This window comes from Anabas testudineus, chromosome 11, assembly GCF_900324465.2.
Source record: "Anabas testudineus chromosome 11, fAnaTes1.2, whole genome shotgun sequence".
NCBI lineage: Eukaryota > Metazoa > Chordata > Actinopteri > Anabantiformes > Anabantidae > Anabas > Anabas testudineus.
The window spans coordinates 3,274-135,000 of NC_046620.1; the positions used below are offsets into that span (position 1 = coordinate 3,274).

At 41.7% G+C, this 131,727-nt stretch overlaps 7 protein-coding genes across 20 annotated transcripts in view; 5 read left to right on the forward strand and 2 right to left on the reverse strand.

Moving 5' to 3' along the window:
- Positions 1-12,611: 12,611 nt before the first annotated feature.
- On the reverse strand, positions 12,612-21,748 carry rnmt (RNA (guanine-7-) methyltransferase). Of its 3 annotated transcripts, XM_026349815.1 has the most exons (12): positions 21,605-21,634; positions 20,402-20,468; positions 19,652-19,817; positions 18,651-18,780; positions 18,316-18,441; positions 17,661-17,776; positions 17,305-17,486; positions 17,040-17,204; positions 14,244-14,361; positions 13,727-13,828; positions 13,616-13,649; positions 12,612-12,785 (listed from the first exon to the last, which is right to left on the reverse strand). In XM_026349815.1, exons 3-12 carry the CDS (start codon positions 19,808-19,810, stop codon positions 12,748-12,750), a joined length of 1,170 nt encoding a protein of 389 aa, XP_026205600.1. In that variant the 5' UTR covers positions 19,811-19,817; positions 20,402-20,468; positions 21,605-21,634; the 3' UTR covers positions 12,612-12,747. The 3 variants fall into 3 exon arrangements, with proteins under 3 accessions (XP_026205600.1, XP_026205599.1, XP_026205601.1); XM_026349814.1 differs by lacking the exon at positions 20,402-20,468 and having other exon boundaries at positions 21,605-21,748; XM_026349816.1 differs by lacking the exons at positions 20,402-20,468; positions 21,605-21,634 and adding an exon at positions 21,525-21,543.
- A 34,113-nt stretch (positions 21,749-55,861) lies between these two features.
- LOC113155212 (clumping factor A-like) lies at positions 55,862-67,180 on the forward strand. Of its 2 annotated transcripts, XM_026349807.2 has the most exons (17): positions 55,862-55,945; positions 56,821-56,879; positions 57,384-57,416; positions 57,500-57,535; positions 57,612-57,650; positions 57,751-57,786; positions 57,928-57,987; positions 58,520-58,558; positions 60,541-60,582; positions 60,661-60,699; positions 61,371-61,409; positions 61,872-61,910; positions 62,067-62,093; positions 62,531-63,190; positions 65,501-65,557; positions 65,763-65,812; positions 66,772-67,180. In XM_026349807.2, the coding sequence occupies exons 1-16, from the start codon at positions 55,935-55,937 to the stop codon at positions 65,771-65,773; spliced, it is 1,227 nt and encodes a 408-aa protein (XP_026205592.1). In that variant the 5' UTR covers positions 55,862-55,934; the 3' UTR covers positions 65,774-65,812; positions 66,772-67,180. The 2 variants fall into 2 exon arrangements, with proteins under 2 accessions (XP_026205592.1, XP_026205593.1); XM_026349808.2 differs by lacking the exon at positions 57,384-57,416 and having other exon boundaries at positions 55,920-55,945.
- Positions 67,181-72,611: 5,431 nt separating this feature from the next.
- si:ch211-80h18.1 (uncharacterized protein LOC555593 homolog) lies at positions 72,612-85,759 on the forward strand. Of its 7 annotated transcripts, none has more exons than XM_026349791.2 (28): positions 72,612-72,658; positions 73,594-73,658; positions 73,740-73,805; positions 75,561-75,596; positions 76,029-76,079; positions 77,054-77,101; positions 77,706-77,765; positions 77,975-78,037; positions 78,108-78,149; positions 78,497-78,526; positions 78,634-78,693; positions 78,781-78,840; positions 79,339-79,383; positions 80,071-80,115; positions 80,505-80,576; positions 81,613-81,684; positions 81,784-81,834; positions 82,082-82,108; positions 82,289-82,327; positions 82,465-82,512; positions 82,617-82,655; positions 82,738-82,770; positions 82,849-82,896; positions 82,989-83,054; positions 83,254-83,286; positions 83,377-83,412; positions 83,799-83,843; positions 84,599-85,759. In XM_026349791.2, the coding sequence occupies exons 1-28, from the start codon at positions 72,648-72,650 to the stop codon at positions 84,631-84,633; spliced, it is 1,326 nt and encodes a 441-aa protein (XP_026205576.1). In that variant the 5' UTR covers positions 72,612-72,647; the 3' UTR covers positions 84,634-85,759. The 7 variants fall into 7 exon arrangements, with proteins under 7 accessions (XP_026205576.1, XP_026205578.1, XP_026205577.1 ...); XM_026349793.2 differs by having other exon boundaries at positions 83,260-83,286; XM_026349792.2 differs by having other exon boundaries at positions 82,620-82,655.
- A 151-nt stretch (positions 85,760-85,910) lies between these two features.
- On the reverse strand, positions 85,911-93,472 carry hsf1 (heat shock transcription factor 1). 4 transcript variants are annotated; one of them, XM_026349773.1, is made up of 15 exons: positions 93,067-93,472; positions 92,062-92,170; positions 91,804-91,940; positions 91,595-91,719; positions 91,425-91,500; positions 90,791-90,852; positions 90,406-90,484; positions 89,771-89,889; positions 89,527-89,687; positions 89,301-89,439; positions 88,444-88,515; positions 87,905-88,010; positions 87,732-87,785; positions 87,552-87,603; positions 85,911-86,876 (listed from the first exon to the last, which is right to left on the reverse strand). In XM_026349773.1, the coding sequence occupies exons 1-15, from the start codon at positions 93,181-93,183 to the stop codon at positions 86,698-86,700; spliced, it is 1,587 nt and encodes a 528-aa protein (XP_026205558.1). In that variant the 5' UTR covers positions 93,184-93,472; the 3' UTR covers positions 85,911-86,697. The 4 variants fall into 4 exon arrangements, with proteins under 4 accessions (XP_026205558.1, XP_026205557.1, XP_026205561.1 ...); XM_026349772.1 differs by having other exon boundaries at positions 87,875-88,010; XM_026349776.1 differs by lacking the exon at positions 88,444-88,515.
- A 2,594-nt stretch (positions 93,473-96,066) lies between these two features.
- On the forward strand, positions 96,067-103,857 carry bop1 (BOP1 ribosomal biogenesis factor). Its single transcript, XM_026349752.1, has 17 exons — positions 96,067-96,083; positions 96,250-96,382; positions 96,899-97,066; positions 97,152-97,247; positions 98,148-98,302; positions 98,396-98,513; positions 98,619-98,720; positions 98,812-99,024; positions 99,158-99,319; positions 99,686-99,766; positions 100,027-100,096; positions 100,189-100,321; positions 100,407-100,590; positions 100,676-100,967; positions 102,743-102,827; positions 103,282-103,389; positions 103,530-103,857. The coding sequence occupies exons 2-17, from the start codon at positions 96,266-96,268 to the stop codon at positions 103,681-103,683; spliced, it is 2,238 nt and encodes a 745-aa protein (XP_026205537.1). The 5' UTR covers positions 96,067-96,083; positions 96,250-96,265; the 3' UTR covers positions 103,684-103,857.
- Positions 103,858-104,806: 949 nt separating this feature from the next.
- Positions 104,807-108,502, forward strand: wdyhv1 (WDYHV motif containing 1). Of its 2 annotated transcripts, none has more exons than XM_026349873.1 (6): positions 104,807-104,892; positions 106,107-106,206; positions 106,309-106,398; positions 107,242-107,390; positions 107,594-107,718; positions 107,810-108,502. In XM_026349873.1, exons 1-6 carry the CDS (start codon positions 104,831-104,833, stop codon positions 107,956-107,958), a joined length of 675 nt encoding a protein of 224 aa, XP_026205658.1. In that variant the 5' UTR covers positions 104,807-104,830; the 3' UTR covers positions 107,959-108,502. The 2 variants fall into 2 exon arrangements, with proteins under 2 accessions (XP_026205658.1, XP_026205659.1); XM_026349874.1 differs by having other exon boundaries at positions 106,309-106,359.
- Positions 108,503-129,739: 21,237 nt separating this feature from the next.
- The window catches only part of lrp12 (low density lipoprotein receptor-related protein 12), a 9,853-nt gene continuing 7,865 nt past the window's right edge, over positions 129,740-131,727 (forward strand). Inside the window, exons 1-3 of the mRNA XM_026349744.1 lie at positions 129,740-130,561; positions 131,148-131,204; positions 131,292-131,427. Coding sequence (XP_026205529.1) covers positions 130,495-130,561; positions 131,148-131,204; positions 131,292-131,427 — 260 coding nt within the window. The 5' untranslated portion in view covers positions 129,740-130,494. The remainder of the gene's footprint in view (positions 130,562-131,147; positions 131,205-131,291; positions 131,428-131,727) is intronic.

The window sequence follows — 131,727 nt, forward strand, 5'->3', positions numbered from 1 at the left end:
AGCAGTTTATTTTAAGGATAAAAGTGATGATGGGGACGAATTGGTTCCATTTATGCCGAAATCATTTTGGACACCACCGGAAGATAAATTACCTGAGGAAATTAGGTTGTTAGAGGCCAAAGATCGGGAAGATTTCCAGAAGGGGTTTAGATTTAATAAGGAGCAGTTGAATTTGACACAAGAAGAAGTTGGGGCACTCAAAGATTTACGGAATAATAAACATATTGTAATTAAGCCGGCAGATAAAGGTAGTACGGTGGTGATAATGGGGCGGGATCAATATATTTTTGAAGTGAAACGTCAATTACAGGATACAATTTATTATAAAAAGTTAAAAGAACCAATTTATTTAGAAACGGTACCGTTAGTTCATTCAATTATAGATACTTTAAAGGACAAGGGGTTCATCAATAGCAAACAAAAACAATATTTAAAAGGGGATAGGGAACCCAGGGAACGTAGATTTTATATTTTACCCAAAATTCATAAGGATCCTAAAAAGTGGACGGTGCCACATGATATACCCCCGGGGAGGCCGATTGTCTCTGACTGTGGGTCTGAAACATATCAAACGGCGGAGTTTATAGACTATCACCTTAATCCATTGTCTGTTCTTCATCCTTCATATGTAAAGGATACATATCATTTCATTGACATAGTTAAAAATCTTAGTATTCCGGAACAATCTATGTTTTTTAGTTTGGATGTGGATAGTTTATATACAAACATAGACATTAAGTCAGGGTTGGCTACAGTTAAAAAGATTTTTGAGAGATACCCAGACCCCAACAGGCCAGATGAAGAGGTTTTACAGTTATTGGAAATTAATTTGACCAGGAATGATTTCTTGTTTGATGGCGAATATTATTTACAAATCAAAGGGACGGCAATGGGCAAGAGGTTTGCCCCGGCGTATGCCAATATATTTATGGCAAACTGGGAAGAGGAAGTTCTCGCCAAGTGTTCTAAGAAACCGCTTCATTATTTACGGTACTTGGATGATATCTGGGGTGTCTGGGGTCATTCAGAGGATGATTTTATGGAGTTTATGGACATTCTTAATAGTCATGATCCTTCAATTAAGTTGAAACATACAACACATTATCAATCTATTGATTTTTTGGATACCACGGTATACAAGGGACCAGGATTTGAGGTTAACAAGAAGTTGGATGTTAAGGTTTTCTTTAAGGAGACGGATACCCATGCTTTGTTGTTTAAGACCAGTTTTCACCCGAAACATACGTTCAGAGGTTTAGTTAAGTCACAATTGTTACGTTTTCATAGGATATGTACACAAACAAGTTGTTTTTGGGAAGCAGTCAGGATTTTATTTGGGGCCTTGAGAAAACGAGGTTATTCGAGGTCATTTTTGAGACAATGCCTTAAAACATTTAAGGATGTTAAGGTTATGTCAGATAAGGACATTATTCCTTTAGTTACACAATATTCATCTATGAGTTCATTTGTCAATAGTAAGTTAAAAACCAATTATGCAACTTTTATCAGCGATACCGGAGTTTTGGATAATTACCATGTTATTTCAGCATACAAGAAAAATAATAATTTGAAGGACTATTTGGTTCGGGCCAAACTGGAACCTGTTCAGAGGGCCAATCCGGGAATCAGCGTTTGTTCATTTTCAGTTTTAAAATATGTTAGAAATAGACTGAATAAAACAATATATAAGATTGATCAAGCATTTACGCCACAAACTCAAAATTGTGTTTATATTATTTATTGTGAAAAATGCGGTTTACAATATGTTGGAGAAACAAAAAATTCAATTAGAACACGGATGTGGCAACACAGATACAATATTGGACATAAAAAGGAGGCAAATACTCCCTTGGTAAAACATTTTATTTTACACGGTCTACAATCACTTAGAGTGGCAGGAATACAGAGCAATTCATGTTGGACAGACAAACAACGGAAAAGTCATGAGAGGAGATGGATTTACAGGTTACAAACGAAAGAACCAACTGGTTTAAATGTTAAGAATTGTTAAGCAGTGGGATGTAATTTCATATTTATTAGAAATCCATCATCAAAATCTTAGTAGGAGTCAGAGCATAGATGACGGCGGGGATGACGGTTATTCTATTGGGGGGTTAACTAACTCTAGCCCTAACCCTAACCCAACCCCTAACCCCAACCCTAACCCTAACCCAACCCCTAAACCCAACCCCTAACCCCAACCCTACACCCAACCCCTAACCCCAACCCAACCCCTAACCCCAACCCTAACCCTGACCCCAACCCCTAACCCTAAACCCAACCCCTAACCCTAACCCCTAACCCCAACCCCTAACCCTAACCCTAACCCCTAACCCTAACCCCAACCCCTAACCCTAACCCCAACCCCTAACCCTAATCCCAACCCCTAACCCTAACCCCAACCCTAAACCTAACCACAACCTTGGCCCTAAACCCAACCCCTAACCCCAACCCCTAACCCTAACCACAACCCTGGCCCTAAACCCAACCCTAAACCTAACCTTAACCACAACCTTGGCCCTAAACCCAACCCCTAACCCCAACCCCTAACCCTAACCACAACCCTGGCCCTAAACCCAACCCTAAACCTAACCTTAACCACAACCCTGGCCCTAACCCTAACCCCAACCCTAAACCTAACCACAACCTTGGCCCTAAACCCAACCCTTAACCCAACCCCTGACCCCAACCCCTAAACCCAACCCTAAACCCTAACCCTAACCCTAAACCCAACCCCTAACCCCAACCCTAAACCCAACCCTTAATCCTAACCCTAACCACAACCCCCAATCCTAAGATAAAACTAAATAAAAAAATAATAATATAAAATAATAAAATAATAATGTAACAATAAAATAATATAATAACATAATGTTACTAAAATAACTATAGGAAACTGGGGTATAAGAAAAACAATTTGGCATTTATAGGGTTAATGAAAACTAAATTTACTTTATTTAGAAAAACGAATGAGGAAAGGAAAATAAAGTGGGAGGGTATAAAAGGATTGAATTAACAAAGCCGGTTCATTTCGACTCTGACTTTTGAAGGAACAACATCTCTGCCTGCCTGAGGTCAATATATTTTATTGTATTGTTTTGTGCCCTTGCCTGAGGAAGACCGTTCAGGTCGAAACGTTGCGACGGGCACACATTTAGTTTGTTGTTTGTAATTTTTTGGAGTTTTTTTATATTTTTTTTAAAAAACCTAAATTCATTTCATTTTTAATATTTTATTTTTGGATATAAAAATAACACAATTGGATACAGAAAATTTCATTTTATTTTTATTAAAAACATTTAAAAACATTTATTATAGTTTTCCTGGAAACAGGGCCTACATGGAGTGGACGGAGGTCCACAACAAGAGACGGGGACAGCGTCCCCGTTACATTTCAGGGTCTGGGCCTGGGGATAGGCCAACAGCGGGATTCCTGGGGAGGGCCCGTGCATTCCCGGTCCCTCGTGAGGGGGGAACGGCTCTTCCCTTTGTTCCTAACCCTAACCCCCTAACCCTAACCCTAACCCCTAACCCTAACCCCTAACCCTAACCCTAACCCTAACCCTAACCCTCTAACCCTAACCCTAACCCTAACCCTAACCCTAACCCCCTAACCCTAACCCTAACCCTAACCCTAACCCTAACCCCCCTAACCCTAACCCTAACCCTAACCCTAACCCTAACCCTAACCCCCTAACCCTAACCCAGGTTCTAACATTAACTCCATTTGACACATAAAAAAGACAGGGAATTTAAGGGTTAACTACTATTATTATTATATACAGGGTAAAATTCATATTGGGCTTATTTCATTCAGTAGGGATAATAAATAGTTTAGTTTAACAAGATAAAGTAATTCATATTGACAATAAGTTTAAAAAGGCGATTGCAAAACAGTAAAGTTAAAAATATGGTTAAAAGTTAAAACTAATTTATGAAGATATTGGGATAAGTTAAAAAGACGATTGAACAATTACAATGCAACATAGCGAATAGTATAAAAGGGAAAACACAGAAAGGAACTCATTCGTGGTTTAGGCGTCGAAGAGAACAGACCTTCCTTCTGACAGCTAGTTTAGCAAGCCATTTCAAGTTTTTAGTGTGCCGTGACCTGATGAAGACTGTTTAAAGTCGAAACGTTGTCTTGTTTTTGTTTTTTTTGGCACACCTTCCTTAGTTCATTATAGATATTGATATTTACATTAAAAATTTGGCTTTTTTTCTAAGACTAAATGAATAAATAATTTTTATTTCATTAAATAAATACTACAACAACTAACAACATTCGAGGTCCACGCCATGGATGACGGCTGGACCATGGTGCGTTATGGCCGGAGACGCCAACGCGCCCATTTTTGGGACGGGTACAGGGGGTCTGATGGGTGGATGGAGCGTGCACGTCCCCTCTCCTCTAGGAGGGGGGTTCAGTTCCCTTCCCCTAACCCCTAACCCTAACCCTAATGCAAATTAATTTATAACTCTTTTTGAAACGCATTTTTCTGGATTTTTTTTTTTGTCATTGTTGTGTCTCACTGTTCAAATAAACCTACCATTGAAATTATAGCCTGATCATTTCTTTGTTAGTGGGCAAACTTACAAAATCTGCTGGGGTTCAAATAATTTTTTCCCTCACTGTATATATAAAAACGATTCTGTAAAGGACAATTCCAAAACTGATGCAAATGTCCTTACCTTATCAAAACTTTTTTCTCCCACCTCCATCCATCTGTGCCTGCTGGAGAGAGGTCTGACTTTCACTCTTTGGCCCTTATCTATTAACATGGCATCCCAAGTGGTCTCAACTCAGCGTTGAAGTCCAGGGGCTGATTGAAAAAGACAGACAATGTCTTTCCCTGTACCAGCAAACAGCAGACTGTGCAGATAATCTCTCCGTTAGCGAAAAAACAGGCACTTAGGCAACTAGAAAATCATCCCAAAATTATCATGAGGATCAAAAATAGTGATAATGGACAAACAGCAGTTTGCATACAGGTTAGGGTCTTTTATACAGAAATATACATAGATAAATACATTAACGCAAAGCGGAGGGATTACCCGTACAGTCTCAATGATCCTAAAGCCAGACAGTGTAATGTTCTGCCTAAAATACTTAAAGAATCAGAAACTTAGACAATCCCCCACGAAGTACCCTTCAGCAGACCAATAGTTTAGGATTTTTATAGTTGCACTTATCTTATTTCTCAATATATAGACCATTCCCTGGGACCTTTCTCCAGCAGGCACCCCAGCTGTCTGAAGGAGACCTATCATTTCCTTGGACATTGTTCAGCCCATGGTGCTCCACTGCTCTGCTATATTTGTTTACTATTGATGTGGAAAGCCTCTATACAAATATTAATATGGGTTATGGGTCATCAAAATGGGTTAGGGTACAAACAATCTTTACCAGATATCCTGATCCCAAGAGGCTGGACCGACATCTCTTAGAACTTAAAAAAAATCTGATGAATAACAATGACTTTCAATTTCACTGTGAACGTAACTCTAACCCCTCACTCTCCAAATGCAATCGACATTATTCAAAATCAGTCGCAGGTTAACTGTTTCCCCACTGCCACCGGCCATGGTGCATCCTGTCCACAAGATGGCAGACCTCTCTTTGTACCCCTGGTAACCACTTTCTCCCACAGACACCTGGATTTGCAGCATAACATAAAACAGAACTTTCAGTGCTTTGTATTGCAGCTTTGTATTGAGTTTCAAGACTACAGAGTTATATCTGCATACAGAAAAAAATAAAATTCACAAGACTTACCGGTCCATGTGTAGCCTGCCTGCACTGACAATTCGTCTCTGGGCTGAAAAATAACCTGCATTGTGTTATGACTGATGTCAAAACAGGACATCTGCTGTCTTGCCAACTGATAGCAGATTTATTTATTCTCATCCAATGCTCTGTGTAAAATAAAATAAAAGAAAATAAAAAAAACAGTATTGCAACTTAATTTGGCCGGTCTCTCACATGTACACCTTTCCTCAGCGAGGCCTCTAGCTGACTCAGCTACACTGTGCATGACACTGCTTAATACATCATACCAAATTCAATAAATCAAAATAAATCACAGGGTGACCATATAGTTTCAATTCCACATTGACTCATTTTAAACAGCAACTTGCTCTTAAAAACTTTAACCTACCAGTGGCAGATTTCCTAATATATTTATTTTTGTGAGACAGTAAGGGAGTAGACATACCTGTGTAAAATAAAATAAAAAGTACAGCAACTTCATTTGACCGGTCTCTCACATGCACACCTTTTAAAAAACACAGAAACGCAGCATGAGAAACCACCAGCGTGCTGTCCTCACAACACGTTAGCTTTGTGTAGCTAGACAGCCAGCTAACAAAAAATAGAAGACTCCATACAAGGCTTCCTTTTTTATTTTAACTGGAGTTCTAGTGTACTGAGGAGTACATTGGTCTCTATTATATTCCTATCGTTATCTTGTAACTGAAAGAAACAGAAAGAAACTAAATTAACAAATAATACATAACGTAACACATTTCGTGTGTTACACTCAGTAGCTTGAATTGAATGAAGGTAATTCCAATAACATGTACACCTTATCTGTCACAGGTAACAATTATAACATTCTTCTAATGTCCATAAACATGTCCATACTTACAAAGACAAATATTTCCCAAGGCACAAACGTATAGAGAACATTCAGCACGTACGTGAACTACTTCGTTTCACTGTGAAAACTAGCTTACTGTACTGACGGAGAAATACGTCAAAGATGTACTATTAAACAGAGTGGAAAGAGCGCTCACTCTGCAACTAACTATCTTCACAAAGATCAACTTAAATACACAACTCTCACTCTGACAAGTTTTTAGAACAAATACTTTTAGCTGCCTTTGTCACAACTTACTCATTCATTTATCACTTACGAACTAAACCATTAACTTATTCATGCTTTTGACTGAAAGGCAAAACAACCAGCATGCTCCACAAGCCTAGCATGGGAACGGCAAACTTTTACATTAAACACATAAACTAATACTGACGCTAAAAAAAATAACACCGTTTTTTACCGTCGAAATAAACGTTTAGAACTATTATTTAACTTTAACACGTTTTAACGTAATGACCGGGGCACCCGCATAAACTCACCTGTCCTCAGGGAGGCCTCGAGCCGACTGAGGAAAGTAGCGCAAATCTACAGGAAGTGACATCACTGACAGGTCAGAGGTCACATAAAAAAATACATTTGGAAAATAAAACTTACCTCAAAATAAAAATCACATATACTGTGCACATAATAATCCATATGTGAAGAAACAAATAACATTGTCCAGACACATTGGACGGACACTTGGTGAAATATAAAACACAGTAATGCACCTGCTAAGCGTGCAGAATTCGGACGGGAGACGCAGGGTGAAAGAAGCGCGTCACAAACACTACAGGAAAAATCACACACAATTCTAATCCTCACACTCGGGCGACCTGTTCTGTGCCTGGGCAATGCACATTTTGGACAAACAATGTGGTTTACTGTATAATCTGCAACCTTCGCAAGAAAATGTACATTAGCGAAACAAATTAAGAGATATCCACTAGACTTAGGCAGCACATTTTTGACATTTTCAAACGCATTCAGTAAAGCATTTCACCATTTCCGGCCTGGAGTCGCAACTCACCTGGACGCATGGACAGCAGAAAAGGAAAGAAAGGCACTGGAACACTAAGTACAATGATTGCAACAGGCCTAAATGATAGATAGCTTTATTGACAAAAATAACCATGAATATTAAACCTATAATGGGGGAGGGTTTTTAAAGGAACTGGAAACAACATGGTTTTAAGGTGAAAACGGTTTTAAGATGATCTTAATGACATGCTGGTTATTTCTGTGGAGAAAGAGAGGAGAGAAAGAAAGAAATTATTATTCTGTTGTAATTATGTGGACTCCAGGATGAATTTATTGTTGCATAAGAATTGACTTGATAAATTGTGGTGAGATATATTTATATATATATATATATATATATATATATATATATATATATATATATATATATATATATATATATATATACCTCCAGTAGGGGTCCTTAGGCAAGACCTCCTCACGCTGCCCTGCCTACCCTTGTAACTTGTAATGACTTGTAAGTCGCTTTGGATAAAAGCGTCTGCTAAATGACTGTAATGTAATGTAATGTAATTTCTGAGATTCAAGATTCCAAACTTTATTAATCCCAGAGAGAAATGATTTTGCCTCATTACAGTTGTTCTCAACACAGACAGAAAGAAAGAAAACCAGAGGGTGGTAGATAGAGCAGTTAGGTGCAAATCATAGGATTAGTGGTTCGATTCCCGGCCCCTTCTGTCACATGCCAAAGTGTCCTTGGGCAAGATACTGAACCCCATTGGTGTGTGTGTGTGTGAATGGCTGAATGACATGTAAAAAGCACTTTGAGTACCAGAGACCATTTACAAAAAGGAAAAGTCCACACCAACATAAATACACAATAACATCAATACAGAGAAGTCAATATATTTACAGAGTACATGAGATGAATGAAAATGGCAATAGTGGAATGACAGCAATTATAAAACATAAATTGTCAGTTCAGGAATTGTAGAGATTGATGAACTCTGGTAGAAAGGACCTCCTGTGGTTCTCTGTGGAACACTTAATGTTAATAAGTCTTTGGCTGAACATGCTCCTCTGTCCAGCCAACACACTGTGCCGTGGGTGGGAGGGATTGTCCAGGACTGAAAGGAGTTTGGTCAGCATCCTCCTCTCAGCTACAATATGTAAAGGGTCCAGCTCCACCCCCAGAACAGAGCCAGAGTTTGTTCAGCCTGTCAGTGTCTGCCACCTTCATGTTACTGCGCCAGCAGACCACAGCATAAAAGATGACACTGGAACCACACACTCATGGAATATCCGCAGCATGGTGCTGCAGACGTTGACGAACCTGAGTCTCCTCAGAAACTTCATCCGGTTCTGAGGTGAGAGTTTGACCAGAGGTCGGAGGGACTCCAGGATCATCCTCTCAAAAGCCTTCATAATGTGTGATGTCAGAGAGACTGGTCTGTAGTCATTGAGGACTCTGGGACGAGGTGTCTTATTCATGGGGGCCAGGCACGACTTTTTCCACCCAAGAGGAACTCCCTCCAGATGCAGGCTAGGGTTAAAAGTGTGCTGGAGAACAGCACATAGCTGAGGAGCACAGGCTTTCAGCACCCTTGGGCTGACTCCATCAGGACCTGCAGCCTTTGTGGGGTGAAGCCTGTGCAGTTCTCTCCTCAACAGATCTGCTGAAGTTGTTTGGGTGGTGGCTGAGTTGTGTGGGGGAGAGACTGAAGAGTGGTTAGCGAACTGCTCTGTGGCTCAGCCTGGAATCTATTAAATTGATTGAAAAAATTATTTAATTCGTTGGCTCAGTCCACAGTCCCCACAGTCGCCTGGCTGCTAGACTTGTAGCCAGTGATGGTCCTCATGGCCCTTCACACTCCCCTGGTGTTGTTTTGTTGACGGCTCTCCTGACCTAAATGCTTTCTTTATGTCATTCAGGATGGCTTTGATGTCTTGAGTGACCCAGGGCTTGTTGTTTGGGAAGCAGCAAATAATTTCTTGGGTACGTGGGTGTCCACACAGAAATTAATATAGTCAGTGATGCAGTCCGTCAGTCCATCTATTTCCTTACCGTAAGGTTCACAGAGTCTTCCAATCTGTCCCTCAAAAGCAACCCTGCAGGGCAGAGTGTGCCCCCTCTGTACATCTCGTTACGGTTTTAATGGTGGCAGGCGGCCTCTGAACCAAAGGTGTGTAGAAGAGGAGATGTACCAGGTTGTGATCTGACTTTCCCAGAGAGGGGAGGGCAGTGGAGCTGTAGGCATCTTTAACATTAGCATACAACAGGTCCAATGTCCTCTCCCCCCTGGCAGGACAGCTCACAAATTGGGTAAAGGTAGGAAGTGTCTTGGGGGGGGTTGGCGTGATTAAAGTCTCCAGAAATCATAAAGAAGAGGCGTCAGGGTGTCTGGTCTGGTCTGGTCTAGAGGTGACCGTCTGAATGACGTCACACGCAGTAGCGGCTATAACGGATGGAGGAACATAAGGAGATTAATATGGAGTGAGAAAACTCTCCTGGCAAATAATATGGACCCACAGCCGACAGGTTAATATCAGGGCTACAGACACGCTCTTTGACAGTTACATGACCAGGATGGTTTCATCTGTTGTTAATGAGAACATCAAGCCCCCCTCCTCTCGCCTCCTGTCCCATCGCACGGTGCTAAAACCGTCTATATTAACACTAGAGTCAGGAATACCATCATTCAGCCATGTCTCTGTAAAACACATCAAACTACACTTGGCAAAGTCTCTGCACATCACTCTTCTCTGTTCTTCATTTCCTCCTTGCTGTTTTTTGCCTCCCCCACATCCCCTTGTTGTCCTCTTTCTGATCTCCTCTGGGATGTTTAAAGTACCGGACAAAGTTTGATCTGATACGCTGGCCGTCCTCAGTACAATTAGCTGATCCCGGGTGTAAACAAAGGAGTATCTCCATTGTGATGGAGCAGCTGCTGCGCTCTGGTCTATTGGATGAATGAAAGTATGAATCCAAGGGTGAAAACGGAGATAAAAACTCTCTTGAACATGATCTGAGAGGGTATACCTTAATTTCAAATCTAGTTACTTATCTACACAAACATAACAAAAAATAAAATAGATAAGAAACATAAAATACAGAAAAGACATCACAAGGAAGAGAACAATTGTATTCTGTTGCAGCACCAGCCTCTGAAAAAGAGTAATGGTTTTATTATCAGTTATTTTGACATTTAATGAAGTCCATGTTTAACTGTTCTCCACTGTTTTATAATTCTTTAACTTTTTTTACGGTTTTTTTTTATGAGTTCTCATGTCTATTTTAACCTTAAGACATCCAAGATTCCCTACAGCTGCCTGAAGCCAATGCAATCCTATTCTTCACCTAAACCTAACCCCTAACCCTCTAACCCTTAACTCTAACCCTAAAAACCAAACCACATCTGTAAAAATATGAAACAGCAAATCATAAACAATCAACATGTGGGTTTATTTGGTAATTTTGCACAGACCCCTGTATGCCAGTGCAATTCAAACTGCCATTGTGGCCAGTTTTTAATTTGTAACCTAACCCTTATCCCTAGACCTCGCCCCTAAACCTAACCTTTAACTCCATCCCCTAATTCTAATCCTCACCTTTTACCTTTCACCCCTAACCCCAACCCCAGTCCTCCATTCACATTCAGTGTCCCTCCTCTGTTTTTCTTACAGCCCTTTCCCCCTTCAACTCCTACACCCCCTCTTTTTCTTTCGGATAAGAGATGTTCAGGGTAAAGGAAGACACCTACTTCTCTGTAGTGAGGACAGGCATGGACCTTGATGAGAATACGACCACAATAATAGATTTTACAGATATGGATTATACATTACCTTTTTATGAATTGTAATGGTTTTTGCATAAAAAAATTACACTTGTTTATTTTGTATTGTTTTTAATATATCCATTTTAATAATGCTTTAATAATTGCTGTCTGTCAAACAATTCAATTACATTTTATTTGTATAGCACCAAATCACAACAGAGGTCATCTCAAGGCACTTTACAGTGTTTAAGGTTTAAGACCTTACAAAATATAACTGTATACAGAATTACATGGAAACCCAACAACCCCACTGAGCAGCACTCGGAGACAGTGAGAAACCTCCAACAGAACCAGGCTCAGGGTGGGCAGCTATCTGCCTCCACCGGTTGGGGTGAGTGGAAAGAGGAGAGAGAAAAGAACAGCAGGCAACAAAAAAACAAAAAACAAACCGCAAACAGGAGAGGAGCTTGATAGAGGAGCTCTGCCTCCCATTCTACATCTGATAACTCTAGGAACCACAAGTAAACCTGCAGTCTAAGAACAGAGAGTTCTGCTGGGAAAATATGGAACTATGAGGTCTTTAAGATAAGATGGAGCTTGATTATTAAGTGCTCTATATGTGAGAAGTGTTTTAAACTCTATTCTGGATTTTACAGGGAGCCAATGGAGAGAAGCTAATGTAGGAGAAATATGATCTCTCTTGCTAATTCCAGTCAGAACTCTGACTGCAGCATTTTGGATTAACTGGAGGCTTTTTAAGGAGTTGGGACAAACTATTAATAATGAATTACAACAGTCCAGTCTGGAAGGAACAAATGCATGGACTAATTTTTCCACATCACTTTGGGACAGGATGCTCCTAATTTTAGTAATATTCCTCAGGTGAAAGAAGGCTGTTCTAGATATTTCTGGATTTATGTATGAAATAAAGGAGATCCTGGTCCAGAATAGGCCTGAAGTAATTAGGTATTGCCCAAAAGGAACACTGACTAATAAAAAACAACAGATCTACAAAGTGAATATACAATATGCTAATGGACTCATTAAGCAGTGGGAGTATGGACTATGGTCAGGGAAGGATTGTGCAGGTCCAGAAGACTAGGTCCTAAGCCCAGTATAACTTTTAAAACACATGTACTCAGAACTCAATGTGGATCTACCCAGGTTTAACTAAAGAAACACTATCTTGAACTGAAAAAGAATTCCAGAACAAAAATTACCTTATATTTTGTTTAATTCATTTGTACAATAAACCCAATACAACTGACACACTTAAAAAAGAAAATACTGTACAAATAGCACATGAACAACAGGAGATATGAAGGGCAGCAGGTGACTCCAGAATATCAGCATCAGGACATTTTCTGAAAGACAAAAACCAGGTAGATACCTGGACAGAACAAAATCCAGCTCAGGCTTTATTCTTATTTATTATTACCAGAAAAAGACAGTGTTAGTGATGAGTCATGCTTAATTATCACAAAATAAGATCTCTGGATTATCTGCTCTCTCTCAGCTCTTCTCAGATTTACAGACTGACAGATTTTGAAGGTAAACCTGCTTAACTTATTAATTTTACAATTACAATGGGAAAACTATACAATAACATAATTAATGAATAATGAAAATAGATACTTCAGTTTAATGGAGCTCAGGGGATTGAGAAAACCATTTGTTAGTGACAGGATTGAGTTCCAGCCCCTCTGTATGGGACATAAAAACCAAACATAGGTCCTTAATTTCCCCCTTTAGATCACTAAACTACGTAAATCACTTTTTTTTCCCCAGTAACAGTTTAGATGTGTCACATAATCCACTAAGATATGAAAGAAGAGTTTGTCAGCACACAATGTGACACGATGATCATTGAAGTCATTTTAAAAAAAACTAATTCCAAACACTGTTGATGTTTTAGTCTGATTCTGTCACTGCAGTCAGATTAACCAAAAATAAAACCAAGGCCTTTGCTGTCTTTTATTTATACTTAGATTAGACATCAACATTTCAGTCAGATTAACTGTATCGTAAACTCACACACTGTTACACATTTATCACATGTTCAGAATACTCTGTTCTGTTCTGTAAAGCTTAATCCAAAGTCTTGCTGAAACAAAAATTCTACTGTAAATGAAACCACTGCAGTTATGAAAATATCTCCCTCCTCCCACTGTATCCCTCAGTTTTGATTATTAATTAAGTGAAGTTAATAGAGAAACTTACTGGCTGCCTCCCACTCAGATCTGCTCAGAGTTCCCTGCACACACAAACACACACTGTTAAAGCCACAACAGAGCGAACAAGCAGGAACCAGTAAATTGTCAGCAGACCCACCACAGGTGTTTTGACTCCAGATTTGCTGCAGTACTCTTGAGCATGGCAGTAATCCTCTGGACTCTCTGTAGCCTGTTGTCCTCCATCCTCACAGGGAAAAGGCTGAAACACAGTTAACACATGTTAAATACACGGTTTATTAATTTCAATTAGTTTAGTCAAGTAGTATCACTGAAAATAGAGAATAGAGAACTAGCTAAAGACCAAAGAACAGACTACAGATGCAATGATGAACTAAAGAACCCAGAATACACTTAAGACTGAAGAACAAACTACAGACCTGAGAAAAGACTTAATTTCCCAGAACAAAACATAAAAACAAGATCACACTAAGACATTTCTATAGTTTAAAAGACCATCGTTGTGCAACATTAATTAAAAAAATAGAAAATCACAAAAATTTGTGGAAATGTCACAGTCTGTCAGGTTATATCTCCATCTAATAATTCTCGTCTACCACCAGGTTCAGTCTGTATAAGTGATTATTGATAGTAAATAATTAATAGTTCAGTTTTACCTCCAGAGCCATCATCTTCATCATGAGACTGCGATGATTATCCTTCTTCACTTTTGCTTCAAAGAACTCAGAGAATCTCTGCTTCAACACCAGACGCATGTTGTAACGCTTTGCCATGCTGAAAGAGACGTCCAGAAGTACAGTTATAGCATTTTTTCAGAACAGTACGTCTTTACAAAGGACGCTGGTCATCAGTTCTTTTCTAGTGAACTTAATTTAAAATTAATTTAAAAAATTATACACTGCTCAAAAAATGAAAATAAAGGAACACTTTGTAAACACGTCTGGAAAAACAAATCATGCTGGATATCTATATTAATATGGAATGGGTAATATGTTAGAAACTAAACAATGCCACGTTTTAATGGAAATAAAAATTATCGACCTAGAGAGGGCTGAATTCAAAGACACCCCAAAATCAAAGTAAAAATGATGCAGCAGGTTAGACCATTTTACTGAAATTTCATTGCAGCAACTTTAAATGATACTGAGTATTTTGTATGGTCCCCATGACCATGTTGGTGCTTGTATACAAGCTAATAAGACGACCAATGGTGTCCTGGGATATCTCTGGGGTATATCTCAGATCTGGACCAGGGCATCACTGAGCTCCGAGGCATTCTGATGCGCAACCTGGCGGAGTCGGATGGACCAAAACATAATGTCCCAGAAGTGCTATTGGATTTAGGTGAAGTGCCAACAGGACAAACCCAGGACCCACAGCATCAGCATAGGGTCTGACAATGGATCCAAGGATTTCATCTTGATACCTAATGTCACTCAGGGTGCTGTTGCCTTGCCTGTAGAGGTCTGTGCGTCCCTCCATGAATATGCCTCCCCACACCATCACTGACCCATCAGCAAACTGATCATGCTGAACAATGTTACAGGCAGCGTCACCGTTTCACGACTGTCACATGTGTTCAGGGTAAACCTGCTCTCGTCTGTAAAAAAGCACAGTACCTGGAGTATGTCACACCCTTCTAGCTGAGCTGAAGAGGTCTCTCCGTGGATGTGGAGCTAGTGCTAAACTAAAGGCTATGAGATGGAGATACAAACATTCCTACTATCCATCATCATGGGAAATGTTACAACATGATAAAAGACTGCCGTGAGCAGGCAGCAGGTCCAGGTGGTGTATGTCCTAAGCTGCTTAAGGTGCTGCTCAATAATGTGAGCCTCTCCAGAAGATCTTCTACCTTAGTCTACAATTAGGGAGGGTCCCAGCTCTATGGGAAATATCTTGTATTGTTCCAGCTTAACTAAATGACTATAACAGGTCGGTAATTATAGTCCACAGTAGAATGACAACACATATATATCTATATCTATCTATCTATATAAGAAATTGTGAGTTCCCCTCCCCCTTACAAAGGGGGGAGGAATTGTAAAGGTTGATGGTCTCAGGTACAAAGGAAACTGCCCTTTTACTGAACATCTCGAAAACCAAGGAGATGGTAGTAATATAATAGGTAGATTTTTGAAGCTCCCTCCTCATCCAGTCAGCATTTGTGGTGCAGACATTGAAGTGGTGCTAGCCTACAAATATCCAAGTGTGCATCTGGATAATAAGTTGGACTGGTCACTTCAAACAGATGTCTATACTGTACTATTCTAAACTTAAACATCCCCATGGACAAAAGAAGTAGCTGCAGTGGACGACTCACCTCATTGCATTGTAGGACTGAAAGATACAGGAGATCCTTCATCGCCACAGCCATTAGGCTCTACAACATGCTAGCCAACAGCAGATGATTACTACTATTACTTTGTATCTACAAGACGTCCTGAATTTCCCTTTGGGGTAAATGAAGTTTATCTTATCTTATCCTTGCACAAAGGAGCAGATACTGGTCTTGCTGATGGGTTAAGGACCTTCTTTGGCCACGTCCAGCTCTCCTAGAGCTCTCCTCCATGCTCTTGTCATGCAAGTGTGTCAGTGGCCTCCACCTGTAAAACCATTTCTGTTTTGGTGGTCGTCTGATTGTTGCCCCTCTCTCAACTCTTAAAAAGTTGCAACACAACATCAGTATCAACATTGGATCTGCGGTGATCCCTGCTAAGACAGCCAGAAATCTGGAGGGCATCATCGATGACCAACTGACCTTCACGGAACACATCGCCTCAGTCTTTAGGTCATGTAGATTTGCCCTCCACAACATCAGAAAAATCAGACCCTACTTGTTGGAGTACACAACCATCACCACCACAAACTTATTGTACAGGCGTTTATCATATCTTGTCTCGACTACTGCAATACACTGCTGCTGGGGTTACCGGCATCCACAACCAAACCCCTCCAGATGATCCAAAATGCAGCAGCACGCCTCATTTTCAATCAGCCAAAAAGGTCTCATGTCACACCACTCTTCAGATCTTTGCATTGGCTTCCTGTGGCTGCAAGGATTAAGTTCAAAGCTCTGTCTCTTGCCTACAGAGTGGTCTACTCTACAGCTTCAACTTACCTCAACTTAATCATTCAGGTCTACAACCCCCTCCAGCACCACACAGTAGACACCAACTCACTTTCAATATTTAAAAAATTGCTCAAAACAGAACTCTTCCACATCTTTCTTTGCACTTAAAAAAAAACAAACTTTTCTGCTCTATCATACTTGCATTTCATGAAACAAACACTTCTTTGACAGCACTTTGCTTTGATCTTTTTCTCCTCGACTTAGATTTTTTTGCTTGCCTTATTCCTTACTTGTAAGTCGTTCCTTTAATTTTCTGGGCAGTGTTCATCACTCGGTACAACAAGTATCTGAATTGTTCACAATAAAAATGATCTCTTACTGTTCAAAGAGAGGGAAGTAGACAAGGAACTCTGGAACATTAACAACGTCCTCAAGGCTGAAGTGATACTGACACCCAAACAGAGGGTATGAACCTTTGGACTGAAAGGAAACCTTAAAAACCTTGTTTCCAAACGATAGAGAGTCTGACGCCTCCAGACGCTTCCTGCAGGTGCAGACACAGCAAAACACAGCTTTAAGTTTTCACATATAAAAGTCTAAAACTTTACTTTCTCAAACATAAAAACTTAAATGCTTATTCTTACACAAGTTCATAAGCATCTGGCGTGGTTCCGATAAAGAAACCTCCAGGTTTCAGACGCTCACAGGCATTTCTCAGCATCATGTTGGCTTTTTGTTCCGTTTCAAATGAGTAATGATAAACAAACTGACAGCTGCAGATGTCAAACATAAGCTCAGGATCATCAAGCTTCTCTGACAACTCATCCTGCACACAGACAACACAAGGATTGCAAGTTTGAGTAATAGAGGTATGACAACCCTAACCCTTACGAAGATCAACAGTTCATGACAAAGTGAATCAGGAAAACCATATTCTAAGGTGGGTGTTTCTGCTTTGCCTTAGTGTAGAGATAAACTGATCTAAATGTTGTGGTTCTACCTTGGCACAGTCTGCGGCAATGAACTGAGCAGTGAAGATTTTCTCATTAACAAAACTTTTCCTCTTCATCTCTTCGTAACGAATCTGACACTGTTCCACCGACACTGCTGCCATGTCTGAAAACAAACCATTGATTATTGATTATTTAAATCTTATATCACCAAATCTTTTGCACAAGGCGACAGTAAAGTGATTACTTTGTTAAACTGACATTTGAGGGTTAGCTTGTCTTACAGGGAGCTCGATAGAGGGCTAAAATCAGTCTTGTCAAACTGGTCTAATCTGTCTGATAAGGGCTTGAGGTGGACCTAGTGGTTTCAATTAAAAGAGGTTCTACAGGACCAGTGGTAACAATGGATAGTAGTAGTAGTAGTAGAAGTAATGAGCAAGAATAATTGATACAGTTAGTAATTCAAATTTCCAACACTCTTCACAAGTTTATCTTCCACAGGAAAAACAGCAACATCTGAAAGTTCTGGAGCTAAGAAGGAGGAGGAAGTAGCATGGGTTCAGATGGAAGATAATGAGGTGCCTGATAAGCACATGGGAGAGAAGTACCTCAACTTTTTTTTCAGCAACTGATGTAGAACATGAGGAATCTCTAGCATCTGCTGCCATGTTCAGGTTCACACAGGTAGGGCTAAGAACTGGTTACCTGCACAGACCAGGTGACTGATCCCTCCTCTCCTCCACTTCAGCAGATCTCCTCCTTTCCCACAGCCAAGGTCCAACACAGATATCTGCCGAGACCCTGCTCCCCGCACCTGCTCCAGGATCTCACCTGTTGATCAAATAACCAAGAATTTCCGAGGTTATCTTCTCTAAACAACTGTTCAATCATTTTTTTTCGGGTGAACTGGACTCACAACCACTGGTGTTACTGAACAACCAAACAACTGCTGTGGTGCACTGACTAGCAGCTATCAACAGCAGATATCATCAAACAGTAAAGACTGATGTACTAAATAATGCTTATTACTGATTAGTTACCGATAAGGACACTCTTCAGCCAGTTGTTGAAGTTCCTCATGAAGAAGATTCTGCTTTGACTTCGAACAGCCAGACCAACTTCCTGCAGGCGGTTGTAGTGACTTGCAACTTTCACACCGTGATCACTCACCTGACAGATTTATAACATGTCATCAATAACTTCATGCTGAACAATCACACACATTTTCTACCCTGTCCTTAATAACAACTAATTACAGCTAGATAGATATTTTGTTAACCAAAATGACCTGTTCAGAGAGACACATTCAGCATGACATTGTTTCAATCACATCTCCATAAGTCAGAGAACCACACATTTTACACAATGGCTGGTCTGTAAACAATACAACCAGTGTTAGACCACCTTTCTGTTACCTGCCCCAGAATACTCCCCACTCTGTAGAAGAACACCACCACTCACAAAGGTTGAGAAGGACTGCTCTCAGCTACAGGACTCCTTTGCATGCACTGACTGGAATGTGTTTGTGGCCATACACACTGAGGCTATACTGCCCTACATTTAGTTTTGTACCGACAGTGACACTGGAGAAAATCTTAGGGGGTTTCCAAATAGTCTGCATGCATGGATTCATTATGGATTCAGTATTGAGGAGGAACAACCTGGGGAAAAAGTTGATAACCTTTTTGCGCGCCTCTGTGGAAAGACTGTTGAAATACGGCATTACGGTGTGGTATGACAGCTGCACCAACACTGGGCAACTGCAGAGTTCAGAGTTCATTAAAAGGGTTAGGGTTAGAGGATTGTCAGACCACTTGCCTTATGGTTAGGGCTAGAGGACTGTAAGTTTTTGGGATGGGGTCCTTGAGAGCAAATTTTCAATGGACCATTCAAGGACTGGTCTCTACAAAACTGGAAATTGTTAAAAAAAAAGAAAAAGTGTGCAAATCTTACATACTTTATGCGTCTACAAGCACCAGAGTCACATTAATGTACCAAAATAATCGAAAAAGTGGATTTTGAATATATGGGTACTATGTACCTGTTTCTTGGTAGGTGAGGATTCCTCCCCATTCTCCTCTTCATTGTGTTTCCTTTTTATTCCCACTTTCTGTCCACCACCTTCTTCTAGCTGGTGCCCTCTCAGCCCATCTCCCTCTCTGGGTCTCTCTCCCACCTCTGTCACACACTGAAGCTCCATCTTTTACCTGACAACACAAAAATAGTCCAACAGAAAGCTTCAGGCTCTGTTTTCCGTACTAAACAGTGAGACAAAATGACATAGAGATACAGCAGGTGACTGACCTAAGACTAGACTGAAAAAATGTATGTTATTTCAAACTGGGAATACTTTAACAAAAGTACTGATAAGAAGGAACATGTACTAAAGAATACATATATAAATATGTATCTCTGTGTTTAATATCATCTTGTCAGTCATCTATACAGTGGAAATAAACACACCAATAATTAAAAAATAACTAAATAAATCGCACAGCTGCCAATGTGGGTTTCTTCAGATACATCTTTACTGGTCTGAGAGTTATTCTCACATGCTTTCTTTATTTCATATTGCTTATTTCAGCCGGCAATCTTTTTTAACCAAAATCTCCAGGATTTGGACAGCAAGGAACAGGTGGGGAGTTGACTATGATAATCCAGTTGCTGCTGTGCTGACAAAAAAAAACAAAACTGCTTAAATCCTAGGTCTTCCTGTGATCACGGTGTCTGTCACTTGTCACAATAAATCTGTCTGTGTGTAATAATTGCACATCAAACACAGAATACATACGATGATACATGTGATGACTGAAGAGACATCAGCTGGTGTGCTGAGCAGCACGTTTCATTAGAAAAAGCTTCCATATGAAAGTTTAATAATAAAAGAAAAGAGCTAGGGTTAGGGTAACCCTAAAAAAGTGTGCAAATATTGCTTTAAAGACCCGTCCTTCCACCTAAGCATGGCATGTTCGAAGTATCATCAAAGCACATTTTTGCTGACTTAGAGCAGTTGTCTATGAACCGAAGGGTTGGTGGTTGAAGTCCCTGTTCCCAAGCAAGTTTGTCAAGACAACAACAGCACAGCTGTTTAAACACAACAATGATTGATCAAACCCTATAACAAAAATTTCAATGTTTTTTTTCAATGTCAATTTTTGTTTGATTTTGGTGCAATGTTTAGCAAGGAGCACCAGTGCTACCCTTGGAAAGTTAGTGCTGAGGGTTAGATTAGTGAGAGACATTGATTAGGACACAAAGCCTCTAACTGACTGTAAGCAACCACTTCCTGACCTTGAAAGTGCGCAAGGAACACAGGTGGAAGAAAACTACTTATAAACAGGTAGGAGGTTTATTCAAATAAAGAAGAGCTGGAGTGCAGAACTATCCACCCTGACTGATTCTAGTGCTAATAAAACAAGGCAAACACAAAAAATACAATATGCAAACAATGGAAAACTAAATCACTATCACCCTATTCCGTGATTCGGTGCATGTTTGTATGACGAGGACCCTGCTGATTAATCCCGAGGACGTCTCAAATTAGAGTCATGCTGCCAAACAACAAACAACTGATTCACTATCAAATCCAGCTGAACAGTCAATTTTATTTATACGGAGTTTATTAACTGTTAACTTAGAAACGCTGGTTCACCTAAACATCAACTTCATTTAAAAAAAAACAGGATTCATTCTTGACTAGTTTAAAATCTGTTACTAATAATTGCAGGCAGCAGTAATTGTTTAAAGCATACGAAACTGTATGTGATCTTTACAAAAATCAACTGCTAACGTTAGTTAGCGTCATCTGTTAGCCGTTAGCATGCTAATGGTCGTTAGCTATACCTAAATAAAACACCAGTATAACTTTGGGATCCGTCGCAACCAACTGTAAACACGGGCCAGATTTAACCCACCCAGCAAACCAGAGAAAGGCATCCCGTTACCGATGAAAATCTTTAAAAATCCTATTTTTTGTTTAAAGCAATAAACTCACTGTGTTTGCAGACAAGACGCGTGCGCTCTGAGCAGCTTCTTCTTCTGGTGATTTCAGGGAGTGTAGACGCAGCTCGGCGTATTACCGCCCTCCACTGGAACACTGTAAAACTGCTTTGATCATCAGCTGGTGGCCGAAAAAAGATTTTACAGACAAATTAACAAGTAATTTCCTTGGTGTATCTGCTACATTGAAGAAAAACATGCTCGATGATTTCATGGTTGCCACACTCACACAACCTAGTAGAGATTTTTAATAATGTGCAGACAGTTCGCATACGTCACAGTAGAGACAAGATGGCGGCGGTGCCAACTGAAGAAACGCACAGATATAAACGCATACTTCCATACATTCGTACATGTATAGATCTGTGACACATATGAAACACCGACAGACAAAAATTATTTTCCAGCTGTAGTCTACTGTACAACATTATGCTAAACACTAATTGTGCTATGCTGAGCAGGAAATAAATATATAACTAAATAAAATAATAATAAAAAAACTAAATAGGGCCTACTAATAAAACTAATAAAGCGTAATAATAAAATGTAACCAGCATCCATCTCAAATCAAACTGAACTCATATAGTAGGAAAAACTATTTAAGTGCATTTTTGCTTTAAACATGCTCAAGTGACTGGTGAAGATTCTCAGTCGTCCAGGTGAAGTTATCTGAAAGTTGAGTTATGACAACTGGACTACCTTCTTGTCAGATCGAAACATTTCACTATTCATCAAGTAGCTTCTTCAGTTTGAAGATAGTTGGTTAGAGACACAGATTTATGCTCCAGGTTTGGTTTCACTCCACTACAACATAAACCAGGAGTCATTAGGACCATAGAGCTCAAAACATCCCACAGAAGCCCAGTTGAAGGAACACAGCACTCAAGACCTGTGGACCCCAAATGGGACGGCATCCTGTTCCAGGAAATAGCGATGAAACAGTCAGAGTCCCAGGTCCAACGCAAAAACCTGGTCATCCTTTCTAGACTGGGTTTTAATAATAATAAAAATAATAATGTATACTTTATTGATCCCCTTGGGGAAATTCATTTTGGACAGCTGCCAGACTGAGTCGGCGCCAATACAGGGTTTTGCTGTCTTGTCCAAGGACACTTCAGCTAGTAAGCAGGAGGAACCAGGAATCGAACCACTCACCCTAAGGTCTGTAGGTGACTGCTCTACCACCTGAGCTACTGCCACCCCAAAGAGAAGCTTTAAGTTAGCTCTAGGCCGGAGCTCCAGGCCGAAGCTGAAAAGGATTTTCAGAAAACATAGCATACCTGTCTATTTCAAACCCACCAAAACACTTAGAAACTCGTCCACCCTAAAGGGGCCTAAAAATCTCAGAGACACTTAGTCTAATCAGGATATCTCCTTCACGTCATACATTAAAAAAAATCTCTAGAACTGCCTTTTTTCATCCTGTCCCAAAGTGATGCTGAAAAACTAGTCCATGCATTTGTTACTTCCAGACAGGACTATTGTAATTCATTATTAATAGTTTGTCCCAATAACTCCTTAAAAAGCCTCCAGTTAATCCAAAATGCTGCAGCCAGAGTTCTGACTGGAATTAGCAAGAGAGATCATATTTCTCCTACGTTAGCTTCTCTCCATTGGCTCCCTGTAAAATCCAGAATTGAATTTAAAATTCTTCTCCTCACTTATAAATCACTTAATAATCAGGCTCCATCTTATCTCAAAGAACTCATAGTTCCATATCTTCCAAGCAGAACTCTACGTTCTCAGACTGCAGGTTAACTTGTGGTTCCTAGAGTTTCCAAATGTAGAATGGGAGGCAGAGCCTTCAGCTATCAAGCCCCTCTCCTGTGTAACCAGCTCCCAGTTCAGAGGCAGACACCCTCTCCACATATAAGACTAGACTTCAAACTTTCCTTTTTTATAAAGCTTATAGTTAGAGATGGATCAGGTGACTCTGAACCATCTCTTAGTTATGCTGATATAGGTTAGTCTGCTGGGGGACCTCTACTGATAAACTGAGCTCCTCTCTCCTTTCTCCTATATCAATGCAAATGCCACCATTGCATGTCATTAACTTTGGGTCTTCTCTCTCCTGTAGTTGTGTTTCCTCCTCTCTGTCTCCCTCTCTCTGTATTTTTCTGCAGATATCCTCGGCCTGGAGCTGTACATCTCCAGAATCCAGTTGACCTGCCCAATGTTCTTGCTGCTTGTTGTTGTCTTATTGCCTGCTGTTCTTTTACTCTCTTACTCACGACAACCGGTCGTGGCAGATTGGCGCCCACTATGAGCCTGGTTCTGCTGGAGGTTTCTTCCTCTAAAGGGAGATTTTCCTCTCCACTGTTGCCTAAAACTTGCTGAAATGGGATTGTTGGGTTTTCTCTATATTTTTTTTTGTATAAATATTTTCTGTAAGGTCTTAAACCTTACACTGTAAAGTGCCTTGAGATAACTTCTGTTGTGAATTGGCGCTATACAAATAAAACTGAATTGAATTGAATTGAATTGAATTGAATTGAATTGAATTAAAAGGCCAGACTCCAAAACACAACTCAAATATAGTGTATGTGGTCCAGTGCAGTGAAGAAAGCTCTGAGCTGTAGATTGGAGAAACCAAACCGCTGCTACACAGGAGGAGTAACACTTCAGGACCTGAATCAGCTGTGATGGAAAGGAATACCCCCTCATAGGCCTTAGACACAACCTGTCTCCTATTTAACAGAAGTCAAGTTACCGTGATCAACCAGATGTCTAATTTTTAAGTGTTTATGTTTAAGTATTAAACGTTTCTCCGGGTTCTTCAGCAAAGCAAACATAACAGTTATCACTGTCGCTCAACTTTAACTACAATTTTATTCATTTAATTCATTCAATTTAGTCTGTGGACTGACACTCCTGCTCCTCCTCCTTCTCCTCCTCCTCCTGCTCCTACAATCATCGCATCACCTCCTGTTGCCGATACTGACTTGTTATACAAATTCACTGTAGCCCTTTAACTCATTTTAACGTTAAATACTTAGTTTTATTACACAGTGACTGAAGTAATAGCTGTAACATACGCTTGTTACAACTAGCCAGTTAACTCTGTCTCCCTTTCTCTGTTCTCCTGTGCGGGTATCCTCCTCCTTGGAGCTGTATATCTCCAGAGTCCAGTTACTGGTCCTACCAACCTGTCCAGTGTTGTTGCTCCTTGTTGTTGTTTTTTTCTCCCTGCTGTTCTTTTCTCTCTCCTCTTTCTATTCACATCAACCCGTCGAGGCAGATGACCGCCCACCATGAGCCTGGTTCTGCTGGGGATTTCTTCCTCTAAAGGAAGTTTTTCCCTCTCAACTGTCTCCTGGTGCTGCTCAGTGGGGTTTTTGGGTTTTCTATATAATTATGTATACAGTTATATTCTCTAAGGTCTTAAACCTAAAACACTGTAAAGTGCCTTGGGATGTCTTCTGTTGTGATTTGGTGATATACAAATAAAATTACAGCAACAAATTTTCCTGTGAAGATGGATCAAACTTAAATTAAAGATGCATAGATGAGGTTTAAATTTATAAATATGTGTAATGACAGTAAATGAGCAGCAGATGATGCTGTGAATCTGTTGATGTAAATATGAATTATCATCCTCTGCTTCAGTAAAAATTAACAGGAAGACATTTATTCAGTGAACAAAACCATTACTTAATGTGAGAAATGTAACTGATATCTAAAAAATAAACAGTAACTACACTGTACACTACACACTTCAGAATCTAAACTGAAATAATTCAAATGGTCAACTTTATCACTAGCATTCTTATTCTTATAATTAATATTATTAGTAGTAGTCGTTGTCATTTATGCGTATAAAAGAACACAGATGTAAATCATCTTCTTTTTCCCTAAGCCACCAATCTCTCACATGTCTTCCACGTGTCTACACCATTGTCCATGAACCAAATCTCCCCCCTCTGGCAGCTCCCTCCTCAGCTTTCTTCTCCCAGTTTTCTCTGTACAGTGAGTAATAGAAGCATTTGAACACCCTGCGATTTTGCAAGTTCTCCCACTTAGAAATCATGGAGGGGTCTGAAATTCACATTGTAGGTGCATTCCCACTCTGAGAGACAGAATAAAAAGGAAAATTATAAAAAAAAAAAAAACATAAGTATTTCAACACCTGAGAAACAGCAAGAATTCTGGCTCTCAAAGACCTGTAACTGTGCCTTGAAAAAGTCCACCTCTACTTCACTCATTACTCTAAATTAGTAGCAGCTGTCTGAGCTCTTTAAAGACACCTGTTTACCCCACAGTCAGTCAGAAGCCAACTACTACCATGGGCAAGACTAAAGAGCTGTCAAAAGACACCAGAGACAAAATTGAGAACCTCCACAAGGCTGGAAAGGGTTATAGGGCAATTGCCAAACAGCTTGGTGAAAATAGATCAACTGTTGGAGCAATTGTTAGAAAATGGAAAAGACTAAAGACGACCGTCAGTCTCCCTCGGACTGGGGCGCTATGCAAGATCTCACCCCCTGGGGTATCACTGATGATGAAGGGAGATGAAAGGTGAGGAATCAGCCCAGAACTACAAGGGAGGAGCTGGTCAATGACATGAAGACAGCTGGGATGACAGTTTCAAAGGTCACTTTCGGTAGAACACTACGCCGTCATAGTTTCAAATCATGCATTGCACAGAAGGTTGCCCTGCTCAAGTCATCACATGTCCAGGCCCGTCTGAAGTTTGCCAGAGACCATTTGAATGATCCAGAGGAGGCATGGGAGAAATTCATGTGGTCAGATGAGACCAAAGTAGAACTTTTTGGTCTAAACTTCAGTTGTCGTGTTTGGAAGAAAAAGAGGGTGAGTTGCATCTCAAGAACACCATCCCTACTGTGAAGCATGGCGGTGGTAACATCATGCTTTGGGGGTGCTTTTCTGCGAAGGGGACAGGGCGCCTGCACTGTATTAAGGAGAGGATGAATGGGGCCATTTATTGTGAGATCCTGAGCAACAACCTCCTGCCCTCAGTCAGAGGATAAAAGATAGGTCGTGGCTGGGTCTTCCAACATGTCAATGTCCCGAACCACAAAGCCAGGATAACCAAGGAATGGCTCTGTAAGAAGCATATCAAAGTTTTGGAGTGACCTAGCCAGTCTCCAGACCTCAATCCAATAGTACATCTTTGGAGGGAGCTTAAACTCTGCGTTGCAGAGAGACAGCTATAACGTTGTATGATTAAAAATCATACAATGTGATTTCCTGAAATTTTCCTTTTTATTCTGTCTCTCAGAGTGGGAATGCACCTACAATGTGAATTTCAGACCCCTCCATGATTTCTAAGTGGTAGAACTTGCAAAATTGCAGGGTGTTCAAATACTTCTTTCCTCACTGTACATCTCCTCTGCATGAACAAGCGAAGTCTCACCTGTCTCACTTCTGTCTCTGAACCATTCTACATTCTTTCACTCTAATAAACTAATTTCCAATCCTGTCCATCCTCGTCAGTCCCAATGGAAATAATTTTCAGCTCTGCCTCCTGTCTTTTTGTCACTGACACGGTCTCCAGTCCAGACAACACAGATGGTCTCACTACGGTCTTATAAACCTATCCCTCTCGCAGAACCCTTCTATCACTTTTACCCACTCCACCCTGCCTGTACTCTGTACCCAAGAACTTTAACTCATCCACCTTCACCACCTCTGCTCCTTACAGCTGCACCATCCCTCCACATTCTGTCTCCCTACTCCTGTTAGGTTTGTCCCTCAACCAGTTGATAAGGAGGACACTACAATAGTACAATTGGTTAAAAGGTTCATTTTAAGAGACTCATGTGGGGAAATGGGAAAAGGAAAACAGCATTTATCAACTGGTGAGCAGAGGATTCTGGGAAATGTAGTACCAAAGGGGAGTGTAATACAGAGGAGTGGGTGAACAGAACGTGTGGAGCAATGGAGCAACAGGAGGGTTCTGGGTCAGAAAAGGAAACTGAAAAGGAAACTGGAAAGGTCTGAAAGCAGGTACAATAGGGATATCCAAACAGTATTCAAATCCATAAGACAGGTGATAACCAGACACCTACACAACCAGGGCAAATGGTCCAGGTTCAGGTCACATCAGGTATCAGGTTTCAGGGAAAGCTAGAAAGGGATGGAGAGTGTCATCAGGTATAAAGTAGCATAATCTTGCAAGTGAGTGAAGGCTGAAGGACTGCTTAAAAAGCTAAGAGCAAAGGTGCTTTAGTGTGTCACCGTTTCTGCACATGCTGTTTTCTGCCATTTCTGTCTGTCCTCTAATCTATGGTCCCCTTCTCATTTCAGATAACACACGTCCCCTGCATGTTCCCGCTCCTCAACCCCCATGCACCTTGTTAACGGTCATCTGGTTCACCTGTGTCACTGTCTCTGCCTCATCGCCATATGAGCCAATTCACAACTCTGCTCCCCTGTCAGTTTATCATCTTCTCTAGGAAGACTGCATCTGCCTGTCTGAACCTGCTGCACTGATTCCACTGAAAGACTCTCTGAACTTGTTTATCCAGGACTGTATGTATTTCTGTCTTCCTGTCCGTTAGAGCAGCCAATCTCAGTTATTGCCCTTTTTTTATGAACTTTCTTACCTGCTAGTGCAGACAACCCCAGTTATTGTATTTTTGTCTTTTGTTTTCCATTGCCTGATTGCCATTGCCATTCTCCTGCCTGTTAGTGCAGTGTCCTTAGTTCACACCTTAGTTCGTTTCTTAATTTGTATCCTCCCTGCCTAGTAAAGAACACTCTCTCTACAGCCTGCCTCAGATCGTGCTTTTGGGTCCACACTCCTACCTGTGACATAGTGGTGGGAAAACCAGGAGGGAGAGAGAGAGAGAGAAAGTCAATTAATCCATAAATTTGCACAAAGTCAACTGGGGAGCAGGGGTGTTACCAGATGGGTATGAGCAGGAACAGAAATATGTAAGCTGCAGTAGGAACAGGGACCAACTCCCTTGTAGCTCTTTACATTACATTACATTACAGTCATTTAGCAGACGCTTTTATCCAAAGCGACTTACAAGTCATTACAAGTTACAAGGGTAGGCAGGGCAGCGTGAGGAGGTCTTGCCTAAGGACCCCTACTGGAGGTAGCTATAGCTGGGATTTGAACCCCAGTCTCCCGGCTGGTTAGTGTAGTGGTAACATCACCGCCTCCCATGTGGGAGGCGGTGATGTTACCACTACACTAACCAGCCGCCTTTACTTTCACTGCAGATAGTAGAAAACCAGATAGTATCATATATAAATATTTGATAAATAAAGAGAAAGTCATTAAAATAACATTTATTCTACAGAATTAAATGAAGCAGCAGCTTTATTCACTCATGATAAAAACCAAACTCAAGCTAAAGCCAATTAGCTTAGCATTGAGAAGAGAACTGCACAGGCTTCACCCCACAAAGGCTGCAGGTCCTGATGGAGTCAGCCCAAGGGTGCTGAAAGCCTGTGCTCCTCAGCTATGTGTTGTTCTCTAGCACATCTTCAATCTCAGCCTGCACCTGGAGAGAGTTCCTCTAGGGTGGAAAAAGTCGTGCCTGGTTCCAGTGAATAAGACGCCACGTCCCAGAGTCCACAATGACTTCAGACCAGTGGCTCTGACATCACACATCATGAAGGCTTTTGAGAGGCTGATCCTGGAGTCCCTCCGACCTCTGATCAAACCCTCACTTGATCCCCTCCAGTTTGCTTATCAACCCCATATTGGAGTGGATGACGCCATCATACGCCTTCTCCATCGCACCTACACCCACCTGGACAAGCCTGGGAGCTTAGTGAGGATCATGTTTTTTGAGTCCGAAAGAATGCTGGATAGCATATCTTCTCAGGTTGATGTGAGACTATCTGGCAGAGTGGAGAGGCACACAGACCTGCTTAAGTAGTGAAGGAGTGGCACAGGTGTAGCTAATGAGTAATCAGAGTCATGAGGTAGGGAGATGGAAAACCGGAAACAGACAGAACAGAGCAGGAATCATGACAAGTCCTTTGTCCTTTTGTAAGACACATTTGCAGTTTCTGAACCGCATTTCAGAACGCTAGTGAATCTGCGTCTGTTTTCCATATAGGCCAAAGAGGAGCTCTGTCCATCCATAGGGGGCACCACTGGCAAATTAAATGAAGGAAAAAGAAAACTAGTAGTTACCAATTTACAAGTTTAATAATAGTAGTAATAATAATTACCATAACTACAGAGCTTCATAATATAAAAAAAACAGGCCCAAGATTTTGAGAAACAAGCTGTATCAGAAGTAATGAAATAATGAACAGCAGTTACATAATTCTAATATATGAGATATTATGTCAAAAAGCCTTCCAGAACTGCAAAAAAGGAGAAAATGAGAGAAAAAAGTAAATTAATTATGAACAATTTTTCTATTCAATTGAAAATTGGTAAAGGTTATTCATTAACCATGTTTATTAAAGTTTAGTTTTAGTGAGAATAAGCAGAATTCCAGTCTTTTGACTTTAAAGATAAAATCATCATTTAGAAAGGTTAAACATGTAAAATCAAACTAATCCATTCCAATTGTTAAGTGGTGTTCCCCTTCAGACTGCAGTTCTCCAGTGTTTCATTTTCTTTTGAACCTGAGTGAACCTGATCATATCCACTGTTTGTGTCTAACATGACAATGTAGGTTTTGGATCTGAGCTGTTTCAGACTATGTTTCAGCAACATTTACATTTAACTGAAGGTAGCAGCATTATTAAAATGAACGTAAGACGTTCTCCACACTGTGGTGATGGATATGGTTTTGGTGCGGTTAAAGCTTGAGAGTGGATGAGTTTATGCAGACAGACACAGTTTGCTCCAGTTTCATATCAGCTGATGCTGGCTCAGTTTCATACAATGATCCTTTCTGGTATGTCTGTAATTCACCCTGCTGATGGAGATCTGAGACTTGTTAGTGTGCTGGCAGACGCTCTGGCTCACTGTTGTCCAGCACAACTTTTACTTATAAAGATCAGGTCCCTCGCAGGAATCCAGAAAACTAATAACAGTCTGAATTCTTCACTTAATGAAAAGAAAACCTCTCAGAGGATACATCCTTATAGGGTTGTCCACTCTGCTCATGTGACACCTCAGGTACAACTAACATCCCACTTGACCTTAGAGCAGTTTGACCTTTAACCTCACATTCAGGTGATCCAGATCAAACAACAGGAGACAAAGGAGAAGGTGAAACAACAGCAACAGCAACCCATTCTTTTGTTGACTGCCTTGTTCAGTGATTGATTAGTCATTTTATTTGTAAATGAAGCTAAAACAAAGGAGGACCTTACTTCTGACTCAGTTAGAAAAGTAACACCAAAGTATGAATGAACATTAGGAAGATTATAAATGAATTAAACCGACATTCGGTTCACTATAAAAAAATTTTGCTGATTATTTTTTTTGTTATTTTCCTGATGACTAATCACAACGGCTAAAGTCAGCAGTCAAAGAATCAAGTTAGAAGAAGCATGAGTGACAAGATGAGGAAGAATTGACCTTCAGTCACCTTCAACATAGAGTCAACAGTGATTGTTACCACTAAGTTTGCCAGAAACTTGGGGGTGATCATTGAAGATCAGCTGAGATTTACCGACCAAATCTCATCTTTCTCCACATCATGCAGATTTGCCATTTTTAACATCACAAAGATCAGACTCGGCCTTTCAGACTAAACAGCACAACTCATTGTTCAGGCACTGGTTATATCTGGTCTTGACTAATGCAGGGTCTTACTGACAGGGTTTCTGCACCATCAAACTTTAGATGATCCAAAATACAGCAGTACGTCTCATTTTTGATCAAATAAGCCAAAAAGGACACCAACATCACCTCAAAAGATCCCAGACATAACTTTTCAGCTCTATGGTTCCATGATGGTGGAACCATCTGCACACTTAGCTGCATTATTCTCAATTTTTTTAAATCTGTCTGAAATAGAACTCTTCCGAAACTCTCAGCACTTAAATCCAAAAACAATCTTGCACTTGTATCTCACGAAACACAAATTTTTCTTAGCACTGTACTTCTATGTTTTCTCCATAACTTCGATTTTTTTGCCTTGTACCTAACATATAAGTTGCTTTGGATAAACCCTGCTTTAAGCAACTGCTTTACCAACTGAGCTACTGCCACCCCAAATTTGTCCTCCTGTTCTGGGTATGACCTGGAGTCTCCTTCCTCTTGAATGTACTTGGAAAATTTTCAGTGCAAGGTGTCCAGGAACCTTAGGACCTCAATTGGCATGTTTTAACATGAAGGACCAGCAACCCTACTTCAAGCCTTCTGCGCTAATGTGCAGCTTAATTACTCTATCCCTGACCACTTAATTCAACAGATTTGTCATGATGTGTCTATAACACAATTTTTTTGTTTATACTTTCCACATTTACCATGTCAAATTTCTTCCACATCTTACACAATTATGGGGGACTAAGTGCAGAGAAAGACAAGAGAGCCTATTCCTAATGCCTTAAACATCTTCATTAACCCTGTCTAGCTTTAACCATTATCAATTCAATTCTACTCAATTCAATTTTATTTGTATAGCGTCAAATCACAACAGAAGTCATCTCAAGGCACTTTCAGTGTTTAATGTTTAAGACTTTGCAAAATAATTATACAGAAACCCAACAACCCCACTTGAACTGCATTAGGCGACAGTGGAGAGGAAAAAGAAACCTCCAGCAAAACCAGGCTCATGGAGGGTGGCCATCTGCCTTGACCGGTTGGGGTGAGCGGAAAGAGAAGAGAGGCTTTTAAGCAGTCAATGGGAAATTCTATTAATAGTGAATTAATAGAATAGTCCAGTCTGGAAGTAACAAATGCATGGACTAGTTTTTTAGCATCACGTTGAGACAGGATGCTCCTAATTCTACTAATATTCCTAATGCGACAGAAGGCAGTTCTATCTTTCTGTTTTGTCTGAATTTAGGAGAAGGAAATTGGAGGACATCCAGCCCTTTATGACTTTTAAGCACCTTGAGGTTTCATTAATTGATTGGATTCTTCTGATTTTAGCTGGGTATCATCTGCATGACAATTTAAATGTATAGAGTGTATAGTGAAAAGAATCAATTCAAACACAGAACCCTGTCGAACTCCGTAGATAACTTCTGTGTGTATGGAAGACTCATCATTAACATAAACAAACTGGAATCTATCTGCTAGATATTATTTAAACCACCCTATTGCTGTTAATTTAATCCCAATTACATGTTCCAGTCTGTGTAATAAAATGTTGTGATCTATAGTGTCGAATGCAGCACTAAGATCCAACATGACGAGTATAGAGAGTAGACCATTGTCTGATGCTAATAGAATATCTTTAGGCACCTTTACCAGTGCTGTTTCTGTACTATGATGTACTCTAAATCCTGACTGGAAATCTTCATACAAGTTATTACTGCGCAGGTGGTAACATAATTGCTTAGAAACTACCTTTTCAAGAATTTTAGAGATAAAGGGTAGATTGGATATTGGGCTATAATTTACTAAAACCCCTGAGTCCGGAGTAGGCTTTTTGAGTAGAGGTTTGACTACAGCAACGTTAACAGGCTGTGGTACGTAGCCTGTTAGTAAAGATAGATTGATCTGATCTAATATGGACGTGCTGATCAAAGGTAAAACATCTTTGAAAAGTCTAGTTGGATACTGACAAATTAATTTAGAGCTATTGTACATACGAGAGCCTCCATGCTGTATGCATGGAGAATCTGATCTGATCAGAAATTCATGAAATCATTGCTGCTAAAACTTAAGGTGATACTAGGCTCAACAGAGCTATGACTCTTTGTCAGCCTGGTTACAATGCTAAAAGAAACCTGGGGTTGTTCTCATTTGCCTCTAATAATGAGGAGTAATATGTGGTTCTAGCTTTACAGGGAGCTTTTTTATATATTCAAGATTCATCTAAATTAGTGGAAAACCACTTCCTTTCCAGCTTACGTGATTACTGCTTTGAGCTAAAGATTTGTGAATTGTACGATGGAGCTAGCTTCCTCTGATTCACTACCTTGTTTTAACAGTATTGAGTATTGTTCGAAGTGAGGCTGCAGTATTATCAACAAGATAGTCGACTTGTACTGGAGTAAATTTAGGATGACTGCCCTTCTCTGTGTTGGTACATAGGTCCACTTCTTGTATCTACTGTTTCTACTTTCTGTATGTCCTTACAGACACCCTGATGTGTACACTGTGTTCAACTATCTCAGTAATTTTTTTAGATATGAAGGTGGTACAAGGTGTTCAGAGATGTTCTCTTATGTTACAGTCATCCTCTGTTTCAGGCCTGCCCTTTCCTGTGGGACACCCTGAAATGGACAGAGGATGGAGGGATAAAAGGATAAAGGGATGAAAGGGTGGATGGGCTGATTAATGGATGGAAGCTCAATAAACATGTAAATCTGACCTTACTGTGTTTCAAAGCTGCAGCATTGCTGAATGAACCAGCTGCTTTAAAAAGCTTCTTCAGCCGTTCAGTCGACTCTGTTTACACCAGAGACGTTTTCAGACAGAAGAGGCTTTGATACTCAAATACCACACAGCCCCCCACCCTCAGTAGCCCCCTATTCCCCCCATCACCCCCCAACTCCATTATCAGTGTGTGTGAGGGGATCTCCAGAGACAGAAGCTGTTCTACCTGCCTTCATTACAACAGTACACTTGTATTATACTGACTTCTTCTTGTAATAAACCTATTAAAAATAGACATTAATATAATTGTGTTGATATTTATTTTATTTCTAATATTTATATCTAGCTGTGTGTTAATGTGTTTGTTTTTGTTCATTTTTATTCTTTATTCTCTTTCTGTCAACATAAAATGTAAATGTAAAAACGCGTGAACACAACAACATAAATAAGAACAATAATAATACATAAAAGTCAGGACACACACCTGTGCATACCTGAAAACTGTAAATGATGACACACAGGTGTAATGCTTGTATTGTTTATAAGGCAGTTTTATTTAAACTACCCATCAATGATTTACTCCAAACATAAAGACACACATAAAGATTGAAAGAATCAGTCTCAGCATGGTTTAGTGAAACAACCATGTTTTTTCAAACATTGATTTGTTTATTTAGGTCTACGTCCCTGTAATTCCAAGATGGTATTGACAGTGAGGACACTGAGGACAACCCCTGAATGACCGACGTGACTTAAATATTGACAGAAACGTTGTCAGAACATTTTATAAAATACTATTTTTGTTTGGACTGATTTTCTATGACAGTTGTTTGGATAAAACCTGTTCACTATATCAGTAAACAAAAGCAGGTCGCAACAATCAAACTACGTTTCATCAACTGAGACATATTAATGTTAATTTACATTATAGAAACATTTCTGATTTAATGCTGCCCCAGATTTTACTTTACTGATAAAAAACTTGATTTAGTTCACTGTTCACTGGTCTGGAACTAGTATCTGAAGGACTTTACACGTAAACTCAGTTAAGGATTTACAACCTAGTTTAGATGTGTTTCTGTTCTGTTGAGGTTCAGAACTGTAGTGTTTCAGAACTGTTCTGGATCAAGCCCACAAGCTCTAGTTCCAGGTAAAGCGTCATTGTTCTGCTCTGATTGTTCTCCAGGTTCTATCAGGTGGATCTGAGTCTGGTGAAACTCGACCTGCTCCTAATGTTCAGACTCACTGTGTGTTAGAGGGGGATTCCCTGGACTATGAGAGTGCCGGGAAACTCCACAAAGACTCAAAGACCAAGTGTGTTGCTGCCATTATATGGGGGGCAGGAAGGGGGCACAGAGTTTGCACTAAAGAAATTTGTATTAAGTGAGAAAGTGAGAACATTTCTATAATGTCAGAGTGTTTCTACAATGTGAAAACATTTATATGAGGCGGTACTCACCTGAATTTTTATTAGTTTCAGTCTCAGACAAATTTCATTTTATTTGATTTTTGATTGTTTCACATATAGTCACAAAAACTAGATACTAGATGTATGGACCACTTTTTGTGTCATTGTCTATTCATACATCCAATACTTTAAACACGTTTAATGTCAGGGGTCGTAGGGCTGCATCATTGGTTGGGTGAGAGGCGAAGTCCACCCTGGCAGGTCTTCAGTCTATCACAGGGCCGACATACAGGGACACACAAACATTCACACCTGTGGGCTATTCAGAGTCATCAATTAACCTAACTGCAGGTCTTTGAACTGGCAGACGAAGCCAGAGTACCCGGAGAGAACATGCACCATCACACCATTGTGTCATTTATATCAATATAATCCTATATTTCCATATGTGAAGCTGGCTTTGTTGTATATACAGGAAATGTTCACACCTATATTTTATCAATCTATCTATCTATGTATGTATGTATGTATGTATGTATGTATGTATATATATATAGCGGCCTTACTCCAACAAGCGTGTCCCCGAGACCTTGAGGGTCCTGCGTAGTATCTTAGCTGTTCAGGGGACTGCACTCTTCTGGACAGAGATCTCACATGTTCTTCCTGGGATCTGCTGGAGCCACTCTCCCAGTTTGGGAGTTACAGCCCCCAGTTTTACTATCACCACGGGTACCACTTGTGCCTTCACCTTCCACATCTTTTCCATCTCGTCTTTCAGCCCTTGGTACCAATAGTTCCTTGTTCTCATCTCTTGTCCATGAATGTCTTATTCTTGTTCCAGTAGCCCACTTCTCATCAGGTTGCCCTGGTTCCCCAGCACCTGACGCGGACCTTGTTTACCCAGGCGGTGTCCGAGCCGGTTTGATCCTACCAACCATTCCAGTGTTTCTGCTGCTTGTTGTTTTTGTTGCCTGCTGTTCTTTTCTTTCTTCTCTTTCCACTCACCCCAACGGGTCAAGGCAGATGGCCGCCCATCCTGAGCCTGGTTTTGCTGGAGGTTTCTTCCTCCAGCAGAGGGTTGTTGGGTTTTCTATATAAATCTGTATACAGTTGCAGTGTTTAAGGTTTAAGACCTTATAAATATGAGGTGCCTTGAGATGACTTCTCTTCTGATTTGGCGCTTTACAAGTAAACTGAATTTAATTGAATAATGTTGGGACATTTCAATAACGTCAAGATTTTTTCATATTTTTTCATACATGTCAATGTATTAACTTTATGTCAGCATGGTAATGTCAACAACATGTCAATCACATGAGTCTCTGCTTATATTTAGACATGGGAGTCAAGTTTGTGGGTCCTCAGATATACAGAAATACTCATTTGTGTGTGAGTCTTCTTTACCTCTTTCCTGCATTAACTCAGAAACCTGAAACCTTTTCTAACACAGACACACACACAGTAACATACACATATGGGAAGACACACAGTAACACACAGTAACACACAGACCCAGTCACTCTCTCTCTCTGGTCCGTCCTCTGTCTCGCTGACATTTCGGCTGATATATAAACCACCGCTAAATACTCAGAGCCAGAAGATTCCTGCAGTGAAACACTGTCACACTTACCTGTACGCTTTCCTGTCCTGTGACCAGGGACCAGTCTGACCTCACAGCATCATGTTCACCAGGTATGTCCATCATCTCTCTGTTTCATCTAATACTGTATAGTTACGACATTAAAAACTGCTGACCCATAATGCAAAGCACCTGACTCCTGAAGGTGACAACAAACAGAAATAAAATCAGAAACATCTGAGATTTTTTCAGATGTGTTTTTTTCTGTTGGAGAACATCCCCTGACCTTTCATCTGGAGCATTGCATTGTGGGATGCCAGGTGTCATTATCTTTTGAAATCACTGTTTTCGGCTTTTAATGTCGTTTTAAATGTTGTTGTACATGGCATTCATTCAGAACTGAACCATTTTAATTTGGGCTTTCATGTCAATGTGTGTTTTGGTGAGCATTTTGTCTTTGTAAGTCATTGAGTAATTTGTCAAACTCACATCATATTTCTTGAGCTGTGTGATTACCATGTAGCCGCAGCAGGTCAAAGGTCAGAAACTTGTATTTCTTGAATTTAAATCTCCTTTTTTTAAATTAAATAAAAAGTAATGAACAAAAACAATAAATATTTATTGTGAAACTGAATGTTTCTGTTTTATAACTTAATACTACACACTTAAAGGTCATAAAACTATATAGTAGTAGTAAAACTATATATTAAACTTTTTTTTTATTGTTTCAGAATGAAACTGGTTTCAGTTCAGCTCTATTATTAATAAAAACAATAAAATCTGGTTCAACCAGATCTAAAGCATTATTCCAACTGATGTTCACATGCTAAATGTGATGATGATTCTCATTTCTATGATTTACAATAACATTTGGAAGATGCTTTTATCCGAAGCGACTTACAAGGCATCAAAGACATTTATTTGATGAAGTATAAGGTACTGAATCAGTTCACAGAGGTCTGCACTCTTTCACCCAATTATAACCTTTGCTAGTGCCCACTACAGCCATTAAATCCTTAAACGAATTATGAAAATAAAATGTTCAAATATTAGATTATAATGTAGCATTCAGTGCATATCCAGTGTACAGTTGCCCCGTGAAACACAGATTTTCTTAGACTGAAGGCTATGTTTGTGTTGCAGGAATTTTGTTCTTCTGTTCTCTCTGTTTGTCTTGATGGTGCAAGGAGACCTTGACTCCAATGGTAAGTTTACAATCATTTTATTCACATTCAGTAATTTATCCCAAGGCAACTTAATTCACTCCAATTCAATTCAGTTTATTTATAAAACAACAAATCACAACAAAAATCATCTTGGGGCACTTTAAAGTGTAAGGTTAAGACTTTATAGAATTACATAGGAAATCTGACAAATCCCCTTTGTGGTGGCAGTGGAGATGGAAAAACTCCCTTTAGAGGAAGAAACCTCCAACAGAACCAGGCTCAGGGTGGGCACCTCAACCAGTTGGGGTGAGTGGGAAGAGGAGAGAGAAAAGAACAACAGGCAACAAAAAACAACAAGCAGCAAAAACACTGGACTGGTTGGTAGGACCAGTAACTGGACTCTGGACATATACAGCTCCAAGGAGGAGGATACCTGCAGAGGAGAACTGAGAGAGGGAGACAGAGAGGAGGAAACTCAACTCTGTTTATCTACGTCTATAGCAGCATTACTTAGAGATGGTCCAGCGTCACCTGATCCATCTCTAACGTTAAGCTTTATCAAAAAGGAAAGTTTTAATCCTAGCATTAAATGTAGGGAGGGTGTCTGCCTCCCTGATTAATCTGTAACTGTTTTGTGTTTACAGATGCTGGGATACAAGCCATGTCAACAGGTAAATACTAGTTTGTCCTATCTCCTGATTTTTTTTTTTCAGCTGTCTCTGGCTTACCTGTCTGTACTCTCATCTGCCTCCATTTCACTTGACTCCCTGTCAGATAAAGACTCAACATCAGATGAAGCTCCAACAGGTGAGTAACAAACAGATTCAATTATGGAACGCCATAATTAATATCAAATGATAGGCAATAAATGAGTAGGTAGATTTCTGAGAGTGTTCACAAATACTGCTTAGTATGAAGGCAATGATGATGGTGGTGGTGTTGTTTCAGAGAGCATGAACCCTGTCTCTCCTGACCAGCCTGGTAAGATTTAAGCTCTGCAACTTTGACTCTTAGTTTCATCAGACTAAATGTTATCAGATGCAGCAATCTAGTTTTTAATACTAATAAAACCAACATATGAAAAGACATTTAATGTTCAGGTAATTAATAAAAGGGTCAACGACCAGCTGAATCTGGAGAGTTTCAGTTAATTGTTTAGAACTGACAAAACATTATTGCTTTGATTAATTGTCAGAACAATTTACCACAGTATTTACAGCATACCTTTTCGTAATAATGGTGAACTTGTACTGTACAAACCAATACATACTTATAGGTACAAAGGATCAAGACACAGATTTTGGGAAAATAGGGGTAAAACCCTGGGAACTTATAAATTATTTATACCGTATGCACGAAGGAGTGAATTAATAGTTTTATTTTCATGTTGTGTGATTATCTCACATGAGATTGAATGAAACACATAATATAAAGTGGTTCCAGTAGTTGATTGATATATTAAACAGAATAACCATTTTTCACACTGCTGAGATCAGACACTTTTTCTTAAAGACCAGGTAACCAAAAGACCAAAAATTTCATAATTTCATAAAAACCACCCGGCTGGTTAGTGTAGTAGTAACATCACCACCTCCCATGTGGGAGACCGGGGTTCAATCCCGGGTTCAATCTTCCAGTAGGGGTCCTTAGGCAAGACCTCCTCATGCTCACCCTGCCTACCATTGTACTGATATATGTAAGTCGCTTTGGATAAAAAGCGTCTGCTAAATGACTAAAAATGTAAAAAATTGTAAATAATGCATATGTAGCCAGGGTTTAGCCCCTAAACACAAAGGCAAAATATCCAGCTGAAATGCAGTTTTATTAGTTAACTAATTTTAATCTAAAATTAATTATCTGCTGGTCCTGCTAGAGAAAATAGGATTAAAGAAGAAAAGACAGTCAAGAGGGGCTGCACAGTGTGGAACCAGCAGCAGGATAAAACCAAACCCAGTACAAGAGAAACACAAATCTGTAAGTGCTTACACCCCAATTGAGACCACACACCTAGTTCACCTGCTGGCTGCCACCAGGAAACCCCACAAAAAGACAGAGGGACCAACTGGTTTAACAACAAAGAACAAGATAACAACATGAACAAGATTTTTAAATATCTCTGCTATTAAAACCTGGTGAAGAGAAATCGGGACTTAAATTCAATTTTTAATTTCAGTCAATAGCCATAGAAATGGCTTTGTGTTCTTGAATTTCTTTACATTACAGCATGATGTGATTATACTTTAAATCATTTTCATTAGTAAAGCAGTTTAAATTAGACCATATGTTTTTCACCACATGCATGTAGGGGAATATTATTGCCCACTGTACTATTTAAAACACCTTGGTATTAGGACACAAATATATTAGACTCAAGAGGTGATTAAAGAAACTGACCTCCTCAAAGTGATAAATGGTACATTATACTGCTTAAATACAGCAATATTTACACAGATGCCACATCCCAGGGCTGCTTTAGTCCAATACTTAACTTTCTATATTATGCTCAAGTCCCCAGTCAAATGAGTTTCATTTAGTCATTCAGCAAATACATTTACTGGGAAAACCAAAACTAACAATGCTAAATACGACAATAGAATAACAAGTTTAACAACGAGCACTGTGAAGACAAATGTCAAAACCAGATAAGCGGCTGCTGGAATAATTAAAGTTTCAGTAGAAGTAGTTTCTATCTGATACTTATTTCCTGTCTGACTCTGACATCTAGTGGTCATCCTGATGAACATTATATCACAGTTTATCTTGTCCAAGTAGGAAAATAAAAACCATGACAGAGACTCAGCAGGAAGAATTCCATGAAAGTGATGAATTAACTGGTCTGTTTAAATCATTACTGAAAATCTGTACTGTAACAAACTTCAGTCAGTAATCTTGAATATTCAAAAATGTATCTAAGTCACTATCTGTTGATTTTAGCGAATACTATCATTTTTTGAGATAAAATGATTTCAATTAAAATAATAAGGGATTTACTCCAGTTTTCTTCACCTCTGTAATATCTTTTTTGTTTTGTTTTTTCAGATGAACACCTGTTTAATGGAGGAGGACCTTCAGGTATGAACACAACTCAAAGTCTCCTGGACAATATTTGTTCGCAGCAATTCATGGGAGGTTTTTAACTGTAATAAACTGAATCATGGTCATGTATTTTAGACACCAGCAGCTCCAGTTCAGAAACTGCAGATGGTGAGAATGCAGCAATTTTATACTGATATTCATGCAATAATTCATTAATTCATGTTTATATTCATCAAAGTTCATCCATGGTTTCTTTTATTCTTTACTTGGTTGAATGGATCCATCTATTTGGTTTATTGTCACGTTTTAGCCCCAGCAGTCAATCAGGTGACAGCACCAGGTATGTCCCATTTTCGTCTTCCTTCTCTAAATATCTGATTGATTGATTGATTGATTGATTGATTGATTGATTGATTGATTGCAGAACCTGCTGCAGCAGCTGCCAGCAGTATGGAGGAAAATGACGGTAGGACTAAAACATTCTCTCTCGTGATATATGATTATATATTTTCATTAAATATAGATTTTATTTATACACTGAATCACACATCAAATAAACAATACGCAATGTAATCTGCCATATTCACTTTTACCTATTTCAATCTCTTTACCTATACAGACCATGGCAGTAGTATAGTATATAATAATAGCATTATAAATAAGTGCCAGTAAAAGGTTCATAAAACTGTTCTGATCTTTGTTTTCTTATTTCTTTTAACACAAGGCCTTAAAACAACCAAGACCACACAAAAATGTAAATTATCCAAACGGTATCTGTTTAGTTACACTTGACAAACATATGATGAATAAATGAAACACAATATATGTGAAACTATGGATTGAGGAGTTTTTTATGTCCCTGTGCCTGTGAGATGCTATAGGGAGAAAAAAGCTAAATCGTGCACACAGATTACTACATTGAGAGAACAAATTAAGTTGTTTGTGCAAAGGTATGTTTAGCTTTAGTATTTAATATAGTATTTAACTGGACAACATCAGGCTTTTTATACCATAAACAAACCAAAACAAGTGTTATCCTGAAGTAACTCTACAGTTACTAGTTATTTATTCACATGATGTTGTAGCTAAAAACTTATCTGACTGTCCATCTTAAATTCAAACCAGTTCAGTCTAGTTGGGGATGTTGTATTCAGACAGGTGTGTGCATACAATCCCAAAACACACAGTAATAAGGTTGGTGGATTGACTGAGGTTCAGTGCTCGCTGAAGCAGCCTCAGTGGCAGACGGCGGTGTGCAGATAGACAGTTAAGAATGTCCGAAATAACCCTATGGACAGACATCTCTGAAGTTGAAGATCCATAATAAGTCACTGAATGTCACACATTCTGTCATCTTGACAGTAGCCTAGTAGGCCTAATAATGTTCATAGATTAATTTAAAAATGTAGTGTATAAAAGCCTGACGTTTAGACATTGTTCTGGGTCCTGAAGAGACAGTATGTCTATATAATAGATGTTTTGTGGCTTTATTTGAGCTGTTAGAGGGACAGACTAAGCTTGACTAAGCAACTCTCTGGAACAAAAAGGCAATACATAGAGAGCATTGCTTTAAAAATCATGTACACAGTTTAGTTTTCTTTTCGCCCATGGCATCTGCCAGGTTCTGTATGTACTCCACCAAGTCAGACCACCAAGTAAATTTAACCAGGTTTTTTAACTAAGTCCAGTCTGGATTTTTGGGGCATGAACTTGAGTTGTTTCAAATGTTTTTCTTGCAGAAGATGAGACCCCCGACTCTGGCGAACGAGGGAAGAAAAAGTTCAGCTCTCGGTTAACCAAACCTCTACAAAACCATGCCCATTCTGTCCAGAATCCCGCCCCCATGCAACAGGCTCCCGCCCTCTCTGCTCTAAGTCCCGCTCTCTTTTCTCAGCCTATCATCCCCCAGCCGAAAACTCAGGTGAGGAGCCGAACGTCCAAGAGACGATCCAGGACCAGCCGGCGCCAGATTTAGTCAACACACACATTAACAAACACGCATGCTTGTCTTTCTGTCTTTGTGATGACACTCACTGATATAAGGAACTCCATAGTCCCCAACCCTTAACTTAACCACTTATTCAGAATAAAGTGGTATTTGGTTAATCGGGGTAGTCCAGACATCTCTATCCTCAGCAGTGCTTTCCAGTTCCACATGGAGGATCCCAAGGTGTTATCAGTCTAGATGGGATATATGATCTCTCCTGTTTATTTTGGGCCAACCCCTTGGTCACCCACTAATCAGAACACCTTGTCCAAGAGGCATCCTGATGAGATGCCTGAACCACCTCAACTGGCTCCTTTTGAAGTGAAAGAGCAGTAACTCAAGTCCAAGGTCCTACCAGATGTCTAAACTCTAAACTGTATATCTAAGAGAGGCTGAGCCCGGCCACCCTACATACAAAGTCTCTTTTCAGTTGCTAAACAAAACTTATTGCCATAGGTGAGGTTGACTGGTGAGAGCCTTCCAGCTCAGCTCCCTCTTCACCACAACAGTTTGATTCAGTGTTCACATTACTGATGAGCAGCCCCAATCCGTCTGCAAGTCTCTCACTCCATTGTACCCAAAACGAGCAATCGGCTGTTTTCCAGCTGTGACCCATAATCTCAGATCTCCACACACTGCCAGTCATCCCAGCTGCTTCACACTTTATCTGAAACTGCCCCAGTGGATGCTAAAGGTCACAGTTTCATGAAGGCATACGAACCACATCACAAAAGCAGAGAAGCAATTCCAAGATTCCCAAACCAGAATCTTTTCTCCCCCCAGCTGCACCTTAAGAAAATTACTAACAGGATCACTGGTGGAGGACAACACCAGCTGCACGTGTTTGTCTTTTGACTCATTTTGAGATTCATGAAGTGACATTAACCATCACCAACTAAATTTGTTATCTAACTCCCCCCTGACCCCCATCTCCAGCCATAACCCAAACCTGATTCTAGCCTATGGCATGACACCAGACATGAACACTCAAACGGTAGTATTCAACTATAATTTGTCCATACAACTACATAAAGACATGTACGCAGTAACACACATATACAGTAAACCAGACAGACCTATGTATATACCGGCACAGGTGTGTCAATACTCACACACATACACCACATGTATCTAGGTATGAGATCTAATCAGCCACATGGTGACTGATTCACAGATGAATGCATTTACTCTGAATAATACATGTACTGTATGAACATGTGATTTACTTTAACACACATGTTCACCTTCCTTCAGTCAGAAAAATCTAAAACAATGTGCAGACACAGATGTGTAGAATCCAGGGGTCGTTTTCAAACCATACTGAGTTTTACCTGTAACAAAAGAAAGAGAGAACACAAGAGGACCATTTCAATTTATTTTCTGGTTTATTTATGAGGTTTTGTGTTTCACAGAGTTATAAAATCAAACAGGTTGAAATCAGCAAAAGAAAAAAAATAAATGCAATGTAATGTTCAGACCTATTTTTACATTGTCTGTGTGGCCTCAGTTCCTTACTTAGGAGCCTGGACCTGACTGTTTTATGGTTTTGGCCCCTGGACTCCTGCAGACCTCAGAGTATTAAATCTGTTCAGCTGATCTGTTTTATGTTTATTAATCTACTGTTTCAAACTTACTGTCTGTAACTTAAAACATTTAAACAACCTTTATACTCACATGTTCTGTTTGTTCCTTATGTTGTATTTTAATAAAGTTTATCTGAAAAGAACCAAAGAAATCTGAACACTGATCAATTCTTCTTTTAAGTCATCCTTCACAAACGCTGAGCGCAGTTTACAACAGTGTGTATAAAGCCAATCAGTGAAATAAAAGGTGGATTATAGCATCTGACCTTTGATGGATGGTAAGTAGACTCTCTTGATGACTATAAATGAATAATAAATGAAAAAGTCAGAGCTGAAGCATTGGAAAATCCAAATAAATACAACAAAGGTCCTTGTGGATCTGAAGCCTTAGGTCTCACTCCTTTGCTGTTCCAATATGCAGTTTTCACAGTAGATGGTAGTGGAGACCTGCAAACTAATTACACAGCGCCAACATTGTCCTTGGCATTTAACATGTGGCTGAAACACTTGCTAAAGCTTTCGATCATTCATTTACTGACTCTATATAGAAAAACATCACATATCAGAATTGGGAAAAGAAAGTGTGATATTAAAAGGTGGAATAGTAATGGGAATGACAGTAATAATGGAATTTGGGCAAATAAAAGGAAAGCACAGGGAACAGGACTGGATCAGTAACTGGAGCTGCACCAGAGACCACAGGGACAGGAGCTCAAACTGGGTCTGGGGTGATCATGGATGGGACCAGGACATCTTCAACGGAAACATCAAAGATAGGTGGAGCTGCACAGCAAGGCGTGTCCGCAGCAGAGGTGAGTGCTGAGGACTGCTGGTATGTTCTGAACTACTGGGTCCCCAGGCTTTGGGATAACTATGATGGTTGGCAGATGCATGGAGGCCGAGTTCTAGGGAGGCATGAGAGGAAATGTAGTCAATTCAATTCAATTTTATTTGTATAGCGCCAATTTACAACAGAAGTTATCTCAAGGCACTTTACAGTGTAAGGTTTAAGACCTTACAGAAAATATTTATACAAATAATTATAGAGAAAACCCAACAATCCCATTTGAGCAAGTTTTAGGCAACAGTGGAGAGGAAAAACTCCCTTTAGAGGAAGAAACCTCCAGCAGAACCAGCCTCATAGTGGGAGGCCATCTGCCTCGACCGGTTGGGGTGAAACCTCATAGTTCCATATTTTCCGAGCAGAACTCTACGTTCTCAGACTGCAGGTTTACTTGTGGTTCCTAGAGTTTCTAAATGTAGAATGGGAGGCAGAGCCTTTACCTATCAAGCCCCTCTCCTGTGGAACCAGCTCCCAGTTCAGGTTCTGGAGGTAGACACCCTCTACATTTAAGACTAGACTTAAAACTTAAAGCAAATTTGGGTGTTTGGCTTACTAAGAGAAAGAAAATAAGTGGGACTGGCTGCTTGGATATTGAGCTCCTGATTAGAGGTTTCATGGCTGCATGTCTCAAAGTGAGTTCACATACTAAATTACATCAAAATCATGTAAAAGTTTTGTCTCTGTTTGGGGATGCGAAAATGTTTTATGTACTGTGATCACCTGTTCTTATCTCCAATTCGCTGAAATCGGTTTCTGTTTAATTTCCTTTTGTGCTTTCATTGTTAATGAAAAACCGGATCATTAAAAGATCTCTCCCCTTTTGTTTCCTCACAGATGGTTTGCAATAAGCCTGGTTCTGCTGGAGGTTAAAGGTTTTTTCCTCTCCACTGTCTCCTAGAGCTGCTCAAGTAAATTTGTTGGGTTTTCTATATAATTTAAAGTTATATTTTTATATGTGCTTTAATATGACTTTTGTTGTGATATAAATAAACTGAACTCAATTGAATATACAATATTTATTCTTAACCACCGTTTGTGTATCTTGTAAGTATCAATTGTGGTCTGAACTTGTTCTATCTGTTCAATCAAAATCTTTCATATATTAAAGACAAAGTGGAAACATGGAAAAATGCAATGCAAATACACAGAAAAAGAAAAAAAAGCAATTACAACAATGCATACTGGAAGGGTTCTTAACACACCTGCAGTCACATCACAGTTACAGTCATATTAAAATTACATTGGCCAATCAGATGATCTTGAGCATGTTTTTTTACCTTTGTTTCATTAATTACGGAAAAGACTAGTCCTGTTTTTTTAGAACCAGATGATCTATTTCAATCTGATATTAGCAACTTAATCTGGAATTTAAGCTCCAGTCACAAAGGTGAGCTCAGGTAAACTCTTGAGACAAGAGCTCAGCGTTCAAAGCGAAGCACAGACTCACCCACAAACCAAGTGAAAGATATCTTATTCTGAAGACACACAAAGACACAAACATAGAAGGATTTACTGCATTTGTGTTGCTGTGTGCTGGAACATGGTTGTTTTGTTGAACTGTGTTGCTGTAGAAACAAAAGCAAACAGCAAACCAAAAAAAATTTCAGAACTATACAGTCTCTTTTCTGGAACTTTCTGCTGTGCAGCAGGTTAGATCCACAAAATTACACAAAGTAAAAATTAACTTAAAAATATTTACTGCAGAGTCACTATATAGTGCAAGAAGGAGTAGATGTATTTTATACAGTATGAATATTTGTTCTTACACAGCCAGAGGTGGTGGAGGTTAGCGTAACTACAGCTGTTTTCACATATGCACTCCAAACAAAGGCTGGAGAATCAGGTCCAAACATTATGCAAACTTGTGCACACACGTGCAGCACACAGCAGGAGAAAGTCCGGGTGATATAGATTCTCACTCTAAAACTTTTATTTGGAAACTCTAGAAAATACAAGTGAACTATGAGGTCTTTAAGATAAGATTGAGCTTCATATGTAAGGGGAAGAATTTTTAAACGAGAAGGTACTTAAGCTAACTTTATCATTCAGTTTTTCCTCAACAAAGTTCAAATGTCCTCAATTGAGTCTTGTTCAGCAATAGCTAAGCTTCAGTGTTACTGAAGCCGACTGGAACTGGAGCACCGACAGGGGTTAAACTGAGACTGGAATTGTCTTTAGAAGCAGCTCCTGTTGTTCCAAGTTTTACGATCAGTCAAACTGAAAACACAGAGCTCATTAGAGGCTGTTAGCATGCTAACACACTGTTTCTGTGGCAGATTCATGTCTGTGTTTTCTCTCCTCAGTTAACCTCTCAGCTCATTCTGCTCAGCCTGATCTGATCTAAACAGCTTCTGATTTCAGGACTTTTGTTTCTACATGGTTTTATTTCTGTGTGTCACAGTCAGTACAGCAGCAGACACTGGACTCGATGTTTCACGGAACAAGGCCACCGACCATCAACGGTTTTGTCACTTAACTACAACCAAAACCAAACTTCTGTGGATTAACACATCTGTTGCTCAGCAGAGATGGTCAGGTAGGACAGCAATCCACATGTGACCTCCTTAACAATGATGTTACTAACGCCAGAGGTTAAATACCTGGGACACCCAACCAATCAGAACCAATGAAGCCTTTTCATGAACCTCGACCTTGCCGAAACGTGCAGCAGCGTGTTTAGAGATTAACTCTTGTGGTGGTTAAAGAAAACTGGTCAACCGCTTTGAAAAAGACTACTGTTGGTCAGCAGCTGTAAAAACTGAATTGAGCATCAAACAAGTCCTGGAAATGCGTCAGTGTCTAATCTCTCCTTCTCACTGTCAGCCAGTTATCAGACACCTTCACCTCCCTCTGCTGGTCTGGACACAGACTTCCAAATATCAGCCAACCAAACAGTCACTACACAGGAGGAGTAACACCTCAGGACCTGAATCAGGTGGGGACCTTCATCTTAAGGACAAAGGACACTCATTCGAGGACAGTGGCGTCCACATATTCGACGGAGAGGACCAAAAAATATCAGGGAAATAGAAACTTAAGAAAAACAGAAATCGCTTTGATAAATAGCCTAGTTGTAAAAATTCTTTGTTGGGGTTAGGGTTTGTTGTTTTCCTGTGAAGAGTTTATTTTAACAATAAAAACATGCTATCTGGTTAGACCAATGTGTAGGTGTTACACTCAAATAATTCTGACAGGCTTTAGGATCCTGGGGAAAGCATTACTATAGGCACATGCAATAGCAGCGACAACATTCTGCTGGGTCCAATTGGCTGATACTGATGTTAATCAGTGCAGCTTAATTCAATTCAACGATTCAAATCAAGGCACTTTACAGTGTTTAAGGTTTAAGATCTATACAAAATGCAATACAACATATTTGCATTTGATTGCAAATGAAGTGGCACAAATCCAAGTCTCAACTTGCTCTTGCTGATTATCAGGATTTGCTTCAATCTTTCTCTCACAGTGCCTCCTTTGCCTCCTTTTTTACTAACAAGGTGGCAGCCATCAGCTCCCAGTTCTCTCCTCCTGACGATGACATTGTGCTAACTAAACCTGACGACGCATCTCACTTCACGTTTTCAACACTGTCAGAGGACGATGTATCCACCCTCCTCCTCTTGAATCGCCCAACCACCTGCTCTCTGGATCCGATCCCCTCTACTCTCCTTCAAGCTATCGCACCAACACTAATACCAGCCATTACACACATCATCAACACCTCTTTTACAACAGGCACCGTTTCCACCTCGTTCAAGAAGGCCCTGATTACTCTACTGTTGAAGAAGCCTTCTCTGAATCCCTCCCTTGTGGAGAACTACAGACCAGTCTCTCTTCTTCCATTTCTGGCCAAGACCCTGGAACGTGCAACCTTCAATCAACTCTCTGCCTTTCTTTCCCAGAACAACCTCCTCGATGTCAATCAGTCTGGCTTCAAAAGTGGTCACTCCACAGAAACGGCACTTCTGACTGTTGTGGAATCCCTGGGTGGAAAAGCTGCAGGTAACTCTTCTGTCCTTATTCTATTAGACCTATCTGCAGCCTTTGACACTGTGAACCATCAGATTCTTATAACTGCACTCTCAGACTCAGGCATCTCTGGATCAGCTCTAGCCTGGCTTCGGCCATACTTGTCCGGACGAACATTCAAGGTATCCTGACAGGGGCGTGATTCCGACTCTCATAACCTCTCCACCGGTGTACCGCAGGGCTCACTCCTTGGTTCTCTTCTTTTTTCCAACTATATTTCTTCTCTAGACTATCATCCATTCACATGGCTTTTCTTATCACTGTCATGCGGATGGCACACAGCTCTTCCTGTCCTTTCCACCTAATGACTCTAGTGTCTCATCTCACATCTCTGCCTGTCTCTCTGACATCTCTGCTTGGAGGAGAGAAAGACACCTTCAACTTAACATCCCCAATACTGAAGTTCTAGTTTTCCCTGCCAGACCTTCGACACAACATCAACATCAACATCAACATTGGATATGCAGTGATTGTCCCCGCTAAGACGGACAGAAATCTGTGGGTCATCATTGATGACCAACTGACCTTCACAGAACACATCGACACAGTCTCTAGGTCATGTAGATATGTCCTCCACGACATCAGAAAGATCAGACCCTACCTGACGGAGTACATGACCCAACTCATTGTACAGGTGTTGATCATATCTCGTCTTGACTACTGCAATGCACTGCTGATGGGGTTACCGGCATCCACAACCAAACCCCTACAGATGATCCAAAATGCAGCAGCAAGCCTCATTTTCAATCAACCAAAAAGGTCTCATGTGACACCGCTTTTCAGATCTTTGCATTGGCTTCCTGTGGCTGCAAGGATCAAGTTCAAAGCTCTATCTCTTGCCTACAGAGTGATCAACTCTACAGCTCCAACTTATCTCAACTCAATCATTCAGGTCTACATCCCCTCCCAGTCGTTCACTGGCCGAGTTGAACGACTTCTGGTGGTACCAGCAACACACAGTAGACCCCAAGGAAAACTCTTCAGCTCAGTGATCCCACAATGGTGGAATGAGCTGCCAAACTTTGCACGCTCAGCCACCTCACTTTCAATATTTAAAAAACTGCTGAAAACAGAACTCTTCTGCATCTTTCTTTGCACTAAAGAAAAAAAAAAAACAAAATCTTTTCTGAATTTAGGAAAAGGAAATTGGAGGACATCCAGGTCTTTATATCTTTTAAGCAGCTTGAAGTTTGATTAATTGATTAGATTCTTCTGGTTTAAAAGATAAATATAGCCGGGTATCATCTGCATAGCAATGGGACTGTGTTTCCTAATAATATTGCCTAAGGGGGACATATATAGAGTGAAAAGAATCAGTCCAAGCACAGAACCCTGTGGTACTCCATAACCGACTCTTGTGTACTTGGAAGACTCATCATTAACATGTACAAACTGGAATCTTTCTGATAGATACGATTTAAACCACTCTAGTGCTGTTCCTTTAATCCCATGACATGTTCTAGTCAATGTAATAAAATGTTGTGATCTACAGTGGCGAACGCAGCACTAAGATCTAACAAATTGAGTACAGAGAATCTAATGCTAATAGATCGTTAGAGACCTTTATTAGTGCTGTTTCTGTACTATGATGTACTGTAAATCCTGACTGGACACACAGTACACCATAATCTCACAAACACAAAAATACAGAAACACACACAGAGATTGTTATTTTAATTGTGCAGTACTGTCGGTCTGCTGTGGTTATGGGGCTCAAAAGGTAGAGCAGTTGTCTGCCAATCATTAGATCAGTGGTGCGATTTCCAGCTCCTTCTGTCACATGCCAAAGTGTCCTTGGGCAAGATACTGAAACCCAAGTTGCCCCTGGTGAGTCAGATCGGTTGCATAGCAGCTCTGCCATCTTTGTGTGAGTGTGTGCGAATGGGTGAATGCAATGCAGTATAAAAGCTCTTTGAGTACCAGGTAGGTAGAAAAGCGCTATATAAGTGCAGACCATTTACCATTTAAGGCAGCTGTCATTTCCAAGCCTAATCTCCACCCAGTCTCCAGCTTTAGGCAACTTTATTCATGGTTTAACAAATATTGATTATAGTAGTTTGGTTTTCATCCACTGAACCAACAGAAGATAACCAGTCAGCATTTTACTGGGACCAGGACTGCAGAAGTGGGTCTAACCCCCAACATACAAAATTTCATATTTGACATGTCAACATATGATTTTAATTCATTCTTCTTTTTACTGGGTTGATTACTTGTTCAGCAACAGCTAAGCTTCAGTGTTACTGAAGCCGACTGGAACTGGAGCCCCAACAGGGGTTAAACTGAGACTGGATTTGTCTTTAGAAGCAGCTCCTGTTGTTCCAAGTTTTATGATCAGTCAAACTGAAAACACAGAGCTCATTAGAGGCTGTTAGCATGCTAACACACTGTTTCTGTGGCAGATTCATGTCTGTGTTTTCTCTCCTCAGTTAACCTCTCAGCTCATTCTGCTCAGCCTGATCTGATCTAAACAGCTTCTGATTTCAGGACTTTTGTTTCTTCATGTTTTTATTTCTATGTGTCACAGTCAGTGCAGCAGCAGACACTGGACTCGATTTTTCACGGAACAAGGCCACCGACCATCAACGGTTTTGTCACTTAACTTCAACCAAACTTCTGTGGATTAACACATCTGTTGCTCAGCAGAGATGGTCAGGTAGGACAGCAATCCACATGTGACCTCCTTAACAATGATGTTACTAACTCCAGAGGTTAAATACCTGGGACACCCAACCAATCAGAACCAATGAAGCCTTTTCATGAACCTCGACCTTGCCGAAACGTGCAGCAGCGTGTTTAGAGATGAACTCTTGTGGTGGTTAAAGAAAACTGGTCAACTGCTTTGAAAAAGACTACTGTTGGTCAGCAGCTGTAAAAACTGAATTGAGCATCAGGCAAGTCCTGGAAATGCGTCAGTGTCTAATCTTTCCTTCTCACTGTCAGCCAGTTATCAGACACCTTCACCTCCCTCTGCTGGTCTGGACACAGACTTCCAAATATCAGCTGTGGCTAACACAGTTTCAGTTGCAGCTGCTGCTGCTCTCCGACTTGATCCAGTAAAAAAAACAAAGGAAGACTGATCTGAGCTGTGCATTGGAGAAACCAAACAGTCGCTCCACAGGAGGAGTAACACCTCAGGACCTGAATCAGCTGTGGACCTTCATCTTAAGGACAAAGGACACTCATTCGAGGACAGTGGCATCCACATATTCGACAGAGAGGACAAGTGGTTTGCAAGACGGGTGAGGGAAGCCTTGGATGTGCAAATCAACACCCCCTCACTCAACAGAGGTGGAGAACTTAGATACAACCTGTCTATTTGTCATGCTGCCCTTTCATCCATCCCCAGAAAGATCAGCACACCTAAGGGCCCACTTTAGGTGATAGAGGGGTTGACAAAGGTGTGACTATTACAACCTTCACACCATCCCCTTCCATTGTTTCGCCAAACAGGCGATATTACAAAGATAACTAGAGTAAATACAAAATGCAGTTTTTAAATAATTGTTTAATTTAAAGGGGGAAAAGCTATCCAAACCTTCCTGGCCCTTTGTAAAAAAGTAATTGCCCTCTAAACCTAGAGGGCAACCTAACCTAACCCTAACTCTACCCCTGACCCTGACCCCTAACCCTTCTGTTACAAAACGGACGGACGGGGACCAAGCAGGTAAGAACAAAAGGAGGTTTTATTATCAAAGGGCAGGGGATACGGGGAACTAACACAAAGACCAACTAAGTAACAACTCAAAGAGACCCAAAAAACACGGTGGTTCAGTACAAACAAAACCCTAGACAAACATACAAAGTGACAACCGAAAACACTGTGGAAACACAGGCAAAGACATAAACTAGAAACTAACAAACTATCCCAAAACAAGAACAAGGCACCAACGCTAACGAAACACAAACAAACTCACGAAAGAAATACAAAGCAGCAAACAAAAACACTGCAGAACGCAGGCTAAACAGGAACAGACATACTAAGCAAACAAGACAAAGTAACAACGAAAATACTCTGCAAAAGGCAGGCAACTACAAACTCAAAAACAAAACTCACAGACGAAACCAAAGTCCAACAAACAGAAGTGAAGACCGGGGTGATCCAAAATGGCAGTGGAGTGACAAACTGACGAACAGACGAACTGACAAACTGACGTGGATCCAGTAGAAGTGAGCAGCATGAATGAACATCAAGTGAACGGCAATGAACATCAAACCAGCAAACGAACTAACCAGAGGAAATGCAGAGAACAGCGTGTATAATGTCAACAAACCAGCAATTCAACTGAGGACTGAGGAGTGCTTATATACCAGAGGGATAACCAGGTGAAATGAGTCAGTAATTAGTCCAGAGTGTGGAGAGTGGGGGAAGAGGAAGTCCATATATGGGTGTGTGGCAGGAGAGTGAGACAGAACAAAACAAAACAAAACCAAAAGACAGGGGCAGAGGGAGGAACTGTAACACCTTCAGCTTTTGTGATGTCACGAGTCTGTGGAAGGACTCCATAACCAGAGATACACTGAGGCAGGAAAGAGTTTTAAAAGATTTATTTTAACAAGAGTGCAAGGAAAGTCAATGAGTTCTGCAGGGCACCTGTTGTGTGGAGATGGCACAGGGTGAGTGTGGAGGTCTCGGTGTGAACTGGAAGTGGTTGCTGACAGGAAGAGGTGGTCTGATGTCACGGCACGTGGAGCAGACAGAGGCACGTGGAGACGGTGAGTGCCGGGAATGGAGGCTGGCAACAGTGTAAAGAGTCCAGGACAGTAATTACTGTTTGCAGAAGCACAATTAGAGACAGTCCAGACCCAAATACAGATCCAGATTATGATGTAGTCCGAAATCCAATAAAACAGTGTGATAATACAGTCCAAGGTCATGCACCAGTTCTTTGTTCCTTTGTTTCACCTAACGATCCTATTCAGGGCAAGTCCAGTTGCCATGACTCAACTTCCAGATAACTTCACCTGTACGACTGAGAATCTTCACTGACACTAGAAGACGGGTCCAGAGAGACGTCCAACAGGCAAAATCCACAGTCGAATTGACAGTGCGGATCAAACACTAGGAGGTCCACTCAGAGTCAGAACAGGGAACGGAACAACGAGGTAGAGAACAGATCAGGGGAAACACTCAGGGTAGCCTGAGGTAGTAGGCCAAAGGCAGGTTCAGGTCAGGCAGGTCTGGTAAGGGGAATCAGGCAGAGACAGGATCAGGTCTGGTCTGGGAGCAGGGAGACAAAGAGGAAGTGAACAGATCAGGCGGGATGAAACTCACGGCACCGGCGGGTCAGGCAAAAGCAGGGTCCAGGGCAGGCAGAGGCCATATCAAAATAGAAGTCCAATAGTGTTTTTCTGGAGAAGATGTCAGACTATCTGGCGAGTTTCAGAGACAAACAGCCCTGCTTATAAAGCTCAGGAGAAAACCAGGTGCAGTCAATCTGCAATCAGTAAAAAAACAGGAAGCGGACTAATTAGGAAATGAGGGACAGACAGGCAGGAGGAGCTGGGAACGTGACAGGTGAATGTGCTGGCATCACCACAGGAGTTCTTCTTTATTGTCCGTCCACCATTTTCAACTGAAAAAGAATCAGCTGGGGAAGGAGAGGGGCATTTTAACTCCCAGTACCCTCCTTGTATCTTCAGCTTTTATCGGATGTTGGCTAAGGAAGCACTTCTATTCCAACAGTAGACAGTGAGGATACCTCGTAAACATCACAGTATCCTTTCATAGTATCTCTTCAAGGGACAGATGAGTTCTGTGCAAGGGTTTCAGGGCTCTTTATTTTAATCATATACATTTACTTTTATTTATATGGCACCAAACCACATGAAAAATCGTTCCGTAAGGTTAAGGTTGTGACTGTCTGACTATTGCTATGACTTTACTGTCTACTACTTTACTGAGACTACTGTCTCAAATCATGAGTGACATAGTGACATTCATCACTGATGAATCATAACATAATGCACATAATTATAGAAGCTCCACCCTCCACCTGTAGGCTCTGAGCCACACGACAAGCTCAACACCAAAGATTCAACATCTGGTCCAAAAATTGTGATCCATAGACATCATGAGCACCATCTACCACAGATTAGACTGAATCAGTGTCTTCACACTGGATTAGATAGTGTTGAGGTGTAGAGAGGTGGTCAGAAGAGGAAGGAGGAGGGAGCAGCAGGAGGGCGGAGGAGGGAACAAGAGTCAGACTATAAAGAGCTGCTCCACTCTTTCAGCTGAGTTCAGAAACTCAACAAACACAGAAGTTTCATCTCGTTAAAGTTTGTTTCCTGTCGACTTGCTGAACAACAACATGCACAGACGGTGAGTCCAGTCTTCACTTCTCTCACACTTTACACCACTTCTAAAAGACAAAGTCACTTTTGCTCTGAGATCATTAAAGGACTAAATTTATTGGAGATACCAGCTGCACGTGAATCTGAAAATTTAAGAAAATGTTGGGAAACACGTTGATGATGCCATGATAACGATTCCTGACTTTCCGCACTATTGTTTGAACGTTCCGGCCTGAAGTTTAATGAACCAGATGAGCTGATGCTGTCTTTGATGTTATTTTAACCTTTGTGTTAAATAGAAACATGAAATTTGTGTGGATCTAGATTCCGAGCCGTTGGGCTCAAAGTAGAATGCAAACAACATAAAACGACAAGCGCTGAATACGTGGACTGAACCTTTTAGTATCTGCTGTGATCGGCTCACAGCAGTGTTCAGTGTCTGTGTCCACTCTGAATAAATCCTCCAGTGTTTCAGGATAAAGCCGCAGTCTTCTCTGGGTTTTCACCCGACACTCGACTCTCATTATGAACCTTAATGCTTTTCTGTCTCTTTGAGGATCTGAGCTGGTTTTCTCTTGCACTTCTCTATACGTTGGAAAAGAAAAGATGCTTTGTTTTTTTTCCCATAGTGGAAACAAAGGAACACTGTCACTTAAACCTTGAAGCTGAACATACCCTCATCACTTTACATTTATCACATTAGTTTCTGAACACTCAGTATTTTACTCTTTTACATTCATGTCTGTTTAATGGTTTAGATTTTCATTGTGTGGTTGTTTGTGATGTGATGTTTCTAGTTCATGGGATCTTTATCAGTGAAGAGATGTTTATTACTAAAAGCTGTGACATCATCCAACATCACCATTGACTTTGCATTGAAAACTAATTACAGGTGTGTTACAGGTGTGTTTTGTTGCTGCTTGGTGCTCTTGCTGCCATTTGTCTGACTGCTCCCACTCCAGGTAAACTACGACATAATCACTGATCATCGATCCATGTCCAAAATACATTTTTAACGTTGCTATTTACCTAAAATCCAAATAAATATAATTTTAATTTCTTTATAATCTGTAGGCAGAGCTTTATATTTAATCAGAAAAGAGTGATTATTAATTCTATTTATAGCAAGTGAGCATGAGACTTAATTCAGGTTAAATAATTCAGATGACTGTTCCTCGGTTTACCTGCTGACATAAGTTCAGCCTAATAAAATTTCCACTTAGAACATTTACAGAACGTAAAATAATATATATATATATACATATACATATGTAAAGCAGCAGAGAAAGCAGCAACTGTAAAGATAAAATGCTGACAGCGTCCTCCAGAGGCTGTGGTGGTCATTGCAACTGCTCCTGGTTTACTAAGTGCTTCTGAAAGTGCTTCTGAAAACCTCACACTTTGTTGTACCATGATTGTGAAATGTGTAGATTCACTGCGTGTACATGTTTGTTTCCTGTGTTTAGAGAAAAGTCCGGCAGAGCTGGCAAACCTGCAGGGTAACACACTAACACACACCACCACAAACAGACACACACACACTGACACAACACATGTTTTATTTATTTTATCTTTTTTGTAGGAGAAAGTACAGGTGAACCAGTGACTGCTCAGCCAGGTAACAACACTACACATGGTACACGCACTGGGTACAACTATACACATCACAATACTTCATGTTTTTGTCTGTTTAGATCCGGCTGACAGCTTCGACTCCACTGAACAAACTGAAGGTAAAGTGTCTGTGGCAGACTTGTATATCTGCCCACCTGTCTGTCTGCTCATTTGTTCATCTGCTCACTTGTTCATCTGCCCACCTGTCTGTCTGCTCAGCTCCCTCAGAATCAGAAGAGACGACCGAGTCACCAGGTCAGTGTGTTTGTGAAGGTGAACTGGTTCATTCAGTTAGTGTTAGGCAGTATGTGTTACACTGTATACTTGATAGTACAAGTTATACTGTATAGTATACATGTACTATTTTAATTAAATGTACTTGTTTTTGTCTTGAAGTTGTTTCAGATGACAGTGATGGAAAAGATTCCACACTAGAAGAAACAGACAAAGCTGAAGGTGAGAATAATATTAACATTTTTATGAGACCATAGATCTTATCTCAGAACCAGATCAGAAGTCCTCTGGACCACAAGTGTCAAAACTACCACAAATAGATGCCAAAGACCAGAGACGCCAGACGACCACAACAATAATACCACTTTCCAAATCTCTGCAATGGCTTCCTGTAGCTGCAGGTTCAAAGTCCTGACTCTTACCTACAGCGTGGTCAACTCAACAGAACCGGCCTACCTTTGCAATTTAGTGGCTCCACCATGCTTGAGCGACATACCCACCTCTGGACTCTCAGCAGCCTCGCTCTCAATTTTCAAAAACCTGCTGAAAACCGAACTTTTTAGAACCTTTCTCTACACTTAAATCTTGCACTTACACCTCATGAAACTGGAACAGTTTGTCCTGGAGCACTTCACAGTTCTTTTCCTTGACTTAGATATTTTGCCTCGTACTTCACTTGTAAGTCACTTTGGTAAATGTAACTGCTACTTTTAGTACTACTCCTGTGTACCTGATGATTTGTTTGTTTCCACAGGCGATGCTGACAGCGCCAACTCTCCTGAACAGACCCTAGGTAACAGATCTTTGTGCTACTGGTCTCAGAAGAGTAGACGCTACCAGTCAAAAGTTTGGACACATCTTTCTTCCAGTGTTTTTCTTTCTTTTATTATCTTAATGTTGTACATTAAAACTGAAGATGCTGGAATTTTACTTTATTTTCAATTTTAATTTTTTATTTTTTGGGAGGCCTTGGGAGGTTGTCACCTGGTTTTCTAACAATTAGAATGAGTCCCAGAAATGTTCAATTTAATTTAGATCCATTTTATTTGTATAGCACCAAATCACAACAGAAGTTATCTCAAGGCACTTTACAGTGTTTAAGATTTAAGACCTTACAAAATATATCTGTATACAGAATTATATAGAAAACCCCATTGAGCAGCACCAGGAGACAGTGGAGAGGAAAAGCTCTCTTTAGAGGAAGAAACCTCCAGCAGAACCAAGCTCAGGGTGGGCGGCCATCTGCCTCGACCGGTTGGGGTGAGTGGAAAGAGGAGAGAGAAAAGAACAGCAGGCACAAAAACAACAACAACAACAAGCAACAAAAACACTGGACAGGTTGGTAGGACCAGTAACTGGACTCTGGAGATATACAGCTCCAAGGAGGAGGATACCTGCAGAGGAGAACAGAGAGAGGGAGACAGAGAGGAAGAAACACAACTACAGGAGAGAGAAGACACAAATTTAATGACATGAAATGGTAGAATTAGAATGGATGAGAAGGGAGAGAGGAGAGGAGCTCAGTTTATCAGTAGAGGTCCCCCAGCAGACTAACCTATATCAGCATAACTAAGAGATGGTTCAGAGTCACCTGATCCATCTCTAACTATAAGCTTTATAAAAAAGGAAAGTTTGAAGTCTAGTCGTAAACGTGGAGAGGGTGTCTGCCTCCAGAACCTGAACTGGGAGCTGGTTCCACAGGAGAGGGGCTTGATAGTTAAAGGCTCTGCCTCCCATTCTACATCAGTTTTTCTAATACAATTAGTTTTTTTTTTTACTTAATAGTTTCTTTCCATAATAAGGGTTTGTACAGTTTTTGTTATAGCACTAATAGGACAGTTTACCCCGTAGCCACCATACAAGTGATGGTCAAAAGCAAATTAAGAAGATAAGAAATGTCACAAGATAACTTATGACAAGTCCATCAGTGAACTGAAAACTATTCCAGGTGATGGCCTCATAAATTTGTGGATTATATGGTTCCACATTTGTTGCGTTGTAATTTCAGTTTCGTCAGTATTAATGTACAAACTAATGTATTAGTGTACAACCATTGAAGGAGGTCCAAACTTTGGACCGGAAGTATATTAAGTTGTATCCATCAAACACTGTTACAATATAAGACTGAAAACGCTGCTGAATGTGAAACACAGCCAATGATGGCATCTAAGACAGGAGAAACTGTGAATCAAAGTGTTCTACCGCCCTTTACCGTGGTTTCCCCTTTCACTTTGTGGAGCATTCAATGTGTTGGCGTTTTGTTGTTATTTTAGAATTTAGACTGTAAGCAGAAGAGACACTAAACAAATGAATGCTAACACACTGCACACATGCAGCTAAAAGGTAAGGTTATAAGCAGCAGTTCATGTTCATGTTAACTCATGTCACTTCATCAGCCTGAACAAGCTAATGTCAGCCCCCTGTGCAGAACACTGATCCAACAGATGGTGATGGCAACATTCCTACAATTACTTTTATTATAATAACGTTAACACCTGAAGCACTCGCCTTAAACTCTTTAACATATGCCACATATTATTCTCATGTTTAGTTGGTAATTACTGTGGCTGGTACTGTTTGTACTGCACTCACAGACCTTTGTTGTGTTTTAATTGTACTACTACTACTGTTGCTACTATTTGATTTATTGGTTTAATAATTGGTGGTTTGCCATTCTCATGATCATTGCTACTGCTGTACTGTACTGTAATACTGTATTTATCTCGTGGTAAAACAATCTCCCGTGAACATATTAATATTTATTGGTCTCCACAGACAATGCTGACGACACTGACTCTGATGCTGAACAGACTCAAGGTAACTTCTCTACCTTTACACAAAACGAGAAACACAAAGAATCACATGATCGTACAAAACACTGATTTGTCTCCACAGGTGATGCTGACAGTGCTGACTCTGCTGAACAGGCCCAAGGTAACCTGTCTGTGTACCTGTCTGTCTGTGTACCTCTCCGTCTGACTGTGTACCTGTCTATCTGTCTGTGTACCTGTCTGTCTGCGTACCTCTCTGTCTGACTGTGTACCTGTCTGTCTGTCTGTGTACCTCTCGGTCTGACTGTTTACCTGTCTGTCTGTCTGTCTGTCTGTCTGTCTGTTTACGTGTCTGACTGTGTATTTTTCTGTCTGACTGTGTACCTGTCTGTCTGTCTGTGTACCTCTCGGTCTGACTGTGTACCTGTCTGTCTGACTGTGTACCTCTCTGTCTGACTGTTTACCTGTGTGTCTGTGTGTCTGTGTGTCTGTCTGTCTGTCTGCGTACCGCTCTGTCTGACTGTGTACCTGTCTGTATACCTGTCTTTCTGTCTGTGTACCTGCTGTCTGACTGTGTACCTGTCTGTCTGTTTAGGTGTCTGTCTGTGTACCTGTCTTTCTGACTGTGTACCTCTCTGTCTAATCCGTGTACCTGTCTGTCTGTGTACCTGTCTGTTTACGTGTCTGTCTGTGTACCTGTCTTTCTGTCTGTGTATCTGTCTGTTTAGGTGTCTGTCTGTGTACCTGTCTTTCTGACTGTGTACCTCTCTGTCTAATCCGTGTACCTGTCTGATCGTGTACCTGTCTGTCTCATCCCATGCTGCGTCTCTGCAGGTACCACCAGTCTGGAGACGTCCTCTGAATCGGACTCTGGTAAATAAACTTAATCGCCTACTCCACTTTTTCTGGTTTCTATTGATTTCTATTATAACTGAGTGTAGATAAAGACAGTGAAGGGATCTGACTACTTCCTGAAGTGACTGCATGTGTGTCTTATATTACGTCACAGTTTACATTCATCTGTAGTGTTACTTTCATTGTCACTGATCCTACTAATCCTCTTGTTGCGTTACTACCACATTACTACCACTGTGTATTTTGATTCATGTGACTGACGAAGACACGTCACCATACGGCTCTCACAGCATCAGCTCTGTTCCTCCATCTGTTCAAGGTTCAAGGTTTGAAGTTGTTCGTTTCTGGTTTTGAGGGTCGAACCTTTAAATCTGAGACACAAACTATTTTTATTGCTTGAAGTAAAACACAGTATACAAAACAAAACTGGTAATAAAACTACAGTGTTAGTAAATAATAAACAGACTGTTGTCTCCACAGCCGCCACCGATAGTGCTGACTCTGCTGAAACCTCTGAAGGTAACGTGCGTCCAACCTCACGGCTCCTCGATTCTTTGACTTGTGGTTTTATTTTGTTAAACAACGACAATTTTAGGATTCATTTTTTGAAAGTCAAACCAAAGCCACAGAACAAGAGGAAGACTCATTTTCATTTTCTGTTTGTGTTTCCTTCAGATTCAGTTGAGACGACAGAAGCAAAAGGTCAGTGAGTGAATCCCTGTTGTTTTATTGTCTGTCTTCAGACACAAGACTTAATATGAGCACTAAGCAGGTTGCAGTTACGTGGCCACGCAACCTGCAGGGTGCACGTTGTTCTGGGTACAAATCAGAGATGATCAGTGGTTTCTGTAGCTTATCACAGATTTAAATCCGTTTCTTCTAGGGCCTGTGACTTTTCCTACTACTACTACTACTAGTACTACCTCTTGGAGGGATTTCAAGGGTTTCGTTAAGCACAAGTGTGCTGCTGGTGTGTTTTAAATGGTAGTTAGCTTATTATTGATTGATTTATTATTATTAGGGTATTTAGCCATAAACCAGGATCTGTCTAATCGACACATCACAGATTCACCAAACAGATGTTCCCTGCAGCTGTGATAACAGGTGACTGATAAGTGAAGAATATCTTTAACCCTCAGATACTGAAGACACTGCAGATGACGTAGAAACTGACGACAGCGCTGCTGCTGACGACAAGAGCGACGTTGCCTCGACTGAAATCTCAGACGCCGGTGATGTTTCTGACACGGAGGCCGACAACAACCAGACCAGTGACGACAACAGTGATGTGGACTCAGCTGAAAGATCCAACAGTGACAGTGTCTCTGAGTCCCAAGCCGAGTCTGGGGGAAACACAGCAGACAAGGACGACAGCCAGGGAGATGATGACAGCACGGCTCAGGACGATGTCCAGGAAGGGAGGGAAGGAGGCAGCGAGGGGGATCCGACGGACGCATCGGAGGAGGCGGAGCCAGCAGAGCGTGAGCAGGAAGTGGTCCCAGAGAGGGACGACAGCGACGGCGATGACGACAGCGTGAGCCGAGACAGGGAGGACGGGGAGGACGGGGAGGACGGGGAGACCCCAGGTGAAGCGGACAGTGACGTGAGTCCAGCTGACAGCGACGGTCGTGATGCGGACAACAAAACTGACAGTGAAATGGAGCCTGACCATCAAGACAACAGTGACAAGCTGGACTCTGAGGCCACTGAGGAGCAGGACGTGAACCAGGACGACGCTCCAAAGTCCGATTCTGACGACCCTGAAGAGCAGAGTCCAGAAACTCTGGACTCCACCGAAGGTAAAGTGTGAGAAACAACTAAAACAAGATCCTAGGATTGGGACAATATAAAGTGAAGTACTGAGAAAACGTCTGATGTCTTAATGTTTTCTAAAAGCAGAATTTAACATTGGGTCTTTCACCAAGATTCTTTTTATTCAGTTTTCTTAAACCAAACATTTGCTCATATTTGTCAGTTCAGTTCAATTCAATGTATTTATATCACAACATTCATCTGTTATCTCATATATAAACAGGTAAGCAGCCATCAGTTTACAACCTTACAAATATAAGTGAATACAGAATTATGCATAAAACCCAACAATCCATTATCTGTTCTTTCTAGTAGCTCCTATTTAGCCGGTAATTGCTCTGCAGGTGCCAATGAAAGGGATGAGACGGCAGAAACAGCTGCACACACGGGGAAATTGAAAAAGAAAACCGAAGACAGTGGAGCACTGGACTCCAGTGTCTCCAGAGTGGAATCAAGTGAATTAAAGAGCTAGTGTAGTTTTATTAAATACAAAAGAACATAATCCTTTATAAAACACTGGTATTAATTGATACACACATACGATACCACTGTAGAATCAATGACAAATAGAAGTGTGTGGTCCTTGTGCCTAGATTTAGTTCTTACCTCTGAATAAATTAGCAAACGTTGGTGAATGTCAGTTTGAGCACAACTGTGTAAGTGGATTTTCAGAACAAAGTTCTTCTTAAGAATGGAATTCAGGGGTTTAGACGCAGACAGAATAGAGATTGAAAGGGCAACACAACAAATGAAGTGATCAAGATAACAAGACTAGTGTAATGTAAAGGTGTCAAACTAAAGACGGCGCCTTTGTGCAGCGCAACTAATTCTGATTGAAATTAAAAAGAAGATCAAGAATTTTAACATGAACATTCCAGATATGGACCGATGAGGGATCTGTGGCTTCTGGAGCCGATCCCAGTGAGAAAACATTCAGAGGCTGATTCATAGTACTGGATTTTCCTGAAGGAACAATGCCAACTTTTGATTGAACAGGTTTTATGTACATTTCCTCAGCACCTGTTTTTTAATCTGCATGTCTTTGCAAAAACATCAAAATGCATGTTTTAAATAAACAGCAGTATCATTTAAGTGTGATCCTGTGTACAGAATATTAAATTGCAGTACAGCTTGTTCGACTTTTAGAACACGTAATCTTTTCTGTAACGTTGGTTAAACACTTGTATTTATCACACTGCAGCAGAAATAACATTTTTGTTGCTGGGATGATGGAGGTAACGACTCTGGGGAAAAAGCTAGTCTGAGCTTTAATGGTACACAATCTTCTCCTGGATGGCAGAGAAGATCTGGAAGTGGACTTCACTCAATCCTTTGGGCTGGTTTCCCTATCCTGCCCAGGTCCTTCGTGTCTTGAGCTGTGCCCTAACACTAACCACACAGTCACACTAGGCAGAGTTGCGAGATCAGGCTGCCTGAACATCCTGAGGAAGAAAGGCCTTTGATGAGCCTTCTTCACCAATTTAAAGGTTTTTAAAGTCAGGATGAGGTTGCATGTAATGTGGACCCCCAGGAAGTTGATGTTCTCAACACACTCCACTATCTGGCCCCTTATGTGGAGTGGAGCGTGTACTATCCTCTAGGTTGTCCTGTAATTCACAATGACCTGTTTTGTCTTAGTGGTGTTCAAGAGCAGATTGTTTTCTGAACATCACTGGATGTGAAGGAGCTCCCTTCTGTAGTGAGTCTCATCACTGTCAGATACAGTAAGTCCCACTGCAGTGGTGTCCTCACATTTTATTGGAGGAGTGGATGGGGCTCAGCACACAGCTCTGCAGCATTCCTGTGTTCAGGACTAGGGTGGATAATGTGCAATTCCCTATTCTCACAGATTGAGGACTGTTGGTAAGAAAGTCTCTAATCCATGAACACAGTGAGGTGGACAGTCCCAGATTGTGGAAGTTTGAAACCGGTTTATGTGGAATTATTGTGAGGAGAAGTCGACAAACAGCATCCAAACATATGTGCCCGTCCTGACACCGTTTCTAGACGACGTTTATCCAAAGTGACTTAGAAGTGAGGTACAAGGCAAATATCAAAAATTTGAAGTAGCGTGTTCTAGGAAGAACTGATTTAGCTTCAAGTGGTGTAAGTGAGGGGGGACCATAAGACATTGTTCCTGGCAGAGTGCTGTGGACACAAGGGACTGTAGACCTGGATTGTAGACTGTTCTATCAACTGAGTTCCATTACCTGTTGCCCTAATCCCTGGTGATCTAATCTCAGAGAGTTCTTCAGTTTGTCTGTGTTCATGAGTTTTCCTATTATTTCTTGTTGCAGCAACAACTGCTGACCAACCAGACCAACCCGATGACAGCACCCCCACCCCCACAGAGGGTAACAGTCACAACCTGTTATCACCTCACACAACCACAGATGTAGTTACAGCTTTCAACACATTCAGAATCACAGTATCTCAGTCATTTAGTTCTCAGTGTTAGTAGATGATCAAGGTCAAAGAGCGTATAGAAAATCAATAATTAATTTCTTGTTTAATTAACTATACTGAATCTTAAAAATCTAATTTGTGTTCTTCTTTTAGCTATGATTTAGGCATTGAACTACCGGACTGTGGACACTCATCAACTCAAGGTATCATCACATTTTACTGTCATTACTGATGGAACAAAACCTTTCAATAAATAAATGGAATTGTCATTGAATTCCATTTATTAATTTAAGTGTTTGTACAAATGATACAAAAATAACATGTATTAGTTTAATTAATTAAGTACTTAATTAATTAGAAAATGAAGGGTTTGTGTTAGTCCATCCCTAACCTAACACCTGATCATCATAGAACAAACACCAAGTCAGTTAACAGTTAGTCATTTAGCAGACGTTTTTATCCAAAGCGACTTACAAGGTACATACATTCTCCTCCCATGATGAGGACCTGGAAGAAGGATTGAAGGGAAAAGAGAAAGGGAAAAGAAAAGAGAGAGAGAAAAAGGCCCACACTATGTGCTCATGTGCTTTGGAGAGAAAAATGAGGATTAGATGAAGCAGTTATCGTCTCGTTTAATGCTGTGATCTCATCGGCAGGACCATATGAGCTACACTGGAATACTGGGCTTATTAGATCATTAAGACGAGCAAGGATCAAATATGACTTTAAGATTGGTGGAAGATGATCCTGTGATTTTCATTGATGATTTTCATCAGTCATAACTTAACACAGTAATGCTGTCCAATCATAACTTAAATGGCTTAATTTCTGTTTATTGTTAATCAGTAAAATGTAAAGTTGCTTTCTGCCTTGCAGAGGTGAATTGTCTTCTCTACTCACATGAAATACTTATCTAAAAAAATCTTCTGCCTAAATCTGTCATCTTCTGAGTAGATAATCTAATAACCACTAACTACTGAACACACATCTCAGATGCAGTTTGAACTTTCTTAATAACTGAAGTAATGTGTTTGTTATACACAGTAAATATGAACATAAAGATTATTTATCATTATTATAACTATTTATAACATTATATGAGCATGTGATGATCAGAGATACTGGGCTGATTTATCAAGTGTTTTCTGTTTTTTCTCTGCAGAAGTCCATCGGCTCCGTAGTGGAATGAAGTCCATTGTAACAGCAACAACAGCAACAAAGAGCTAAACTGCAACTAAAACTAAACTTCAGTCTTCAGTATCTGTTGTTTTAACTCCGCAGCTTGTTCCTGATTGGTCGTCTCCTTACTTTTACACTGGCTGCCTTAGGTTTCATCAAAGTGATGAAATATCTTTCTTTCACAACTGAGTCTCTCACTCCTCTCACCTTCTGCGGAAACAATAAAGCAGATCTACACTGTGTGCCTGTGTCCCAACATGAAAGTGTACATACGATCCACTGTTTACTTTACACATGTTAACTACTATTTTTAAAATGAACTGATGTCAGAGACAGAAGATTGTCTGTACACAGAGGAACTGCTAATAAAGTTTGAACTGTCAGAAAATCATCGCTCACTGAGTTTTTGGCTGTTTTTTAAGTTCAACCTGTGTCCAATGAGATATTTTACATATAGTGAATGGTAAATGGCCTGCAAATCATTGGATGAACATATTTAAGTGTAACTGAGGTAAATTCAATTTAATTTTATTTGTATAGCGCCAAATCACAGCAGAAGTTATTTCAAGCACTTCATGGTGTTTAAGGTTTAAGACCTTATAGAATATAACTGTACTCAAAATTATATAGAAGCCCAACAACCCCATTTGAGCAACACTAGGAGACTGTGGAGAATAAATAATAATAAACTGGTATTTTAGATTAACTTTGGTTCATCTGCAGAACATCGGTGAGTGTTTAGGACTCTTGACAAAGCACAGTTTCCTGCGTGGCAAAGGCCACATGACTGACAACATCTAATTTGAGATAGAAGTTCAGGAATAATAATAATAATAATAATAATGTATACTTTATTTATCCCCTTGGGGAAATTCATTTTGGACAGCTGTCAGCGCTACTACAGGGTTTCACTGTCTTGTCCAAGGACACCTCAGCTAGTAGCCAGGAGAAACCGGGAATCGAACCACTCACCCTGGGGTTTGTAGGCAACTGCTCTACCCCCTGAGCTACTGCCGCCCCAATGCCCACGAGCGCAGGAGAAGCATTCTCTGCTTTTGGGATATGACGTGAACATGACGTGTTACTAGAAACTATCTTTTGCATTGTCCATGGTTCAATAACTTGACCCATAATTCAATCACCCTGAGTTAATACCAACAAGCCACTAATAAGTTTAAAAGACTGGCCTGTATTCAGAGAGAGGCAAATAGGAAGCATTGAGTGATAGAGAGGTAAGGACTCCAAACAGATCTGTATTTTATAGGCTTTATAATCAGCAGTAATAAGTTGTAATGAAAAATATCAATGTTTAGGAGCAGCTGTAGAACGGGTCTGTGGTTTGATTTTTGGCTCCTGCTGAAATATGTCAAAGTCTCATTGGGCACAGAGACACTGAACCACGTGTTGGCATAGGTGGGTCTGACGGGCTGCATGATGGTTCCACCATTGGTGTGTGAATGGGTGAATGAGAAGCTGTAAAAAGTCCTTTAAGTACCAACAAGGTAGAAAGTGCTACAGAAGTGCAGACCATTTACCATTACACCTGTCGTTTACCTGTTTCACTTGTATCAGTACCTTTTGTTCGACACCATCTGTTGGTGGTGCATCATACAGTTCACCTGAAGCTGCTTACAGGTGTGCTGAAGGGGGAGGTGTCAGGTTACATGGTGCCACAGGTCACTGGTTAGGTCTACTAAGATGGAACAGATGAAATTACTGTGAGATGGTGAATGAAAACTGAACTGCAGGTCGTCAGAGATTAACTGACTCAAAACACATACACACCAACGAAGAAGAAACAGAGAACGAGTGTGTGTGTGTGGGGGGGGGGGTCCTGCCAAATAAAGGATGTTTGTTTCAAAAAGACTTCTGATTGGTTAATGGGGGTCATGACCGAGGCAAATAGCAGGGGGTGCATCAATGAAGTGTGTGTGTGTGTGTGTGTGTGTGTCAGATTAATTTCACACTGAGGCAGTTAATAGGTTGATATCTGTGAGAACACATTTACCTTTACCCGAGACACACACACACACCTGAGCAGAGGTGGAAGATTCAGATTATTGGGGGCAGGACTTCATACCTGCTTTGTATCATCTATGTTTGTTACATCAACAAGTAATAAATGTTTTGTAGAGATTCTAATGTTGTTAATATACCAGATATATAAAATATTGCTATAAATTATGTGTTTAGGAGAGAAGTTATAAATACAATATAAGTATTTTTCAGCAACATTGGTTTCTGCAAGGCTTCATGTTGCTCACCTGTCCCACAGCTCTTAGTTACAGTTGGACATAGAGATCAGTCATTCAGAACCAAGCTGGAGCAGACTATACCTTAAAATGCCCTTAATTCCTTTTCTGGACCTTATCCCAGAGTCCAAACTGGCTCCAGCGCAGTTCTGGTTTCAGGACATCCTGTTGCAGATGGATGTTCTGCCCTGATTCCCACAGACAGCAGGAAACTTACTTCAAAATAAAAGCATAGAAGGCCCCTGGTTTTTCAGCTTGGGTTTGATGTTACGGCAAGATAAATGTGGAGACGAGATTTTCTAACGCATCAGTGTACACTGACACATAATACGCCAATGTACGTCAATGTAACATGTTGCTTATCCTTGATATTGTTACGCTGTTTTTGTTTGAGTCACTGATACACACGCAAACAAGGTTTAAGACCTTAGAGAATATAATTGTGTACAGAAATATATAGAAAACCCAACAACCCCACAGAGCAGCACCAGGAGACAGTGGAGAGGAAAAACTCCCTTTAGAGGAAGAAACTTCCAACAGAACCAGGCTCAGGGTGGGCGGCCATCACCCAGCCGGTCGAGGCCATCAGCCTCGAACGGTTGGGGTGAGTGGAAAGAGGAGAGAGAAAAGAACAGCAGACAACAAAAAACAACAACAAGCAACAGAAACACTGGACAGGTTGGTAGGACCAGTAATTGGACTCCGGAGATATACAGCTCCAAGGTCAAGGATACAAGGATAAAAGTGTCTGAACAGTGTAGTGGTAAGATTAACGCTCTCTATGTTGGAGAATGTGGTTTGAATCCTAGCTGTGGCCTACCTCCAGTCGTGGTCCTTAGGCAAAACTTCCTTACACTTACCCTGCCTTGTACCTTGTGAGTTGCTTTAGATAAGCGCATCTACCAAATAACTAAATGTAAATGTATCTGCAGAAAAGTACAAAGAGGAGGAAACAACTACAGGAAAGAAAAAACACAGCGTTAATGACATGTAATGATGGTAGTGTATCAGTAGAGGTCCCCCAACAGACTAATCTATAGCAGCAGAACTAAGAGATGGTTCAGACTCGGTTGATGGTTGACTACGGATTCCGAGATCGTTTTAACAAAGTTATACACCAATTCCACATTCATTTTAGTGACTTCCGTTTGTCGTAATCAGGCGTCATTAAGTCCTGTGTGAATTATTACTATCTATTGTATTTCCGTTTATCTTTACACAGGAGTTTTAAATAGCAGCTCTGGCCCCAGGAATACACTTGACTATGGCCGCTAAAGTCTCTAACTTCACGTTTCTCACTATAGAGCTGCCGATGACCAGAGTGGGTTTCTTTGCGGGTGTGTCGCTGAGTGGGGAAGATCGGATAGAAACGTGAACCTGGTCATGGTGAACCTTGGGTGAGTGTCTGGTGTTATGCTACCTATGAACTGTCACCCAGCCAGCCTGACTTCCAGGCTGTGCGGGAACTGCTGGAGGACAGCTAACGGGAGCTAGGCTAGGTGGTGGAGCCGAGTCTCCAATTTGTTCAGCTTTGTCTCCAACATGTTGTAGAGCCACAAGTTGAAGTTTTGAACCTGGACAGAGAAACCAGGATATTTAGCAGTAGAACAGAGATGTCATTTATTTCTAATTTTCCACACATATGTGCACTGACCAAGCCAGAAATGATATTTGTGATAATTAGAAATGTGTTCCATCCTGTGCCTTTGTCAGTAGATTCCTTTGTTGTTTGACAGTAAAAATAAAAAATATGGCTCCACGATAACGTTTGTTTTGATGTTGGAGATAAATGCAGTCACAACCCATCAGAACACTACGCGAGTGTGTTGCTGCAGTTTCAGGAGGGAGACAGGACGAGGAAGAGGATGATGAAGAGAAGGAGGTGGTTATGGATGTTGCTCAGAGGAATGTTGGCAGGTTTTCCTCTGCAGCTCGGTGTCAGTTGAATAAAGCTTCCTTTCTATACGTCCGAGAAGGTTCACTGAGGTGAAACTGAAGGAAAAGCTGGTAACAAACTGCTCTTTTTCTTCATGAAACTGAATCAGTTTCAGAACCAGATCCATCAAAGTCTCATCTGGTTTGACTTCTCCCAGTTCACTCACATTTATTTTGATCTTCACATCCCAATCAAGCAGCTGATTGTGTTGTGCAGTTTGGGATCAGTAAGTGAAAATGTGCTTCAGCTTTCAGTTAAACTTGAGAATGTCTAAGCTTCTGTTTTGATTTGACTTCTTGTTTAGACGGAGATAAATGACTGAAACTGTCAGAGAGCATGACCGAGCAGTGAGTCAGAAACAAACAGCAGCGTTTATGAGTAACTTAATAATGTTAAAATCATTATTAATTATCGAGCTATATGTTAAATTTATTTTAACACATTTCTATGAACAACAGTTTTAACATTTAGCATGTGGCAAACTGTGCTGTCTATCCATATTTTAGCTGATTTTATTATTGTTAGGGACGTCGTGGATCAGGTCAGGGTCTCAGGTCTCTGCAGGTTTCAGAGGTGAGCGTGTTCAGTTTGGCAGTATACTGATAGACTCTTGTCTTTCTGCTGAACAATACAAGTCTGTTTTAGCTGAGATGGCAATAGGAAGTGAAACGTGTTCAACTGAAGAGGAGGAAGGCGAGTCGTAGTCTCGAAATTTTTTTTTATCACGTTCAGCAATTCGCTGCTTTACACTGTACAAATGTTTCTACCATTGTTACTGATATAAAGTCATTTTTCAACCACTTCTCTTCTCTCACCGTGAACTGTGTGATTATTAGCAGCTTTGCTGTGTCCTCCACTGGAAGACACTTAACACTGGTGATGTGTTGCCACTACACCACAGTACTACCACACGTCAAATCGGCCTCCTACCACTGATCATCTGAACAAAAAATATCCCATTTGTGACAGAATTGTTGATATTTCACAACTTTTACAAACTCAGTGGGACCTTCCCTAGAACTCTTAAAAACGGTGATACTGAAATACTACTACTACTACTACTACTATCATCATCATGGTTGTCATCGTCGCTATCATCCAGAGGAATTATCTGTCGTCTATTGAGCAGCTCAGAGACACTGAACCAGCATCTAGGTGTCTTCAGATAGACTTTCACCAGGTGTATAAACAAAATATATTTCCTGAAGGTCAGCCCATCCCCGCTCTCTGATTGGCTGGGCATTAAAGAGCTGGGTGATGTCAACTGTCAATCACCACTCTGTATGAAGCTAACGAGATCAGTTCATCATAGGAAGTAATTTGTCTGCAATAACATTGTCTGCTGTGAAGTCTGGAATCGCCTGTGCAGGTGAACCTCGACCAGCCCTCAATGCATGCTGGGATATCCTCTACACGACCACAGTATGTGCTGGTGAAGGTGGAACAAACATTTATAAGTAGTAGTTAGTTATAGTGCTGCTTTAGTCTGAGGTAATGCTGTAAATGCACTTGCAGTAGTCTTTGCAGTAGTTTTAGCAGTAAACAGTGTAATACTTTAAGTAGTAGTATGGCCCCTCCCCCGAGTGTGTATAAATATGAGTGTTTGAAGGAGGAGCTGCAGCTCTAAAGCTGCGTCTCTGTAGTTCAACAGAAAAACTGTCAGACAGCAACATGCTGCCACCGTGAGTAATACTGCTCTTTATACTGCTAATACTACTCTCTATACTGTTTGTTAGTATCCTAATTCTGCTCTTTATACTGCTAATTATACTACTACTACTACTATTCTCTATACAGCTTGTTAGACTCCCAATACTGTTCTTTATACTGCTAATTATACTACTAATAATACAACTCTCTGTACTACTTGTTAGACTCCTAATACTGCTCTTTATACTGCTAATTATACTACTACTAATACTAGTTTCATACTCCATGTTGGACTTTTAATACTGCTCTTTATACTGCTTATTACTACTAAACCTCTATATTGGTAATTATGCCACTACAGTTATGCTTCATGTTGCTAATTATACAACCAGTACTACTAATACAACACAGTAGTGGTACTACAACTGTGTTGTGTTTGGATCGATAAATTTAACATCTCCTTGAATTTTAACATTAGCTTTATCCTTAGAGTAGTAGTACATGTGTACTCTAATACTAGTAATACAGTAATGATATATCAGTACTATTGTAGTAATGTAACAGTACTATAGTACTGTCCTATACTGTTTGTACTTGAGTAGTAATGTGGTAGTACTGCAGTACTTTCTAATGTTTTCTGTACTTGTAGCATACTGCTTAGCCCTGATGGGTTGCAGGGTTGTGTCGTTTTGATTGACAGGTCATCTGTCCTATCGGTAAACCTGATTATACTGACAGGTACTGAACAGATGATTGATTGTTCCTGACCTGTACTCACTGTATTGTTTGGACAGATTATTATTGACTCCCAGTTTGTTGCACTGATTGGTATTGACAGGTCACTGATGAGGATTTATTGATGTAGAATTATTTTTGGCCCTCATATTGACAATTTCTTAATAGTATAAAAGGAACTGATATTGTTTATTAATATTGATTAGCATAGTTATCTGCTCTCTCACTACAGAAACCTGCTGATAGTGTCGCTGGCCGTGTTTCTGGCAACGACTGTATCCACGGCTCCTTTTGGGGGTAAAAATATAAACTTCACCTTTATGTACTACTGATACTCAGTGAAACTGTGGCAATATGAGGTTCTGATGTGTTTTCCAGAGAAGGAGCAGGAGGAGGTGGAGGTGGAGGCCACTGAGGAGGGGGAGCTGTCTGAGGAGGAGGAGGGTAGGCCTGTGTGTGTGTTACAGTAATTCACCTTTAAACAGGAGGAAACTGCGGTATTGTTGAATTTTGGCAGTGACACACAACTAAAGACATGAAACGTTGCTGCTCTACACGTCACGTGATGAAAACTCTGACTGTGAACGTGTTTGTTGCGCTTGACTCACATGTTCCGCTTTACTCTGAATGATCTAGGAGGTCTCCTCTGGGACATTTCCACCTTAACTACATTTCCCTTAATAGTATGACTAAGATGACTTAGTGAGAGAGGCATTGTGCACAGTAACTGAGTGAAAACGTGCTGCTCCACTGGATTTTGAGGAACCACACCTGTAATTGTAAAACCATAAGGCAGAGTGGGGTATCTTGCCATATTAACAATGTTTGTCTTTAACTCCAACAATTCAGAGTGAAGGAAAAAGATGAAATGACATTAAAATGTTCAACTTCAAGATCATATGTCACAGAATCTGTGCAGATGAAGGATAAAAGTCCAATAACTACTGAGTAATGGTCTAACCATAAACTGGGAATCTCCAGAGACCAGTGTTTTCCTTCTGGTGATAAACCCACTGATGAAACCTTATGTCATGTAGACTTGGACTCACATCTTCATGTCCTGGAAGCTGTTCTTGATCTGACCGACTGTCCGGGTGTTTCTTTGATCACAGTTGTTTTCTGTGATCTTCTGAACCTTCCAGGGTTTAAAAAAAATGAACCAAGGTCATCTTTAAAAAAAATTCCAATATAAAAGTTAATTGTTTTGGTAATTCAAAAAGTGAAACTCTAATCAATTCTTCTACTTAAATAAATTCAAAAGTGACTTAGAAGGTACAAGGCAGGGTGAGTGTAAGGAGGTCTTGCCTAAAGACCCCTACTGGAAGTAGGTCAGTCAGGATTCAAACCCCGGTCTCCTGCATGGAGAGCGACACTATCCAGATATAAATATATGATATGTAAGATCAATCAAAAAAACATAGAACACAGAAACGCATGGAGGCCATCAGCCATCAGCCTGTGGTACTGTTATGGCACTACTGAAGATTCGGTTGCTCCGATTTCAGACTTGAGCTTTGTTGCTGGTCACGTGCTTCTCATCTTCCTCTTGACAAAATTCACAGATCCTCTCTCGGGTTTGGCTGGTGTTCCTGTTTTACAGTGGTGGTCCTGTTTTAGAGTTGTGGTCCTGTTTTTACAGTTGTAGTCCAGTTTTTATAGTTGTAACCCTATTTTTCCCCTTTAGTCCTGTTTTTACAGTTGTAGTCCCGTTTTTACAGTTGTAGTCCAGTTTTTATAGTTGTAACCCTATTTTTCCCCTTTAGTCCAGTTTTTACAGTTGCAGTCTACAGTTAGAAATCTTTTCTTCCTGCTGCCATCCTCCATGTTGCATGTGATGACTCTGCTTTGATAAAGAACTTTTTAAGAGATGACGTCCTGTGGTTGGTCGCCCCTGTGGAGGACACCAATGATCAGTCTTTTACATGAGTGTTTTGTGTACTAAACTGAACAGAGAAATTAGTATTTATACTGTATGACCAGTAATTTACTCAAACTCCAAATTGAAATATTCTAATAATTTGAGAAACTAGATTTGAGCTTTAAGTGCAGTCTGCGCGAACCATTCCACTTAATACACAACAGACAAAACCTGATCCTGTCAGTGAGCAAACAGCTGTTAAAAAGAAAGAATCCTTGGCTGTAGTGTTGCTAAAATATCTTTAATTAGAGAAATAAATGTTGGATGTCTTTTCTTTCCAGATGATGATGACTCCAAAAGTCAGGATAAGATTGAGGGTGAGAGGAGAAATCACACAGACCTTTAACTTTACATCATAAACCTACATAAACACCAAGACCAGGTTGAACTCCTCATTTAAAGAATATTTTTAAAATTCAAGTCTCATACTTTGTGCGAGGATCAGTGTTAACATCTGATCAAACAGAAACATGTTAAAGCTCTGACTGTGATGATGAGAACATTTTCAGCCAGACTTCATTTGAAACGCGTTAGAAAACAAAGATCAGTTTTCCTGATTCTGGATGATTCTTTGTCAGATGTTAGAGACACTGATCCTTCGTCAATCTGTTTTTAATAAACTGCCCAGTTTCTTTCAGCTGTTCGAAACAGAAGCTTTATTCATCCTGGACACCTGATACCCGTCTTTCCTCCTTCCTCTGTTCTCCCCCCACCACCCCCTGTCCTCCCCCTTCCTACTCTACTAACAGGAGTCCTTGGTGGGCAGCAGACCACCACAGCAGCAGCTGCTGGAGGTTCAGGTGAGTGTTTATCCCCAATGAACAGTTTGGTTGTTCCTGTTTGGTCTCAGGTTTAATCCAGATTATTTGGCTCATGTTCAGACAGAGATTAACCTGATTGGTTCTGATGCACATCCTGAAGTCCTTCTGCCCAGAAACCTCTCAGATTTCTGCAGGGGGTCGTGCTTGAAGCCACAGCACAGCCTGCTGGACAGGAAAACAGACATCACCATTAATAAGAACGATAACGACAACTGTGTAAACTTGCTACGGTGTGTTTAAAACAAAACCAACAATAATGGATGTGAAAATGAAGGATTTTACTTTTTTAATAGGTCGCATATTTTTATCCAAAGTAACTTACAGGATCGAGAAGAGACTGAAAGAGGTGGAGTTTGATTAAAGATATGTGAGCCGGTGTTACTAAAGAAAAGATCTGACACAAACACAGGCCAGCACAGTCAACAGTTTGTTGTCGGGAAGTCCTGAGGTCTCTCCAAGTCCACAGTCGATCAAGGCCACATGGGACTTCAACATAAGACTGTGGACATCCGGAGAGTCTGAACCAGGCACCGACTGAACCAGAACCCATTGCTATATGGCTCCAAAAATATATATCCATAATTAAAGTATATTTTGAAGAGAACAGAACAGAAACAGGATCACCTGAGGTTTAAAGTGTGACGACCCTCAGCTGAGGCTTTAATGTTGAACTCATTTTGTGTTAGCTCATAAAGAAGCAACATGCTGCTGAGATCTGCACAAATCAAATGAGTCAGAAATGTCAGTTCATCTTCATGGAAACAAAGTGTTTTAGTCCCGTCACGTTTCACCCCCTCATGGTTCAGCAGCCTCACAGGTGTGATGACCGTGATCTGGATGCAGCCACACTGGGTCAGCCGATAACTTGACTGATCCCATGCTTTGTGCAAACAGGAATAAGAGAAGGCGACTCTGTCAACAAATCTTTGACTCAGGTGTGTTTATCTCTGCAGATGTCAGTATTGCAGCAGGTGCTTCCTCCAACATCCAGGAACTGAGCAGTGAGTTCATCACCTGTGACAGATGATATCAGAGGTCACTGGCTGCAGGAAACAGAGCGGTGCGATCTGGGTTGGTTCAGACGTCAGACTCTGGAGTCCAGTGCCCACCCTGACACAGTATAGTCGCATAGAATTAGGTAGCAACTGCTGCTAGCTATCCTGGCCTCATGAATCAGTTTACAGTAGATTTAGCTACTTCGTTCTTAGATAACTGCAGACATGTTGAAGCTAATCAAAACAGACGTAATCATGTCTTTCATTCAATTAAGCAGAAAAACAGGGACAAACCCAATTTAATCATAGCATTTCTGTTTTGCTGTAAGTACATCTGTTGACCTGTGCAGGACAGGTAATAAAAGCACACACACACACACATAAAAAAAACATATATCTTAAGTGTACACATCGGACCCAACCCAAATCCCACCCTGTCCCTTTCGGACTTATGCAGCCAGGGATACTCACTTATAGCATTTAGGTAGATTCTTCAATTAAAGCTCAATGAAATGAAAATCTACTTAATCCATCCAATCTAGGTATGGAGAAGCTTAATGCAAAGGTAAAAGGAGATGGATTTTGTTTATGTATAAATGTCTGTTTTCAGTTTCAAGCAGTCAGTCTGCAGGAGGAGGAGCACATGATGGAACAGCAGGAAGCTCTGCAGGTAAAGAGGAACAACAACATCCAGTAAAGTGTCACAATATCAGATGTGAGCCCTGGACAAATGTTTCAGACCAGTACCTGCTGCTCCAGTCTGTGTAAAAATTATTATTATTACGTAGTAGTCCTGCAGTTTTCTCTTGTTCCAGGCTTGTATTTTCATAAGAAAGGTTCCCCTGTTTACTGACAACTAAAAGATTTTCTCCCTCTCAGGTTCACCAGGTTCAGCAGAAACAGAACCCTCTAGAGTATCTGCTGATCTGTCTCAACCAGCAGGTAAACTTATTAAAAAAGAAAACCATGATACTTCATCATTTAGTTGTGAACATGGGATTTTGTGTTTCAGGAGCCGATCGTCCAGTTGCTTCATCTCTAACAGAAACTAACGGTAAAATATAACAGTTTCCGTCATTAAAGCTCCTTCTGTGTTTTTAGCTTCAGTAAGTTTCCACTCTTTCCCATGGCCTTTATTAAATGGAACCAGCTCAGGTGGTCAACACCGATGACCTGTGGTTTATATACACACAGGTCATCGGTGTTTGATGAAACCGATGAGTTTGTGTAAAAACACAAAGTCGAACCTGACCAGACCTGAATCAATCTATCAATTAACAACCCTAACCCTAACAAAATCAATCATCAAACAAGTGATAGAGCTGATTCCTAAAATAAATAAATGAACAAAGACTTCACTTGTGATCATAAGTTTGCCAGATATGATTTGTGTTACTGCAGGTTCTGACGGAGTCGACTCCGCGTCCAACGGTAAATAAAACACTGAGATACACACAGAACCCCATAAGAAAATATATAAAATTTGAAAACCAAAAGTCAATACAGCTGATCATTTATAATAGTGGGGTGTGTTTCAGGTAACGGACAAAAGCTGCTGAACGGAGGAGGGGGAGGGGGCCAAGCTGACAGTCAGGCAGGTTAGTTGCAGGAGGCGGAGCTACAGGAAAATACTGACAGCTTCCTGTTTACGTCTCTTTGTGATTACCTGTCTGTCTCTTGCTTAGGTGTGTTGGATTCACTTGGGAACGGATTTCCTCACCTGGATTACACAGGTGAGTGTCCAGGTGAGGTGTGTATACCATCATTCATCTTCTTCAAGCCCAACATTAACTGCTGCAGTTCTGGTTATTTTAAGACATTGGTTTCATTAGTGGGCAGCACAGTAGTGTAGTCTCCTCACAGCAAGAAGGACAAAGGACGATTTGAATCCACAGGTCCTTTCTCTGTGAAGTTTGCATGTTCTCTCTTTGTCTGCATGGGTTCTCTTCAAGTATTCTGGCTTTCTCCCACAGTCCAAAGACATGCATGTTAGGTTCGAGTTATTTGGCGACTCCAAGTTGTCCATAGGCCGATGTATATTGGGCCCTAACCCTACCCCTATAACCCTAACCCTAACCAGCAGAACGATACCCATACAGAGACCCTCCACAACTCAAACCTTCAGATCCTATTCACAAAAGTAACAAACATTTGCAGAAGATTTTAGTTGTTGGGGTCAGACATGTTTAATCTTCTGTCAGCGTTCTGACAATTGTTTTTCATCCTTCACTCTTCTCCTGCAGGAACAAATGACCCGTCCAGTCATGACTTCCTGCTTGGCCTCATGGGTATGTTGGTCTGAGGACAGTTAGATCAGCCTTTCCACAAACATTTTCACACATTCGCTTTTAATATTGTAAAGTGTTTTAACATTTCAATAAATAATATTTTGCACAGATCAGCCACAACAATAAAATCACCAGCTTAATGGCATCTACCCCAAGCTGTCAAAACAGTTCTGACCTGCAAGGCATGAACTTGAACCTCAGGTTTCTCGCACCACAGCAGCATATCCTATAAGTCCTGTAAGCTGCCGGGGGGGCATGATTCATCAGACCAGGCCACTTTCTTCCACTGCTTCATGATCCAGGTCTGATACTCGTCACACTGTAAACACTTTCGGTGATGGACAGGGTGCAGCCTGGGTACTATGACTACCCAACATCATGTGCAGCAACTGTTGCTGTGATGCACTGTGGGTTCTGACACCTGTCTATCATGGCCAGCATTACAATTTTCAGCAATTTGTGCTGCAGTAGCTCTTCTGAAGAATCATACCAGATGGACTACTTTAGGTACCCATGACCAGTGCATACCCTCCACCCCACCCCCACCTACAGGTGCCATTATGTTGTGGCTGATCAGCAGATTCCACAGGAGTTCTATAGTTGAGTTTTAACCAGGGTCAGAGACTTCCTTCATGTCCCGATTGCAACACAACATCCTAACCTCCTTTTTGATGTTTGTGTTCCCAGGAGGAAGTGATCCATTCAGTCCAGATGTTCACATCAGTGTCCCAGGTCTGATCTCACATCTCTTTCAGTCACTTAGAGAGTTACTTAGATAAAACAAAGGGAGAAAATCTACAAATTGTTTCTCATAACTGCTGTTTTTGTCATAAAGTCATTTCATACATTTAATACCAAGATTATATTGTTTGCTTCTCTAATGACTAGTGTTTAAGTCACCAACACATATGTATTAAACTTTGGATTTAGATCATGTTCAGAGAGAAGCCAGAAGACACAGCTCAACTAAATAACAAAAGAAAACGCTTACACACAATATGAATTTTGTAGGAACGATCACCTGTATGGACGTAAAATCTCTGTAATTATGTTCAGAGTGCAAGAAAGACGACAGCTGAAGTTGTCCTTATTATTGATAAATCAATGTGCTTGTGTTTCAGAGATCAGTTCAGGTGTGACAGCAGCTCCTTATCCAGATCAAAGCAGCAGCTCCAGTCTGGACTCACGTGCAGGTACTGACCCTGCCGCCACAGCTTTTATATTTCCATGGAAAGTGTAAAGTTACATGGGGTACATCCCAATTTCCTTAATTGATCGTTCCTCAATAACTCCGGAAGTTGTCAAAGTCTCTCATTTCATTCTGAGAAGCGATGTTTGGGGAGAGATAAGTGAGATTACACGACACAGTCTTTTACGGGACCATCACACATCTGTTTGTGATTGGCTGCAGCTGATCAGTCTGATCTTAAACTGAAAGCCGAAGCAGTAACTCTAAGGTCCGACTGTCTTTAGTAGGAAGGACTGAGACTCAAGAAACAGATGCAAGTGAGAGAAACATGGATGAAATTAAAGAAACAATATGTCATTTATTTACTATACTAAATAATACTATCTGAATTTAAAGACACATGCCAAGTTGAATCTTGAAGTTGAACTATTAGTTTGTTAGACAACAAATGTTACAGCTTAGAATTTCTCTTTCAAAATGTTTGCAGCATTTTGTGGAAACATCTGTTTTTGTTTGGACTTGTGTGATGCTATCACCAATAAGACCAGTAGGTCCAGTCACAGGCTGCCAGACATGAAACCCCTTCGAGTCCAAACTCTCTTCTGAACAGGTTAGCATTGAGCTCCAGCTAAGGTTAGCGAACTTTAATTTATCACAGTTACCAGAAGGTTATTTTAAGTTATTGAAAAGTTCTGGTTCTGGTCTTTGTACTCTGGTCCGTGTGCGAACACTTCATCAGAGCTGCGAGTATTCACACACAGCTAACTAAGTGATCCCGACTAGTGCTAGTTAGCAGCACAATGATTACCATCAGTGAGCGAGCACTGAACAACGACACAGAATGTGCAAACAACCAATTCTGCAAATGTATCGACCAGCTAAGCAACTTCACCTGGTTCCAGCTGAGCAACTTCACCGTGTCCCACTCGTCGGCGGCTCCTTCCACCATCCGAACCCGTTTCTCAGCAGCTGTTTTCGGGACACGGGTCCCGTGGACTTAAAACTCACCTGTACTGATTCTTGTCTATTTCCTGTTGAAGACCCTGCTCAGCACGTCGACCAATCACAGTACAGCCATGGCCCAGGACCCTCCCACTCTGCCGTCCTGGCAGGTTGGTGTAGAAAAGAGTCCGTTTGAGTCTAAAACAGGATTTTAATCTGAGTAGTAAATTTATATTCTACAAATGTATCTGATGTCTATTTTTTGTCAGCTGGTTCATCATCATCACCACCACACAATGAAGTTCACAGACAGCAGACAGGTAAGATCACCTGTACAGGTAAAGACCTGTGGGACTATCCTAGATAACAGGGATTTAAAAAGCCAGCTCACGTCAGGAACCACAAAAAGGCTTACTGCTAACTGATTAGCATCATCTGACTGAAACAGATACAGATTAAAAGTTATGTTGAAATAAAAACATGACCTTAGACCATGATTGGCCTAACATTTATTTCTCCAGAGAAATTATGTTTGTCTGTAATTATGTTTGTATAATTTCCTGTCAGATGGAGCCGATTCACCCGATGCTCATGGTAAAAGTGCTTTTTTACAACTGAACCTGTTACTGTTTCAATCACATCATTTATTGATCTGATTATTGATTATTATCTTTTATTTGTGAAATTGGGCAGTTGGCACGTTAGTTATTTATTTATGCTCTCTGCTGTGGAGTGTTGTGATTCCACATGATGAAGTGTCTGAATGTTTTTCAGGAAATGGCCGACAGACTCACCTGACCGACACGAATGCAGGTACATGTCCTCTTCTGACCTGGTTCACTTGTATGTCCCCACAAGTTGCTTGCTACTGATTTCTCGTCTGACTTTGGAAACATTCAAGTCTCAGTTCCGGTCTCTCGTCCGACGTTTGACTCATTATGTTTCTGCAGTGACTGATCAACCTGTCTCCGTCAGCCATCCCCACACTGACCTCACAGGTAAGTTACTGATCCAACTATTTTTTGCTAATCAGCTGATCAAAGTTACAATCAGTGATAACCCCACTGTGATGATGATGTAATAAGATGAAAGATTATGTCAGCAGGTGGAGCAGTGACCAGTCTTCAAATTGACCTCACAGGTGACAGCAACGGATCCATCAATAAATCCATCTGCTTATTAGGTTTGACAGAAACTTAACTCTGTGTTCTGATTGGTTTCAGCTTCAGGTGTCGAACTGAGCCATGATGTCACAGGTAAGTTTGGTTGTTACATAACTTGAGTTGTAACTTGGCCTGCGTAGACTTACTTCCTGTCACATGATCATGTTATAGAGTCATCCCCTGTTATCCTCCACACGGACTCCATAGACTCCTTCACAGGTACAGCTGTCTGTCTGCTTACATCTGTCTGTCTGGTCACACCTGTGTGTTTACACTCATCTTCGCCTGTCTGTGTCTCTCTCATTTTTCAGTTTCAGGAGTTTACACCCACACAGACCTGGTTACCGTGGCAACAGATTTGACAGGCACAGACACAGGTAAGCCCAATCCCCCAACATGGCCAACAAGAACTGTTACGTGTTGCGTATGACACGTAATTGCAGTGTTCCTGGTTCGAATCCGGCTGTGGACCCTTGCTGCATGTCGCCGCCCCCCTCTTTTGTCCCATGTTTCCTGTTTCGTCTGTCTACTAAATACTAAATATATCTTAAAAAGCCACATTCAACATGTTTGTAGTTTCAGATTCAACAGGAAATCCAGTGGCCTACAGTAAGTTACTTCATTTTAAGTAGAAGAAGAAGTTCTCCTTCTAGAAATGTGTGTTAACGTGTGTATTTCAACATGTGTGCTTTTTTTCAGGTCATCCAGCCGTGACAGATCATATGCAGACAGCTGGTAAGTTTTACATATGTTTCTGTTCATGAAACCAGTTTATAAACTGATCTTATAATTAACTAGTCTGATTAAGTGAACTAGTTTCTTTCAAGTGCCAATATTATGCAAAATCTAGGTTTTGGTCATTTTGGCACGTATGACTCTATGCAGCATGTTAGTGCACAAGTGCACTTTGTCCTTTTTTTTTTTTTTTTTTTTACATTTTGTAGAAATCAGACCCTGAGTGATCCATTCAAAGTTCGCGCTCGAAATGACGTTTTGTCGAGTCTCGGGCTCAGTCCAAACTCTAGCTTTGTAACTAGCTTTGTTAACTAGTTAATTTTTTGACAAAGACCAGGTGCTCAACCGGTTCGTTCTCTTTTCTTGGTTCTGCTTGTTCTTTGCAGGTCCGGTCACTGAACAGTTCAACACATCTGGTCAGGGTCCTGAAGGTTCGTACCTACACACTCAGACCTTCTTAGTTAACCTCGGACTCCCTTCAGTCCAGTCGACTTTTGAAGTGTTTTTTTCACAGCTACATTTGGGCTTGCTGACACCACAGTACTTTTACATTTAGGTATTTGCAAGATGCTTTTTTTCAAAGCGACTATTAAGTGAATTACAAAGCAAATAATTTAAGTCAAGGAGAGAAACTTTAAACTAAAGTGTTCTTTAAAGTAAAGCCGTTTCAGTTTCAGGAAGTATAAGTGCAAGTTTGTTTATTTTTGCGGAGAAAGTTGTGGTAGAGTTCTGTTCACAGCAGATTTTTGAACATTGAGACTGAAGCAGCTGAGCGTGCAGAGGTGGGAAGGTCGTTCCACTATTGTGGAACCACTGAGCTGAAAGTTTAACCCGGGGGGTGAGACGAGGTGAGGTGAGGGGGCCACAAGATGTGGTTGCCTGGCAGAGCATAGTGAGCGAGAGGGTCTGTAGACCTGGATGAGGGGGTTCAGGTACCGGTGCTGTCGAGTCGACCACTCTGTAGGTAAGAGTCAGGACTCTGAACCTGATGCAGCAGCTCCATGAAGCCAGTGCAGAGATCTGAACAGTGGTGTAACGTGTCCTGTTTACTGATCAAACATGAGACGTGCTGCTGCATTTTGGATCCTCTGCAGGTTTGATGGTGCAGCTGGTGACACCTTAGTAAAACACTGAAGTAGTCAAGACCAGATATGACCAGAACCTGAATTAGACTTTTGTGTCTCAGGTGCAGAAAATGTGGAACTGGAGGATACCTGCTGACTTCCACATCAAACCACAAGTTCGATTCCTGCGTTACCGATTCCAGTGTACTGACCAATCAGCATGGCCCAGGACGTCTGACTCCTCCCAATAGCTGTAGCCCTTCCCCCTCCCCGAACATGCACTGACCAATCAGCATGGCCCAGGATGTCTGACCCCTCCCACTGGCTTTAGGGCCTGTGCATAATTTTTTAAGGATAAAAATATTTAAAACATTTGTTTATACACCGTTTGTTTTAGAAAAAGTTTGAGTTTGATGACATCATACAGGATGTGACATCACTGCCAGGATTGTAAAATGTGGTTTAAAACTTTACAATAAATGTCTTTGTCTATTTTGAACATCAACCTGAGAATCTGTCATTGATCAGTTGACCAACATTGATCTGACATCGTGTTGAAGAAAAAAAAAAAAAAGGTTTCGATGCTGGTTTGAGTTTTAACCATTTTATTGAAGTTTGGCGAATATTTCAGCAGTTTACACGTTTTATCTGACCATTTTCCTCAAACCTCCTCACACTAATTGTACAGATGATTTAAACTTATTTAACAGGTTTAAATAAAAATGTTAAAAGGTAAATACAGACAATGATGACAGAAGCTTTTCTACTGAAAGGCTGCTTCCTGTTGGTGCAGCAGATTTAGATTTAAAAAAAAAAACCTTCAGGATGAAGAGTCACAATGTCAATAAATGAACTTAAACCCTGTGAATTTTAGTTAAAGCTAAATGTAAATTATTTCAAAACTACAGTTTGTATTTGCTGAAACAATAAACAACTGAGCAGCACAGTTCATTCTTTGTCAACATGTGCAGAGTTTCAGTTTTTACACCTGTCAAAGACACAAATCTCCATTACGATGTAAATCAGAAGTGACGCCTGATGAACTAATGCGCTTTTTAAACCACAAACCTGCTGCAGCTGATGCTGATGGACAGAACTGATCAGATCCCAGTGATAAACTCTATGCATGTCTGAGTGAAGGCATTCCCTTTTTAAATCACAAATCTCTTTCTGAATATTTGAATGCTGAACAAAGATTTTCTCTTTATCCTTTAACATTATCACCTCCATTAGTCAAACAAACAACTGACGTGTCAGATGATGTTCTTATTCAGGACAAACCAGACCAGCAGACACACTGGTAAAGGACAAAACCTTCTTCCCAACAACCAGTGGTTCCCTCAGGGCTGTGCGATAGCTCAGGCACACCCAACGCAAAAGTAAACATCAAGTCAGACGCTGCACCGAAGGAAACAGAGAAGTGCATTTGTGACAAACTTTTCTGTGATATTTATTAAAACCATAAAAATGATGTGACATTAATGTAAAACGTCTTTAAAACGTTGTGGTGGAGAATGGCAGACTTACATATAAACTATTCTTTTCAACACAGTTAAAACCCAATTTGATTTGTTTCATTCTGATTCGCTTTCTTCCTTTTTAGCACTGTTACAGGCGTTTATACCCGTTAATGTGAAAAAGAAGAACCATATGTTATTATTGATACGCTGAGAAGAATGAGTGCTCGGCCACCGCGTTTCCTGCGAGGAAACGACTCTTCAGTCTGCTGCTTAAAACAAACACTGGAAAAAGGAAACTGACCAAAGTCAATGAGCAACTGCTGGATATGGATCCATCATAGCTTATACTGAACCAGTGTCTGTCTGGTGGGTGGGGTTATCATATAGGCCTATATGATATATTTCCGATAAATTCTGCCAAAAATATTCAGATTCTTTTCATTATCTTTATATTTTACTCATGAAAACAACATAATCATAAACTCTGACTTTAACATGCAGAACACAGAATACCCGGGTCACATCATCCCACCTCACCTGTCCAGGTAGGGACAGCAGGTGCCGGCGTGACTCAGGTTCCGTGAGTTTTTTACAGCAAGATTCAAACAAACCAAAAGCTAAAATAAAAGAGTAGGAGACGAAACAGGTAAATAAATGAGTTAATATCGATAAAAAACACAACCTTTGACCTACTGATCAACCTATTGCTCAGACTGTCCTGTTGTTTCTATGGTTACCAATGATGTCACGCCATTGTGACGTCAGAGGCCAGTGTCCAGGCGGGTGTGGCTTAACAGGTCAGCAGCCACGTCATCTGTGGGCAGGTCTGAGCTGAAGAAAGGCTCCTCCTCCAGCTCCAGCAGCGAGGGCAGATCAGCGCCACCCCCCTCTAAGCTGATTGGCTCAGACAGGATAGGTGTGTACTGCACCAGCTGCTTCCCTGGACGATTCAGAGAGCGACATAGAGTCAGCATAACAACAGTGGTAGGTGTGTTGGTAGCACTGATAAGATAAAAGCTATGACTCAAAGTTGTCAGTACTGCGTGTAGTAGTACAGCAGGTGTCAGTCCTGCGCGTAGCAGTACAGCAGGTGTCAGTGCTGCGCGTAGCAGTACAGCAGGTGTCAGTGCTGCGCGTAGCAGTACAGCAGGTGTCAGTGCTGCGCGTAGCAGTACAGCAGGTGTCAGTGCTGCGCGTAGCAGTACAGCAGGTGTCAGTGCTGCCTGTAGCAGTACAGCAGGTGTCAGTACTGCGCGTAGCAGTACAGCAGGTGTCAGTACTGCGCGTAGCAGTACAGCAGGTGTCAGTACTGCCTGTAGCAGTACAGCAGGTGTCAGTACTGCCTGTAGCAGTACAGCAGGTGTCAGTACTGTGTGTAGCAGTACTGTGTAGCAGGTTAAAATGACTTTGTTGTTACATAAAGCTGATAATTAAAATCAGACATTAAAGGTGGAAACTTTAGCAAAGTGGATTTGGACCTGTAGAACTGAGCCGTGTCAGCAGCTACAGTAAACCTTGAAGGACAATTTATGGAAGAACAGGTGTCTATCGGTACTACGAAATTCAGCAGAAAATATTGACTCATTCCCTGTGTGCAACGTCGAGTGTCACTTACCTGTGTTGCTGCTGCTTTCGTCACTTCCTTTAGGAACTTCATCAGACAGCAGCTGACAGGAAACACACCAAAACAAACATTTGACCTTATCACACCTGTACATTTATACGATCAGCTTTTATTTTTAAAGTCAGGAAGTGCAAAAACAGAACAAGTAAGAGCGTGTCTAGTTGAACTCACAGTGTCCAAACTGTCGAGGTCAAAGTCTCCAGATGAACCGGATGAACTGAAAAACTGAACACAGAGTTGCCATGGTACATGCCTGTTCTACCAATACACGCTTATATGTTATTAACGTGTTCATATGTTGTTAACATGTTTACGTGTTGCTGCTGAAACTGTCCGAGACCGACCTCGACGAGTGGGGAGGTGTCGAAGGTGAAGGGCTGTGTGTTCAGCATGTTCTGCAGGTTTTCTAGACTGCTGTCGATACTGTCCACGTGGTCAGACAGTTCACACCTGAGGCAGACAGGAGAGAGGGGAGAGACAGGAGACAGGAGGGAGAGAAGACAGACAGGATGTGCAGTTACTTCACCAGTCTGGTGTTTGTCTATATTTTCCTTCTTATCAACAAACCAGCAGGTCTGGGACAGGTGTTAGTCTCTGAGTATCTGGATACACCAGGGTCCAAACACCCAGCGCCTCAGATCTTTGTGGAGCAATCTAGAGCTCTATAAATATCAGTTCTCTGTAATGTCACTAAGACACAGGAAAATTAACTGGGGACTATTTTCAGTGGAGAATAAATCCAGGTTGTGATCACACTCTGGACCCAGCACCTGTGAGCAGGATTTGTTCGGTGTTGGGTTGACAAGAAGGAAAATACAGAACCTCACCAGTTCTATGTAAATAAGCTTATATTAAAATGTTATTTATAGATGCAGTGATTCACTTGTCAGCTTGTGTCGATACGAAGCGCCAAACATCAGGTGACAGTCCACCTGCAGAGGGAGGGGGGCGGGGTCTGAAGGAAGCACAGGGGTTTTAATGACACAACTGTCCTCCACTACGGCACATGAGTTTTAATAAACAAATTCTTTCCAATACAACAAACCCAATTAATCAATATTCAGATTGATCACCAATCTCATCCTCTACACTCTTTATGTTGTGTGTGAGGGAGATTAGTTTGTCCACGCTCTCTGTTAAAGATGAACTTTTCTCATGTTGTTCACGATGTAGCAGCCTTTGAAAAAAATGCCATGGTTTAGGTCACCACTGGTACCAAAGAGGGCGTTTAGGGCAGCACTCATGGCTTGACTTGTCATGTCTCTCAAATTCTGCTAGCTGTGCCACCGTGTTAGAACAGTTTCTAAAGGTCTGAGCGTCTCGTCCTGGTTTAAAGTAACAGGGACGTCAGGCTAAGAGATAAAACTACTATTTCCACATTTTAACAGCATAATTACAGTTAAAGTAGTACTGATCTCTCACATTTAATAAAAAGAAAATCCGAATATTAAAACTATAAACCAAACATGAATATCTGGATATTTGGCTCCAGCCCTAGAAAATCCACAGAGATTACATTTAGGTGTTTAACTGCATTTTGATACAGCAGCAGACAAATGGTTCAAGGTCCAACACAAGAGGTGGGTCAGGGGTCGGGGGTCAGCACGTGTCAGGTCTGGTATTTGGTTGGGATCAACAGGTGTCGGGTCAGGGATGGGGTCAGGCACCAGGTCAGGTGTCAAGTTAAAAGCACAAAATCTAAAGCATCCACCCTGACAGAAACAGGTGCAAGAGACTTACCTGTCGATACAGGCGATGGTCTGACATTTCTGCTGAGATGTGGTAGAGTTGGTGGTGGGAATGGAGGCAGGTGAGTGGCTGGTTGGGACTTGTGGGAGGGCCCCAGAGGAGTTGGGGGTCATCACAACAACGGGACTGGCTAAAGTAGAGGTACAGACAGGTAAGGCTGAGACCTGGCATAGAGTTGGTGGTGGAAGTGTTTACCTGGTGATGGAGGGGTATTTACCCGTGGTGGGTGTGGTGTTGTTGGTATTTGTCTGTGTCTCTTCCTGTAGGATGGAATTAATAAAGGTGGTGGGGGAGAGGGGTGTGTCTGCAGGTGTAGCTTCACACACCTCCACCTCAGGACTGGGCGGCTCCTCTTTGACATTAGCTGATTGGTTCTCTCTGAAAGTAAACAAAATAAAAGCGTCAGTGGCTGCTGACTACCAATCAGGTGCTAAGTACAAGAGACACTGACACTTTCTTACTCTGCATCGCTCCAATCAGCAGCCACGTCATCAGCACTGGCCGGTGACACCTCAGTGATGTCAGAGATGACTGGTCCACAGGAGACGGGCGCATCACCAGAGAACAGACTGGCAGCAGCCTGAGGAGACAGAGACTGAGGTTAGCAGGTTCTAATGGACTCTGGACTACGAAGAAACGTTAGGACCTATTAAACTTAAACCCTTACTTATGTTTTAAAAGTCTGTTTTGACCTGAACAGTTGGAGACAGGAGCAAATTTAGAGTTTAATGCTGCAACACGGAACATTTCGTAAAACACTGAAGTAGCACTGGTCTGGAGGATTCCAAAGCCAGTAATATATAAATAGCTAACAGGTGAGGGAATCATGATCAGGTGTTACAGGAACAACCACCAAAGGCTCAAAGAGAAAAGTTTCAGGGACTCTGGCGAATCTCAGAGTGGGAACCACCACTAAAAGTGTGACCTTTGAGTCCTCAGGCAGCACTGCATGAGAAACTGTCATCTTCCTGTGAGGAAGACACTCACAAGGGCTACGATCTGTGTCCGAAATTTAGAGGACGACATGGTCCCAAATCTCAGCTCTGATGCAACTGCATCAGAAACCCCTGATCTGGATTATCAGAGTATGGGTTACCTGCATATGCTCCAACGAGAAGGGCCGACTGTATTTAGGGACGGAGTGGGCTGAGCTGGAGTCGTTCAGCATCAAAGGACTGCAGACACAACAAAACTACATCAGCTCCATTATCACAGCCTGTACACTAGATATAATTATAATTATTAAATTATTATAAAATGAAGTTCACTCTCCAACAGCTGGAAGTATCTGGTTTAAAGTTCACATTTTTCTGTCGTTTCGATTCATATAATCAGCTGGGAAACATCAGCATGTGCAGTACTTTGTGTATGATCTGCAGTACTTGTAATCAAGTGTGTGTAGTACAGTATTTTATGCAGTATTTCTAGTAGTATTAGCAGTAAATTGTGTAGTATATTAGTAGCTTTAGTAGTTAACTTGCATCTTCCTCTTGACTCCCAAGATCCTGTTAGTTTGGACCAGTGACACCAGAAACTGGATCAGCTGCAGAGAGAGAGATTATAATTAGCTATCGTACAAGCTAACGTATTTCTACATACTGATACCTGACATGTCTGCTGACACCACATTCAGATACATACATATCTATCTACAGTATATATGTACAAATACACACACACCAAACACATAAGTGTGTGCACACAGCATGTACATGTGTACACTGTGTACTGTGTGTATCAGTTTAGGCTAGATGAGGTCATAATGTGACAGCTGATCAGCCAATCATCACGATTCGAATGAACTGAATAAAGAACTTGTTTTTCCATCTTCTCTTGATTTCTCATCAGACACACTTTGTTCCAGTCTGTAAACTTTCTTAACAACGTCCCAGCCTGTCAGTTCTGCCGTTGTCTTTGATCAAGAGGGTTTTAAAACTGCAGGACCAACACTTTAACACAGTGTGAACAAAAAGCAATAAACCCTGATGCGCTAGCACAGTGAGTGATTTAAACATAATGCCCCTCGCAGCATTGATTTCTGAGGACGTGATCAGCCAGGGCTCCCGAGGGGACGCAAGGTCGCCGGTATCAGACCCGGGAATCAGGTGTTTTTACCTTATTGACGACTTTCTGCTGCTGAACATGTTTCTGTCTCAGACTGGCTACCTCTCTCCACAGAGCCTCATTCTCACTGAAATACAGATTACAGTTAATAAGGAAGTATGCTGCCTGCTGGACTGCATGCAGTCTGGTTCTGGTCAACAGTGTTCTGGACCTGGTCTTACTGTTTCATTGCAATGATCCTTGAGTCAATGGTGTCTTGCTTTCCCTTCATGACCTGGACATCGTTCAGGATTTTGTGAACTTCGTCTGCAGAGATCTTTACGTCTTCTTGACGCACCGAAGACACCTGGACAAACCACAAAACTATTACCATGAAGACCATTCACAGACACTGTTTAGGGATGTTCTCAGCAGTGTTACAAGTACATACATTGGTAACTTTGCGTTTAATGTTTTCCAGCAGGTGTTCTTGTCCTCTGACGAAGAATGGATGCTGAAACTCTGTGTCATCTCGTTCCGGTTTCACCAAGCCACCCTGCTCGATGTGGACCACCTTCCGGAATCCATCTGTATGGAAATCCATTCAGAAAACAGCAGATTTACCATCAGGCGGTAGTGTAACTAGAACTTGACCTGAGTAATGGAAAAAACTTGCCTATCTGATCTAAGACCAGGTTTTTGTACTCACACATGTTGAGCTGCCGGATGAAGCTGGCCATGTTGTTGTGTTTGAAGAACTTTGGAAGAACCTCTTTGGAAAAACGACCCTGATCAAACACATGGAAGCTGGTTCCGCTCTGATCCAGAAGACAGAAAAAAAAGATATCAACACACTGATTTCTAACTTAGTCTTGAGTTGGCAATCAGAACCAGGCAGTGTAATATGTCCAATCACCACCACTGTGTTTTTGTTTTATCCAGCAGACAAAATAGACATACGCCTATTTTACAGTTTACTCAGTTACACTGTAAATAACAAATATACTAAGCATGTATTTACACAGAAACATACACTTTATTTCCCAGAAACTACTTTCTTCAAACACAGAAACTGTTCAGTCTGTTCAGGTAGTTTGAGTTCTGAAATTGTCTTGTTTATTTGGAAAATTGATGTCAGTTACACCAGGAGTTACAGATGGACCATATGTGGTCCTGCCAATGTGATATGCACATTTAGCACCAGGTTTCCTTTACTCACCTAATCCCCACACATTTCCTTCTAAACGTCATCAGCTTCTCTACACTATCAATGTAATGGTTTCTGTTTTTTAAGTTAAGTAAAATTTTATCAAACTCTGACCCCAACGTCGGTTTCTTTGCTGTGATTGATCCTAACTTTCTCTTGATTGTGCGTTTAGGAGCCGATGACGGATCCATTCTCTGTGAGATTCTGACCCAAGTATCGGTAACTTCTTTTATAGTTTGACACATTAAGAAACAAAACCCTGCTGGAGGCTTTGATCTATTTACCAACATATTACATACTGACAGAATAATGATCGCTGTTAATTCTATTAATTAAACCAGTTTGAATCGTTCCTGGTGACAGCTGCTGACAGTTTGTTGATCTCATTACTTCTTTACACAGTGGGACAGAGACTAACCCTGCTGAAGCTAACGGCTAATTAGCACACGTTACCCCCACACTATTTCTGCTAACTTAGCACTCTGCTAAAATAAGATAAGCGGGTACCGGGCTCCAGCAGATCAGCGGGTCGGTGTCCGGGTCCTCCACCAAGGTCCACAGTTTAGTGAGGAAGGCAGGGACGTTCCCGCCGCTCAGCACCGCCCCTCCTACGGGATACTCCATGAGAGAAACAAAATCAAACGCATCGGATTATCACACTGCAGCTAATCGGTGCTAGTGATGCTAACGACTAGCACCACCCGCTGATAAAAGGTCAACAAACTGGGGAAAATCCCGCGACACGGAGTCAAACTTCGGTCTGATCCGGGTCTCACAACACTCGGTCCTGGTCTTGGACTCTATTGATCTACAGACGGTTTTTATAACCTTATTTAAGCTAAAAATCAGTGGAGAAAAATTACAACAATCCCTCCGAGCTACCAACTGCGTAGCGAGCTGACTGTCGCCCTTTGATGGCGTCACGGTAAACGTTTGGAAGCGTTCTGACGTCATCAAGTGTCATCTTGATTCTGTCTAATGTTAAAGCAATTATCTAATTTTACCAGCTGAGCCTCAGCTGGTTATCTGGAAAAACAACAAACTGTAGACTTAATTACACCTTTGTTATTAACAATTAAGAACAAACATGTTAACGTCTCATTACTTCCAGAATAAAAACAGTTTTATATCAGAATTACTTTATTAGTTGATCATACCATATTGAACATAGCAAATGTTAGGACAGGAAATGATTTAGTCAACACTTTCCTAAATGAAAGGCAGCCACACACACAAACTCCAAATCTTTCAGGACTCTTGCTGTGTTTAATCCAGAGTGGAATTAGGAGACTGATGACGAGGGTGATCTCCATCAACTCTATACGAACAGTTTTGTACACACACAGACGATAATACAAATAATGCCAGAAAAAATACACATCTAACAGAACTAGACAGAAAACAAATTGCACACAGGTAAATCTGCAGAACAAAACAGGAAACTATTAAGCATTCTGTGCAGTTGGTATGTTGACATGTGCAATACCAAGGAATGCAGCAAATGCATATAATGTATTGATGAATATGTCATTAGCTAGTTTGGCTAGGTTGGAGCAGAGCTCTCCACTGTCTGAATATAGTCATACAGGGTGATGACTTTTGGGAGGAATGACTTCCTAATAATAATAATAATAATAATAATAATAATAATAATGTATACTTTATTCATCCCCTTGGGGAAATTCATTTGGGAGTCAGCGCTACTACGGGGTTTTGGTGTCTTGTCCAAGGACACCTCAGTAAGTAGCCAGGAGGAACCGGGAATCTAACCACTCACCCTGGGGTTCGTAGGCGACTGCTCTACCACCTGAGCTACTGCCATGTACCTTTCCTTATCACAGTGGAGCTGGAGAAGTCTCTGACTACAGCTGCTCTGCTGTTTGACCAGCAGGCTGTGTCTCACTGAGGATGTGAGCTGTTCTCCATGATGTTCAACAGTTCAGCATCCTCCTCTCAACAACCTGCTCCAGGGGTTCCAGTGAAATTCCCAGGACAGAGCCTGCCTTCCTGATCAATCTGATCAGTTTGTTGTTGTTCCTGGATATGATGCTGCTGCCCCAGCAGACAGCAGAAAACAATATTGAACAGGCTACAACTGCTCTTTTGAGCAGGTATATGATGGTATCATCTACTGCCATAGGTGAACTGTAGTGGGTCTAAATATGTTTCAAACTGACGCCTCAGATGGGTAAGTACCAGTCTCTCCAGAACATATGTGTCAGACTCACGGCCCGCGGGCCACATCCGGCCCGGCGTGTAATTATATCCGGCCCGCGAGATCATTTCTATATTATTGTTATTAATGTCCCGGCGATATGAAGCGCTGGTAACACAATAAACTACAGATCCCATAATGCAGCGCTTCAGCTGCCTTGCCGAACTCATTCCACGTTAATCAAATCAATCTAGTTTATGATGCTGCAAGTTATTATGAAGCTGGTCCTCACGATGCCAAGTAATGTTGAATCATATCGGCACAACGGTGTTCCCAAAGCACTTTGCTGATAAACTTCTCCAGAGTTCTCACGGAGCTTTGGTGACTTTGACGAACAAGAAAATAATTTTGAGTTGCTTCTCAACCCATTTACCGTCGATGTGGAAACTGCACCTGTGTAGATTCAGATGGAGCTGATTGAGCTGCAGTGTAATGGAACACTGAAGGCTCCGTCCACATGAGGCTCGAACCTTGTGCATGTTTGGTAGCACAAATCTTAGTGAGAAGCTCTTCTCAGTGAAGAAGACTAAACAGCACACAGGAGTCGTCTCACTGGTGAGAACCTGCAGTCCATCCTGAGAATCTCCACAACACAGAACCTCACACCAAATATAAACGAACTTGTTGACAAAAACAGATGCAGCTCTGATAAAATGAGTGAAAAACAAAGACAACTGAATGATTTGATTTGTTATTGCTGAAAAGCACGAATTTTATTTATATTTCCAGGTTTTGTTATGCAGCATGTTCATATTTTGAATTTGTATAATTTTGACAGGATATATTTTTATGGAGAGCAAAATCTTTTGGGATATTTAAAATTTAAGTTTATTTTTTATATAAAATGAAGAAGAAATTTGAATGTTTGTTCTTTTAATGTTTACTTTATTTCTAACTTAATATATAATATATAATTTAGAGAGGATATATTTCTGTAGAGAGCAAAATATTATAAGTTATTTAAGGTTTATGTTCAAAAAAGTTATGTTTTAAAAGTTTTAGTGTGTTCAATAAATGTTTATCCTGTTCGGCCCGCGACCTAAAGTGTGTTATGGATTTTGGCCCCCTGTGCAATTGAGTTTGACGTGTGAGTTGAGGGCGACTGGTCTGTAAACCTGTAGAGCAGCTGGCGATGAACATTTCTGCAGAGGCACGAGACATGGTGTCTGTCTGAGGTTAAAGAGCTGCTGTAGGATCCCACAGAGCTGACCAGCACAGGCCTTTGGACTCTGGGGCTAACTGCATCAGGTCCTGCAGCCTTATTCTGGTTCAGCCTGGAACTTGGTGTTTTCAACACATTTTTCCTGAGGTAACAAGTTATAATTTATCTATAATTTACCGCAGTATCTCCGGTGATCTGCCTGAAACCGTCCAGGCTAACGTGCGTCACTGTTTGTTAGGAAACGACTTTGCAATAAAGTTAACAGAAAAACGGCAACCCCGTCAGCAGTGACGTGTGACCTTTAACCCCGCAGATTCCCACGTGGTTTAATGGCGGAGAGCGGCGAAAACATGCGGAGCGGAGGGACAACAGAAGAGATGAAAAAAGTCCGGGGAAAAACAGCAAGGAAGAGGGATCAAGACGAGGATGAAGAAGAGCGGGAGCAGGTGAGACGGGGCAGACTGTAGCAGCACCGAGTTTACTGGGAGAAGTGGGGAGGAGTTGCTTGCTAGCTGTTAGCATGCTGACCGCCGAGAGTCAGATAAAAGCTGGAAATATTTAGTGAATGATGGGTTAGTGTTTGGAGACCTGTGCCGAACTTAAGAACAGACCGGTCCCAGTCCAACTCATCATCACAGCTGTTTGTAAAAGGTGAAATGGAAGCTGAGCAGCTTAATATGTTCAGATTCTCAATGGAGTTCTGAACACAGGTCAGCATCTCGTCGCTCATGTTCACTGTGCACACGGGACTCCATTCAGAATGTTTGTGTGATAACATTATAAAGAAATAGCCAGCTTAACCACACTGCATTTTGGCTAGCGTTGCTATGTGTAGCTTTGAGGTTTATGTCAGGACAGTTGCTTTGATAAAGAAATCACTGCGAAGATCACCAGACTTTAGAATGGAACCTGTAGTAGTGTAACTACGTTTGAATTAGTCTTTGTTCCTGTTCCTCTGTCAGATCTTTGACTTCAACAACAAACCTGCTGAGACACAGGAAGATGATGATCCGTCAGACAGCGAGGACAGTGTCTACTCAGGACTGGAGGATTCTGGGAGTGACAGTGATGATGAAGAGGAGGAAAAGGACTCGGATGATGATGAAGACCACAACGACGTACCTGTGCAGGTAGTTTTGAACCCATCAGTTTAAGTCACCTGTGTGACACGTGTTGCTCTTCTCATAACTTCACCTGTGTCTGTTCTATCTGCAGAGAAAGGAGAAGAAGGACGAGGACGGAGGAGTGACTGAAGCAGCAGCAGAAGAAAACAAAGGAGACGAGTACGAACATGACTCCTCAGACGAAGAGGTGAGACCAGGTGTTCTTCTGGGTTCTTTCATTTTCCACTTGTTTGTACAGGTTTCGAATGCTGGGTCATTTTTAGATCAGGAGTGACCTGTTTAGAACGTATCCATCTCACCGTCGTGTTTTTTAGTTGTTCCACAGTCTCGATGAAATGAACCAAAATGCAGGTTAACGAAGGCAGCTGTGCTGAAGTTTTAAACGTGTCTCACACACGTGCACTCAGACAGACAGGTTAAGAACTGTCCAATGGAAGAAGGTCATGTGGTCTGATAAGTCCAGGAAGGAAGAGAAGCGGGTGAAGTGATGCACCCATCATGTCTAGTGCCTATTGTACATGCCTGTGGGGGGAGTGCTATGATCTGGGGTTAGGGTTAGCGGTCCAGGTAGTTAATATTAGTGTGTGACATTTTTTTGAACGGGCAGTGTATTTTACCAGGGACTATGCTGCCCTGTTCCTTAGTGTTCCTCAAAAGCCAGTCAAAGTTCTTTCAGGATCTTAAATATGTTTTGTTATTGTCTGACAGTATTTTGTTTCGTTGTCTTATCTCTGTAACATTCTGTTTAGTACTGATATTCTCTTTAATGTTTTTTAATGTTCTGCTGGGATCGTTAATGTCCTTCAGCATTCATCTGCAGTTTCACAAATGTTCCTCTAGGTTTTAAATGCTCTCATTGTCCAGTTCTCTAACAGTCTTGTAGCTTTATGACATTCGTATGGACAGAGCTAAAGTTCTGTTTGGTTCTGCAACTTCTTTTTTAGACTTCTGTTTAACCAAGGTTCTGTAATGTTCTGTCAGATTCTGTTTTGGTGTCTCAGACATTGCATCAGTGATGTTTCTTAGTCTGTTCTCCAAGATTCTGTGCCATCGTCAGCTGTTGTTTGATGTCCTTGTGGTTTTGCAGGACATCAGGAACACGGTGGGAAACATTCCCATGGAGTGGTACAAAGATTTCCCTCACATCGGCTATGATCTGGATGGAAAGAAGATCTACAGGCCCATCAGGAACAAGGATGAACTGGATGAATTCCTGGACAAAATGGAGAACCCAGACTACTGGTGAGTCTGTTGGCATCATGCTAGCTCCCCCACTGGTTTAAAGAAAAAAAATGGAATGCTAACATTGCTAAGCTAACAACGTTCTGTCTGCAGGAGAACGGTCAATGATAAGCAGACAGGAAGTGACATCATCCTATCAGACGAGCAGGTGGAGCTAGTGAATCGTCTGCAGAGGGGACAGTTCGGAGACGTCAACTTCAATGAGTATCAGGTAAGCTCAGGTAACCCATGCTGGGTTCCATCTCGTCCTTTGGGGTCCTCTTTCCAGATTCTCAGGTGAATCTGACATACAGCTGTCCCCCTCCCACCCACACAGCCTTCAGTGGAGTTCTTCAGTAGCAATGTGATGATGCACCCGGTCACTAACAGACCTGCAGACAAACGCAGCTTCATCCCGTCGCTGATCGAGAAGGAAAAGGTAAAACACTATATATACATACATTATCTTCTTCTTCTTCTACAACTCTGCAGATTGTCCACCTGTCTCACCTGTCTGACTCTGTGTATAGGTGTCTAAGCTGGTCCATGCTATAAAGATGGGCTGGATCAAACCTCGGCGCGTGGAGGACGACAGTAGGGGGCGTTACTATGACCTCTGGGCCAGCGAGGACTCCTCCATTCTTGCTAAACACAGGATGCACCTGCCCGCACCCAAGATCCCTCTACCTGGTCACCAGGAGTCCTACAACCCCCCACCTGAATATCTGTTCACGGAGGAGGAGGTACCGCACCTGGTGACCATGTCACCTATCAACTTAGTGATTGTAAAAACAGATGCAGCTATCAACTAACCAGCCTGTGTCTCCAACTGTCTTTCTGTCTTTGCACGTGTCTCACCTGTCTACCCACCTGCAGCGAGCTCTGTGGGAGCAGCAGGATCCGTCGGACAGGAAGTTGCCATTTGTTCCCATGAAGTTTTCGAGCCTCCGTCAGGTTCCAGCGTTTCCTCGTTTCATCCACGAGCGGTTCGAGCGCTGCCTCGACCTTTACCTTTGTCCCCGACAGAGGAAGATGAGGGTGAGTTCCACCAGGTCAGGTGTGAAAGACCTCATAAAAAGATGTTAGTTAGAAACATGTTCTCCAACAGGCTCCTCCTGTTACTTCTCTTAAAAGTATAAAGTACAACAGCAAACTGTATCGTGGACTTGTGAGATGCTGAAGCTCAACGACAAATTTTTATGTAACTGCACAAATAAACAATTTTAATGATGTCATAAATATTCAGAGGTTGTTTTTCTTCACTGAAAAAACGTTAGGATGGAAAGTTGAGTAAATACAAAGGTGTGGTGACGTCAGCCATTCAGGATGATTTGGGGATGTGATTTTAACAATCACACTGTATCATATCACAGTACTGTCAGTAACCTGTCTGCCTCTCCACAGGTGAACGTGAATCCAGAGGATCTGATCCCAAAACTTCCCAAACCCAAAGACCTGCAGCCGTTCCCCACAACACAGTCTCTGGTACACACACATACATACACACACACACACACTAACCCTACACTTGAGCCTAACCAGATCTAGTTCTAATGCTAACTCTAAGACCAAGTCTTAACGCTGAGAACACTCTTTGAATTTGTGAGAATCAGCCTAAATGTCCTAATGTCCTCAGAAGACCAAAGTATCTTGTGTGTGTTTGTCCACACAAGCAAATGAAGACGTGTTAGAAATGTCCTCACAGAGGTGTACGTCCACGTTTTTACCTGTGTATATGTGTTCAGGTGTACCGGGGTCACAGTGGTCTTGTTCGGTCTATTAGTGTGTCTCCGTCAGGACAGTGGCTCGCCTCAGGTAGGTCACCTGTTTGTCAGAACCTGTAGATCAGTTATGTAAAGAGTCCTCAGGTGTCCGCAGTTTAACCGTGTGTGTGTGTGTCCGTCCAGGTAGCGACGACGGCTCTGTCAGGTTCTGGGAGGTGTGTTCGTCGCGCTGTATGAGGACGGTCCAGGTGGGTGGAGCTGTGAAGAACGTTGCCTGGAACCCAAACCCGTCTGTCTGCCTGTTGGCTGTCGCCCTGTAAGCACCTGTCTCATTGTTTGTCTGTCAGACTGTTTACCTGCCTGTTGACCTGTTTGTTTACCTGTCTCTCTGTCTGTCTCAGGGATTCTGTGGTGTTGATCCTGTCGCCCTCTCTGGCAGACAGACAGGTGGTGTTGTCATCAGAGCGACTGCTTCTTGGTCAGCAGGAGGCAGAGCCAGCTGAGGAGGTGGGGCCCATTACATGGATTGAGGCTGAGGGGGAGGAGCGAAACCAGGGGATCCATCTCAAAATCCAGCATCCCAAAGTGAGCAGAGACACACCTGTACACACCTGTACACAGTCAATACCTGAGCTGGACTAACTGACAGCTAACTGTTCTGACTCCTAAGGCAGTGCACCAGGTGGCCTGGCATGCCAAAGGAGACTACCTGGCGTCAGTGATGCCGGATCACTCAAGCCACCTGCAGGTCTTCATCCACCAGGTCAGCCGCAGGCGGAGCCAGAACCCCTTCAGGAAGAACAAGGGTCTCGTTCAGTGTGTGTCCTTCCACCCAGTTAGGCCCTACTTCTTTGTTGCTACACAGCGCTCTGTCCGGATCTACAACCTGGTCAAACAGGAAATGACCAAAAAACTGCAGGCCAACTCCAAGTGGATCTCCAGTATGGCGGTCCATCCCGGAGGTAACAACCCCCCCCCCCCCCCCCCCAATTCAGGGCCCTGTTCTTCGTACACTGCTAACCAGATCCAAGACCAAATGAATCATCCTGAGTTTGTTGACCATGTTCTCTTGCTTCTTCTTTGGAATAACTGCACTTCTTGTGGTATCAACTGGACGATGACAGAGAGAAACCGACATTAGATCAGGCCCGAGTGCACACGGTACAAGACAGAATAACAATGGTGAACTTAATGACTGACCAGAGCCTTGTTCTGACCCAGGATCTGAAGTCCAGGAGCCATATTCCCAAACCTTCTTAGAAAAGCTCCTAACTGAGCCTAAAAAGTCAGAAAGAGTCCAAGTCTAAGAATGATTCAGAAAATAATATCTTGTGATGAGCTGAGAGAAGCGGCTGCTCTGACTTTGATTTGTGCTGTGAGAACTGATGGCTCTGTTAGTTTGTAGGTTCTAGTTGTTAACTTAGTGTTTGGACTGGTTGGTGTCGACCATGGTGTCAGTAGGTTTGGTTAAGAACAGTTTAAGAGTTTAGTCCCCATGATGGAGGGTCCTGTAGCAGCTAGTGGCCCCTAGTCAGAGTTCATGTTAACAGAGTTTAATAGTAATAGGAGAGATGTGGGTATTACCATTAAAACTGAGCTCTTTGTTTCCTGACTCTTCTGTGTTCTCTTGTCATAGTAGATATAGAAAAAAGATAAAGATGTGTCTCAGTGACAAAGATCCTACTGATGGTTTAAGTATTAAAGCAGCTGGATGGACAGAATTCTCCTTCCAGAACATGTTCTAAGCTGATTCTGATCAGTGGCCGGTCTGACTGATTCAGATGTGGTCCACCCTGATGTTCTGTTATTAGAAACTACCTTCATCTTCTGATGCTGTGATGATGCAGTTTGTGTCTCATCAGTTTTCTCAGTACTGTTGGTGAAGTCTGCTCTGTGTGGTCTGAACGTCCAGAGAAATAAATGAGGAACATGTTGGTCTGAGTTCTGCAGTAGTTTGTCTGATCACAGCTGATAGAAGGTTCTAACAGAGACAAGTCATCACTGCTGCTCTGGTTCATGTTGTTCTCATATTTTACCGTTTCTGCTGCTGTGGGCACATCTCTAATGAGATCGACCACAAACATGATCCCTACCTGATCCACACTGTCTGCTCTCACTGTCAGTCAGTGTTTGGACATCATGTCTCTGTCCTTCCACCAATTTGTTGTCTGATTAAGAAACTGAAGCCTCTTAAAAGTCCTCCTCCCTACTCCCAACAGTTTTTCACCTTAGGTGCTCTTTGAAGGACTCTTCAAAGAGACACTTTGTGAATCATTTTTAGCTTTTCTATTATTTACTCTGAACTTTCGGGAGAAATTCTTAGAAAACAGAATTCTTAGAATTTCATCATCAGGACAAACGTTCAGGCTCAGGAAGGTTTATGAATACGGATCCTGCTTCCTCCTGATCCAGGGTCAGAAACCAGTCATCTACAAAATGTCTATCGTTAAGTGAACTGGACTCATCGATGTTTGTTAGGACTTAGGAGTTAGGAGTTTCAGTCCAACAGGTTTTCTTGGTCTGAACCTCGCCTTTGAGATTGTGGCTCTGTTGCCAGGACAACAAGCTCAACATGCACAGATCCTGGACATTATCACAACCAATAATCCAAGTACGGAGAACAGGGCCCAGATTCACCTCAACTCATATCTTCAACCAGAATATGATGATGTTATTGATACGATGTCATCGCTGTTCATGGGCGGAGCTTCTTACTCACTTATCTCTGTGTCTGCAGGTGATCATGTGATCTGTGGGAGCTACGACTGCAGGCTGAGCTGGTTCGACCTCGACCTGTCAACCAAACCTTACAAAATGTTACGGTAAGTACCTGTCACTCAGCCCACACACACACCTGTCGTTTGTCTACAATGAGGCTTGTGTTGCACTTAATGTCGACAGACTGGTCCTTCACCAAGTCCCTAAGGTGCAGGATTTATCGTATTGATAACTGGAACTGTTGCCTAACTTGCTGCTGCTAATCTCTGGACCAGGTCTTCATATAGGCAACGTGTAACGCTGATCCTGATCTCTGAGCCCTACACAGCCAGGTACCTGCGTCAGCTGTTTGTCAGCAGCAGGTCTCTGAGCTCCTCTGCTCAACACACAGTCGCCTGCTGGTTCTGGCTGCACACATGTTCTTCAGTAAGCACATGTTGTAACATTAACACTGGACCAGCAGGTGACAGGAACACTTTGTACAGTTGATAATCAGTACAATCAAGTGTCAACAGTGTTAATGTTTATTGATTATTGGTTTTTGGTCGCTTTCTGCAGGCACCATAAGAAGGCGGTGAGGGGCGTGGCCTATCACAGAGTTTACCCGCTTTTTGCTTCAGCGTCTGATGATGGATCGGTGATTGTCTGTCACGGGACGGTTTACAAGTAATACACACACACACACACACACACACACACACACACACACACACACACACACACACACACACACTACACAATACAAATACAAATATGTCCACATTATTACACACAGATAGTCACTAACTCCCCCACCCCTCTCCCAGTGACCTCCTGCAGAACCCGCTCATCGTCCCAGTGAAGGTCCTCAGAGGTCATGTGATCACTAACGACCTCGGGGTTCTGGACTTGACCTTTCACCCGACACAACCCTGGGTCTTCTCATCCGGAGCCGACGCCACCATCCGGTTATTTACCTAGCAACCTGTTCTGGCAGCCATCAGCTGTCTGCTCTCTCTCTGTGTGGAGGTGGTAACCTAGCAACCAGTGGGTGATACAGTTGCTATGTTACCACAGGGTTTTGTAGAAACAATGCAACTATGAACATGATGCTGTTTTGTTTTTGTTTTTTTTAATTAAACTGAAACTTTCTGACTGGTTTGTTTGACTGCTACCATAGCAACAACTCTTTATCTCAGGGTGGAACCCAGTTGTTCCACTCATCCATCTTGAAAGACGACACCCGTCCTTCATTAAGTTCTCTTCCCGGTCTGACACACCCCTTTATTCGAAAATTGTTGATGGTTGGCTGCAGCTGATCACACTGATCAGAAACCGCATCACAACAAACAGTGCAGTTTTATCCTGAGGTTCATGGACAACATTAAATGAGAATCAATATAACACAGGCAAGTTTTAACTTTGCTGTCGGGTTAATCTGATGAAACAGATGATGGTTTAGAGTACAGGATGTATTATGTCCCCAAAAAGCTGGTTTCCCCGCTTCCTCTCTTATGTCCTTCCCTTGAATCCCTACATGTACCTTTTAGTGGGAGGAACCAAGATGCAGGTGAGGGAAATATGGCTGCAGTTAATACTGGAGTCAGAGCTCAGTTCACCTATAAAGAATGTTTGTATCAGGTGTAGAGACTGTCCCAGACTTGAACTTATTTATTATCAGAAGCCACATTTACACTGCTGCTATGTGTCAGTACATATTTAAAGTACTTTTATTTAGGATAACAGTTTTTTACATTACTTTGTTCTTACTGCACATTAAGCAGAAAGTTACTGTCGAAGATTTTATCAAGTAAACAAATAGAAATAACATAAAAGAAAATTGTGAAGTACTACCCACATGCTGTGTTTTTTGTAATCACATACGCAGCATATATATGAATCTACATTATGTACTGCATATTAAAAGTCATTATCTATATAAAAATAAAAGCAGAGCGTGAACTAATGTGCATATCTTTGTGCTTTTCGTGTAAAAAGGCTAAGAATAAGTGTCCTCAGAAGGTCCGAGACGAACATTAAAGTGCCTTTAATTTGAAATCTCGACGTTCCTACGGGGAGTGACGTCATGTCCACTTCCGGCGGAGTGTTTTCAGTGTAACACTCGAAGATGATGCGTGGACACGGAACGTTACCGAGCCGCGAGCACTGCATTTATACCAGCTGTTACTGGTAAATACCGAGTAATACTGCACAGAAAACCCCATTAACGTTAAATCATACTGCAGAACGAACAAAGCGTCATTTTAATGTTTATCCGGAAGGTTTTCAGTAACTTAAATAAAAGCTGACATTTTATTTGTAAATATAATCTTGAAAATGTTTCTTAAGAATTCTACATTGTTTTTGTTGACGTTAAAATCTACATTTTAACCGTTTTAAATATTTCGGAGAGAAGCAGAACCATCAGCTGTGTATCCGCTTGAAACGAGTTTTATATTGATACATGGATGTTGGTTCTGTTTAGATCGTAGAACCACAGGAAGTGGTGTCTGCAGCAAATACTTTTAATTAAAGTGCTTGATATACAGTTATATTCTGTAAGCTCTTAAACACTGTAAAGAGCCTTGAGATGACTTTTATTGTGATTTGGCGCTTTATAAACTGAATTGAAGTGTGACCTGGTTCATAACTGTGGATTTGTCCTTTTCAACCAAAGTAGAGCTGCTGCTCGTTAAAGCAGGTTGAAGAACACAGAACACCGCAGCATCCTGCTAATGTTCAGGACAAACTATGTCCTAATTAAATGTGCACAACACAAAACCATTTCACTGTACAAGCTGCTGGGAAAACATCAGGTGTCAAACGACCACAGCGACTTCCAGTGAGGTGACACCAGCAGAAATAATTCAGTTTCAGAACCAGACAAACGTCTGAATTGCAATTAAAAAAAGGGTTTCCAGGTTTCTTTCACTTGTTTGTTTTGAGCTAGTTCCACTTGAATCAACTTCACAGGACACGTAACAAGAAACTCCTGTCGCGCACACGTTCTGGAGGTTTCACAGATGTGACACTAAAGGTTGTCATTCTGTGCTGTAAAATATGTCTACATGTCGATACCAGGAAATTCAGGACTTTTGATGTTAAACCCAAATGTGTCGTTGTTTGTTCTAAAAAAAACAAACTGGCCCTGCTGTTCCCAAGGCAGAGTAAAACTAGTTAAACTTAAGATACTTTAAACCATTGAACACTACTTATTCCTAATTTACAATAGAAATAGCTGCAAACACCAGTTGTTTAATAGTTTTATTATTGAAACCATTAACAATGAACAATTGAATGATTGTTAATGCTGATTAAGCAAATGTGAACAAGTGTTTGGTGGCCCTTTAAAATTTCCAGTTCTTGTTCTGACTGTGGTTCTTTTATCTGTTCTTGTTCTACAGTGAAGAAAATGTTTGGAAACTCTGTGACTTTGTTAGAACACAGGGAACCGCCCCGCTGGAACAACTGTTTGTGGTTTTCATTTCCAACGAGAACAGGATGGTGAGAACACACAAGAGAACATGAAGTTCCCAAAACCAAACCAAACCAAATGTGTGCCATTTTCTTCAGAACAGAACTGAAATGGTCTGTGTTTAATCTCAGGTTCCTCTTTGGAAACAGAAGTCTGGGCGTGGAGACCAGCCGGTGATCTGGGTCTGTGATGTCACTGTATTTTACATTGTTGAGACACAGGTGATGCAAAGAACCATAAGAGAAAGTGTGATGATGTCACTTTGATCCAACGTACACTGGCAACCCAATCATTCTGTTGGTGTTATTCTATCAAAGGGTCGTAAATGGATCCAAAAACACAAAATGGTTCTGCAGATATTCAGGTGTGATGTCCTCACAGACCTTCTGCTGTACTGGTTGGGTACTGTTCCTGGCCGGTCCAGTTTCTCTCACACAAGCTTGATACGGTTCTGATTTTCCAGCAGCTACTTTCTTCTCTAGATGATTCTTACACAAGCAGGAAGAATTCTTTGTGTTATAGTCAGAATAAAAAATACAGTAATAAGGAAACAGCATATTTTTCAGCACACTGGTTTCTCTTTTGTTTTACACAACAATGCTACTGATTCGGGACCAGTGACGCGTCTGTTTCACAAAAAGGACACTCGCAAGTTCTTCGACAAATGTGCACTTGGGACTCCCGGAAAGATCGTAAAGCTACATAAGTACAGAAGGAAATGTCCGATGAGATTTGAATTTGGCAATATACAACTGAAGTGAAGTTATCAGAGGAAAAAATAGCAATAGCAATGATGGAAAATCTTTGTAAATGGTAGAAATCAGGGATGTAATATAAAGGAGAAGAGGGCCGAGACAGGAGCCCAGAGGCACACGTGGCCGTGCTGACTGTGGAGAATGTGTTGTGGAAAATGAGGAGATGAGATGAGGGGACAGAAATTACCCAGACAAGCTGTGAGAGGGTGGAGATGCCTGTGGTGGCAGACCGAAAAGAGAAAGAAAGTCCAGATGTTAGTGACGCACCTGTCCATCCCATGACAATGATGATGTCATCATATGTTTCAGGACTACCACGTGGTTCTGCTGCAGGTCGGTCTTCAGCCGGACTCTCTGATTTATGATCTGGACTCTGTGCTGTCGTTTCCCTGCAGCTTGAAACTGTATGCTGCCCAGGCTCTACGGTCAGACCTCAACATCAGACCTGAGTACCACAGGTAAGGTGCTGTGGTAATATGTAAATGCTGGAGCAGAACGTGGAGGTCTTTTTGGTAAACAGGTGTACACCTGACTGTGACATCACTGCAGGTAGAGTGATGTCACAGTCAGGTGTACGCTGATACCTGTTGCTGAGTCAGAACATCTGCGTGACTGTGCAGGAAGTGACATCACAGTAAGGGGTACCTGTCTCTTCCAACAGGAAGTTGCGTGTCGTACCTGCAGACAGTTTCCTGTTGAACTTTGCGTCTGATCGATCTCACATGAAAAATTCTGATGGATCCTGGAGGATGCCCCCCCCACTATACCTTCCCATCCACAGTGCAGGTCATATAACTCTCCTGTTACCTCAGAATGTGTGATGATGTAAAGCTGTGATCTAATGATGACATCAATCTGTGATGCGTTTTCTCCTCAGGGAGTCGAATGAACCTGGATGACTTCATCAGTATGGACCCTGCTGTTGGATGGGGGACGGTCTTTAATCTGGACCAGTTCCTGCAGAGCTTTGTTGGGAGCTCTTCATCATCATCTTCGTCATCATCAGCTGCAGCTTCGTTGTCGTAACTGCAGCTGAAACTTTTCACATCTTTTGTCTCTGAATGAACCTGGGGCTGGAGAGTTCTGGACTGTGAGTCCACATCCTGGAAACATAAATCTGATTTGTTTATTTCTTCACATTTTCATGTTGTTGTTCACACATGAACGAGTGGAGCAGACCTCCTCCTCTAGTCACAGGTCTCCGTCATGGTTTGTAGAGAACTTGTCTGTGTACAAAGACTCTAATGGACCTGGTTTAGCTGGTGTCCCTGTTAGTGAGTGCACAGTGTTTGGGGGAACATAGAAATCACAGATTAAATGAATGAAACATATTCATTTCTCTTTATTTCATTGAACAGTTTTTTAATGTCCATTAAGTCCCAAAGTGAATCTGGACTGTTGACTGTAAACCAGAACTCATCTGGACGTGGGTCACAGCAGCAGGTCAATCCAGCGTGCCAGAAAACCTACAATGGAGGGAGTCCAAGAGAATCCGGATCAGACGGCGGAAACACCTCAACTTCTGACAAACCTGACTGTTGCTGTCGCGCAAACATAAAAACCTTTAAAACGAGGATTAAAAAAAATTTGATTCCAAGAGAGAAAAAAAAATCTAACCAAAGGGAACAACTACGATGCAATACATTTAAGTGTTGATGTGCGTTTCAGCAAGGGGACCGAAGGTCAAAAGTCATCATCTGCTACAGGAGGAGGTGTCGCAGTTATTTATAATGATAAACTGACTATCGTACAAAAGCATGTACACAAATTTAAAGCTTTTGAATGTCTTTATAGTAACATAACAAGTATAGATACAAATATAAAGTCTGCTCAGCCGATCCCGCTAATTATCATTTACAGACCCCCAGGGCCCTACTCTGAATTTCTTTGTGAATTTGCAGATTTCCTTTCTAACCTAGTTGTTTCTGTAGACAAAGCGTTAATTGCTGGAGATTTTAATATTCACTTTGAGAATCCAGAAGACCCTCTGAGAACAGCATTTATGTCCATATTGGACTCGCTAGGAGTAGATCAGTGTGTAGTAGGACCCACTCATAAAGCGGGTCACACCTTAGATTTAATAATATCATTCGGTTTAAGTATAAGAAATTTACTTACGCTCCCACTGTCTGAAGTTATCTCAGACCACTATCTTGTTTCAACTACAGTGTGTCATATTAACAATGTATACTCAGCGCCGCGCTATCGCATTAAACGTACATTTACATCAACTACCGCACAGAGCTTTATTAGTAATCTTCCAGAGTTATCAACTTTGATTGGATCACCGTCTGACACCACAGAACTAGACCAGGCGACTGAATATCTCGAGTCGTCATTACATTATACCTTAGATAAAGTAGCTCCAGTTAAAAGAAAAGTCATTAGAGATAAGAAACTTGCTCCTTGGTATAACGATGACACGCGCGTCTTAAAACAGACTACTCGAAAGTTAGAACGTAAATGGCGCCAAACTAAACTGTTAGTATTCCAGATAGCATGGAAGGAGAGCATCCTGAACTATAAAAAAGCTCTTAGTGCAGCTAGATCAACGTATCTCTCCACTCTCATAGAAAACAACAAAAACAACCCTAGATTTTTATTTAATACAGTAGCCAAATTAACTAGAAAGAAAACTACTGCAGATATCTCCACAACAACGTTGTGCAGTAGTGAGGACTTCATGAACTTTTTCAATAACAAAATTGTAAATATAAGGCAGAAAATTCAAGCTTTAAAACCAGACAATTTAGTTGACGCAGGTGACGAGCTAACCTCAGCAGATCAGTACCTAGATTACTTTACTCCTCTTGAAGAGAATGAACTAATTTCACTCATCTCTTCTGCAAAATCTTCAACCTGTACATTAGACCCTATACCGACACACTTTCTAAAACAGATAGTGCCAGAAATAATAGAACCCCTGCTGACAATCATAAATTCCTCACTCAGCTGTGGGTATGTCCCAAAGTGTTTTAAATTAGCAGTTATTAAACCGCTAATCAAGAAACCTGATCTCGACCCTTGTCAGCTGTCAAATTACAGGCCGATATCAAACCTCCCCTTTATCTCAAAGATTCTCGAAAAGATAGTAGCTGGACAGCTATCCTCGTATCTTCATAGAAATAACATACATGAACTCTATCAGTCAGGATTTAGGCCTCATCACAGCACAGAGACGGCCCTTGTTAAAGTAGTAAATGACCTCCTATTGGCCTCTGATCAGGGTAGTGTCTCTATGCTTGTGCTACTCGATCTCAGTGCAGCTTTCGACACTATTGACCATAGCATTCTCCTTCACAGACTAGAAAATGTTGTTGGAATTAAGGGAACGGCCCTCTCCTGGCTTAGGTCCTATTTGACTGATCGTTATCAGTATGTAGATCTAAATGGCGATTACTCCACATGCTCTCCAGTGGAGTTTGGTGTTCCACAGGGTTCAGTTTTAGGCCCCCTGCTTTTTTCCCTCTACATGCTTCCTCTGGGCAACATTATCCGTAAACATGGTATTAACTTTCATTGTTATGCTGACGACACACAGTTATATGTTTCATCAAAACCAGATGAGATCAAACTGCTTAATAAAGTTGAGCAATGTGTAAAGGATATACGAGACTGGATGCTAATTAACTTCCTTCTGCTAAATCCTGATAAGACAGAAGTACTAGTTATAGGATCATCTGCAGCTAGAAGCAAGATGTTAGACCACACCGTAACTCTAGATGGCCTTTCCGTTACATCTAGTGCAACAGTCAAAGACCTTGGTGTAATTCTAGATTCCAGTCTTTCATTTGAAGCTCATGTAGATAATGTCACCAGGACAGCTTTCTTTCACCTCAGAAATATTGCCAAGATAAGGAATATTTTGTCACTAAATGATGCAGAAAAATTAGTCCATGCTTTCATCACCTCTAGGTTGGACTACTGTAATGCCTTACTGTCTGGCTGTTCAGCCAGGTGCATAAACAAGCTTCAGTTAGTTCAGAATGCAGCAGCGAGAGTCCTCACTCGAACCAGAAGATACGATCACATCACGCCTATCTTATCTACACTTCATTGGCTCCCCGTGAAATTTCGCATTGATTTTAAAATACTACTTTTGACATTTAAAGCATTAAATGGTCTTGCGCCGCATTATCTAAGTGAACTGCTAGTGTCTTATGATCCACCACGCCTACTTCGCTCAAAGGATGCTGGCTGCCTGTCAGTACCTCGTATCCTAAAAACTACAGCTGGGGGCAGAGCTTTTTCTTACAAAGCCCCAAAGTTATGGAATAGCCTTCCAAATAGCGTTCGGGACTCAGACACAGTCTCAGTGTTTAAGTCTAGGCTGAAAACCTACCTATTTAGTCAAGCATTTGAGTAAATAGATCTGGGAAGGACTCATGGACGTAGAGCATTATGGTGAACTGGTATGTTTAGATGCTGTCTTCCCAACTCTCACTGATCACTCGGGTTTGTTGATGGTGAAGTGTTTGGTTGCTCTACATCCCAGTGCGCCCTCATGTCTGTGTTTTCTTCTGAACCCACCCTTTTAGTTAGGCTGTCATAATTAGTCCTGCCGGAGTCCCTGCTGCACTACACTAAATATACATTCACCTCAAACTTTATCTGACTGTGAATACAACTAACTGCAATCTCTCCTCTTCTCTCTCTTTCCCTCTCCCTCTCTCTTTTCCCTCTTCCTGTCTCTCTGTCGAGCTACACGTCATTCCACCCTTTGCCCTCTGGACCTGTCTGACTCGTCCTGATGCCCAACTTCTGGCTGGAGATCTCGTCGCCTGGATTCACCGTTTGCCCTTTGGGATGCGTTTGGAGACTGGATTGGTCACAAGCTACAATGATGTCGGTCCCGGCCTCGGCGGACGTCGGAAGCTGTTTCTTGGAGGTCTCGACTCAACGCTCGATAGTCAAGGAATGGAACTAGTCTGCCTGCAATAACTAACTGGACTCCATATTAACTTAAAATACTTTAACTGTTATACTGGACTGCTGCCTACACAGCATGTAATCACCCATATGAGGATGGGTTCCCTGTTGAGTCTGGTTCCTCTCAAGGTTTCTTCCTGTTGCCTTCTCAGGGAGTTTTTCCTTGCCACTGTCGCCCTCGGCTTGCTCATCAGGGACAATCACATTATTATGACTCATACACATACACTGTTCATGTACTGTTCTTTGGTTGTGTAAAGCTGCTTTGTGACAATGTCAATTGTAAAAAGCGCTCTACAAATAAAATTGAATTGAATTGAATTGAATAACAGGCAGTGAGGCTGTCCTTCAAAATAAAAGCCCTCCCGAGGCTGAACAACCATAGTTAAGCTGTTATCTTGGTACTACTGGACTCAAATAACCATATTTGTGGTTCTCTTAGGAACCACAAACCATTTGAATGGTTACAGAGTTCATTTCTCCAACAGTTGGAATCCTGCAGGAGGCCTCAGCCTTTTCTTCATGTAGTCTGCAGAATCGTTCTGTTACAGAAGGGACTGACAGGGAACCAAACAGGTAAGAACAAAAGGATATTTTATTAACAACAAGGGCAGGGGACACAGGGAACTAACAAACACTAGCAAACAAAGGAGCAACTTAAAAAAGAGTCCCGAAAACATCCATCCATCCATCCATCCATTTTCCACCGCTTATCTGGGGCCGGGTCGCGGGGGGAGCAGCGTAAGCAGAGATGCCCAGACTTCCCTCTCCCTAGACACCTCCTCCAGCTCTTCCGGGGGAACACCGAGGCATTCCCAGGCCAGCCGAGAGACATAGTCTCTCCAACGTGTCCTGGGTCTTCCCAGGTTGAGAACCATGGCCTCGGACTTAGAGGTGCTGATTCTCATCCCAGCCCTTTCACACTCGCCTGCAAACTGCCCCAGTGCCTGCTGGAGGTCCTGGTCTGATGAGGCCAACAGAACAACATCATCTGCAAAAAAGCAGAGATGAGATCCTGTGGTCCATGAACAGGATCGGTGACAAAGGGCAGCCCTGTCGGAGTCCAACGTGCACCCGGAACAAGTCTGACTTACTGCCGGCAATGCGAACCAAGCTCCTACTCCGGTCATACAAGGACCGAACGGCCCTTAACAAAGGGCCCCAAATCCCGTATTCCCGAAGTACCTCCCACAGGATACCACGAGGGACACGGTCAAAAACCTTCTCCAAGTCCACAAATCACATGTAGACTGGATGGGCGAGCTCCCATGAACCCTCGAGCACCCTGGCAAGAGTATGGAGCTGGTCCAGTGTTCCACGGCCAGGACGAAAACCGCATTGTCCCTCCTGGACTCGAGGTTCGACTAGCGGCCTAATTCTCCTCTCCTGCACTCTGCCATAGACTTTCCCAGGGAGGCTGAGAAGTGCGATCCCCCTATAGTTGGAACACACCCTCCAGTCCCCCTTTTAAAAAGAGGAACCAGCACCCCGGTCTGCCAGTCCAGAGGTACTGTCCCTAATCTCCACACGATGCTGCAAAGGCGTGTCAACCAATACAGCCCTACAACATCCAGAGACTTAAGGTACTCAGGGCGAATTTCATCCACCCCTGGTGCCTTGCCACCGAGGAGCTTACTGACTACCTCAGTGACTTCGACCAGGGAAATGGACGAGTCAGCCTCTGAGTCCCCAGCCTCTGCTTCCTCAACAGAAGGCATGTCGACAGGATTGAGGAGATCCTCAAAGTATTCCTTCTACCGTCCTACAATGTCCCCGGAGGTCAGATGACACAACCACAAAGTCGAACCACAAAGTGAGAGACCTATCCCCTACCCAAAGGCGCAGGGAAACAACTCTCTCGTCCACCTGGGAAAACTCCGACACATGGCAGCTGAGCTGGGGGGCTATAAGCAAGCCCACCCCTGCCCGCCGCCTCTCACCATGGGCAACTCCAGAGTAGAAGAGAGTCCAACCTCTTTCAAGGAGTTGTGTTCCAGAGCCCAGACTGTGTGTGGAAGTGAGCCCAACTATCTCTAGCCGGTACCGCTTAACCTCCAACACAAGTTCAGGCTCCTTTTCACCCAGTGAGGTGATATTCCATGTCCCAATTGCCAGATTCCTTGTCCAGGGACCTGTTTGCCTTGGGAGACCCTACCAGGGGCTTAAACCCCGGCAACATAGCTCCTAGGGTTATTTGGACACGCAAACCCCTCCACCACAGTAAGGTGGCAGTTCAGGGAGTTCCCCTCGGGGAGTTACTGCCAACTGACAAACTGTTTTCGGGGACCCGAAAACATGTTGGATAAATACAAACAAAACAATAACCTGACATACAAAGTAACAACTAAAAAAATACTGCAATAAGGCAGGCAAAATAAGAACTACAAAACCGGAGGCTTTTTAATGAGTTATTGGGACATCCTATTAATAAGGAATTACAATAGTCCAGTCTAGAAGTAACAAATGCATGGACTAGTTTTTCAGCATCACTTTGGGACAGGATGCTCCTAATTTTAGCAATGTTTCTCAGGTGAAAAAAGGCAGTTCTAGAGATTTCTTTGATGTATGAAGTGAAGGAGATATCCTGATCAAAGATAACGCCGAGATTTCTTACAGTATTACTTGAGGCCAATACTAGGTCATCAAGGGTGAGAATGTGATTAGACATAGTGTCTCTGAGATTTTTAGGTACAAATAAAATAACCTCTGTCTTGGATGAATTTAGGAGAAGGAAATTGGAGGACATCCAGGTCTTTATGTCTTTTAAGCAGCTTGAAGTTTGATTAATTGATTCGTTTCGTCTGGTTTCATAGATAAGTATAGCTGGGTATCATCTGCATAACGATGGCAATTTATAGAGTGTTTCCTAATAATATTGCCTAAGGGACATATATAAAGTGAAAAGAATCGGTCCAAGCACAGAACCCTGTGGAACTCCATATCTAACTTTGCTGTGCATGGAAGATTCATCATTAACCTGTACAAACTGGAATCTATCTGATAGATACGATTTAAACCACTCTAGTGCTGTTCCTTTGATCCCAATGACACGTTCCAGTCTGTGTAATAAAATGTTGTGATCTATAGTGTCGAATGCAGCACTAAGATCTAACATGACGAGTATAGAGAGTAGTCCATTGTCTGATGCTAATAGAAGAATCATTAGTGACCTTTACCAGTGCTGTTTCTGTGCTATGATGTACTCTAAATCCTGACTGGAAATCTTCATACAAGTTATTGCTGCACAGGTGGTCATATAATTGCTTAGAAACTACCTTTTCCAGAATTTTAGAGATAAAGGGTAGATTGGATATTGGTCTATAATTCAATAAGACCTCTGAGTCTAGAGAGGACTCGACAGAACCAGTTCTACCACTGAGACACACCTTCATCAGATATCACAGCGCTTGTCTCTGACAGCTCAGGCAGACGCCATTCATCGCCATGAGCTGCAGCTTTGCAGCCTGGACAGAAGAATTTAAGACATCACTTCACCTTGTAATTACAGGAAGGATTCTCGAGGGGACCAGGAACCTGTCGACAATGACCGACCACTGTTCTTTTTCATTTGAACTACAGCCATGGGCGAAGTTAAAGATTCAAAGGCAGTCCAGCCATAGTAGGCTACTGGAAAGAGAGGAGAGCAGCTGCTGACACTTAACCTAAACATCACATTGTCCTCTCTATCTATGATTGATAGATAGACAGTTGTCAAATCTGAAAATCTACACAACTAAACAGGAAAACTATTAGAAATGCTGTGTAGATGGACGTTCAATACCAAGAAATGCATATAATATAATATGATAAAATGAATGGATGAACCTCTCCTTCCTCTCCTGATTCCTTCAGTGAGTAAAAAGTTTTCTTAGTGATACTCTTCAGTGTTGGGTTTAAAGCGATTTTGACAGTTTTTAGATATTGCTTAAGGAAAAAAAATAAAAATAACGCCAGCGATGTGATTAGTGGCTTTTCTGCAACATGCCCAGATTCCCTAACCAGGGTCACGTGGTGCCAATTTTTATTAACTCAGTCCTAAAACCAGTTGGTGTGAGTGGGCACATAAAATCCCATTTTTCAGCCGGCCTGCTCCTGCTCTCCTTTGTGGGTTTTCTCACTGGTACCTCTAGACTGTGTGTGGTTCATTGGGGACTAGAATAGAAGCCAGATGAATAGGGGAGACTGGTCTGCCTCTTTCATTTCATACGTTTGTTTTTCTGTCTGCTGTGACTCAGGTTGGCAAATTTGTGAACAAAGGAACAAAGAAATGGAGATCAGCAGAAACGAGTTGTGCATCAAACACAGTCAGCATGTGGACAACTCGGAATCCATGTCCCATCTCTTTTATTGGAGCCCACTTTGCCCTGCAGGTGAAGATCATGTTTTCTGATTTCTCCAGTGCATTCAACACCATCCGGCCTGCACTGCTGGGAGACAAATAAAAAAACATGCAGGTTAACACTCCCCTGATTTCCTGGATCATGGACTACCTCACTAACCGCCCACAGTACGTCCGCCTGCAGAACTGTGTGTCTGACATTGTGGTCTGTAGCACAGGTGCTCCACAGGGGACAGTTCTGTCTCCATGTCTCTTCACCCCTGAGTCCTCTCATCACTCTCTTTATACAGGGGGAGGAACTGTCCAGGATTGAGAGGAGACAGCATCCTCCTTTCAGCCACAACTTGGAAAACAAGCCAGCTAGCCAGGTCCCGGTAACCGGTGTGGAGCCAGCTAGCATAGCTCCTGTTAGCTGTCCCCCGGCAGTTCCCGAGCAGCCGGGAAGTCAGGCCGGCTGGGTGACGGTTCGTAGGAAGCATAACCCTAGACACTCGCCCAAGGTTCACCACGACCAGGTTCACGTTTCTAACAGATTTTCCCCACTCATCGACTCACCTGCTGAGAAACCCACTCTGATCATTGGCAGCTCTATAGTCAGAAACGTGAAGTTAGAGACTCCAGCGGCCATAGTCAAGTGTATTCCTGGGGCCAGAGCGGGCAACGTCGAATCCTATTTAAAACTCCTGTGTAAGGATAAACGTAAATATAGTAAGATAATAATTCACACAGGAGTTAATGACGCCCGATTACGCCAATCGGAAGTCACTAAAATTAATGTTGAATCGGTGTGTAACTTTGCTAAGACGATGTCGGACTCAGTAGTTTTCTCTGGACCCCTTCCCAATATGACCAGTGACGACATGTTTAGCCGCATGACGTCATTCAACCGCTGGCTGTCTAAGTGGTGTCCCGCTAACAACGTGGGCTACATAGACAATTGGAAAACGTTTTGGAGAAAACCTGGACTGATTAGAAGAGACGGCATCCATCCCACTTTAGATGGTGCGTCTCAACTCTCTAGGAATATGGCAGAGTTTATTAGACGACCTAAACCCTGACATGTCAGAGTGGAGCCCAGGACGCAGAGACGCAGTCTTACACACCTCTCTGCAGCTTCCTTACAGCCGTCAACCCCCCAAAACTACCATAACCTCATAGAGACAGTGTCTGCTCCCCGAGTACCTAAATTATTTATATCTAAAACTAACACAAGAGGAGTGATTCATAAGAACCTTATAAAAATAAAGACGACTCCTCTCTTAGAACAAAATAACAAGACAACAATCAAATGTGGACTTTTAAATATCAGATCTCTCTCGTCTAAATCCCTGTTAGTAAATGATTTGATAATTGACCATCAAATAGACTTATTCTGTCTTACTGAAACCTGGCTGCAGCAGGATGAATATGTCTCTCTGAATGAGTCGACCCCCTCAAGTCATGTTAATTATCATGTTCCTAGAAACACAGGTCGGGGTGGAGGAGTAGCAGCAATCTTCCACTCAAGTTTTTTAATCAACCCCAGACCTAAACATAGTTTTAATTCATTTGAGAGCCTCACTCTTAGCCTCTCTGATCCTAACTGGAAAAATCAAAAACCAGTCCTGTTTGTTATTGTGTACCGTCCTCCTGTCCCTTACTCTGAGTTTTTAACTGAATTCTCAGAGTTTCTATCTGATTTAGTTCTTAGTGCAGATAAAGTCATTATAGTGGGTGACTTCAATATCCATGTAGTTGTTGATGATAACTGCCTCAACACTGCATTTAATTCACTATTAGACTCCACTGGTTTTACCCAAAATGTAAATAAACCCACTCACTGTTTTAATCACACCCTTGATCTTATTCTGACATACGGTGTGGTAGTTGATCAGTTAATAGTTTTTCCCCCAAACCCTCTTTTATCTGACCATTTCTTAATTACATTTGAATTTACAGTACCAGACTTTACTAAACCTACAGATAAGATTCACTACAGTAGATGTTTATGTGACAATGCTGTTGACAAATTTCAGGAACTGATTCCATCTTTTATTTCAGAGCCATGTACCAACACAGAGGAAGGCAGTTATTTCAATGTTACTCCAGCACAAGTGGACTATCTTGTTAATAGTACTGGTCCTTCACTTGGAACAATACTTGATACTGTTGCTCCTCTGAAAAAGAAACTAGTGAGTCAGAGGAAGTTAACTCCATGGTACCATTCACAAATACGTAGCTTAAAGCAGAAATCACGTAAGTTGGAAAGGAGGTGGCATTCCACCAATTTAGATGAATATTGCCTAGCCTGGAAAGATAGTTTAATAATATATAAAAAAGCCCTGCGTAAAGCTAGAACTTCATATTACTCCTCATTAATAGAGGCAAATAAGAACAACCCTAGGTTTCTTTTCAGCACTGTAGCCAGGCTGACAAAGAGTCATAGCTCGGTTGACCCTAGTATTCCCTCAACTCTCAGCAGCAATGACTTCATGAATTTCTTTACATATAAAATCATAACTATTAGAGAAAAAATTGATCAGATCATCCCTGCATATAGCATGGACTGTACAACAACTCTTGATCCACGCTCGTACTTAGACTGCTTCCTCCCCGTAGATCATTCTGAATTAATTTCAGTAATTAATTCCTCTAAACCAGCAACATGTCTCTTAGATCCCATCCCGACTAGACTCCTCAAGGATGTCTTACCTTTGATCAGCACGTCCATATTAGATCAGATCAATCTGTCTTTACAAATAGGCTACGTACCACAGGCTTTTAAGGTTGCTGTAGTCAAGCCCCTACTCAAAAAGCCTACTCTGGACTCAGGGGTCTTAGCGAATTATAGACCAATATCCAATCTGCCCTTTATCTCTAAAATCCTTGAAAAGATAGTTTCTAAGCAATTGTACGACCACCTGCGTAGCAATAACTTGTATGAAGATTTCCAGTCAGGATTTAGAGTACATCATAGTACAGAAAAAGCACTCGTAAAGGTTACTAATGATCTTCTATTGGCATCAGACAATGGACTACTCTCTATACTCGTCATGTTAGATCTTAGTGCTGCATTCGACACTATAGATCACAACATTTTATTACACAGACTGGAACATCAGTTTGTACACGTTAATGATGAGTCTTCCATGCACAGCCAAGTCAGCTATGGAGTTCCACAGGGATCTGTGCTTGGACCGATTCTTTTCACTTTATATACGTCTCCTTTAGGTAATATTATTAGGAAACACTCTATAAATTTCCATTGTTATGCAGATGATACCCAGCTATATTTATCTATGAAACCAGGAGAAACTAATCAATTAGTCAAACTTCAGGAATGCTTAAAAGACATAAAGACCTGGATGTCCTCCAATTTCCTTCTCCTAAATCCAGACAAGACAGAGGTTATACTGTTTGGGCCTAAAAATCTCAGAGACACTATGTCTAAACACATTCTCACCATTGATGACTTAGTTCTGGCCTCAAGTAATACTGTAAGAAACCTCGGAGTTATCTTTGATCAGGATATCTCCTTCACTTCATACATCAAAGAAATCTCTAGAACTGCCTTTTTTCACCTAAGAAACATTAAAGTTAAAATTAGGAGCATCCTGTCCCAAAGTGATGCTGAAAAACTAGTCCATGCATTTGTTACTTCCAGACTTGACTATTGTAATTCCTTATTAATAGGATGTCCCAATAACTCATTAAAAAGCCTCCAGTTAATACAAAATGCTGCAGCCAGAGTTCTGACTGGAATTAGCAAGAGAGATCATATTTCTCCAACGTTAGCTTCTCTCCATTGGCTCCCTGTTAAATCCAGAATTGAATTTAAAATTCTTCTCCTCACTTATAAATCCCTTAATAATCAGGCTCCATCTTATCTTAAAGACCTCATAGTTCCATATCTTCCAAGCAGAACTCTCCGTTCTCAGACTGCAGGTTTACTTGTGGTTCCTAGAGTTTCCAAATGTAGAATGGGAGGCAGAGCCTTTAGCTACCAAGCCCCTCTCCTGTTGAACCAGCTCCCAGTTCAGGTTCGGGAGGCAGACATCCTCTCTACATTTAAGACTAGACTTTAAACTTTCCTTTTTTATAAAGCTTATAGTTAGAGATGGATCAGGTGACTCTGAACCATCTCTTAGTTCTGCTGCTATAGGTTAGTCTGCTGGGGGACCTCTACTGATAAACTGACCTCCTCTCCTCTCTCCTTTCTCCTGTATCAATGCAAATGCCACCATTGCATGTCATTAACTTTGTGTCTTCTCTCTCTTTTAGTTGTGTTTCCTTCTCTCTGTCTCCCTCTCTCTGTACTTTTCTGCAGGTATCCTCGGCCTGGAGCTGTACATCTCCAGAATCCAGTTGATCTGCCCAATGTTTCTTGATGCTTGTTGTTGTCTTTATTGCCTGCTGTTCTTTTCTCTCTTCTCTTTCCACTTGTAGCCGGCCTGTCCTGACTCTTAGTCTTGGCCGAAAAGATCTTCTGCGTTGTGTTTTCTTATATTGAGAACAGGACGACTGCTGCCTTGCCGACTGATTTATTTGTAAATCTGTGTAAAATAAAATAAACACAGTACAGCGACTCCATCAATCGGCCTCTCACATACACACCCTACAAAAAAAACACAGAACCACCGCATGAAAGACCGGCCACATGCTCCACAAACCTAGCTTAAAAACGGCTAAGTTTAGCATTTCATTTCAGTGCTGTACAGTCTTACAAAATACATATAAATAAATACTGACGCTTAAACAAAAATAATATAATTTGTTAACTTCGAAATGCAAGTTTGGAACTATCGTTTATCAACAACATGTATTAACATAGTTACAGGAGCGCCCGCATAAATTCGCCTTACCTCAGCTAGGCTTGAAGCCGACTGAGGAAAGTAGCGCGACTTGACCGGAAATTACATTTCTAAAAGGTCAGAGGTCACAAAGAAAATAAATTCAGAAAATAAAAAATAAATAAATAAAAATTCCCTCAAAATAAAAGTCACAAACCAGGCACATAATACAAAAATATAACAGAACAAAAACAACGGATGGATAATTGGTGAAATATCAAACACCTTTATACACATGCTACATCCACCCCTCCGAAATTTCACCAAAATCCAGAACATCTCTTCCAACAATTCAGCAAAAACATAAAGACAGTCAATGTCTGCTGTGAAAACCTGACATGAATTCACTGAAAACTCTAAGCTTTACTCTCAGCTGTACAGCTACCTACTGAATAGGTTCAGAAAGAACACGAGGTTGATCAAGCCTGAGTCCTTCTTAGACCAAAATGATGCCTTTTACATCACACAATTTCTCTGTCATTTTCACAATACATAAAACACATACATGAAACCTTATCCACAATGACACTGTCCTTGTTTCATAATAAAACAAAATATACACACAACCAACTTAGAACATATTTGTCCCCCTAAAACAGTGTAAGGAGTGACTGAGATCTCTTGCTAACCGAGCTTGCTAGATTCTGGAAATTGAAAGGCTTTTGAACCATGGACTCAATGAGCCGATTGACCTTTTTACTGATCCTGCCTGCTCGTGTCCTAACAACAAGCTCTGCATTCACTGGAGTGTGTGCTCGTCTGCTGTTCTCATGTTCTACAGCTGTTGGACATAACTGGTTATCAGTACCATGCTCTGAGATTTCCATAAGGGACTTCGTCTCTTCATTCTTTGGTTGAGTGTCTGTTACAGTGGGTGGGTCTGACCCACATCCGACCCACATCCAACCCTCAAACTACCTCGGTCACTGTCTTTGTCTGAACTGTGTTGTTCTCCTGAAGAGCTCTGTGTCAGATCACAGTCTGCCAACTCTTCACTGTCTACCTCTGGAGTGTCCTGATCCATCTGGACTAACTCCGACTGTGTGTCTGCCTGATCTGACTCACTCTGAAGCTCCTGACTGCCATCACATACTGAGCCACGAACTACCCAAGCACTTGTTCTATCCTCTGTATCCTCCTCCTCCAAAGAATCCAAGGGGTCAGAAGCACAGGATGGTTCCTCTGAATCAGAATCACACAGCTCCTCTCCAGTCATTCCCACAGGCAGAAAGCTAATGTCCAGGACCAAGTTGCGGTGCACTGTTTTCATGTTGCCTTTGCTGTCCTGCAACTTATACGTGTGGGTCTGTAGATTCCTGTCCTTTACTGTGTACACTGTCGCATCCCATTTGTCTGACAGTTTCTTCTTACCCCTTTCTCCTTTATTGGCAAGGAGAACTCTGTCTCCTATGTTCAGGTGAGTGCCTTTTACTCTTCTGTTGTAACCTTTTGCTTGTTTGTCTTGTTCCTTTACAGCATGTTTTTGGGCAATTCTGGCTGCTTCTTTGAGATGTGACATGAGTGTTTTAACATAACTCTTATGATCAACAACCACTGGGTCATGCAGCACCTGCTTGAACATCACATCAACAGGGAGCCTGGGAGTCCTGCCAAACATAAGCTGGAATGGCGCATATCCTGTGGTTTCATGCACTGTTGCATTGTATGCAAAAGTCAGAGTCTGAATCTGTTGAGGCCACTTGTGTTTCTCTCTGAGGGGCAAAGACCTGAGCATACTGCCAAGTGTCCGATTAAATCTCTCAGTCCCTCCATTCCCCATGGGATGGTATGGTGTTGTGTGTGACTTAGAGACACCTGATAGTTTGAGCAGTTCCACTATGAGTTCACTTTCAAAGTTAGCCCCCTGATCATAGTGGATACGTTCAGGAAACCCATACACACAGAAGACGTGATCCCACAGCTTCTTAGCCACTTGTTTAGCAGTCTGATTAGTGCATGGGAAAGCATGGGCTAACTTAGTATAGTGGTCTGTTATGATGAGCACATCTACTGAACGCTGCTTACTGTCTTCTGCACTCCAGAAATCCAAACACACCAACTGCATGGGTGCAGAGGTTCTGATGCTCTCAAGGGGCGCTTGAGCAGAGGGGTCAGGTGTTTTTGCAAGAATGCACCTTTGACAGCACTTGACATAGTTTTTCACATCTGAATCCATCTTAGGCCAGCAGAACCTTTGCCTCGCCAGATGCAAGGTCCTCGCCGGAACCTGACGTCCAGCGATATCATGGATGCCGTGCAGTGCCTTTTCCCTTAGACTCTCTGGCAGAACAAACTGGTGCCTCTTTTGTTTACTAAAAGGGTCTTTGATGATCCGATAGAGAACTCCATTCTGGATCATGAGTCTCTCCCACTGTTTAACTAGCACCATGACCTTGCCATCAAATCCTGTTCTCTCACGCCTGGAAGGCCGTCTCCTTCGGATTACATAAGGCAAGATTTTGGAAATGATTGGGTCAAGTTCTTGGCTTCGCTGTAGCTCTTCTAAAGTGAATATCGAGAGTGAGTCTTGCCCTGGCGGTAACAGGTCTTGGACAGACTGGATTAACTCCACAGCTCTCGTTTCAGCAGCCACATCCCACAGGTCATGGGCATCAAAGACTGCCTTAATATCCACAGGATCACAGCAATACCTGACATGATCAGACTGAGTCTTAGCAGCTTGAGAGTTTGATTTCTTCACTCGATGACACTGGACCTTTAAGCGGAAGGAGTCTTGGATCCCACCATGACTAACACCCTCGGCTTCAGCTAGAAGGTGACCATACTGCTCTGTGATGAGTCGGTGACCAACTGTCTTTGTAAAGGGGTCTCTACTGAGAGCGTCAGCCACTATGTTTTTTGTGCCAGGTATGTGTTTCAAGTCAAATGTGTAAGGGGCAAGTTTGGACACCCAGCGCTGCTCACATGCGTCAAGCTTGGGTTTTGTCATGATATATGTGAGAGGGTTGTTGTCTGTCCATACTGTGAAAGGATGGCCTTTTAACCAATGGCTAAATTTCTCACACACGCTCCATTTCAGGGCTAGAAACTCAAGTCTGTGGGCTGGGTATCTTTTTTGAGAGTTGCTCAAGGTCTTACTAGCGAAAGCAATGGGACGTGCCTTTTGTTCTCCAGCTGGTATCTGAGATAGTACAGCTCCAAGCCCATCTAGAGAGGCATCAACAGAAAGTATCAGAGGCTGAGAGAAGTCTGGGTGTTTGAGGACAACACAGTTCAAGAGCCTGTCTTTCAGGTTAGATAGGGCAGCATCACATTCATCTGTCCAATCAGAAGGCTTGAGTTTCCTGTATGAGCCAGAATTGGAATTTATCTTGGCCCTCCCTCTCCTCTTTTGTCCAGCAGTGAGAGCAAACAGAGGCTTGGCTATGGAGGAATAATGTGGGATGAAGTGCTGGTAGTAAAATACCATGCCCAAGAAAGATTTTATCCTCCTTACTGATGGTGTAAAACCCATCATCCTCCATGAGATCAGTTTTTGACATCTTCGATATCACTTCAATTTTCGCTGGATCCACAGCCACTCCATTGCTATCGATAACGTGACCCAGAAACTTGACTGAGGATCGCATCAGATGACACTTTTTGGGGCTGAGCTTGAGATTATGTAACCGCAGCCGCTGAAACACGATTACCAACCTCTCCAAAGCTTCCTCTTCAGACGAAGCAAATACAAGCAGATCATCAAGGTAGCACAAGAGGCTGCTGAAATTCAAATCCCCAAAGATGCTGAGCATCATTCGCATGAATGAAGCAGGACTGTTGCATAGACCTTGTGGCATCCTGTTGTACTCATACAATCCCATGGGAGTTGTGAATGCAGTGTATCTCTTGTCTTCCTCTGCCATTGGGATATTATAGAATCCTGATGTCAAGTCCATGGTGCTGAAGTAGGTGTTTCCACCCAGGGCGGCCAAACAGTCCGACTGATGGGGCAATGGGTGTGCATCCTTGACAGTCCTCGCATTAAGCCACCTGAAGTCAGTGCAGTTCCTCAAACTACCGTCCTTTTTCCACACTAGCACAAGTGGAGATGCATAGTCACTCACAGACTTCCTTATTATTTCCTGCTCTTCCATTTCAGACAACACCTGTCGCAGTTTCTGGTAATGTGCTGGTGGTACTCTACGGTAAGGAAGGCGAAATGGCTTCTCATCAGTAAGGTGGATGCGATGCATGAAACCTTTTGCCTCGCCGCAGTCCAGGGCACTTTTGGAAAATATATCGTTGTACTTCTCAAGCAAACCAACCAACTTTTCCTTTCCTGCCATGTTAGCACAACAAAGATCAATGTCCACATCTTGAAGTCCAACCTGTTGCAGCCGCTGCTTGAGGTCTACAGGTTTGACATGTTCATGCTGCATCTCCTGTTTGAGGCCCTCAGGTTGGTTGATGCCTTGGAAAACCTCAAATTCCTCCACAGCCAGACAAGGAGACACATCTGCCAATTTACAGTTTTTCCTGAGGATAATGGGCTTGTCTGACAGGTTAGCAATTTTCATGGGAATCCATCTATCACCCCACAATGGAGTTATGACTCGTCCAACCATAATGTTGTGTGGCATGGACTTTGATGAAGTGAGCTCAACAATTACTGTGCTGCCTGGTGACATGGGAACATTATTTGGTAGCTTACCCCAAACCAGATGCTCTTGTTTCGCCAGCAGGGTAACAGACTGGTGGAGCTTAACTGTTCCAATCTTGTCTGGGGGTTCCTCATCTCCCCACTGGCATGAGTTTGCCATGAGGTTGAGAAACTGCTCACACTCTAAAGGAAGACTGCCACTGGAGATGAGATGCCAGCATTCACTGGTTATCTTCAGCTGCTGCATGAGAAATCTGATTACATTTGTGCCTAAGATCAAATCATCACGCTGCCCAGGCACTAAAAGGATAGGAACAATACAGGTTTCACCATAGATTTTCATCTCCACCTCATACATACACTTGGCTTTACTCTGTGTGCCACCACAACCTACCAACACAATCTCCTGAGCCAAGTGAATGGGTGCTGTGAGTAGATTGTCACTCAACATCTTCTGCTCTGCTTTCTCACTGAGAGTGCAGGCCATGGAACCCGAGTCAAGCATCCCCTGTACCTGGAATTTGTTGTTGACAGTGATAGAAGTGTAGAACAGTTCATCAAACAGATCCACTCTCTGTGTGTTCTGAACTATTACTTTAGCGCCAACTGGTGCTGCTGCACACGCCTTCACATAGTGCTTCTTCATATCATCACTGCTGAGGGTTTTTCCATCTGTGCCCACACATCCCCTCGTCCAATGCGAGCCAGCTAGTTTAAAGGCTGGGAAACATGCTGACTTTGAGAAAGCTGGCGGTTGGGACAGTTTCTTTTGATGTGATTTGGCTTAAAGCACTCCAGGCATAGGTGTTTCTGCCTGCAGTGTGCATGTGTGGAGTGCTCTGAAGACTGGCAGACTCTACACGATCTAATGTGGAGTTGAGCAGGGGGAATCAAGTTGCCTACAGCCTGATTGTTGTGCGACACTGCACGGTCAAAGAGGTTAATAAGCATCTTCATGCAGTCTTCATTACAAGGGGGTTTGACTGTTGCATTTGTCTCCGTCTGTGTGGGTGCCTCAACTGTGTGGTGTGTCATATGAGAATCATCAGGTGCAAGAGTCTGAGCTTGAACTGTAGCTGGTCTGATGCTTTTTGATCTGTAAGTCACTTGCCCTTTCATTTTCATTTGATAGCGATCAACATGCTCCTGAATTTCACTGGCTGCCCATTTATTTGGTGCCTTAAACCTGAGAATGGCAGCAAGTGTGGGATCTGGACAGTACTTGACAAACATCATTGCAGCCTCTTGACATGGGTCCTCTAGGTGACGTCCTAGCCTCTTTAAGCCCTCCCCTGCTGCGTCAACTGCCTTATTGAGTCTAACCCAATATTCCACAGGGGTCTCTCCTGGCACCGGAACTGTGCTATAGAAATCGAAAGATGACTTTCGGGTTCTCTTGAGGCTTCAGGGATGGGCTGCTCCTCAAGGTTATCCTCACAACATCCTTAGCTTTGCCCATTAACTTAGACATAATTTCTAAGTACTGTTCCTTAACAGGTGTAGCTCGTTTCCTCAAATACACTTCCACCAACTCTTTCCATTCAGACACTGTGTTTTTATCTGACCCATCTCCCCTGAAGAGAGGAGGCTCTCTCACATCAGACTGTAGGACTAACTTTGCACCAGTCAAGTTAAGGTAAGTGGGTTCACTGGGCAACTGGCTTTCACTACTCTGAGCTTGTGTGCTGCCGACACTTCCCACCCCATAATCTCCCTTTAACTCTTCTCTTATAGTCTGTCCCACTTGCTGAGCAATATGTGTTATTAAGTCATTGAGTGACTTATCAGTTGTGGCTGGAATGTCTGAAGGTGTATCACCATGCCTAAAACCAGGAGCTGCGTGTATACGAGTGGAACAGAAAACTGGCGACTAAGTTATTTGCACCACGAACTGGCGTAGATGGTAACTCGCTGATAATCTTCCCTCTCCCAAAGCCTAAACTAAAATAGTCAGCTGGGACTTTGTTCCTTTCTGCCTGACTAAGAACATATGTCATTTTTAGCAAGTTTGTACAACACTCAACAGTATAAGAATAAAAAAAATGACAGATCTACTTTCCAAATTGCAAATGCGAAGTTAATCGTCAGAAGACAGCATTCAAATGTCCTTTTCGTTATCTTAATAACGCTTAACAGTCTCTTTCAATACCGTATGCAGCTTGCAGTACCCCGTTGACCAAGCTGACGCTGATCCACTGCTCCAGGAACCACGATAAACCGAACTGAAGCAGTGTGGATCCGGGTCACGGCACCAATGTAGCCGGCCTGTCCTGACTCTTAGTCTTGGCCGAAAAGATCTTCTGCGTTGTGTTTTCTTATATTGAGAAAAGGACGACTGCTGCCTTGCCGACTGATTTATTTGTAAATCTGTGTAAAATAAATAAATATAAAATAAACACAGTACAGCGACTCCATCAATCGGTCTCTCACATACACACCCTCAGTGAGGCTTGAAGCCGACTGAGTATGCAGTGCATCACACCGTTTTTTACATTTTACTAAATTAAAATGAACAAAAATAAATCACAGGGTGATCATATAGCTTAATATACATATACTTATTTCAAACAACAATCTACTACTACTCTTTATCATACCAGTGGCAACTTTTATAATTATATGTTTCCATTGAACAACACCAAATGTTAACAGTAAATACAAAAATGAAAGAATTAAAACTCTTAATAAAAACAAACATAAAAGGACAATGAGGGAATAGACATACCTGTGTAAAATAAAATAAACACAGTACAGCGACTCCATCAATCGGTCTCTCACATACACACCCTACAAAAAAAACAGAACCACCGTATGAAAGACCGACCACATGCTCCACAAACCTAGCTTAAAAACGGCTAAGTTTAGCAAAGTTTAATAAATACTGACGCTTAAACAAAAATAATATAATTTGTTAACTTCGAAATGCAAGTTTGGAACTATCGTTTATCAACAACATGTATTAACATAGTTACAGGAGCGCCCGCATAAATTCGCCTTACCTCAGCGAGGCTTGAAGCCGACTGAGGAAAGTAGCGCGACTTGACCGGAAATTACATTTCTAAAAGGTCAGAGGTCACAAAGAAAATAAATTCAAAAAATAAAAAATAAATAAATAAAAATTCCCTCAAAATAAAAGTCACAAACCAGGCACATAATACAAAAATATAACAGAACAAAAACAACGGATGGATAATTGGTGAAATATCAAACACCTTTATAGACATGCTACACACTCACCCCAACCGGTCGAGGCAGATGGCCGCCCACTATGAGCCTGGTTCTGCTGGAGGTTTCTTCCTCTAAAGGGAGTTTTTCCTCTCCACTGTTGCCTAAAGCTTGCTCAAATGGGATTGTTGGGTTTTCTCTATAATTTTTTGTATAAATATTTTCTGTAAGGTCTTAAACCTTACACTGTAAAGTGCCTTGAGATAACTTCTGTTGTAAATTGGCGCTATACAAATAAAATTGAATTGAATTGAATTGAACATGTAGAGGGTCCAGCTCCACCCCCAGAACAGAGCCAGCCCTCCTAATCAGTTTGTTTAGTCTGTTAGTGTCTCCACCTTCATGTTGCTGCCCCAGCAGACCACAGCATACAAGATGAAACTGGAACCACAGATTCACAGAACATCCTCAGCATGGTGCTGCAGACGTTCTATCCTACAGATTCTGCTCCAAAACATGAAGTTTCTCAAATGAAATGAATGAAAGACGAACTTTAACAAACTGGGACTTGATATGGGGGAGGGGATCAACCTAAGAGCAGCACATGGTGCCGTCATTCTGTGGTGGGGGTCAAACAAAAGGAGTAACAGGACACACATGTTCAGGTCACATGTTTCACACCAACGTCTGCTGGTAAATTAAATAAATATTACTTACTGAAAAGTTACTTCTTTTCTCTCTGTGAAGCACCTCGGTTTAAAATTTGTAAACTGCTGACCTTATGTTCAGTTATTTAGTTAGTGATCAGAGACGGTGTGAGATGAAGTGAACGAGTTTTTGTGTTTCTACAGATATTATTTGATTTCTCAAACATTTATTACCAACCGGAGAAAACCACAACAGCTGGACGTGTTCGTTACGTCACGCTGACGCGCAGAGGGGCGGGGCTTGTTCTGCAGCTGCGGACTGTTGTTGTTGACTCGACTCGAAGCTAACCGCTAACTAATCGCTAACAGCCAAGAAGACTGAGGCCGACACACGGAGCTGAACACGTCTCACCTCTGGTTATTTAGTGTCTGATTAACCCGGGTTAGCTCTGATTAACCCGGGTTATCCGACTGGTTCTGCGTTTTCACTTTGCTGTGGAGGAAGACGAAGTAGCCCTTCCGCTCCGTTAGCATGCTCCAGCTAATTGCCCAGTGTTATTAATGTTAGCGTCATTAGCTTCTGATTAATTTATTTCCTGAGAGCCAACTTCCCTTTATTGGCAGCGTGGTTGGTATTTTAATGAATGCTGGTTCCGTCATGAGTCGCTGTGTTCAGACAGAGATTGTCCCCGCAGTGAAATATTGCTTTAACTGTTGGGTTCTGTGGAGCTAACGAGTAGTCAGAGCTAACGTTAGCCGTTAGCTCACAGATCAGATGTCTTTGTTTCCATTTGCAGGACAGTTTGTGATGTGAAGCCAGGCTAGCTCCGTTAGCTTAGTTAGCAGTAGATCCGAGTAGACTCGGACAGGACAGTTTGTTAGTGTTCATGTAGCTAGGGCTAGCAGTCAGCTAACTGATCAGTTTGTTTACAGGCAGATTTGAGAGTTTAATTTGATTTGTGGCTGACATGGAGCTGACAGTGTACTGACCTTCATCATCATCACCACCACCACCATAATCCAGCAGCTGGTGGCTATATTAGGGTTATTATGGCCCTCGGTTCAGGCTGCAGGCAGAGCCGCTCAGCATGTATCGTTTACCTGCTAATAATTTCAGGTTAGTTCTGCACATCTACAGCTTGTTAGTCCTTTAATCGGCCAGTCCGACCACAAAAACTAATCAGAAGCTATTTTTAATAATTGTCTGTTCAGCTAAAATAACATTTGCGGTTTCCTTTTAGAAAGCCTAATATTTGTTGTACATCTTGATCTAATATTTTTACAGCATCAGCAAGCAACACACTTCATGGTACACGATGGATCAAATAATCTATTACTCTAAGTACAGTCAGCCACTAACAACAGTTCATGTGTACAATATAATGTAATCTGCTGGCAGGTTCTGATAATTAAGGTGATTCAAGTCTGATACGTCAAGTCACAGACAAATTGTTGTGATCCTACACTGAAGAAATGTTATTAAATATCACATCAGTCATGCAGAGAGAATACCTACATCATACAGGAAAACCATAGTTGTACCGAGCACAGAGACTGCTAATGGCTATTTTCAGTACAGTTATTAGTTTTAAAATTAAATTGTATTTGACACGTTTTACTCTTTAAAGGCCTGTTTTCAATTTAAAAACATTTCTTTTTTTTTTTTCGTCTGCTAACCATTTGTGTGCTCATACTGTCTCCAGGATCCATCGCAGTCTCTCAGAGGAACGACAATGTGTACGTGTCCGGGATTTCTAATGGTGAGATAACAACCAAATACACTTGACAAGTCATCATAAACTGAAGATCTGCACAGTGACTCTTAGGAACTGTCTGTCTCCGTCCAGCCTGCGGAGATGTGGCGGAACTCTTGCGAGCGTCCAGTGGGGTCATCACCAGCCCTGGTTGGCCTTTCCAGTATCCAGCCAAACTCAACTGCAGTTGGAACATTAGAGCAAAACCTGGTGACACCATCACCATCAGGTAACACAAACACTCGCGGTTTCCACCGTTACAGCACCAGCTACCACTTTAAATATGCTAGTTTCTTAGAACATATGTGATTTATCATGTCCTGACGCCACATCAGAAAAAGATAAAAAGTCCTGAGCAGAGTGAACACATCGACCCCGGACGTGATGTCACGTGGGCACAGAAAACAGCCACAAGATGGAGTTCAGCTGGGATTTTCTACTGATAAAACGTATAACATATATAAAGAATTGACAGCGTCTAGAACCAAGAGACATAAATTTGACTTAAACAGCTTTCCCATCTCTCCTC

Bases quoted from the DNA above. Each gene is read 5' to 3' on its own strand.
- LOC113155212 (XM_026349807.2), top strand. The intron at 57,651-57,750 runs GTAAAGTGTCTG...CTGTCTGCTCAG, and splicing joins CTCCACTGAACAAACTGAAG to CTCCCTCAGAATCAGAAGAG. The intron at 57,787-57,927 runs GTCAGTGTGTTT...TTTGTCTTGAAG, and splicing joins AGAGACGACCGAGTCACCAG to TTGTTTCAGATGACAGTGAT.
- hsf1 (XM_026349772.1), bottom strand. From the start codon at position 93,183: ATGGAGTATCCCGTAGGAGGGGCGGTGCTGAGCGGCGGGAACGTCCCT. The intron at 91,941-92,061 runs GTGAGTACAAAA...ATTTCCATACAG, and splicing joins CATCCGGCAGCTCAACATGT to ATGGATTCCGGAAGGTGGTC. The intron at 90,853-91,424 runs GTAAAAACACCT...CTCTCTCTGCAG, and splicing joins AGCAGAAAGTCGTCAATAAG to CTGATCCAGTTTCTGGTGTC.
- rnmt (XM_026349814.1), bottom strand. From the start codon at position 19,810: ATGGAGCTTCAGTGTGTGACAGAGGTGGGAGAGAGACCCAGAGAGGGA. The intron at 17,487-17,660 runs GTAGAACCACAA...GTCTGTGTGCAG, and splicing joins TTGCCGCAGACTGTGCCAAG to GATGAGTTGTCAGAGAAGCT. The intron at 13,829-14,243 runs GTAAAACTGAAC...ACTGTGTTTCAG, and splicing joins TGAAGATGATGGCTCTGGAG to CCTTTTCCCTGTGAGGATGG.
- wdyhv1 (XM_026349873.1), top strand. From the start codon at position 104,831: ATGATGCGTGGACACGGAACGTTACCGAGCCGCGAGCACTGCATTTAT. The intron at 104,893-106,106 runs GTAAATACCGAG...CTTGTTCTACAG, and splicing joins ATTTATACCAGCTGTTACTG to TGAAGAAAATGTTTGGAAAC. The intron at 106,207-106,308 runs GTGAGAACACAC...GTTTAATCTCAG, and splicing joins TTTCCAACGAGAACAGGATG to GTTCCTCTTTGGAAACAGAA.
- bop1 (XM_026349752.1), top strand. From the start codon at position 96,266: ATGGCGGAGAGCGGCGAAAACATGCGGAGCGGAGGGACAACAGAAGAG. The intron at 98,514-98,618 runs GTAAGCTCAGGT...CCACCCACACAG, and splicing joins TCAACTTCAATGAGTATCAG to CCTTCAGTGGAGTTCTTCAG. The intron at 99,320-99,685 runs GTGAGTTCCACC...GCCTCTCCACAG, and splicing joins CCCGACAGAGGAAGATGAGG to GTGAACGTGAATCCAGAGGA.
- si:ch211-80h18.1 (XM_026349791.2), top strand. The intron at 73,806-75,560 runs GTAGGCCTGTGT...TTTTCTTTCCAG, and splicing joins GCTGTCTGAGGAGGAGGAGG to ATGATGATGACTCCAAAAGT. The intron at 77,102-77,705 runs GTGAGTTCATCA...GTCTGTTTTCAG, and splicing joins CAACATCCAGGAACTGAGCA to TTTCAAGCAGTCAGTCTGCA.